Genomic DNA, 121,896 nt, shown 5'->3' on the forward strand with positions numbered 1-121,896 from the left:
CATATTTTCTCAGTTTGTGGTAGAAAAGCAGAGCTTCTATGGTTACCAAGAGACACTTATTTTTCTCACTTTATAAAATGAAAACTCTGCTAGTCAGAGTAGTTGCTGGAATTTAGCTCAAGTATCAATCTACTCTCCAATACAGTTACATTTGTGAGGAATTCACAAGAAAGTAGTTTTAAGGTACCAGGCACAGTTGTGGATTTTAGTTTTCTTTGCTGTACAAATATTTGAAAACTGTATTCTTCAATAGCTATCATAAGCACAAGAATGAATTATACCTTTTTCCCCATCTGAGAAGCTCATTAATAAGGAAAATTCAAAATTTTGTAGTCAAGACCAAGCAATTACTCTCATACACATCACCAGTTTGATGTTTCCCCTGGCAAACTATCAAATAGCTTTTTTTCTTTCAGGAAAAGCAGAATCAAATAGGCAAGCTCTGCATGAAATATGTGAATGAGAATTAGTTTATGAACTAACTCAGTCTAGACTGCAAATTTCATAAATATACTATACAATTCTCTTCAATCTCTCTGATTTTTGTACTGACAGACCTATCACACACACCCTGTACAATGACCAGTAAATATCTGTTGCTGCTCTGGCTCTCTATACGAGAGATTCCTCAAAGGCAGTGAAAATAACAAGTGTGTTGAATCAAAATAAAAATGTCTGTGCCATGAGAAGTATGCATTACTGAGTAAAAATAATTTTGTTCTTACAGTTTTCATTGGGAAGCTTTATTTGATTGGCTGGTTTGTTGGTTTGATGGGGCTTTTTTGTGGATTAGTATTTTCCTTTTTTTCTTTTTTACTTAAGGGAAAGAAAACAGCTTATCACCATGCAAATGGTAAAAGAATAAAACTGGTGAAGATGTATGCTTGTTGTGTAGCTGTTAGTCGCTTCTTATCCCCAATTCCCCCCACTAATTATCTGAAAGACCATGGGACTACTTTATGAAAAGTAAGTTGTTTGGAGAGCTGTTGGCATGCCTCTAAACATGGCATTAATTAATGTATGGGGTGTTTTTTGTTCTCTCAGATGAAGCAAAAAAAGTTATTTAGAATTCCAGACTTTTGCTAGCATCAGACTAAATTGCAGAACTACTTTCATGCCATCTTTTGTGCCATGTACTCTGTGGTAATTGTAACCTTGGGTCACATTAGGCAGACTACATTCTGTATCTTTTAAGCTGAAAAACAATGAATAGAAAGAAAGACTCATAGATGGCTATATTACAAATTTTCCAACAGTGTAATTCCCACAGATTTTTGTGGGCAGATCTGTCATATATAAAATTTAAAAAGACTAAGGCAAGATTTCATATTTAAATTTACAAAAAAATCAAACAGGAACGCCACTGCAGCAGAGAGAATATTTGCTTTTCTGCTGGACAACATATTGTATATTGCAGTTATAACTAAACATTGCCAGCACTGAGGCCATTTCCTAGCAAAAGTCACTTTCCCATTCCCAGTCTTTTGTTACCTAGATTTCCTGATGCCAGGAGGACTGAGAGAATTTAGCAGAAAGAGTAATTCACACATATCTTTAGTATGAGTGTTCAGGATAAACTCTACACGACATGGTAGCAATAACTGAAGCATGATCCATAGGAGAGTTATGCATATCATGCTGGAGCTGTGGTGTGGGTGACCAGAGTTTCCTTGGAACCTGACACAGCACGTGGAAAGGATTTGTATTTTTATGGTGTACTGGTTCCAGTAATTTTTGCACTGGCCAGGTGAATAATAAATAATGTCTGCAGAGAAGGGTTTCTTTCCAGTTGAATAAGGGTTGGGGAGGGAGAGATTGGGTAACACCAAGTATGAGCAGCCACATTTGAAGCCCTTGTCTCTCTTGTACACTTTGTTATTGATATTGTAGCTGTTAATTTTCTTATCTCATTGCTGTTTCCAGTAAACTCTTCGTATCCCAATCTATGATTTTTACCTTTTGCATCTCCAATTCTCCTCTCCAGCCCACCACAGGGAAGGGAGAGGGAGACCAAGGGAACAGCACATGGTTTCAGTGTCAGCAATAATTTGGGGAATAACATTCCTAAACCACAATATATGGACACCTAAAAAAGAAAATTAAGTTAGAAATAAAATTGCATTTCTTAGTACAAGACATCCTTCCAAGCAAACTGTTCACAATTCTTCCTAATGAAGCAAAGTGAAAATTTTCCAGGATAGAAATCCGTTTTAATTTAGGTGAAATGTACATTTTTGAGTTGAGTCTGTGGTTAGAAATTGTAGTTATTTAGCCAGATTGCAAGGCCTAAGCTCAGTGAAGTTACTTCAGCGAAGGACAGAGATAAAGGGGAGGAGACAGAAGATGATAGAAAGAGACAAGGACTGCTGTAAGGGCAAGTCAGCCTGACCTCAGAATTCTTTCTGATAAAAAGGAACTAGTGGTAAAAGTCACACAAAACCCATAAAAATGAATATTTATGAACCTATTGTGAAACTGTATGCATATGTATTTGAGAGGGGGATAAAAAGAGATCTGAAGTTCTCAGAGGTATGCATGCCTTTTGAGGAGAGTTTTCTCCGCATGTGTCTGGCGCCGTAAATAAACATACCGAGCTTTACAACTTTTATAAAGTTGTGAGGTTTCTTCTTTTCTCTGCAAAACACTAAGTATCTTAACAAATGGTCAGAGAGAGGATTGACATTAGGAATCACTTTAGCCTGCATGTGCCTGGACAGCTGTTCTAACACATTTTTAATATATTTACACAGGGAAATAATCAAAATTAGTCTCACTTACAAAGAATTTACAGAGTGTGAACAGGATGAATGCACATGTGTATCTAATTCCCTTGTTGCTGCTGTTTTAATCTGCATTTTGCTATTTATTGGAGTCCGGGAAGAAGTGCATTTAATTCCTGAGACTCAGAAAGTGACTATCCCTATTTGGATTCCTGAAGGAAGAAATACTGTCAGAACACAAACCAGTAATCATTACTACTTGAAGAAAAAAAAATTACATCTGTTCTATTGAGTACTGTCCATTTTAATTGATCTTATATAAAATAAAAATCTATTCCTGCAATACTACTTGCTTGATCTAAGGATTTATGCAGCATATTTGTAGCAAGTAAGAAACCCATCAAGTTAAAAATGAGGCACCTTTTCTTTGAGTAGATGGTTCTACTAATGGATTGCTGATTTTCAGAGTGAAAAAGCCATCCTGAATGTTAATGTAACATAACATATTCATAGAAAAGTTCAGGTAGGAAAGGATGTTCAAAGATCATCTAGTTCCAACCTTCATGCCATAGACAGGGACACCATGCAGCGATTAGGTTGCTCAAACCCCATCTAGCCTCTAGACTTTGCAAATGAGGCATCTACAACTTCTCTGGGCAATCTGTACCAGTGTCTCACTACCTTCATTATAAAAAATTTCTTCCTGATGTCTACAGGCCCTGGATATTAAAAAAAAAAAAAAAAAAAAAAAAAAGTCTCTCTCCCTCTTTATTTTAAATCTCCTTTAAATAGTGAAAGGCCATAATAATATGTTTCTAAAATGTTCTCTTCAGGCTGAATGATTCTTCCAGTTCTCTCAGGTGCTCTTCTCAAGCAGAAAGACAGGTCCATGTCTTTCTTATGCTGGACACCCTGAGCTAGATGCAGCATTGCAGGTGGGGTCTCACCACAGCAAAGGAAGGGGTAGAATGACCTCCCCTGACCTGTTGGCCATGATGCTTTGGCTGGACCCTCAGATACAATCGGACTGAAACTACATCTTGATGGCTCAGGTCCAGTTTTCCATGTACCAGCATCTCCAAGTCCTTCTCTGCAGGGCTTCTCACAATGCCTTAATTCCTCATCCTTTACTGATATTGGGGATTTTCTTATCCCAGCTGCAGCACCTTATATTTGGTTTTGCTGAAATTCATGAGACTATGAGATTAACATGAGCCCACACCTTAATCTTGTCAAGGTTCCTCTGGAAGGCATCCCTTCCTTCCAGTGAATCAACTGCACTACTTGCCTGATGTCATCTGCAAAACTTGCCAAGGGAGCACTCAGTGACATCATCCATATCCCAGAGAGCTACCAGCATTAAGTAGTGCTGGTCCCAGTATGGCTCTCTGAGGGACATCACTTTCCACTTTTAAATTATTTCCACTTGGACCTGGAGCCACTGACTCCTTGGATGTGAGGTTCCAGCCAATTCCTTATCCATCTAACAGTCCATATTTCAAATCTTTCTCTCTCCAGTTTAGTAGCCAAAATGCTATGTGGAACTAAAGAAAAGGCTCTGCAAAAGTCTAGGTAGATTACATGGAAGTTATTACCTTGTCTGCTGATGCAGTCAGTCCATTGAAGATGCTACTTTATTAGCGATAAAATAAAAATGTGGACGATATTCCAGTTCCTAACACTCTTGTACCACTGGGGGTCTATTAAAGGCATAATAATGTTGAAGATAGAGAGAACACAAGTGTGCTGGTTTTGCATTGGAGCCAACCACGGAAATTATTTTTTCTGAGAGAAGCTGTTTAGATCGTCCTTTGTGCCTAGTAGAACCAATAGCTGGCTATCTCTGAGAATTGACAACTGATTAAACCATTAAGAAAACTAGATCTGCCTCTGTGAGATTCACATTTTAAAGTCTGGGAAAAGCTCGTTTTCTTCCGGCCTGGGAACACGTAAGAGGACATGGGCCCTACTAGGCCCCACTCTGCTGCGGCCCACGCAGCATGATGGAACCAGGCCAGGCCCCGGAGCCTGCTGGGCAGGGAAAGGGGAGGCCATTGGCCCCGGCGTGCTGCAGCTGAGCCCTAGCCTGGCTGATAAAATCTTAGCTGCTCCCGCTTCCTCCCAGTGCAGCCGCTGAAGGAGCCTCCACTGCAAACAGCTCTGGGGCCAGCTGGGCAGCACTGCAGGCTGCTGGGTCGTCTTGCCAAGGGGCTGTCCCAGTGTGGCAGGAGATCATGCAGCTGAAACCAGATGAACACAGCAGGGGCCCGGCCCCTTCTCAGGGGGCCCACAAGGCCCTGGGAGCAGCCCCGGGTCTCCTGAGGTGACTGATACAGCCCCCCAGTGCGGCCTGAAAATCCATCACCATGAGTGCTCCAACCACCACCTTGTGGCAGACATCTTTTGTGAAAAATCTTTTCCTTGAGATTTTTCTCCCTTCTGAGAAGCTGTAGCCTCAGAGACAAATGTAAACAATAGTTATCTGCAGCTGTGGAATGTAACAGGTAGATCCGTGATTGGTCTCCTGTAGATGTTTAGATCTACTGACCAGTCACGGCAGAGCTAGCTCTCACTCTCTGTCCGAGCCAGCTGCCTTTGTTATCATTCTTTCTATTCTATTCTTAGCTTAGCAGCCTTCTGAATAAACCTTTTCCTTTCTACTTCTTTTTAGTATAGTTATAATGTAATACATATATATCATAAAATAATAAATCTAGCCTTCTGATCATAGAGTAAACATTCTCATTTCTCTCTTCACCTGAAAACCCCTGTGACCATGGTCACACCACCTGGCAAAAATCATATGAACATAAGCAGGCCTGGGCAAGATTAATTGTTTTACAGCTCTTTCAGCACAGTAGAACTCCCCAAAACAGATGAGACTTGCAGACACCAATCCGCTCTTGAGTGAGAGAAAAGGACAAAGTGAAGACACATAGAGAAACAACATGAGGACACCAAGATCAGCAGAGGAGTCAAGTCCCATATGGGAGGAGAATGAGGAGATGCCTTAATCTTAGGCTGAAATTCTTTTGGTAAGGCCATGGTGACAGACTGTGATACACTAGAATATCCCTTTAAATCATGAAAAAGCATGGGGAGGTGGAGTGCTCAAACTGTGGACACGGGCAAAAACATCCATACTGAGGCAAGCAGATGTTGAAGTAGTTGTGATCCAAATGAGAAGCTTGAACAGAGAGAGATAAGAGTGATGAAGACCCTATTTGCCCACGGAAAGAAGACCTCTGTTCCCAGAGATGAAGATGACCTCAGAAATAGATAAAGAGAACATTTACTTTTAATAATTCATCCTTAAAATAGTACCCCCAAATTTGACATGGCCCATGAAAGCAGCTGTGGGAAGGCTGGAAAAGATAGGAGGAATTTCACAATTGGAGATTTCTGGGTGGCTGCTATTCGTGGAAATTGAGAGACCTGTTTCTTGTAGAGAAATCTCCATGGTACGACGAGAGAGACTCCTTTCCCTACAAGAACTGATGAAAGACTATTTTAGAGGTGGTAAACTGACAGACAATCCCAGGTTTTGTCTCGACGTTGTCAGTGGGAAAGAAAAGAGTGTGTGGGGGTGAAAAGTGTTCTGAAGGTTTTATTCCAATTATTATGTTTTTACTTCTGTTAATAAAGTTTTCCTTATACTCCTTAAAGTTTTGAGCCTGCTTTGCTCTTCTCCTAATCCTATCTTGCAGCAGAAAAGGAGTAAATAATTCTAGTCAGCACATAGGCATTTGGCCAAAACTAAACCTGCTACAACAAGGATCAGTTGAAAGTGCTTCTGAAAACAAAAAGAGAAATTTGCAAGAGTATGAACATACAAGACTGGAAAATACATTTATTTTTACTACATATCAGACTTATCTTTTAGAATTATCTTAGAAGTATCCTAACACCAGATTTAGAATAATTCTGAATATGACTGGAGATTGCTGGAAAATGATAGCACATATGCCTAACAGCAGTTGCTACTTCATACCCACCTCATCTGCCTACCTTCATGTCTTGGACTTCTCACTGGTCTCCCTGCTGGGCTTAAGTATAAATGTTTAGATGTCCCGTCTTCTATTAATTCAACCTTTATTCTTGCTGCTGATCATGACCTGCTTATCATGGAGAAATATGGTTATGATAACTTCAGTATGCTAAACAATCACAACAATGTGAAACTTATTTCACACTTTTTGTATAATGCAACTTCTCTGCTTAATATGCCTTAAGTCCTATTTTTAATTAGAAAATCAAAATCTTCAATTTAAAATTTTTTGATTACTTCATATCTATAGGAAAAAAAAGTGATTTGCATGATATTTATCTCATCCAGAAATCAGAAAAGCAACTCATTGCACATGCAAACAAGCGAGCTTTGGCATAATAAATGAAATCACTGCACTAATGAAGTGCTGTGCCTGAGGTTCTTCATGTTTACAAATCTTGACAATCTAAGACTTTATTTTTCTTTTAAGGAGAGAATTCTGTGTATTCATGTTGTTTTACAAGACCATATCACATTAAAGCATTTCATAAAAAACACATCTATATGTGTGCAGGACTTAAGACATGATGTCTTAACTTTATTAATATAGCCAGCTATATTTTTTGTTAACACTAGATTCATTAGTAACACAGATTTCATTATCATGAGAGATTATTTCTCAATAAAATATTGTCAAGTGTTTGAATCTGTAAAAATATTTATTGATGTGACACATCCTGACTTGCACACTCTATTTTTATCAGGGCTGCCATTTTAAGCTACTTGCAATGTGTATTGGAAGAGATTATCTTTTCCTAAATATCATTGAAGGCTTTTATGAGTATTAGAGAAATGAAGAAATATATGTGTGTGCTAGAATACATGTCAGTTTTGAAAAGCTGTCCTATTTCTTTAGTGTTTCTCAGTAAAAATATTCCCAGCCTCAAAGTGAAAATTTTGCACAATAACACAGGTGGATTAAGAAACTGAACACAGAATTAGCCCAAATATGTGCTCCACAATCAAGCAAATCTCCTGGAAGCTCAGGTGTGGGTTGATGTCCAGCCCTGAAAAGACACCTGCAAAATATGTCCTGGTTTGGTGGCTTTGCATATCTGATTTCCCTGTGACTTAGCTCACAACAGACTAGACTGGAACCATACAGTCTCAACATGCTACTCTTGGCAAAGAAACAGATCCAAAATTCCCATCTTTCTTGATCTCATCTCTCTTTCTGCCCATATGTTATTTTCTGTGCTTTTTTTCAGAAGGTTGTCTTTTAGCTTAGATCAGCCTAGTGATTCAGTTTTTACTGAAGACAGAAAAAACCTGCCAGCACAGCCAAGGAGATTGTGAAATCTTACAGAGGGATAAGAAGAAGGAGAAACTGTTTCATAAATTACTTCATAAACTACCTTGCTGTTAAATCCAGCACATCCTGAAGTACAGTCCAAGTAGAGAACACAAGAGAAGCAATACAGCAGCTAAGACAAACCCATCCAGGTCATCAATCAAAAGCATTTATAGTTCTGCTAAAGTATATTGCATGTGGCTGCAAAAAATAAGGAAGCATGACATTCTGGCATCTCAGGAGCTGAGTGAACAGACCTGGGACATAATGGCTTTCATTCGCTTCTGGCTCAATGCTTTTCAAGACTACAGCCAAACAAGCAAACACAGGTAAAATAAAAGTAATTCCTCATACAACTGAAGCCAAACTCAAGTTTTTATAGAACACAGCAGGAGCATCAGAGGTATTTAAATCTTTTGCAATTTAGATGATACCATCATTTTCACAGCCTGGTAACATAAAGCTCTTCTCTTCCTACCATTAGAACAGCTTTTCGTGGACTGCTGAGCCCAAAGTGTGCAAGACTATAGTGAAAGGCTTTAAAAAAACAAAAAGCTGTTATTTTCTAAGCCCAAAAGAGCTGCTTTGTCTCTTTCCTCCTAGTGCTGCTCACAGAGAATGGTACAGACACCACTGGGATGTTTTCGACTCCAAAATGATAAAGTGAAAAAGCCAATATCCCCAAAAAGCCACCATTTTTTATTTTGTATTTTTAGAAAATATAATTTTGCCTTGGTACACATTAAAAATCTTAATGGGAAGATTGAGTTGTCTACAAATTAATCAGCAATGACAGATGCCACAGTCTAATTATAGCACTGAAATGTGCAAAGGACTGTAATGAAAACTGATTACTATCCACATAATTTCTACAATTTTAATTATAATAAATACTTTAAATTACTAATTATATAAGTAAGTCACATTTGCCTACTCCATTTCTCATTATAAAATTTCTACAGCAATGGAGTTGCTATGCTATATTTTTGTTGCATTAGATCACTTATTCCATTATGACCTATTTGAAGTGTTTTTTCTGAATCAGAAAATGAAATTTGCATGGTTTTTCTGTAGGAAGATACTTAAAGAAGTAACACACTATATTTAATTAGTATTTAAGCCACAACTAATATAGAAGAAGAAATGTATCTTTGGCCTGACATTGAATGGATAAAAGGAAATGGCTTCAAGTTGCAGATTTAAATAACGTAGTAGGACAAATTTCTTCACCAAAGGATGGTCAGGCACTGACAAAGCTTGTCCAGAAAAGTGGTCAAGTAGTTCCAGAGACCATTTCTAGTTGTGTCTGGAAATGTTCAAAAAATGTGAAAATGTGGCACTTGGGGGCATGGTTCAGTTGTGAATATAGTCGTGTTAAGAGTTGGGCTTGACAATCTTAAAGGCCTTGTCCAACCACATTCTATGATTCTATCTTCTCACTTTACATGTAGAAACAGTGAATAAACCACCCAAGATAAACACCCTGCAAAAAATTCACTCTCTTTATAAGCCTAAGGATATCTGGCAAGTCCTGATATATGTCTGCCATGAAGGGCTGATTTCAAGCTATGTGAGAGAAAATGTGTGAGAAAAGGAATTGCAGAACTCAGGAACTCTTCATGAAAGTGGTAAGAAGCATCTTCTATGCTATCTTCAGTTAAAACACTTAAGGATGATGATAGATAAAGGAAGTGGGGCTAAGAAGGCCTAGAAAAGCTAAGAAAAAAGCAAAATGTGTACCAAAAAAAAAAAAAAAAAAACCCTCAAAAGAACAAAACCTCCAAAAGTATAGAATTTCCCTCCAAAAGAGAAATATTATCTCCTGCAAAGATAGAGTTGAAAGGACTACACTCACATGGGCACTGAAGTTCTAATCTGAGTTCAGAACTCCCATTACCACCTTAAAGTAGGACACTCGAGCCAACAAACCAATTTCTGGTGAAAAGAGTGGTATATAAAAACTCTCTTGTGCAACTTAGCATCTTATTATAGTGCCTTGAGAGTTAAAGTTTCATGGTAATTGTGGAGAAAATGGCTGGATAGAATCCCAAGATGGCACTGAGTCCCTTATGAGATACCAAATCAATTTTAGCAAAACCAAATTTAAATAGAAGCAGAACTCCTAATACACAAAGGGCAAGGCATGCAAGCAATACCTATGCAAACACACACACACACACACACACACACACACACACATAGAGCTCATTTTTGTCAAATGTCACATTTTCCCTGTGTGCTTTTGGACATACCATGTAGGAATATCAATCCCTTCTGCAGCCCTCCTCTAAGTGCAGTTGCACCCTCACTCTGCATATACACACCCTCACATGCAAGGAAATTGTGTGCACATGCTAATTCAAGCCTATACAAAAATAGCATTACAGTGGTGATGCCTCTAGCTTTCAGGGACTGGGCCACAAATCTTTATTACTTGATAAAACATGCACTTCACCAAGACAGGCTTTGCACACAGCTGAATATGTGTCTCCTTTGAAAACAACCCTGAATATCCTCCAGTGTTCAAGTGACTTTTTTGAGATCCAGTCGCATTGAACTATATTCTGCATATGTTAAAACCTGGAACTGAAAGACAGAAGAATGTTCTGATGAGACAGGGAGAAGGGTGGGGAGAGATGCTAAATATTTAAGGCAAAAGTTCTGAAAACATAAAAATCTAAATTGGCACAGATGCTTAACTGCCTTGAGCATCCCTGGGCATGCAGCTTGTGCCTAATGAAGCAGCATTAGTTTAGCCTTTGGATGTAAGCAACACATTCAGTCGCCCCTGACACATCACTGAAAATAATTGGACCATGCTAAAGGATATCATATGAGTGCCAGAGATATATATCATTCAACATATAAATGTCATAATTATTTCAACTAGGATAAGAAATGCTCAAAATAGAACATTTATAAAGGCTGGTAAAATAAAGTCCTTTCTCATTTTGAATAGAAATTAATTGAAAAATAAAACTGTTTATTTTCTTCTTAGTTTTGCAGTGCTCCCTGTTTTTATCCATAATTTACTGTCATTCATTACTTAATTTACTTTAATTCTGGTAAATTAGTTTCATTTTCTAAGCCTTCTTAGCTAGTCAATTAAACAGAGGGAAAACTATCAGCATTAGAAATATTTTTTACTGTTCAGGGATTTTCATGTGTTTTCCAAACAAGAATGGATGGAATAATGTCCTTCTTGCACAAGATGACCCGGAAAGAAGCTGTAGGCACTTGACAGCATTAAAAATAAAATGTTGAGGGTAAAATCTCATCTCTTGAACTGGTGGTGAACTTGATGCAAGTTTTGTCACAGTCACAAAGACGTTTTAATCCGATTATTTCAAAGCAACCATGGAATTTCAGCTTATAAAAATTTTGCTTCATCAGCATTCTTCACTGCAGTCAGATCTACTCTGGCTGGTGCTCCATCTAAGGACAGCAAGGAGCCTACTACAGCCTCGAAAAAAGGGGGTGCAACAGTTTAACAGGTGCAACACCTTAGCACAAGCACTAACTGTTGATTATTCTAGTGTAAACTTTTCAGATATGATCCTCCCAGCTACTGAGATTCCTGTGCAAACACTTCACCTCATCAGGGCACATAGACGGAGCATGAGAGACAACAGGCATAACTTGAAACAAGGACTGGAGATAAGCAGCATATTTTTCCCTCTGACACTGCCTGGAATAGGAGGTTGGATAGACTAGAGAATTCTTAAGGTCCCTTCCAACCTGAAATGTGGTTATGAACATGCCAAAGAAATAGGAATATGGTTATTGCTAGGACTTCCTTAGTGTATTTGAATGAATCAATACAGCAACAGCTACTGTTTCTCCATCTGAAACCAGTGACTACATCCCTTTTTGCTCAAAATTCTGATAAAAGCACACATGAATTTTTTAAAAAGTTTATATAAATTTTTAGACTTTTTAAAAATTAAGATCATCACACCGAGTAAAACATATGTACACCTTGCACAAACCTGAATTGTCACTATTTCTTCAATAGACATAAAAGTATTTCAGGCTATTTGAAGGAATACTGTGTCAGGGAAATCAGACCTTGAAATGTCTTTGGCTGCAAAGGAAACTAATTCAATTAGAGTCAAGCATCATATTAGGTGTATATTGTTTGAGTCGCAAGCCAAGGCATTGTTAAGGTGGGGTTTTTGTGGTTTGGTTTGGTTTGGTTTTCTTCCAAATGTAAATGTTCCTTTCTCTTTCCCTCTTCTATTTTCAATGATTTGAACAAATATAGAGAAAAACTAGCTATAGAGAACAGTCAATGTGCCACAAATATGTAATGAATTTGGAACAGGTAAAGGATAATTATTTTCTTGCTCACTCAATTATTATTTTAAAAATCCATGCTGTTATTTTTTAAAAAACAAGCAACAGCATAAGAAGGAATGTGATTTTAAAGTTAACAAATCATGCAAATGGTTTGATAGCATCACTACATATGTGTTACAAATAAGTTGACAAGAGACAGAAATTTTATCAAAAGGAACTGTTGACTCAGATTTCTACAAGTAATTCTTTTGGAGCAAGCATGTATCTTCAATCCTATCTACATGCAGAAGTCAGGTTTGGCTCGGATACTAAATACTTACTTTGAGTGGATAGATTTTCAGCTTATGTTAGAAAAGAAACAATCTAGTGTTTTATGCTGCATTCCTCAACGCTGGACTGGGGTGTAAGAGGCCACAGTGCCAGCAATGGGGCCTTTATCTCCTACTCATTGCTCAGTGTGACATCAATGGATGTGTAGTGAGGAGAATGTGCAGGAAGAAGATCCAAGCTCTGACCACAGCCTGAGATGTCAGAACATGCAGCAAAAAGCATACAACAGGTAGTAGGATTTTAGGCTGGGGGAAGTGCAGGGTGATGAGGGGTTGAAATGTAAATGTATGTCTTTTCTTAGCCTAGAAGGCATGGGCTGTTTTGTTGCATAGTGACACACATCCAAAGAATAGCATGTGTTCCAGAGTATTCTTCAGGTAAGGGCAAATATGGGTGGAAATATCACAAGCAGAAGCAAGATTCAGACTGGGTCTGTCACATATAAATCAGATTTTAACATCATGGTGATTCATGATGACACTCTGCTAAATCACTAGAACTGAACCCTAGACAGAGTCATCAGAAGGTTGTGAGGTAGGGTAGAACTGCCTCCAAACTAGTCGAAGGCCTGAAAAGAAAGATTTAAAAGACTAAAGACTAACAGTGGTATTGGGACAAAATAATTTTAAAAGGATCCATTATTAAGCTGTAAAAAAAAAAAAAAAAAAATCCAAGCAGGCACTTTGCTGCCATACAAGATTTAAAATCTTCACATGATGAACAGTTCATGAGTAAAAAAAACCAAGTTGTGACAGCCATTGCCTGTTTAAATCTTCAGAAGGATGAAAGACCTCTTTGTCTTTTGCTTTATGCTCCTGGAATTGATTTCAGACATTGTCAACACAAATAAAGATGATGAATTTATTGTTTCCAATCCATAGTAGTGATCAAAACATTTCTCTTCTTGACAAAGATTTCTCAGGAAACAAGACTAAACCACTTACATATTCTATTAGAGGAAGACAGTCAAAGAGAAGGCCAAGGTCTCAGCAGAGTATTCTGAGGATGGGGGTGAATGAAAGCACATGCTTCCAATTACAAATGCAGAAACAAGTAAGTGAAATCCTAGAAGTTTTATTAACTGATGTTATTCTAAAGCATTTTCTTTTCACAGATTGAACATATCATAGTTACAAACTGGTAGCTAATGGGAATCAGTGTCTTGACATGTAGTTTCTGCTTTGGAACTGCAATAGGCAGGGCCCCCTGAGGTTCCCCCTAAAACTACAGGAGTGGAGGGGAGGGATTGTTATTCAGAACAACCTATTCCCAGTTTTACCATCTGCTATCTCATGTTTAATATTTACATAAAGCTTAGAGAAAAAAGTAATTATGCATCCAGTAAGAAAACCATGCATAAACATTTCTCATAACATTATTTTACCAGTTTCTTCTCAGAAGTCAGTAACAGAAGAAAGAAGCTTGAAGCCAGGAATATGCTAATTGGGTACACAGATATTAATCAAGAGACTTAAGAAGAGGAGGGAAAGGAAAGGATTTGGTTTCCTGCACTGGAAGATGATATCCTTGTGCTAATTCACAGGAAATTACAGGAAATAAACAAGAAAGACAAATGCAGATAATATCACCTGGGACTGAAGAAGAAAAGACTTGCCCCAAACCTTAACACGAATGACTTCAATAAACGCCTTCCAAAACAGAAGTCAGGCAACTACAGTTTCAAGAGCTCCCGAAGATATACCAATCCTTAATTGTTTTTTGGCCTGTTTGAAGGGTTTGAAGAGCTGGCATAGATACAGAAACTGCTAGGGAGAATTCTATTGTTAAATACATTTAATAATTTATTTATATTATTTTTAATGAATTTTATTACGTTTTCTACATCTAAATCTATTTCATTTTAAATCCTGTTATGCCAACATGACTGAATAAACAAGGGATTCTTTCATACTGAGTAGATAATTTTGGAAAACATCCTGCATCACCTTCTTCTGTCTCTCCTGCGTACCAAGCTGTAACAAGATTTCCTATCTCCCAGATGCACAGTCAGGCTCTGTACAGGTCCAACCACTTCAAGGGCTGGAAGATCAGCAAGGAAAGCCACTGCTTGTAACAAAGCACAACAGGGAAGATGGAGATGTCCTAGATTTCAATTTGCAGAAGTTCAATGTAGAAAGTAGTACCTCTGGGAAAAACTGAGGGAAGAAGTGTCCCTTCACTACCACATAAAAGCACCTAATGTATAAATACTCAAATAATAAGTGTTTAATAAATACAATGCTGCAGATCTGCTGTCCTTTGCTACAGACAGCTGTGGGAGTGGGGCAGGAACCACATTACGGCTGACAATGAGCAGCACCAAGATTTCCAGGTTTGCTAGCAAAACTTCCTCAACTTTCTAGACTTCCAGGTGCAACTCAGCTAATAAAATGCTTTTCTGGTCTTTTAATCTTTACACATCATTAATCCCTACTCACACAAGAGTCTTAGCTCTTATCTCTCTTGTTTCTGAACAAAGAGTAGTTCTGGAAAAGTAAACAAAGAGCAGAGAAGCTGAGATCATAGTTGGGCCAATTAATGTGAAGTTTTAATTTCCATCAAAGTGCCAATCGCATGTTGCTAACTGTGAATTTTTCTTCCCTCTCTCCTACCTTTGTCTTTATTATGTGCAATCCACAAAGCTTCCCCGTGATTTCTCCACCATAATGTATTTCTTAAATGGACTTCATCCTAAAAAATCATATTCATCTGTGACATCTAGGAATACAGTGCTAAAATGTTTGTGATAAAGTCAAATACTTAACTCACATTGTTGCAGGATGGATTCAGGGTCTGAACATTTCACTTGAAAGGGCTTACCGAGTCTCATTGTTACCATGGAACACCCGCTCCCAGTCCACAGCCCAGAATCCTTCACTGGACATCTCGTACAATATCAGGAGCAGAAAAGGTTTTACTTTTAAAGCTTAAAGAAAACAGTTCCCGTTTTTGGGCACAGGCTTAAAAACAGTGGTTTTATACATAAACTTAGAAAAGTGTACCTTTTTTCATAGTATTTTCCCAGTAAAGGATGTAAATGTCTAAACAAATATTGAAGAACCTACTTAGATATGTAAGCTCTGCACCTTAACCAGAGATTAAATGAAACTGATGTTTATTGAAAAATAAAGTATTTGTGTGCATTTTCTGAGTCTTTATTAAATCTCAGTGCACATTGGAAGTTTAAGTGTCAGAATCTTAGTAAAAATATCAAGAATTTTTCAGTCTTAACATTTTGAATTCAGATTTAAGCCACAGGAATCTCAGTTTATGGGAAGAATTGAAGAATAGCATAATTAAAATCTAATTAGCTCCACAAAGGAGGCTGCTATGGAAGAACAAAAGAGACTTCTTGATGTCAGGGACAATAAAATACAGATTAGTTTGGAAAGTTTAGGTATTTTCTTTAGCTATTTTGAATTATAAGATATCTTACATATGAAAGATAAACATTAATTTGTAGAAAACAGTTTGAGCAGAAAAGTGAATAACAGTGCAATTATAGAGCTACAGAAATCTAAATTCTCTTTATCTATTGCTCTAGAAGGTATGCACTGTAAAATTGTACCAGTTACATTTAATAGAATCCCAAAGGTATTACAGTCCGAGGGAAACTTAGTCTTTTCCAAAGCAGCCTATTGTAAGTGAAATTATGAGAAGAGTGGAAAAAAAATTATATGCTTGCTTCGTGGGGGAGGGTGTTATGTGTGTGTCTTTTGCCTGGAGATTTGGAAAGGAGTGTTGCATGAAAGTCAGGATAATTAAATTGATCCAATAAAAGGTGACATTTTTTGAACAAATTTTGATTCATTAAGCATGTTTTCATTCTGTGTTTATTCATAAGTCCAACATTCACAGTCATCAAAATAGCCTCAACCCAGAAATGTTCACTTTTTAATTTTCCACAGTATCTCATGATCAGGAAGGCAGAGCTCCTGCATGGGTAAAGATGATAATGCTGGAGAAATTATCCTATGAAGGAGAAATGTATAGGAGGCATACACTGCCTAAGAAGAAGCTATAAATCTCATGAATTATTGCAAGAGGAATAGAGGAGAAATCTGGAGAAAATAGAATTAGGTACTGTCTTTTCAGCTCGTGCAGCTTCAGGCTTCCAATACCTTTTTTACTGTGTCAGCCACAAAAAAGTATTATCCTGGACATTTACTAGTATTTCAGAAGATTAAACCTAAGAATGATCACACATACCTTATCACTGAATACTAAAACACTTTGCTATAATCTAAAAGCACCTTCTAAAATATACAAATATATCTCAAGAATGTACCAATACCTCTGTGACTCGTGTTATATTTTGACAGAATAAATATTCTACAGATACTTTTAAGAATAGTTATTAAAATTTTGAAAGCAAGTGAAATTTTGAAAGCATGTTACTCTGCTAATTATCTTAGTAAAGTAACTCCCTCAAAGATAGCCTACACTTTTAAAGTAAGGTCACAAGGAAGACAACATTCATAGGTCCATAAATAAATTTGGCAGATAATCAAGATAAATGTTGAGTTTCATGCTACAAGACAAGGGATCCTGCATGCTCCTTTGCCTTTGTAGCGTTCAGTTTTCCATCTACTCTGCCTCAGGGACCACCTTTTTACCTTTGGATTAATCAAGCAAATGTAAATGTTGGGGAAAAAAAGCAACCAACCAAATAAAAAAAACCTGCTGCAAATCCAAATCCTCCTATGGTTTTTGTTCCACTGATTAATTATAAGAAGTTTCATCACTTGAAAAAAAACTCAACCCAGTATAGATTATGGAAGAATTAGAGACTATTCAATTTGAAACATAGCTAGAATATATTCTTAGAAAACACACCTTCACCTTCTAGTTGACTCTAGTGATCAGTTGACAGTAGCACTAATTTGATTTTAAAACATAATACTCTAATGAATGCATTTTCTCTGCAAGTTTTGGGTTTGACTTTAAATGCGTTCTCAGAATTTCCCCATATGATCTGGACTTCTGACTGATAAACCAAGGGAAATAACAGCACCAAATTCATTACTTCTCAAAGTGATATGTGTTCTGAAAATATAAGCTGCCTTTTATATTTTATTAAAGCAAAGTCTATGCAAAAACAATTAAAGTTCTTCCAGGTTTAGATCATATTGGATTCAAATCTCACAAGGGTGTACATTAGCATTAGAGTGACATATGGAATACTATCAGCAACTGGAGAATTTCAGAAGGAGAAAAACTGTGGAAAAGTGTCCCTTGGATAATAGAAATAGAGATGACATTCTCATTATAAGCTGAAACAAGCTGAACAGCTGTCCAGCCCTGAGAACGAACCTTGAGAGTCAGAGAAACCAGGACACAGTTTAAAGAACATGTATTTCATGAGTCCAAAAAATGGTATGTTAGCTACAGATAAACAGAAAATTTATCAGAAACAAAATTACAACAAAAGAAAAATCCTCAATACTGCAAAAAAACACCTAAGTCATGGCTCTATTTATTTATCTTTAACTATTTTACTTTTTCAAGTGTTTCAGATTATTTACAAGCCTTTGTAAATAACCATGGTCCTGAGAAGAATATCATTAAAATATGAAAATTGAGAGAGCTTGCTTAAAAAGTATTTGTTTATTTGGCAAGACAAAAATTAAACCTTGTATTCAATTCTTTGTATATCAGATGAAGACTTGTCCCATAATACAAAAGTTATTACAAATTTGCCTGCTTACTGTGCTTTCAGGCCAGAGAGCAAAAATGAACAAATGTGCTGAATAAAGGTTGTGTAAGTATTATCATTTATATATATATATTTGTATTTTCATAAATATAAATATATATATGAGACTTTTATGTGACACATTAGACATATGACATGACCTTGGTATTATTCATTCATGAGAAGACACTAGTAGCCAAGGGAACTGTCCAGATACACCTTGGGGTTAATTAAAAGGTCTAAATAGCATTATTATATCCCTCCTCTACTGGACATACTTTCTGTGACAAACAGGTATCAGAATTATTTTTTTTAAGGAGCTTCCAAGAGAATCTGATGTTTTTACAATAATGAACTCTGAAAATGTGCAAGCAAGATGATCTTCAAGGTCCCTTCTAACCCAAACATTTCTATGGTTGTATGATTTTTCCCCCCTGGCCTAGTGGCACATACCACATCAAATTCAACAGAGGCTAATAGCTGTCTAAAGAGCTAAAATCTTAGTTTCACAGGTAAAATTCTAGATTTCTGATAGAAAACATAAGGTTCATCAGGTTTCTAAGGGGAAGTTTCTCACCCAACAGCTCCTTCCCGGACATGACACCAGCAAGGCAGTGATCCCCGGGGTCAGCCTTTGCACAGTGGTTTCTCATTGCTGAATTTGCTTAGTGCCTTACAGCTTAAAGCTACTTCTCACCTGTGTCTTTCATGATACAAAATGAGATCTTTGAGGCAATATTGGGATAGGAGCTGTTTTATACCTCCTTGCTGAAAATGGGCGACTAATCTAGAAGAGAAATTTGAGATTTACATAGGTACAACTAGTAAGAGCCTGATAGACTCCATAGCTCTCAAAAACTATCTTAGACTCCAGTTCATGATTGCTTTTTGCTCATTAACTGAAAAAACAAACTTCTCATGTAGTACCTTGTAATCTGTGTATTTCAATCAGATACTTCAAAGTATTACCTTGTCTCTTTATGCGAAAAAAAAATATTATGAAACAACAGATTTTTTTTATGCAGAGCTTTTAGATTGTCTGCAGAAATTAACAGAGAAGTTCAATGCAAAGCATAATTATGCACATTTTGAACATCCTGATCATGGAAAATGTCAAACTCCTATGCAGGTAAGAGAAAACAGACCAATTATTTATCTGTTCATCTATCTATAAACACTGAATTTTCTTCATTAAAAGCAAGCAAACATAACTGGAATGATGATGTGTCAGGAGTTTTAGGCTAGAAATTAAGACAAGATTCTTCACCCCTTTGGGTTGTTGGGCAGTAGAACAGGCTCCTTAGGGAAGTGGTCACAACACCAAGTCTGGCATAGTTGAAGTGTTTGGATAACATTCTCAGGCATGTGGTGAGATTCTTGGGGATGATGTTGTGCAGGGCCAGGAGCTGGACTTTGATGGTCCCTGTGAGTCCCTTCCAACTCCAGATATTCTATGATTCTAAGATGCTTAATCCATATCAAACTTTGCTTTAATTGTCTATGGACACAAAAACATTACTGCTTAAATACATTGCACTTTTGCTCATAATTTTTTTAAAGGGACAATTTCTTAGGGTTTCAAATTCCTGGTTTTTATTGGACTAATTAGATCCAGTTGGAAAAAGTTCCCTTCTCATAATGATACTCTGGTCCAGTGAATAAAAAATGAAAAGTAAAATTTGATCTTGAGGAGATAGAAAACTTGACAAACATGTTTTTGTAGAAAAATAGAATTAATCTTTTAAAATCGGTTGCCACTCTGCTGTGTATAGCAGTAGAGATCAAGAGGGCATTTACAAATTATGGAAAGCAGAATGCTAGTAGATAGTGAATTTTTATAGATGTGCTTGACTAGAAAGAAAGATTAATTTATAATTCATAATTTATAACAAGGATACTTTTCCTGGATTTATTCTTCAAAGATAGCTGTGGGGTATAACATACAGGAATAGTTTTCAGTGGAGCAGTGAAGCTGTCTAAGCATCATTTTAAGAGCAAAACTGAAATGTTTCATAGCAAGAGGCTCTAAATGTTTTATGCTCCCTTAGAAGCTTTTCCAACATTATAAAAAAAAGTATAGATATTTTTCTATCAGAAAAAGTACTAAAGTCTCATTCAAAAGATTTCTGAAAGTGCTTCATTTAAAGTATAATCATTTAGTCTAAATAGAAAAGCTATTTAAAAAACTGTAAAGAAAATCTGGGTTACCTTTTAGTCTTACTACTTTGTAATAGAATGAACAGTCAAATGTTGTCATGTAGATGAAGTTATGTTGAAAAATACATTTCTTCATGAAAAAGTTCTTTAATCAATATAATATTTTATGCATATGGTAATCCTGTAGTTTAAGCATAGTAACAAATACTTGGGGCACAAAATTTTATTTCACATTTGAAAATTTTAGTTATTTTAATTTATAAATTATTCATTGTGAATATTTTACTGTTTCATTAAGCTAGTGGAATTTGGAAAGAATATTTTTTTCATCATAAAACTTTCTACCACATACTCAGTACCACCTTAAATAACTTTATGTTAGATGCCATTATTTTTTAAGTCATGGCCAGACCTTGCCTCAGTGTCTCCAAACTGATAATGAAACTGCTCTCCATTGCTTTTATGTTATTTTGATTTTTAAGTCAGAGTACAGAGTGATAATGTGGAAAAAATAATCTAAAAATATAGGGGCAAAAAAGTAGAGAATTTAAATTATCTAGCAGATGTAGTGAATGTACATAAGAAATAATATATCCTTTCTTGCTCTGCATTCCATGAAATGTTATTATCCAGCTGTGGTACTCTACTTTCAGAAAATCTTAGAAATTTTCACTGGACCTGAGACTATAAGAGTTATACTCACATGAACCAGGGCCAGACTTTCATTAAAGGTTAAGTTTATTCAGTATTACTTACCTGGGAAGAGCTGTGGAGGTGACAATTTTAAATACTTAAATACACACACACACACACACACACACACACACTTTTTTTGTTTTTCTCAATTTTATAATATCTCACATAATAAAATGCAATGAGTCTTGACAACAAAAAATACTTATATAAGAGGCTCACATCAAGCAGGGAAGCAGCATTAGTTTTGAAATTTCATTATACAGGACTTAGCTAGACTGTCTACATTCAAATCCTATATCCAATGGGAAGTTCATTTTGATATTTCCAGGACAGAATTTTAAAAATAATTTTGAAGCAGTTGTAATTTCCTTCAGAAGCACAATAAAAATGAAACAAAAATACCCTGAGTACCAAAGATCCCTATCTGGCTATTTCTAACCTTGTGCATAGATAAATTTCCTTGAAAATCGGAACAGCAGAAGGAGGATTCAAACGCCCATCAAAGAGCATTTGGGATAGATTGTCTGCTTTTACTGAATAATATACCCCATTGCTTTATATGAGATCCTCCTATTACATTTCAATTGTCACCAGCCAAAAAAATAAATATAATGTGGGGCTTGTGCAATTACCTTGATTTTATTCGATTTCTGTTCTTGGACATTTTTATGGTCTCAAAGAATTCCTGTTCACTTATTGGTTTTCATCAGAAGGAATGAAATAACAATGAGGGCTCTGTTGCATTTTGGGGTATTTTTTTTCCTTCTTTTATGTGCAACGAATACATTTCCACAAATAAGTATCTCAAAAGCACCATTCACAACTGGCTTTCAGCATGAAACAGCACAACACACAAAACATGTTGGAACATTAGTCTGGTTTCACACAGTGCTTTTGAAATACTGTAATAGGAGTACTTTTCCTAACCAAAGACTGAATGATAGAAGCATATTGACTTGAAGGAAAGATCTGCCTTTTTTGTTATTCCATGCGTCATTACAAGCTTTAGACATTAGAACAAGTTTTATATAAATGATGCACTCTGCAAGAACTGCCTTTACTCTAAGAAAAATATCAGAAGTCAGATAAGATAGCTAGGCAAAAAGCAGTATAATTTAAAATCTGTCAGAAATAAAGAGTCTCCTGGTGAGATACACTGTGGCAAGGTCTTAGACATGCAATCATATCCAAACCACAACTTCTGTATACGAGTAACAGCTTCAACTCAATTGCTTTTATAGCTCCTTATTTACACCAGAATTGAATTATATCTACTAAAGAGCAAACTTTATCATTGTCTGTGGCTGAAGAAGCAAGTGCTGCTGAGTTGTACAGAGACTTAACCAAGACAGTAACCAGGACAATTTACCTTAGCGGTCACCTGGCAAAGGCAGCAGAATACTATAATCCAAGCCAACAGGATTACACTAGCAATCAGAACTACAGAGTTAGATTCTCTGCTATGCTATACCCAGCAGATTTGTTCATCTATGTCTACGTGGGAATTTTAACTAAGATTTGAATGGCGGTATTATATTTTGGGGTGTAAGCATAAGAAGCATATCACCTGTAGGTATTCCCTTTTTTACAGCCTTCCTGAATGACAAATCTGATCTCCTGATTGAACATTTTCCATCACAAAGTCCAGTTCCCTGTTAGTGGTAGGCATCTATCTCACTCCTGTGCAGCACCATCTGTAAAGCAGCTCATCTCTTTTCTCCAGTGCTATGATCAAATACAGTTCCAGACCCTCCCTGCCATTGTAAATACAAACTTTTTTGTGGCCAGTCTACACCTAACACAAAGTAAGATAATGTGAAAAAGCAAAGACCTTCATGATGATTATTATTATTATACTTAACAAATATTTATTATAAACAAAATATATTTTTTGAAGCAATCACACAAAAGTCCAGGTTTTATTTCTTACATTACCTCCAAAATATTTGAGGTTCATTAATGGCTGGTAAAAGTCCTTCTGCTCTTTCATGTTGGTATGTTATCAAGTGGATACCAGAGCCCAGAAGCTTCCTCTTCTATTATGTTGTAGAACAGAAGTATTTTTCCTCTGTCGTGGAGAAAGGCAATCATTTCAATGATAGACTAGAGAACAGAGGCTGAAACAGCAGCAAAGATAAGGTGAGCTCTCCAGTATTCACAGCCATTCCTGTTAGACTGTAAGCTCTGAAAACCCCCACCAGAGTGCAAAGTCCTCATAATCTCCAACCTATGGGAAGTACTAGGGTGCTGGAGAAGGACACCTTGTTCTTTCAAAATCACCAGAATTCTCTCACAAAATCTTAGTGTACCTTTAATCATAAAACTTGTTCTACCTCAGATTTCTCATCCATCATCAGATTTCTCATCTAATTTTCTGCTGAACTCAGAAATGGTATGAAAAATATTTGTATAGATTCCCAGTAAGAACAGTTGCCTGAGACCTGAGAATTTTCCTTACACAAAGAGCAACACCTCGAAATATAGCACTATATTTTAAAACTGAACAAAGCCTATAAGTACAGGAAAATTCAAATCTTCTTCACTTGTGAAGACAAAACAGAAGTTTTAATGACTTTCCATGCTGATCTCATCTTTCAAGGAAGATAAAGTTTTATATATAAAATGAAAATGATGATTCACAACAATTTAATTCATACACTTAGGCTGGTATGTGTTCAAAGTCATCTGACCTGTTTTAGGAGTTGAAACGGCCTGTAAATACACTTTTTTTTTTCTTTATTTCCACCAGAAGGAGCTGATACAGGAATCTAAGACAGACATTCAGTTTTTAGTCTAAGCTCTAAGACATAACTCATGGTCAAGATGCTTTCATTCAGAGGAAGAGAATGGTAGAATTCAGCTTATCCTTATCCATTTACCTTCCTCTCAGGTGCCACTCTGAAGCTAACAGTAACAGTGCCTCAAATGTTACACATTTGAAGCCAACTATCAAAAAGACATGTAATTGAAGGCTTGTGAAAACAATCAGATCCACTATTAAACCAGATTTATTTCTTCCTTCAGTTGATTTATTTCTTACTTCAGATGATTCTGTGCAACTCCAACTGCAATTCTGCTGTCCCCAAGACCTTTTACAGATCTGAGGACTTAAGTTCAGATGTTTCTCCCAAGTTTCACCAGTATACAAGTGACAAAAATCCATGATAATCCTGGGCCTGAAATTCAAGTATCTGGAGACCACAGAATTCTGTGCTAAGTTTTGCAGCAATCCCACATTTTCAACACTGTCAAGGTTGGGAGAGTGGGGAAAACAAGACCCTACTGTCCTCAATATTGTGATTCTGTCCTCAAACCTAATAGCATTGGTACTGTCATTCTCTTATTTTAAGACAGAGAATAAGCCATAAACCAGGATCATGGCACTGGAAATTGGAGTCAAAGGAGACCACAGATTTTAGGATCTCCTTCTTTTCTGTTCTGGACAAGAATGGGCTATGTCCCTGTAATCTCCCCACAGAAATTACAGAATTTATTCCAGCAGAGCAAAGGAAAACAAGGAAGGAGAAGTCTAACCCCACCGTAATGAGAAAACAGCTTTTTACATTTTTTTTACCAAATTTCTAAGACAATCTAGATCCCGGCATCCAAATCCAAGAAATTCCATAGATGTTGAGAAGGATCAAGCAACATGTATAGCCATGTAATAGTCCCAGTGCACTTTGAATTAATTATAAACCCAGCAGGAACTCATAAAGCACTGCACAGAACAGCAACAACAATTATTCTTAACTCTAGGCCCAGCTGGCTCCCAATCTTAAACCAGCATGAGTTTTGTTAATAACCATGGCAATACCAGAAAAATAAATACCTTTGCTTAACACAATCATTATTTACTTGCATCCACCCCACTGATGTAATTTAACTTGCACTCCTTATTCTATCTGCTCTCCTCATGTCTCCCAACCAGGGTATCCAGGACATACGACACTAAAGTATATGCTGAGTAACTGCATTGATCCCACACTGCAGAAAATCCACCAGCTAGAGCTGGGAGCACTGAATTGAAAAGCAACATGCAAAAGTCTGTATAGATCTCTCTTATTTAATTAGTTTACCTCATAGACTGCATATAAACTTGTGTATAATGTAAGGAATATCATCAGTCATGACTGCATTGGGGACTATGATTTGTATCAGGAAAGATGATCTCAGAGCAGGTAACTAGCGCTTAATTTTTATAAAATGAATAAAAAATACAGTTTGCCATTCATAACCCTAAAGTTTTCGAGGAATGGGAGACAAAAAAATATCAAAATCTGAGTGCAACTGAGTCAGAATATGAAATTTTCATGTCTCCAGGCTGTAAATTCAAGAGAAGGTGTAGACTGGTAATTGCTAGAAATCAAATGGAAAGTAAGTTGTGACATTCTGTCAAATTCCACCTGCAAATGCAAAATACTGATAAAAATAAACTCAGCTCAACCCTTCTGTGTCCACAATGCATCAAAAATAGAAGATTGACGTTACTTTCTCAGTGTAATAAAAATGAATCTCTTTAATAGATTCAAACCGAAAAATGTGTTTTGCAATTCTAACTACAGTATTAATCACACTTTCTACATTCAGGAATGCAGAGTAACATTTTCAAAAGTGTCCAAGATTTTTCACTCACCAGACTTCAAGTTCTCTTAAAAAGTTTGGTTTTAGATCAAAGAAGATGTGCAGAACAGCAGTTCTTAGCCATCACTGGTCCTTAAGTAATAATTCTGTGAAAGCAGCATTTTTGTAGCAGCTCCGCATTGTGTCCTTCCCTGATCAATTTTAAGTTTTCAGTTGCTCCTGAATGCGAGCAATATCACAGGATCATAGACAGCACTTCCCTCAATCTACAAACTGGCTTTGAATCTACTTCAAGAGAAATAAATTAAGTTAGATATACCAGTTTTACTAAAGGCATCTTAGACTACTAGAGCTTTACTTTTAGTGTGTGTATTCATTGGTCACACCCAGTCATCCAAGGTGATACACAAAGATGGGTTCTAATTCTTCCATGGAACCCCTCCAATTTCTGTGCAGCTTTTCTCAAACATCTAGTCATATGGCTAACACAAACTTACAGCTCTTTGCAACTCATTCTTTCTGAAACAAAAACAGATAGGAAAGTACAATTTTTCTCTAAATTTGCATTTTATTGGCTCTAATATAGCAACATTTCTCTTAAGATTCATAGTAGTACAGTCTGTTTGTTTACATGTTTAATAAGACGTAATTTTTTAAGATAAACACCAACATGCTTCTCTTCATATAACACTTCTTTAACTCACTCTTGATCATCCTTTGTGCTTTTTCTTTAAAGTTTTGCCATAACATATTTAAAATTTTTTGCATAATTATTTGGCAGAATGTCATTGTAGTGACTTCTGCAATCTGTGCAAGATCTTTGGAAAGTATTATTAGTTCTGGAAAACAGGACATTTTGTGACCCAGAGGAGTGAAGATCTCTAACTTGTTTAAAAGTAAAAAAAGATTTTTTGAGAAAAAATCATTACACTTTGTTTCCCACTCAGACAAAAGGGAAAGGGGGCAAACAGAAAGGAGGTTTTTGAGGTTTCCATCAGATGGTATACCCTTTGCTGCCATTTCTGGTGAGATGGTAGTACACAAATCAGTTCTTCTCAGATAAATTATGACTCTCCCCTCTCTGAGATTACTGCTGAGATTACTTACCTGAGATTTACTTTTGTAATCTTTCTGTTTAAGTATAATGCTTTACTGGACAGAATATGGGCAGATGTCATTGCATGTATTTCACATGTTATTTTATGCTTATAGTAGGGGAAGGGGAGTTGAGAGGAGGGAGTGGATTAGTGTACTTACTGCACCAACTTTAAATCAGTACAAATTTCCAGTGTCAGCAACACCTTACCTGGCTTCAGCAATCACACTGCAGTGTCTAGGAGGAGCTTTTCACACAGAAGAGCCAGACTGCTCTCAACTCTTGCAAGCTCTGAGACGGCATTGTAAAAACTGGGACTGAGAAAACACAACGAGCAACTTTTGAGCTTTGTGAGCAACCAGCAAACTCCTGAGTGCAGAACTGCAGAACACCAGTTAGTGGAAGTAGACTACCCAGCTAAAATGCCTAGAAGGACTTTGGTTTCGTGTGCAAGAAGAGTAAAATCTATTTTCATATACTTCAAAAAAAAAAAAAAATTAAATGCATTAAAGTGGCTTATATCCAAAACCAGAGGGTTTTTCATTTACAAACCAAGATCAGTGCTGCAGCTGACCTATATTCCTAAATGATGATTAGATCAAATGTCAGATTTAAGTGACCTACATTTCCATGGATGATGCAGACAGTCAGAACTGCACGATTGAACAAGGAACATACCCTGATAATGCTAAATTGATGTGAAATAATGCTAAATTGATGCTGGCAAACATTCACTGCTATTCCATTTCTTTCAGATAGTCCATTAAATCGCTTGTAAATAGCAAACCACCTAAATTCAGAAGGAAAATAGAGAATTAAAAAGTACATTGAAACACTCCAAAATAAGGAAATTATAGAATTAAGATTGCCCATAAAATCTTGATATGCTTCCCTGTGTATGGTGATAAGATCCCTTAGTCCTCAGGACATCTGTCTCATTCATTCCTAAAAGGAGACTACTAATTAATTGAAAGAGTATATATACCATGCCTTGTTTTTATATAACTGAAATTTTTTTTTTCTAGCTATTTTTAATTTGGTAACTGTAAGGACTTAAAAATCACAGTTGCCTGTCTCATACACTGTGAAAACCACAGAAGGACTTTGCAGAATGGAGCAGCAGGGCGGCACTGGTTGCAGGCAAGGGTTCCCTCTATGGCAAGCTGGGTGGAACAGCAGCTGCTTGTGCTCATATCACTGGTATCACCCCAAGTTATGGGACTAATGGCATCCGTGACCACCAAAGCTCCCCTCCCCATACATACTCACTCCTGCTCCCAAATATGCCTCCATGGATTTCTGAAACCTGAACTATAAATTAAGCCACCTGACAGGAACATAAGAAAGGATAAAGGTGGCACTATTGACCAAACCTTTTGTTGTTTAAGCCCAGCCAGCAGCCAAGCCCCAGGCAGCAACCTGTGGGGAGCTGTTGCCTGTGGGATGGACTCACATTGCAGAAGCTCATGGAGAACTATCTCCTGGGGAAGGTCCCCCCAGTGGGCAAAGACTCTTCTCTCTGAGTAGCAGCAGAAAAACCTGTGATGAACTGACCATGACACCCATTCCCTGTGTCCCTGCACTGCTGCTGGGGGGTAGGTAGAGTTGAGAAGGAAGAAGTGAGGGAGAGGTGGGGATTTTAAAGTCTAATTTTAGTTGCCATTATCCAGCTCTGATTTTGTTAGCAAAAAACTCAAGTAATATCTCTAATTCTAGCCTCCCATACCTGTGCTGGCATTTGGTGAGTGATGTCTCCCAGTCCTTATCTAAACTCATGAACTTTTTGCTATATTTTCTCTCCCCTTTTCAGCTGTGGATGGCAGTGAGAGAGCGGCTTTGTAGGATGCTGGGCTGCCAGCCAGGATCTACCCACTACATGATTTTGGCATATGGTCTTGTCTGTACCTAAATTCAGGTAGAGGCATCTCTCAATAACTGGATCGTCACACTAACCTTAAAACTGTTCTCTGAAGGGGATGATTAAATTCTTCTGCTCATCCTATGATGCTCTTCCTTCTAACAGGTGTCTGAGAACTGACACTTTTTTCCCTTAAATTTTTCCTGTCTGACAATGACTGAGGATAATCCCCATTTAACAAATAGAGAAGGCAATGAGCCAAATCTCACCAATTCTGTACACTTGGTGATGTCCTTAACACTTGACTCCTCTCCTAGGGGTTCCAGGAGCACTTTCCCACACAATGCATGTATCAGAGGGTGACAAGCATCTGCAAACTACAGTTCAAGGCCTTCAGTCCGGCCCCAGGACGCAAAATTTGGGGATCAAAATAAGACTGGCTTAAGTGGCTTGCCTACTATCAAAAGGATCTCTGTGAACCAGGCAGAATCAGCAGTCACTTCTTCCAGGTGAATGCATATCATTTGGAAGAAGGCTTGGCTTGCAATGCCATCTTACTCCATACTTTGCTTATAACTGAGGTGGTGAAACCATAAACTGCAGTGTCCTTCACACACACACTACAAACCTGAGTCATGATTGCACTGGTCACAACTCAACACTACATACTGGATCATTAATCCTAACCTATCTAAGTCCTAATCAATTAATTCTAACCAATCTTAATCCTAACCTATGCTAATTTAGAGCTGTGTAGCATTATAATTTCCAAATTTAAGAGTTCAAGCATGAATTAAAAAAAAAAAAGCCAGAACAGACAAATCTCACTGACACCTCACACAGCCTTTTGGCAGTGTTTTGGAGAGGCATTAGGACTTTCAAAAAGTCCTGCATTAAAACACTGCTTGTTTCAAATCAGCCTATTATATAATTCAGAATCTCTCACTGTACAGTATCCGATTTTCTAAAATATATGTAGAGATACTGTATGTAAGTTTTTAATTTATATAGAATTGCCAAATTGAGGAAATGTGAGCATTTTTAGTTGCTCTTAGCAGGCTAAGGATTCATAGTCTTAAGAAACAAGTCTCCCAAACTTTTCTGGTCATTTCTAAGATCTATTTAGAGACAAGTCACAGTGAGAATGATTTGAAATGGTCTCACCACAACCTCAAGTTACTCTCCTAAAATATCCCTCAAGTATTTTCTTTAAAGCTGGCCTCTAAGCCTCTGACCATAAGAATGCCTTTGAAGCTCCATAGCAGGAACTGTGGAGTCTCTTGCTGGTGTTACTCAGAAATCCAGTAATTTGAGGAGCAGATCTTGAAAACAACTCAGTAAAGCTCCAGACAGCTGCTTTGTTTTTTTCCCAGTGCAGCTTTATCAGGCTTGTTTATTGCTCATGGATTTTTCATGCTCTGTCTGGTTTTAGGACTAGATGAAAGAGCTTGGGACAATTAATTATTTCAGGTGGTCCACAGAGATGCAGGAATACTTTCTTTCACACAGTAGACCACTTGTCATTATAGACATTTCCCAGATCCCCTGCAAAATACTGGATGTCAGATAAGTTGCACCCACACAGCCTTCTGCCTAAAGATGCCAACACTTAGTAGAGATGGTTTAATTTCTTTTCAGAATGTTCGTCATCAACCTATTAAGATCTGATAGAACTAGTAGAAAGCTACATAGACATGCAAAAGAGCAGCTATCTTGCCCAAAAGGCAAATTAATATGAGTCTCTGAGTCAAGAGTAACTCTGTACCAATAAATGGAATTTGTTTGCTTTATGTATTGCTACATGGAGTAGGTTTGGTACCATGCAGGATCATGTATATTGTATAGTTTATAGATGTCTGTCCTGCTCATCATGGTTTCCCTAGACAAAAAACATGTCCTGCAACAGGCTGACAAATATCTGAAGAAGTGGCAATAGAAAATGAATTCATAAAATGTTGTTTCTGATTCTTTTTGGGGAATCAAATCTGTCTCAAATGATGTTAATGTAAATTACTGTGGCAAATGTGACATCTCTGTCTGAGAGCATGTTAATGTAATTTACTGTAGTGAATATCACATCTCCATCTGCTAAAGCAATCTGTTAAAATTCACTAAGATTATTATCTTCAAGAGGAAGAGGTTTTTAATCTTTCAGGTTGTTGTTTTTAAGTTTCTTCCGATGTAAGTGTTATCTAACATGTGATGCTGACAGACAGCCTTTGATTAAATTAAAAATGGAGTATGTAAATTCCTAGCTCTTACCAGATCACTGTAAAATAGCAGCTGGTAGAAAGTTAAGGCCAGAATTTCAATAGCCTAAAACATTTTAACTTCAGACAGGACTTCTTCATGAGTGGTAGATAGACACCAGTGCTATGAGAGTAATATGATAAATTTTACATTTGTCTAAATTGCATCAACTTTTCACAAGTCTTTGCTTGGTATCAGAGACCAGAAAAATTCCAGAGTTAAATGTTCTACCTCAATAGGCTACACAAAAATAAAAAAAAATTACTGAAACATTGCAATGGATATGACTATTTCATTATTAGAGTTATGCAGTGTTTAAAACATAAGGATAAATCTTGCAGGCTCTACCACTGTGGAAAGCAGGAATAAAAAGTCTAAAATATGTCAAGGAACCACATTTCTTTCCTAAGAGCTGCCCAATCTGTGCTCATTATGCCTGATCTATAATAATATGGAAAGAAAGATGTTTGTACTACTAACTGAAGATACTTCAAAGTTGAGTCTAAAAAGACATAACGTAACTACACAAAATATTATAAAATTCTATTTCAAAAAGGCATAATTTAACTACACAAAATATTATAAAATTCTATTTCCAAAAGGCCTAAAATGGGTTTAAAAAAAGGGCAAATACTTAAATTCTGAATTTTTTGTTGGAAACAAATTTCACTTCAGATTTTTTTTATGTCAGCACCTAACAGGTATCACAGATTGGAATGAGACTTTCAGGAGAAAAAGATATAGGATGCAACAGCACATCAACAGTTTTGATTAAAATAGATTTCACTGATCAAAATTGACAAGTACCCCACTTTTAGATGCTTTTCCACTGTTTGGCTCTGGATTTGGCTAGGATGGATAGAGAGCACAGAGGGTCTTGAAGACTGAAGTCAGAGACTGCAAAGCTTTGCAGTTCTGGGGATGGAGAATGAAAATGCTAAGATCAGTAGGAAAAGAAACTAAGAGGTACCTAGTATGGAAATGGAAGGTTTGCTTAATTTCCCTCTCCTCTTTCCCCTCAAAAGATGGCTTCCTTTACAGTAGTGACAAAGCACCTCACAAAATGAACTTTCAAAGTGAGATATCCGAAATACTCACACTCCCTCTTCCAGCCTCCTTCTAACTGGATCCGGCTCTGGGCAGCATCTTCACTTTGGGGTACGGACACCTGCTGGCCGACATAAAAATAGCAAACTGGTTTTTTCTCAGGAACACCGTCCCAGTGACGGGTGCATATGGTTTCATGTTCTCTCTCTGCCATATGTTAGAAACTTTCTGATTCAAACTGGTTGCAAGTAAAAATCATAATTTTAAAAATATCTTTAAAAAAATATCTGGCTTGGATTTTGTTTTACTACAAATGCCAAGACACTATGAACAAGGGAAACATTGTCAAGTTCTCTCAAACTTCTCCAGAATGACATAAACAACAAAATTAATCCTTAGTTTCTGATTTTCAGTGATTCCAATAAATCCAAAGAACCACATACTCTGAATTTTGCTGGAAGATAATCTGAAATGAAAGAAAAGTTCCGTATACTGACTTTTATATTTCTGCTCTTCATATGTTTATGAAAACCTTCACGTCTTCTTCAAATGTTTTATATTTATTTAGTTTTAGAATCTAAATGAATTACAACTTCCTTTTAAACACAAGTTAAATGTTTTCAGTGAAAGGCTGGAGAGATTCATGAGGGAAAAAACACCAAGGGTCAGTAATTGCACAGGAATTACATTTGGCTAAATTTTAAATAGTTTAGGATCTGAGATATCATCAGAGGAAATATTGATGTTATTTTGCTTTCACGCTTTGTACAAGTTTTCCTGGGGATCCTCTTGTGGTTATTCTCAATGGCAGGATTTTAGTTAAATTGCCTTTTGGTATGGCCCCATATGAACATTCTTGACTACTGAAAAATATCTATTAACAAATACAAAATAAATGCCATTACCAGTATCCTACATTTTTCAACTTTGGGCTTAAGGACATATTGATTTATATTCCTCTATAATCCCACCAAAATCTGTAGCTTACAAGAATTTTCTCCTTAACTCTATGTCAAATAATCTCCTAGTCAGCATTATTTCAAATTGTAAAAATAAAGCTTTACACTAGATATCCTACTATTGATAGTCACTTGCTTCTGTTTTGCAGACTGAATGTTAAATATTCAAAACAGTAAGACAAACATCAAGGATGTAAATTCTGTTCTCATCTTTAATGTACATTAAATCCCTATACAAACGTCTCCATTTGAGACTGAAGAGTAAAATCGTTTAAATTAAATGCAGAATAATCCTTAGAGCATTGGCACTGCTTTCATGATATTCATAAATTTTCTTCAACATTTCTAAGTGTTCCTTTTAACCAAACAAAAACAAAAACAAAAACCAAAAACAAAAACAAAAACAAAAGCAAAACCCGTTAGAATGTTACCTTTGTTACTCTTGGTTTTTATTTTGGATAAACTATTGTATTCAGAGAATGTAAAAGTTAATTAGCCATGTTGCTGAGGAAGACTGTAAGATGATTTTCATCATATTTTCACTGCAGGCAAGATGGAACTACTCATTTTCACCATTTCAGCTCACTTTATCTCATCCAAACATTCTGAGCTACTGCAAACTGAAATGTCATGATGTATGACTGAAGGGACATGGCAGTGCAGTAAATTTTTAATGCCAGCTTTTTTACATTTAAATTTATACAGAATTTTCTCCTCCTCCTCTAGCATTAGCAGACTAGTTCTGTACTCTCTTTCATGAGAAGAAAGAGAGGGAATTATAGTCATTCCTAGACAATGAGAGGCAAGAATTGAAACATAGATCAGAATGAGGTAAAAGAGGAGATAAAAGACAAAGAAAATTTATTTTAAACCTTCATAAGTGATAATAAAATGTTTAAATAATCAAACAATGTAAATCCAGACTATGAAAAAATATAAGTGCCCTGTTTTTCATTGTTAAAAACTCATACTCTAAAATAGGACAGGACAAGCAAAAATCAACAGCATATATGGAATATTAACAAGGTGAGGGACAGAAGAATCTAAGGAAGAGTAGAGTGGTCAGGAGTGGTACACTGGCCATCAACAACCTGAACAATCAAAACCACTTTGTATTTTAGCAGACTTTTTTAGATGGAAGAAACATCATTTTAATACTCACAGGGATTGAACAAGTTTCTCCATCATCATCAAGAGGATCTGACCATAAAAATGCTCTTAAAAATAAATGAACAAATAAAGCCCAGAAACGAACTGATTCCTTGCAATACAAAACACTGGCTAGTGGCTTAGCAAAAATAAAGACATGAAGGGATGGCTGACTTTGATAAATAAGCTCAAACATGGCAAGTAATAAAAATTACTGCAAACCACTGTGACTTGAAAGATAAGTAGTAACTGATATGAATCATTCTGATTATCATGATGGTCTTCTCACTTAATTTAATTTGTAATTCTTTTACTACATGGTTCAGAATATAGCACTGTTTCAACCCCTCAATGGTGTCAGGTTCCAGGTCTTGCTGAAGCCGACCAGAATTGTCAGAAGGGAGCTAAGGGGAAGAAAATGCATAACCATGACATCTGGGGAGTTAGCTGAAATTTCAGTCTGGTGTTAGAAATTCTCTGAACAGCCAAATGCTCTCAGTTATCTTTCCCTGCTTCTTAGCTGAACTGTTCTTGCAATAAATGGAAAGGAATGGCATTTGGTTGTGTGTCATAGCTGGAACAATCCCAGATGATGCTTAAATATTCATTGCTTAGAATAAAAGAGTTCTGGTAACACTGTTATTTTGCTAATATTTTTGTCATCCCTGTTACCCCTTCTGAGACAAAGAAACAAGGAGTGAGAAAACATGAATTTCATACACTTATCTAATTCAAACTTGACATACCACTTGAAAGATGGTAGTTTTCCATCTCAGTTTGCAACATGTATTTCCACAACACTTTTTCAGACTTGGAGAATACTATTCCTTACATTATTCTTCATATTCCTAAGGATGATAGCAAGCAGCTGCACTGTTTGTAACTAAAAATCCTCAACATATTAAGTACTGAGTGAAAATTCACTGGTATAGAAGCAACTACATGAGAAAATGTAAACTACTAACATCATACCTTAGGAAAATTCTGAATATATCAAGTTTTGCTAATTTTTATGGTCCACACCTTTGGTTTCCTATCTCCTGACAGATGTGCCCCCTCTTTCACATGCAGGCTTTTTTGATGTTCAAAAGCTAGATATCCCAGCCCTATAGAAATGCTAAATTTCAGCTGTCTCCATTAAATACATGGATTTATGAGAAAAAAGTGCTGCCAACATGATATTCTAGCCCAGAACTTTCCTCTAGAGAGCAGGACACCAGATTTCGAGATAGCAGATATTTGTCACCAGACAAGTGAGGCTAGGCTACTCCAAAAGCCCCCAAAAGAATGATGTGGTTACCAAACTCTGTTCTCACAAGTACATGGAACTTTGTTCAGTAACTGCTTGGTTTAAAATGCATAAAATATCCTTAGGAGCAAGGAATTTGAAGTGGCTACAGACCTTTCCCCATTATGCACCCTAACATTAATGCAAAGGCATGGTCCCTATGCATGTCTTATACTGCCCCTTGAATCTTGTATTCCCAGTGGCATAATGGTTAAGACTTTCCAAAAGATGGGAAAAACTACCATTTCTGCCTACTCTGTCTGTCCTGGTGCTCCTCCATAACACAGTAGACGTGCCTAGAACACACAGTACCAAGGAGGGCGCAGACCTTAAAATGACTGTTTTGCTGGGTTTCAATGACTCTCTTACGTGCCAAGAATAATATCACTTTGGTTTGGATTAAAGGAGCCAGGGATGATCCAGACAGTCTTGCCCAAATACATTTCCTCTGTAATGAAATTCAAGTAAGGCAGAATTTCTGCAAGGTCCTAGAGTGTGACACAAGCTGTTGGCCTATTTAGGCACCTGGCCCTTGGCATGTGATTGTGAGTCTCAGCATAGATCCTGTGAAGGCATGTGCATCACAGTGCCTAAATATCTTTTCATATCCAGAACTTCTGAAACATTAACCAATATCTACTTACCTGTATTATCAAGGTGATTTAAAAATATTAATTTTAACTGTTCTTTCCCATAATATACTCTGAAATATCCTGTTTCAGTAGTTCCGTATTTTACAACTTGGTTTTAATTACTCTTGGATTATTATTTTCATATCTTCTCTAATGTTAATAATTTGAGGGGACACAAGACTGCCAGAGGGGAGAAAAGAAAATAATGCATTTACAAATGCAATAATAAGAGATCTCATAAATCAAGAAAGGTCCTGTGTTTAATTTGTATTTTGTGTTTGATTGCTTACCTGTCTGCATGCAGGCTTGGCTTTTTACCTTTATGAATTTCCAGGAGCATTTTGTTAATATACACATTGACCTTTTGTAAGTTATATAGGGAAAAAGGAGGAAACACCTAATCAGTTCAATATAAATTTCCATCACTTAAATGTCTCATGCATACCACAAAACATATATATTAAAATGACGGTTACTAGTCTATATTGATGATGTGAGATGTGGTACAACAACCGTCTGTAAGCCTAATTTGCAGAATATGGGTTTAAAGCACTATTTATGTTTTCCTTGATAAAATACACCACTTTGTGAAAGAGAAGATTTTTGAAGAATTTTGCATGTTGTAAGGTAGTGAAGAGGAACGTAAAGTTTACTTCTGATGTTTTGGTGGGTTAAAATGACTAATCTATTTTGCAAAACAGTATAAAGAGATTCCTGATGGCCTTTGCCATGTAGGTCTAGGCTTTGAGAGTGTCACAGGAGGCAAAGTTCAGTATTCACAATATGGCTGCACGTACCTCTAGCTATAAGTCACTAAAAAATTGTACAAAATCTGTGTGTGAAGATTTGGGATAATTTTTTCTACTACAAGGAAGTTTTACTTACAGTGGAACTTTACCTTTTTTGTGTTCTGACACCACACAAAACCTTATACCTCTAGCTATAACATTTTAGTTGTTTTGAACTCTGGTTAAATTAAGCAGTTTAACCAGTATATTTGATCTTTCTTTGCAAATGATGTAGGGCAGAATTATGATTATGTAATTTTCTTGGATAAGTATTTCATACTTTTGCACAGCTGGATCTAAATTCGTTCTTCCCTCTGAACTCCCTGGATAAACAACATTTGGCTTCCTAGCAACCTCATTTGCCCTCATTCATTCAGACAAATCACTTCAATTCAGTTTTAAAACAGTATGATTTGAAATTTTAAAAAATACCTCTGTTGTGGATGTACAATTTCTGTTACTGCAAAATTCTTTCACTATGCAGTAAAAACAGGCAGGAAGAGATACTGTATGTAACCTACTCCATAAATTTCTCTCCTGCTCCTTACCTTCAGTAAGAGGAAGTTGGAAGCATACCCAGAAAAAAAGAAAGCAACATCCCTTGCACTTTGGGCATAACAGAAACTTTAGGAGGGATACAGAGAAGTGACAGTGAAATGAGCTCAGCAGAGGCCAGACAGATGGGCAGTGGGCAGAAGTCCATGGCATGCAGAGTGAAGCTGAAAGCCACGTTTATTCAGTTTTCAGGAGAAGGCAAATGGTGACCTAGCTGGAGATGCTGCCCAACAAGGCAGCAGGACAAGAGAGTGTGACAGTCCTTGGTGGTGACAGCAATAAGGTGGTGGGTGATAGACACAGGTATTCGGAAAAAATCATAATTTAGGTGATCAGCCACGAGAGCAGCTTACCCATCTGATTAATGTTCCTCTTTGAAGGCATTCAAAACTTGACTGAACAAGGTCATGAGCAAATGCCTTAGGCTATCCTGGATTTGAGCAGGGATTGAGTGAGACAACCGATAGAAGCTCCATAGCTATTCCATAATTCCAGCTTTTGAACATGCTACTCTATCTGAAACAGCTGTGTTTTGACTACATGGATGTGCTAGACAATGCTTACTGGACAGAGCAGGTCCCTCACCCTGAACTTTAGAGTCAGTTTGGGGTTCTGCACATGACTTCAGCAAAAGCAGACTCTAGTTTCTGTTTCAAATAGTTGCATTTATTAATTGATGCAAATTTACAACTTCTGATGCTCATAAAGAAAGGCTTGAAGTTGTTTACTAACTGTTCTACTTGATTTAAGGCACATGCAAGAGCAAAGTAATCCAAATTCAAGAGACTTGAAATTGCTGTTAATCTCTCTCCATGATGAAATAGTTTTTTTCATCTCAAAACTAATTTAATAGCTTTGCTTTTCTGTCCTGCATTTGCCTCCATCCCTACACTTCATTTTGTTTCCATGGTTTTTCTCTGACACTTCGAAGAAGGAAAATAGAGCATGAAGTAGAAATCAGAATAAGTTTTGCTTTGGTACCTACATTTTAGAAAAATAAATAGCACAGAATTTCATTGTTTCCATGCCTGCTACTATCCTACTGAAATCAATACCTCAAGTGAACTGTTATAGAAACTCCAAGAAATAGTCAAGCACAGGAGTCTGTGTACTTCTAAGTCAGAGTTTACAACATTTTCTATTGCATTACTTGGGTTATGTGTTGCCATTATTTTATACAGCTATGCCTCAAACCTCACTCAGACTTAAAATGACTCTGGAAAAATGCACAGAATTTAGAAGCTGAAGTTTTTATGTCACTTTTTTACATCTTTTTTAAGTCGTTCACTCCACTGAGATATAAAAAAGAGCAAAAAATTTAGATTGTAATGACACAAAAAGATCAGAATTCCTCCCAACAAATATACACCAGGCAGAGAAGGAGAACAAAAATATGTGCATAACCAGCACAGAAGCATTTCCCAGAAATGTTGTCTGATGATCAGAAACAGCATCAGTTTAGATGGAGACAGTTGTGGCAGCACCTGTACATGAAGCTTTAGGAAGAGGGGAAAAGTGACATGGTTACACTGTGGCGTTGCACCCCCGTGTAAGGAGCATCCATTTTGTTTCAATAGATTTCCAAAGTAATGTGTACATAAAGGTCATCCCTCTCCAGGGCAGGCTGCCCCTCTGAGAGACTGAGGAAAATCTGTATTCTCCCTGTTTCTGAGTGTAAAACATGAACACATTAGGTCCGCTAGAATTTATAAAATCAAGCAATATTTCGTGCATGTATTTGGACAGTGTAATTCAAAGTCAGCTTTTGTTTCAGCCTAGTACTATTTTCTGTCTGAAGATGTTAATAAATAAGGCATCACTGAATGTGTTAATGACATTTTAAAGAGGCAGCTAATTTGTTTCTGGTTCACTGAATCACATTTGTTTGAAATTTGCATTTCACAATTTCACATTAGTTCCCTGAAAATGATTCTTTAAGAATATCTTTGTAAACATTTTCTCACTACTGCTAAACATCATAACTTCTTGGCATTTACACACAAACACAGGTGTAACAAAGAGTAGAGCTCTGACTAGGCAATTACTGTACTGCTGCCAAGGACAAGGACACAGTAGAAACCAGATGAGATGGAGCTTTTTGACACCAAGTGAACAAGTGTCCCTGATGGGTGCACATCCAAAGGAACATCCAAGGCAGAAGATTGCAGTTGTCTCTGCATTCCTGTTTCCTGCTGCAAGACCTGCTAAATTTTACTGCTTTCAGGAACCTATCTAGCCTAATTCCACCATAGATATTCTGAGTATTGCTATATTGCTGTGGACAGACCCCAGCTTACTTGGTTTCCTGCAGCTGGACGACGTGTTACTGGGGTAGGAGCAAGAAAATTCAGTTGTAAGGATGAAAGTTTTACTACTGTTTCTATGCACCCAAACCTATTTCTGTACTGTGCAGAGCTTAGGCAGAGGAAAGAACCTGACAGCAAATAGAACATTAAATACTTTTCTAGTGATAACTGAATTTTTTACAGTGACAAACCAGAAATGTACAGATTTTTTCAGATGAGAAGAAGAGCAATTACCCAATTCACATAACACAAGGAACACTGAGAAACCCATCTGAAACTCTGAATGCTGAGGTACTCAATTTAAATGCAAGACTACTACTCTTTTCACATTAAAAAATGGTGATAACCTTTTTTCAAAGAGACTTACTGGAGAGACCAAGGGAAAGCTGTCTCCAATCTTAGCAAGACTATTTTTTTCCTGATCTTATATTTATTCACTAAAATAAATGAGAAAACTTTTTATGTCTATTTGCCATCCTTTGAATCTCAGTACACAGGGCTGCACATCTCACCTTTAAATGCTCTGAACGCCAGAAACTCAAACCACTAATAACTGCCTTTTGTAAGTGTCATTTTCAGAATGTGACCAAGGTATTTATTCTATTGACTGCACTCTTTGAAGTGCATAGAGAGATATCCTGCAGAGACTAAAGTACCTATATATACTTCCCATGGGTAACGCTTCTGTCATCTTTCTCGTATTGCCGCTGACTGGCCTGATTACCCTCACAATGGAGCCAATTTTGCACTGGAACTATTCCACTATCTTCAAAGAAGGTTGTCTGCATTTAAATTTTATCTGAGAAGAAGTGTCAGGCTCTAAATATGATTTAATCCACAGAAAATCATAAGAAAGTTGAAGTGAGTCTGTTTAAATCTTTAACTATTTGATTCCATCTCATTTAATAGAAAAAAAAATCTTCTAGCACTCAAGAAGCAAAGTCAAGAGTTTTACCCATCATAACCATTTGAGTTGTATATGCTGATTTCTCCACCCTATATTTCAATGTTACTAAGTTCCTGCAGTTTTCTCCTTTTTTACTTTACTTCAGGGGAAATGAAGTTAGCACTGAAAAAAAATCTGTATTTTTCAGGCTCGAGGTCTCAAACACAAAGCATTTTGAACACTCAGCAGAAATTCTCCAGAATTATAACAGTATTCCAGAAGTTCATCAAGGCAGAACTGAAAAACAACTGGCGAGGATCACTCAAAATGAATTGATGAAACATGAACTCTAGTACTAGGATGTTTTTATAATAATAATAATAATAATAATAATAATAATAATAATAATAATAATAATAATAATAATAATAATAATAATAATAATAATAATATATTATTATTATTATTATTATTATTATTATAATTACATAATAATTATATAATTATAATGTAATAAATTTAATAATACTAATAATACTAATAATACTAATAATGCTAATAATACTACTACTACTACTAATAATAATAATGTAATAATAAATACATATTAGATGTATTTTTCAGTCTTTCAGGGCTTTCTTTTCTCTTTCCAATATGTTGATGCGAGTTTGTAAGTAGAATCAGTACGGTTCTGAGCACTGATGACACAGCACTTGCTTCAAAGACCAAATTACTACAAAATTATATTAGACATGAAATGAAAGTCCTAAAGATAAAATCTGGATAGAATTTATTTTTGGGGGGGTTGGGGGGGGGGTGAGGGAGGTATTAAAGAAAAGTGCAGCTATCATTTGCATCCCAAATTACTTTCTAAGGAGAAGAGCAAACCTCAGTGATCACAGTGTGCAACATAGCATCTCTCCCAAGGAATGACAACATCATATTTTGCTTTCATTCTCTGGATTCCAGACCAGCCTGCCTCCTGCCCAACCACTTTGGTGAAGCACAATCCACCATGCAGTTGGTTGATTCAGAGCTATGGGCATAAAAATAACTTTTCATAGATATCTTGGCTGGCTGATTTCCATTTGATCAGCTCACAGTTAACATTTACCTGCGCCATCAGCAGGAACACAAATTCAAACCTCTCTCTAATATCCTCAGAGGTTTGTACCTTTAAGATTTTTTCAGATTTGTCCACGCAAATTTGTCAACACAAAAAAAATTGCAGTGGTGAACTAAAGACAGGCAACATGTCTGTGTAAGCCTGATATTATTTTAAAAGTTAGGCTAAAAGCATTATCCCTTTATTATTGCAATCCATGCTGTTCTGTTACACTTTGTCTCATTTGTATTGAGGAGGTGAAAAACTGCAAAATTACAGACATTCTGAATGAGTATATCCTGTAAATCCCAACAAAACATTGTTTTTCCTCCACTTAAAGCACTTCTTCTGATTCCAGGAAAACTTTTCATGATGTTCTAACAGCTTAATGCAATGGTCCACGTAACCTAAGCCTTAAATTAAAGCAGAACAATGGAAATGCTATGTTTGCAGTATTATTTATTTGACCTGAGATTGCCTTGGGGTTTTATTGTAAGTTTGGAGGCAGCAGAGCTCTGAAAGAAGCTTTTAGCAATTAGCTAATTTACTGTCTTTGGACATATCCTGAAAGGTAGAGATACACAATTCATTTTTATTTCTTAGCTCAGACTTGGACTCTTTTATGCTTACATTGGCAAACACAAAATTATTTATAAGCAGAATAAATAACAACTTTCCAAGAAAGTAGTGAGGACTACTACAATGAAAGGACTACAGCAGTTAGCTAGAAAAGATTGTATGTAGGACTATTATTACTTAATTTCACAGTGTGCAATACCTTCAGAAAAAAAACAAAAAAATTTTTTTCAGTATTAGAAAATAGAATAAAACTCATCAAGAATTGTTATACCTGTGGAGAGAGGAGCACTAAAAAACTATTCTTACATAAAGTATTATCCACCTTATCCATGAGCAGTTCTAATGGTCACCTGGCACGTATTTCCTACTTCCATCATCTCTTGATAAACTCAAGTTCTATGGTTGAAGATACTTTTCTTAAAATTCCCTATCATAACTCAGGGAGATTAACCCACTTGAAAGAAAATATTAAATTGATCTTGACATAGCCTCTTTGCCATTCAGGTCTCTCTCCTACTATTTTTTTTTTAATTTAAAAATTCATCCCTTGATTAAAAAATATTTCCAGTCAGATTCTCCATGTGTTATTCCAGAAAAAGTTCCATTTTGTTGAAGCAACATATTCTCATGTAAAAAGCCTTTCCTCTGGAAAATTCCACACTAACACTAATCCAATTGTCTTTCTTGAAGTCCCAACAAGATTCATTCTTGCTATGCTTTCACCATAATTTTAAACTGCTCATGCTGCTGTCCTAGGAGTCCTGAGTTCCTTAAATATCTGCCCCAGAGGTATTTTGCCCATCTAAAAGCCAGCCAAAGCTGAAGCTTTCACCCTCCCTGTGTTAAAATTCCTGTTGTTGAAGCTGATGTGAGCAGCAGCCACATGGCAGGAGTTTTAAAGCACTCACAATTCTCAGGTGTCCTTCGTGCCACCTCCTGCCTTGCAGCACATGTAGAACTGTGCAGAGCTGCACAAGGGCTCCCAGCAGCTCCCCCTGCTCTCCCCAGCCCTGGGACTGCAGAGCAGCACCAGTAGGGCTCATCAGATCAGGCACAGCTTCTTGACATCTGTCCTCAGCTGTGGTGCCTCTTCCAATCCAGCTCAGCCATCCTATGGATTCGGGAATTCTTCCTCACCAATACTTGCAAGGCAGGTATTCTTATATCAGAAGCAAGGCACAGGTAAAATTCTTCTAAAAGGCACAAGTTTTTTTCTTCAGAACCTTTTTTCCCTCCTGCACTGTTCCATTACAGCCTAATTCTGATTTTTTTGTGATTGCAAGTTCCAACAGTTTTATGCTGTCCATAAACTAGGAAGTCTACAAGCCCACTGAGATGCAGCAAAGATGGAAGATGACCAGGCTTGTCTCTTCAAATTTGTACCATAGTTGTAAGGAAGAGTTCTACAAAATATTTGTTCAAATTAATATCTTTTCATTGTTTCTTATTGAAAAAAATAGCCAGAAAGTCTATTTTGAAACTTAATTGAGACATACCACAACCCAAGTTCAATCAAAAAGGAAAGAAATTCAGCACTCAATGAGTAGCATTCCAACAATTTGCTTTGTTGGCAGATATAAACCACTGAAAATAAAGTACTCAATATATATGGCATGTGCAATACAATGCCATGTAAAAGCTTATGTATCTGACAGTGGCCTTAACAATAAATAAAATGGACTTGACAAGGACAGACTAAATGATGTGGCTCTTCATTCAATCGACTCTTCAGTCTCGGGACAATGGATAAGAACTCATCCATTCCTAAATGGGTCCTTTTACTAAGAACTCCTATTAACCTCTTGTGAACCTTTTTTAAACTGAAGAGTATTGAAAATGTTCTAAACCAGTAAATGGTGAAAATGTGCAAGAAATGTTGCAGAAACACAAATCCACTGAGATTTGTGTTTTGAAATATTTCACTTTTCACGGATTTGAAGAACATTTTTTCCTTCACAATAGGTGTCATTTGAGTGATTGGTTGCGTAGTTGAACATTAAATTATTTTTGACATATGCATTGTTTAAGACCCTAATATATTTGAGCCTACTTCTGTTTATAGCTCTGTAACTGCTCCACTATCTTTCTTTCAAAAAAAACAATTTTTCCCTCTCTTTATTGTCAGTTTCTCTAGAAAACTATGTATCTTGTTTAATGATTTTCTTCTCAAAATATCTTTCAAGTAATTTAAAACTTTTTCTCTTGAATAAAAAAGTTTATGAAGAAATGCTATAAAAATTCTTATCCCAAGGGATTGCAAGACTTATGTTCCTATCCAAACACAAATTCTCATCACGGATACAGTAGTCCTTGATTCACAAATCCTAAGGGATTATTGGAAAGCATTAAAAATATATACACACAGTTATACTTCTAGACAGTAAAAACACCAAGAGAAAAATTATATAGAACAGAGAAGAGCCACAATTCCTGAGTTTATGGCTTCATAGAATGAAACTTGATCCACAGACAAAGAAAGTGCTCTATACGTTTAATTTGTTTTTATTCCAAGGAAGATGTTTACTAAACAATTAAACAAACTCCAAAATAGTGTGAGAGCCCACTCACCCTGGGTCTAAACCACAGCAGAAATGGAGGGATGGTTTTTAAATTTAAGACGTATTCCAGGATTAAGATGCCATTGTAAGCAAGTGAGAAGATCAAGAAAGTTATTCCTCTTTTTCTCACCAGCAGACTTCATAGCATCTGGATCTATCATGACTCTGACATCGAGTCACATTTACCTTTTTCCTAAAGTGCAGCAATGTGTAATCATCATGTTGGCTATGGAACCTTCTCTATAGAAAATTGTCTCTTCACTATATATAAATGTCTCATTATTTTTGCCTTCAAAATTCTGTGAAAATTGCTCTCTTGTCTTGGATTATTTTGTATACTGAACATCCAAATAGCCTCTTGGCTCTTCCAGTCTTTGCAATCTCATTTCCAATAGCTTATTTAATTGCTACTTCCATTCCCCTTTTAATCATTCATACTGTGATCAACTCAGGCATGGAACACAATATATTCTCTTCAGCTAAATCTCTGTTAAATTCAAGGGAGAACATTTCATTAATTTTTTCACACATGCATATTTCTTGAATTTATAAAAATACCCTGCCCTTTTGACTACTTTTTATACCATTAACTCTTTTTAGCAGACACCATGTTCACTTTGTCTATTCAGAAGCTGAATAAATATTTGGACATCCTGTAAAATCATAATGTCCTTTATATATGTTGGATCATAAACTGAGCTCTGCATTTTCTGATCACAAGGATTTCAGGTAATTTTCAGTTTCCAGCACGTATTTGGCACATTGGTGTTAGGAAGTGTGGGTCTGTTAAGAGATATGGTGGTTTTTGAGTAGCTGGTCAAATGAGAAGATAAGTTACATAACATTCACAACGTGCATTATGGGGATGTTTTTAACTCATGTCAGAGACAATCATATTTTGGGAGTCTAAGGCAGGCAGCCAATTGAGAGCCACATAAGCAAAAGAGGCAGCCATCTAAGATGGCATAGCACTATGAGTCACCCTTCGACACCAAGCTGTCCTGACTTCTGCACCTGGGAAAGTAAAAGGATGTATGTCAGCTCCTAATAGGAGCAAGGAGAGAGAATGTCCCAGAAATAGTCTTAACCCTTCCATATGTCCACAATGCAAGACCAGCAAACTCGATCATCTAATGGGATCCCAATCCTAACCCACGGACTTGCCATGATAACATGGAATAGACACACCCCCTTGAAGCACTAAAATTCAATTTTAACGACTTTTCTGATAGATCACAATCCAACATTTCCACCCATTTGTATTGCATATACCAAGTAACCATGCCTGGTATGTATGGATTATGTATGTATTATGGAGTATAATAATTCTTTAGATCAATCTAACATCCAAAGTTAGCAGCCATTTTTGGATTTTTCTGTCTACATTAGGAAAGGAAGACCCAGGGAACTACAGGCTGGTCAGTCTGACCTCCATGTCCACAAAGTTTATGGAGCAGACTGTCCTGGAAACTATGCTGAGGCAGATGGGAAATAAGGAGGTGACTGGTGACAGCATCTCTAAGGGAAAATTGCTCCTGACAAATTTAGTGGCATTTTATGATGGGACTGTAGATTTGATGGATAAGGGAAAAGCAATGGATGCCATCCACCTGGACTTTGTAAAGAATTTGACAATGTAAAGAATTTGACACTGTCCTACAGTGTAAAATTTTCTTTTCTCTAAACTGGAAAAACTTTAATTTGCATTTGATGGATTGACCAACTGGTGGATAAGGAACTGACTGGATGGTCACTTTCAAAGAGTTGTCCTCAACAGCTTAATGGCCAAGCAGAGACTGGTGATGAATGGCCGTGTGAGTCGACAAGCAGAAAGCCACAAAAACCACAAAACCACCCCTGAAATGTAAACAGTACATTTATTTCCTTTCCTCGTTAACCAGAGGATCCTTAAGAAGCACCCAGGCAGAGGCACACAAGGGGAATGCTGGAGCCACCAGGCTTAGTCCACCCTAGCAAAAGGAGGGGCTGCTCTTTGCACCAGTTTATCAAGGGCCCATTGCTCGCAATTTATCAGCATGCTGTGACCTCCCCTGTGCTCTTTATGATCTCTGAGCTGTGATCTTCTTCCTCCTTCTTCCTCCCAGAATAGAGAGCTCAAGCATGTCCATGAGAGTGCCTCCAAGTCTCTCAGAACACCTACATGATCTCTATGAAATTCCACTTCTCAAAACAGAGGAGAAACAACAATAGGCATAAAATATGGGCTTTCCCTCACCCTTATTCTCCATGCTTTGGCATTCCCAGCTGCAAGGCCATTCAAGCAAATCTAGCATCCTCTTCACTATTCTTTCACTTTTATCCCTTTTGTCCCAAGAGTGGCATTCCTCAAGGGCTGGCGTTGGGGCGTACATCATCTATGTCAGGAGCACTGTCAGTGGGATTGAATGCACCCTCAGCAAGTTTGCACCCTCACTAAGTAGAGAGAGGTGATATCAAAACCCTGGAAGGAAGGGATGCATCCAGAGGACTTTGACAGGACTTTGAGATGTGAGCCTCTGAGAATCCAATGAAGTTCAACAAGATCAAATGCAAGGGCTTGCACCTGGATTGGGGCAATCCCAATCCCAATCACAAGGCTGGATGAAGAATGGGTTGAGATCAGACCTTGGCAAAAGGACTGGGAGATGTTGGCTGAATAGAAGCTTGACATGCCTTGGCATCACATGCTTGAGCCCAGAAAGCCAGCTGTACCCTGCACCAAAAGAAATGTGACCAGCAGGATGGGAACTGGCTGCAACAAGTCCAGATGAGAGCCATGAAGAGGTCAGAGGGATGGAACACTGGAACAAGTTGACCAGAGATGCTGTGGATGCCCTATTCCTGGAAGTGTTTAAGACCAAGCTGGAGGGGACCTAGAGCAAGCTGGCCTAGTAGAAGATGTTCCTGTCCATGGCAGGGGATTGGAATTATTTGATCGTTACCTTCCCTTCCAACCCAGGCCATTCTGTGATTCTACGATTAATAGTCCATCTTTTAACAAATGAAAGTACAGAAAAAACACAGACACCTCACCCCAATGCCCCCTCCAAGCTATTCTTTGAATTATCTTTGAAAAAATAGCAAAATGTTGAAGAGCAGCTGTGGCTCTCCATTCCACAGAGAGGAAAAGAAATAAAAAGATGATGCAGGAGAACTCTACAATGCAAATTGTGCTAAGAGCAGGATTTGGTGACTCAGTCCAGAACACAGAAAAGCTGTGCATCTTCCAAGAGGAGACAGAAATAGAGAAGGACACTGTCATCCTTGAGTGCTACTGCAGTATCATGCCTTCTGTGCTATGACATTATAGAGTTAACATGCATCACTGAGCAAAATTACCCATCTGTTAGAGAAGAAATCTCTGTATTTAAATCCTTGTGGCTTTGCTACAAGACCTCTAAGAGACCATGTCAGACACTCATCTGCATTGTACAACTCAAGAATTCATTTGTCCTGATGCCTTTCATAATGTTATTAGAAGAAAGGCACAAACAAGCCTAATCTCCCTTCAGGAGGCTTACTGCTCCCCCTTCAGATAGTTGGGATGAATCTCAGAATCTCAATCTCTGCACTTTAGGACCAAGCAAAGACGCGAGAATAAGCATATTACATTTAGATGACCATACAGAGGTTTTTTTTAATACAGAGTTTATTTTCAAATAAAATTATTTGCACGTCTTCATTTTTAAACTCATTGGACAGGTGTGTGAAAAAGAGAAAATAAATACAAATAGAGCAAATAGAATATAAAACCAGATTAAGAAACAATTAATAAAATGAAAACAGTTGGCAAGAAAGTGACAGATTATTTGGAGCTTGATATTTACAAAAGGCTAAAGCATAGTAGGTGGCTGAGGTTATTGTATTTTCTATTAACAAAGAACAGTTTCCTGTCATATTCTGCAGGCAGTAAGCATCTCAAAGCCATTTTTAGCTTTGCATGCAATTAGGCTGCTGGATTTAAGGGGGATGCATAAACTCCCCTGTGTAGCTTGTCTTGTAGGACGTATTTATCTCATGTTTTTGTGTTACATCGCAGTACAGCAAAACCTGCTTTCTCCTATTAAAAAAAAAAAAAAACTTAAGAAATATCTATATTGAAATGTTTACATATTCTGTATGAAATATTTTTTTCCATACAGAAACCAAAAATGTAATTTTCAGTCTGTGTTAAAAGCAACTTTAAAGACATTACATTATCTTAACAAACAGGTTGTTTCTCCAGTGAGTCCAGGATCATATTTGCACACAGAAAATGTTTGGGATTTTTTTACCTCTTTTTGTCTATCAAAATACAAACAGCTGAGAGTATATGAAAAAAGTACATTCTTGTCCAGCTGACAGTGGTGCAATTATCTGACAACTTTCCCATCACTTGTGCTTGAGGACACCTGTGAAGAGGAGCAGTGCTGAAAGCAGAGATTGGCTATTTGTAAAAAATAGTAGGACAAATCTGTAATTTAACTACACAGGCTACACAGCTTTTTAGAAAAACCCTGACATGGGAGAACGTAAACCTAATGTTTTACTAATGCCTAAGATGAAATTTGATTAATTTCCAGACGACTGCAGTACATACCCATAAACTTTAATAAGGAAGCAAGACCTTGAGACACAAGAGGTGCCTTCTCATGTAACATTACATACTAGAATAAATTAATACAAGAAGAGTTTTAAGTAGTACTCAGCAGGAGATTAGAGGCTGCAGCAGGAAGCTCTAAATCTGTAGCATTTGGTTGTAAATTCAGCAGATCTGGTCCCTAAGCATTCAGGATTACAATCATGAAAGGTATTTCTGTGTGCCTTATACTGTAATAGCCATTCAGTATTTATTGACCTAAAAGGGAGGTAAGCAATGAAACCTCTTTGCAGAGGTCTAACTTAGCTCTTAATCAAAGAATAGAGCACTCTCAATTACTGACATGGAAGGGATGCACTCAGTCTCTTGCTGGGGCTGTAGCACTACCTTCAAAACTGCTCAATGTGTGTATTATTAAATAGCAGGACTTTTCAACTCATGGTCTACAAACCAGTTTTTCTCAATTATCAGAAAAAACCACATCCATCCACAAGACCATTGTCATCCCTGGCATGGTTTCAATAAACTTCTTATCCAAAAACCTAGCTGAAGAGCTTTGACTGTGAGTTGCTTTGTGTATCACTGATGCAAGAAGCTCCACTTAGAAATTGCTGCTGCTCTTGCTAAGAGACCACCAGTTGATATCCCAAAAAAGTGCAACCATCAGCTTGTACAGGCTGCTTTGTCTCTGACAGAATATAAATTAGAGTGAGGAAGTTGGGGAAGGACACCTGCTGTACCACCTGATGTGATTTTCAGCAGGACACAGCATTGGAGCTCTGACAGGAGGAGCAGGTCTAGTGGTCTCAGAACAAAGTGATCCTGGATCTCAGGATTCTCTGGCATTGGCATGGTAGGAACCAACATGAAATATCCAAACATGAATATAATGTTTATTGATTTTAAACAAGCTGAAGAGGGAAATCAGAAGATTTAAGAGACATTTTGCAAAATGGAAAATGAGAAAGAAAGAAAGAAAGAAAGAAAGAAAGAAAGAAAGAAAGAAAGAAAGAAAGAAAGAAAGAAAGAAAGAAAGAAAGAAAGAAAGAAAGAAAGAAAGAAAGAAAGAAAGAAAGAAAGAAAGAAAGAAAGAAAGAAAGAAAGAAAGAAAGAAAGAAAGAAAGAAAGAAAGAAAAAGAAAGAAAGAAAGAAAGAAAGAAAGAAAGAAAGAAAGAAAGAAAGAAAGAAAGAAAGAAAGAAAGAAAGAAAGAAAGAAAGAAAGAAAGAAAGAAAGAAAGAAAGAAAGAAAGAAAGAAAGAAAGAAAGAAAGAAAGAAAGAAAGAAAGAATTCAGATCATTATGCAAGTAAAAATTAATAACTGTGTGGCTGATAACATGACTCATGGGTTTTCTGGGTTGACACCAATTTGACGGTGAAAAGGGGGGAAGTTTTTTTAATCTAGTGAAGAAACATGTTTCTCACAATACAAAGGTGTTGAGGATGTAAAAATATGGGTAACTGGAGTAGATGACATCCTTCATGTTCTTCTTATACACACACATGAGAGAAGTAGAAGAATGAGATTACCCTGGAGCTCGCAGCTTTAGTTCCTCTCTATCAGTCAGGTGTCCTTAAAAATATGAGGTCTTTGTTAAAGACCAAACAGAGATTTATAGACAAACAGGAAAGTTGAAACTTAGAACTTTTCCAAGATTTCATCTGAAGGAAAAGTAACTACTGCTCTGCTGCTTTATAACTGGAAAAACTATAATTTTAAAGAGAAATATAAATCTTCTCTCTCCCTGATAAAATTTACTGCTCTTCATAAACTGCTTAATCATGAACTTACTAGTGCTTTTGATTAATGGCTGGGGAGAGAAAAAAAGTCATATTCTTTCTGAATAAGAAATGGCAGTTTTGTGGCAGTGAAAACCATAACGAAGCTAAATCTATAACAGAAAGGAAATGGCTTCTTTCCAGCTTGTACAGCACTGATTGAGCTTTTAAATACTAAATAAATCTATTTGCCTAAACAGCAAGAATTTTCATTTTTCCAAAAACAATCTTAAACATGATATCAAATATATTAGCAAAATCTCATGCCGAAGGGGGGAAAAGATGTGCTCTATTTTATTCCTTTAAATCCTTCAGGTGTTCTTTAAAAGTTTTTTCATCCTTAAATAGAAGTACTAGTGACTTAGAAAAGCAAATATTTTGCTGTATTTTACCACCAAACATGCTATATCACCTTTAGAATCTCTTTACCTAGGTTTCTGTCCAGCACACACTACTGCAGTCTAAAAACATTCACGTATAACTCCTAACATTTAAGACACATTTTTTTCAAAGACTTATGGACATGGTGAACTTTAAAGAGAAAACTAATTACATCACTTTTTTCCATTTACAACTTCAGTGAAGGAATTCACCTTTTTTAGATATATCCATATGCACATTTCCCAGGAGAACAGAATCAAAAAGTATGACAGATGATGGCAAGTAGAAAAACCACTCGGGCAAATAACTGCCTTTCACAACTGTTGTATTCCCACAAGAACCATTCCAGTGGTACATAGGAACACAGGAGACAGACTGATGTTTCAAATGGGTGCAAGCTTACTTCAGCACACTGAGTTAAAGAAAGCTAAGCTACCCTTCTCCTTAAATTATCTGACAGCTGTGTAGAGGTAACCTTAAAACTAATGAAAGATGCTTTTGGGGAGAGGTGGGAATATTGAGGTTAAAGAGATAATGAACTAAAATGAAGAGAAATCAGGTAAGTTTTAAAATATTGTTGTGGTTAGCAGGCCCCAATAGATGTAGATTTTTCTTATCTGTGGGATGGAAATATCAAATATTGATGAATTATATTTCATTAGGAGAGGATGTGCAAGTAACAACTTATCAATTTAAAATTTGCAAGTAAAGAATACCTTTTCATTCACATTGTCCCCAAAATATGTTAATAAAATGGGAATATGTATTCTTCATAGCATTACCTAAACATAAGTAAACCCCTTCCTGCAAACATAAAGTGAATAGAATAGGTCAACCAAGCGAATAAAGGACTTTTTTTTGCCATGCAATACCCTTTTCAAATCTATCTCACTGTATTATGTCTCTAGAAACACTAGCCTCTACTACTTCCCTTGGAGCTGATCACATTTTATCAGAAGTAAAATCAATGTTATACTTGCAAAAGAGAGGTGCAGGAGAAACTAAAAATGGAGCCTGGCTTGCTTATGGAGTCATTGTTCTTCTGCCTTTTATTACTTAATCAAATGAGTTGCTAAATCAAGTCCATCATTAACACCAGACCCTCTTGAACTGGAGGCAGGTCAGGTCGTGATTACTCTAGAGTCAAGGCTTATTAAAAGGTATTTCCATTTGATTTTTCACTCCTACAAGTTTTTTTGTATTTTATCCAATAAGTGGAAATGAAATTATTTATACAAAATTTCCCATCTTTACAGGGGAAGTTTCCAGTCTGCTCTATGCTTCCCAAATGATGGAAGTGCAGGGCTAACACTTGCTCTGGCTCTCCTTCTAATCTTTGTGTTATAATAGAAACAGCTATACTGATTCAATAGCAGATGTTGAAGATAGTTATTTTCATCTTTACCAAAGGTCAGCCTAGTATTATGAAAGAGTGGGAACTGTGAATATGAATCCCTTTTTGTCAGAGGTCAGAACGAAAGACAACTCCTGGATTTAAGGTTATGATAGAATTCACAAGATAATTGCACTAAAATATTCTCACTTTTCCCTTTAAAAAGAAGATGATGAGAGAAAACAGAAGCCAGTACAGAACTTGGAACAGCTTAATTATGTTAGACACTACTTTTCTGAGCCAAGCTACTTACACAAAGAGTTAATATTTCCTAATGTGAATGTTTCCATAATGCACTATCTCATTAGAGGAAACTGGAGCGTTAAGTACCATTAACAATGAATTAAAAATTAGAATTCCTATTTCTTCCACCAGAAGTTTCCCCATCCAAACAATTTATTTCTCAATCATGGCAACTCTAAAAGTTGACAAAACAGGGCTAGAATTTTTAAAAATATACATTAGTCTTGATTTGTTCATGACAGGGAAAGCCTCCACAGGCAGTAATTACTTTTAAGGAGAGGAAAGTACACAAAGGAAAAATGCAAATATTTGATGGGCTGACTGAAACTGAGCTAAGTCCCAGTTCAATGCTTAATCAATTATGCCAAACTACCTCCATGTTTAAGGTGCGGGGGTTTTTTCTCTGCTAAGGCACTGTTTTTGCAGTACTCAGTTTGCAGTTTGTTACCATGTTGTTGACTGGATGAGGTAGTTTGTATTGGTGGCATGCTTTAAATATTTATGTTAGCAGAAACAGAAGGCTTAGCACAACTGCAGAGGGAATAGGATGCTCTGAGGGTACATAGAAAATATGATGCTTTTAGAGGAATACATTACACACTTCTGAGAGTTTTTCTTCTTTTGATAGCATGATGAATTTCAGCTTTCCAGAAGGTATGCAATTTATAACCAAATTTCTATTTCCATTTCCCTCAGATAGAAGTGTTAACATACACAAGTGTTAATATTGCTGGCATGAAAGACCCTAAGTGTATAACCCTCTATTCCTCCCCTCCCCACAGTGATCATTTTCTTGCAAGACAGTACAGTGGCCACAGATGTTTTTTCCCCACACTTGTTTCTGCTCTTCCCCACAGGTACCGGTCTTGCACTTCTGGGTCCTTTTTCATCTAAATCAAGCCATATCATCATCTCCACAGTCCCTCCTCAAGAATGTATGTCGAGCTCTTATAACTAAAGTAATTGAGAAGTACTCTTAAGAAAAAAAATAGGGGGAACCACATCACTTAAGTTAACACATTTGCTTCTGTTTCTTAAAACTCTCATTTTTATTAGAAAAGGAATTTTCAAAAGGCCAGAGATATTGAACATGAAATTACAGTTCTATCCTGATCACCTTCAGATATTTTTCAGTGTAAGGAACTGTTTCCTTCTCTCTTTTTCCCCACCCCTACTTTACTCCTATAAGAGATTATGATTGCAAAATGTTGAGATGATATTGGACAGAAACCTGGCATCGAGAATGAGATTATGTACTGCAAGTATTCTGAGCAAAATTATTTCTTATTTCATTGGTTTGATTTGTTTTTTTTGTGCTCTGTTGGTTGGTTTGTTGTCTGTGGATTTTTGATTTTGTGTTGTGATTTTTCAAAGAAAAAATGCCTTTTTTTAATTGGGGCTCCTTTTTACCTCATATTAGATGGTTCTGAATTCCAAGATGAAGGATTTAGACTTAAATCTTACCAAAATTTGAGATCTGGATGTTCAAGAATATCTCTTCTTCTCATGTACAATGAAGTTTCCTTTTCCTGATGCACTCACACATGTGAAAGACAAACTCACCCAATGTTTTGTTTGAGTTTTATTAAAGGGAATTAAATTCTTTTCTACCACTCTACCATCCTTGTTATCCAGGGATAAGAGAAGTACTGATCTACATAAGAGAAGTAATGATCAGCGGTTAAATAAGTAAATTATAACCTACTAGACTAGTGTGAAATCATAGTTTAATACATAAATATAGTTACTATAGAATAACCCTTGCATTCTTCTTTTGAGTATAAAATACATGTGAAGCAGTGGTTCTGAAACCAACATCACAATATCAATTTTTTTTAACAATAAGAAGCCTTCCAGATTAATGCTATTTTATAAGGCTTAAAAACAAAGCAGCAGAAACACAGTTTTGGAAGTCTTGACATTTTTCTGAAATTTTTGACAGCCTATTATTTTAGTGTGTGCTTGCACAGTTCAGAGACCTAACTGCTCTTTTTAGCATTTGAGGGAAAATAATTTTACCAAAGTGACTCAGTTTTCTAACTCTTGGAGTAAATACCCTTCAGCAGAAAAAAACTACTTGTCCAGTAGTTTTCCATAAAAGTTTTTTAATTTGGTGCAAAGGCAGTCCATGCAGCTCCACACTGAAATGCAAGCTCCAGTCCAGGAGTCAGACCTTTCAAAGGAAAAGCTTGTTTCCCCTCCCTGCTTTCCTCCTGAGGCTTCCTACTGAAGACATTCAGCAAAGGAGCCCTTGTCAACTTTCCTACTGTAAACAGGTGCACTGTGTACTCACCAAAAATATTTAGCAGTACAGAATGATGTTTGAGCTCATCTCTCATTGTCGTTGTTAGAGAGACAAGGGTTTCTTGCACAGTTTCTAACACTGTTTAATTCTGTACCTGTAACATCATGGCATGGTTTCAGCAGAGGCCAGTCCTCATTTTTCCTTCGGGAAAACCACACCAGGCACTGTTTTCAGCAGGCGTTTTTGTTTGTTCCATGGTAAATACCCTTTTGTGGGTAAAACACTCTCTTTTGTACACTTTTATTCATGTTGTTGTGGTTATTGCAATTTATTAGCAAATTGTGATTACATCTTCTGCTCTCTCATAGTGTTTCATCCACTATTGGATGGGAAGAAAGGGAGATAGCTTGAGTGGGTCTGAAGTTCCCGCTGGGTTTTAAACCAGCATAAGCATATTTTTAAAAGCTCTAGCACTTGAACTTCATATTTTGAACTACTTCAGTTTTCCTTGAAGTGCCTTACACACAGAGGGTTTCCCCTGGGAAATATCCAGTGGACCACATACAGGCAATTTCCCATCTAAATGTTGTGACAGAGAATTTATTTCCTTTTATAGCAATCTATTGTTCTTCATAGAGATGAAAAATAGGAAAGGAAAGGGGACTATGACCCCAGCAGAATAAGGTTTCGAAGTGGCTGAATATGGCATGAGACCACTCTATTTTAGGTTTTGTTTGCTTCTGACATGAGAGTGACCTCACTCACATCCCAAACAAGTACTGCGTAGGCATGAAGGTACTTGAGGAGACCCTAACTTGCTGGTTTGAGATTATGTGGTCTTCATGGAGGGTCTACAGGACTCTTCATTCTTTCAGTGATGTAGCCCAGGCTGAGAATCCTCCAAGCAGTTTTTGCAGCTACCTTTCTGGAGGGTCTGTTCCTTTTTGGCTTTAGGTTCAGAGACTAATTTTGAATACTCATTTAAGTGAGACACTTTTGAGCTCTGTCTTAGCAGATAAAGCTTTCTCATATGATGAGTCACATTTTAGGCAGTGACAATGATGTTACTAAAGAAATTCTGCCCATAAGGACATGTAAGAAATACAGACATAAACATCTATTTATGGTGCCTGGATTTGTTTTGTTTTTTTTTTTTTTTTTTTGCTCTGAGGGAAAAAAGAGATGCCAAAATGACAGGAAAAAAATAAGAAAAAAAGCCAGACAGGCTAGGGAAAGTGTACCTTCTACTAGGAGACAAGAAAAGAACCTTTCCTTAGCTTTTATTGTGCCTGCAGATGAATGTCATAACTAAACATAAAGAGGTTTGCATTTTTCTTCTATCTTAAATCCCACTCCTTTAACTCACGTGTCACTTTCATCAAAGGAGGTCACTAGCAAAAAGTGGCATCGGCCATTATAATTTTGGCAGGCTGACAATCCATTTTGTCACCTCCTACAACCCACACATCACATTACAGCATGATTCTATGATCATACTCAAAGCTGGCCAGGATCTGGTGCAGCCTCTAGAAAATGAGCCTTTAGGATATGGCTCTCAACTTTACTAAGTAATTTTATATAGAGGACTGTGAAAAGGAACAGGAAATAACATTTTGTCTCCTTTCAGAATATTGTCGAAGAAGTGTTTCGATCTCCTCTTTGCTGTAAGCTGAATAAATCCTTTGATCGGAATTTAAAAATAAAACTGAATTTAAAATTAAAATCTGCATTCATTTAAGTCCAAACAATCAAGTTATTACAAATTTTCAGATTCCTCCAGACCACAGGACTTATTATTGCCTCAAACTTAGGGTGAAGAAGATTTGTGGCAGCATATAAACTGCAACTTATTAAAAGCCTTATGAATCAGTGCAAAATTAGATATATTAAAATGGCGAAGGAATCATCCTGTAAGAAATCTTTGAAATTTCTTTAAATACCTCACTGAATACCAAAGTTGTAATAAATACACCTGGCCATGACTGTGATAATATTCCTAAGGATATAGATTTCCATTGAAAGCATGAATTCATTTTCTTTATTCAGGTAGAGTTAGTTAGAAGACATTATCACCTCTGTTTAAAAAAGAAGACAATAAGTAGATATGAACAATCTGAGCTCCAAAAACAATTTTAATCTGAGGAAAAATAAGCAAAGTCTTTTAACAAAACCCCTAGCATTAAGGAAGACAGATAAATTACTGCTATAATTTTCAATAACTCACAGAAATAGTGAAAATTTTCAAATATTATGCTCTGAAAAAGCAAAAATTATGAAAAGTCTGAGATTCAGCTTTTTTCTGACTATTATTACAGCGCTCTAAAGAAAGATGTACTACTTTTAGCTGTCAAGATCCTTAAATCACAAAGATAAACTGAAGAAAGATACCTATGAAAAACATCTGCACACTTCATTTTGCATGTAGAGACTATCTGAGCAGAAGTGAAACTCAGGCATTGGTCTTTTTAAAATGTAACACATGACAATACAAAATAAAGATTCCAAGTGATATCTATTGATCTGTACATTCAAACAAATGGAGCAAATGACACTACCTTTGGAGGAATGAAAATCAGTCCTTGGAATTCAATCTATGCCTATTAACTACACTGGGAGTTAAATCTGTGCTCACGGTGCTTTCAAGCATTTTATTACAAGTTCCAGGCAAGAAAAGACCAATAAAAACCAAACCAAACCACCTGAAGAAATAGTCCTGAAAAAAGGAATCTCTTCCAATTACCAACTCCTCTAATTATTCAGAAAAAGAAGTCACGTTTCCTTTTGTATATTCTTATGATTTAAGTACTGCTCTCTCTAAGATTGAAAATAAAATCCTTTGAATAAGAGTCTTATCAGAAGTTTGAAAAGCCAATGCATATGTCACATTTTTTACTGTAAAAAAATATGTCCTTAAAGAAAAAAAAAAAAAAACAAAGGGATGGGAGATAAATCAATAATAGATATAGTATGTAGTCTTCCTGTAGCTAAAGAATACATGAGGGAGGCTTGAAATCTCTGTACCCTCTGGGGTTTACCATAAATACAGCACCCAGTAAGCCCTGGCCAAAGCCAATGTAGCTAAGAAGCTAACTGCACACAGTCTATCTTCTTTTCTGCTGCACTCCTAATCTTCTTACTTAACAGTGCATCACAGTGTTCAATTCACTGGTGTGCTTTTAGTATGTTCAAAATGTGGTAAAAATACCTAAATAGCCATTGCACATAGAAAAAAATTTGATACATTGAAGGAGATCAGTCATTTTACCAGGGCCAGACATGAATTTGTACCTCTATTGGTAACAAAATACAAATTTTGTTGTAATCTGCTTATTCTTTACAAAATCAGATCATATGAAGGGGTTTTGAACATTTGTTTAATTAGTCACAGACTAAGCAAATCTAACATTCATTAACTGTGGATGTCCATAGTATGCACATATCCCCAATGGCACTTTCCTTTTAATGTCTGCTACATCCCTTTTCCATGCCTCTTAATTTTAAATTAGATGCCAGCATAAACACTATATTTACAAAAAGTATTTGAACATATTATTTTACATATTTAAAAAGATGACTGGTCATAATTTTGCAGAAATTCTTGAGAGATACATATTTTCTTATGAGAGATTACATATGAATGCTACATATTTTCATTGCATTATGGCTTTTTATGCAGAGCTTTACCATTTTTAATAAACAAGGAGCAAAACTACCTGTTCTGAAAGATTTTAGAAATTAAGAATTTTTTTTTAATGAAAAAATGGTTACTCCCAAAAAGGCTCAGTATTCAAATGTGGTTTGGATGTTGCTATTGTTTAAAGTTACCTGAGTTGGTCAATTTAATTCACTGAAATTTCACAATAGAAATTTCAAAAACTAACTTGTTGTCTAAGATTCTTCTGCTATGGCGCAATGTAAAAATTCACATCCAGAAGAAAATAAGCTGCCTATTGTCCAGACCTGCATAAATAAGTGAAAATACTTTAGATATTAATTTGTAATTTACTGACTGAAACACTAATTTTAAAAACAATGTGAAAGATTAGCAAGAATTACATAGCTTTTAAAGTAAATCAGGTCATAGAGGCAAATAAAAAGGGGAAGTTCTGAGACCTTGCTGTATATGACACCTATGAATTAATCATGCCCGGGGGAGGTTCCCAGTTACAAAACTGAAGTCTGGCCAACTATTACAAGGTTTGCTTCATAAGTTTCATTGGAAGGAAAAAACTTGCAATCTAATAAACATTATTGGTTCATTCTTACAGTTACTACTATGTTAGAATAAGGATTAAAAACCATCCTTGCCAGATGATAAACTCCAAGGAGGGACATTTTCAATACTTCAAGGAAATTGCTAAATATGTCATTTAAAGGATAAATCAGAGGAGTAGGTTTCTGTACTTCTTGATGCCTTGATGATCAGCATAAATCATTAGCTGTTAGCTCAAATTCAAAGCTCAAAGTGAAGGCCTAGACTAGTAATACATAAAGTGAAATTAAGGATAAAAAGGGACAATTAATTTGTAAAGATCCTTGCCAACAGGAGCTTAATCTACATGACATTAGAGATACTTGAAACTGAATTTATGGATAAACTAAACCATACCTGAATTATATAGGATGATCCAAAGCCTATAGAACCTCAATACTATGTCCCAGTTATAAACTATGTTTTACTAATTTATAGGACATTCACTCACCTAACACTTATTCTCATCAAAATTCTGTCTAAGACACCAAAAATCATATTGCCTGTAAACACATTAGAAAATGAAGGACAATTATTTTTCCATGTTTTCAAATAAGAAGAATGAGACAAGGTATAAAGTTGCCAAAACAACCCCCAAGAAAAGACCTTTTATTGTCATGCACTTAAAAATAAGTTCAGGACTGCAAAGAAATTGAATCTTTTGAGGCATCAGGTATTGTATTTTTGGTTATTTATTAATTAATTATTTTTATTTCCTGGCAAAACTACAGATATGCTAACAACTCAAAACCTTATCTCTAAACATAAATTAAGTGCTTAATATCCAATACATAAAAGATTAGACACTGGTTTCTTCTAAAAAGAAAAAAAAATCACTCTCCTCTGACTTCTTGCATGAAAAGTAAAACTGTATATGGTTTAACTGTTAAGATTAAAAATAATTTACAAATAACTTATTCTACAAGATAAAAAGTGCTAATGTTGACCAAAAAACTGCCAGTGAAATAGACTGTGCAAGAAATTTCTCTAAGGCACTAATCAGACCTAAACCTGATTAACTGTCTAATTGGCTTGATTACTGATGGCAAGAAAACATGCGCTATAAACCTGTTCATGGCAAAAGAGTCATAGAGGCTTCAGGGGACCTGAAGAGGCAAGATGTTTAGAAAACTAAAATCAGTATTTTCTAGACCAAAATTAGCACCTGAGATAGCAGATTGCAAGGATGAAGGTGCCCCTCCACCACCAAAGGCATCCACAGGCCAGGTATGGTTTTTCTTGTCTGTTACAGACTCATTAATAGAATCTTTTTGTTTAGAATGTATTTATGTAAGCAAATACCAAAGGTTAGAATTTCAAATATACTTACTGAATATGGTATCCATCTTTACTTAGAAAAATGAAATAAATTTATTTATTCTCCTCTAGCCTACCATCTTTTCTTTATGAAGAAAATGCAATTTTCTCCTTTTGAAAGCTGCTTTCCAAATAGGGATAACCTGAAATAGTACAGGCTTATGAGAGGTCGTGATCAACATTGCAAATGGAGAATTAGAGATACAGGTACTGCTGCTTTACATATGATGATATATTTTATGCATCTTGTTTCCTTCTGGCAGGAAATGTCAGTGTGTCCTTTCTGAATATTAGAATGTCATGCAGGTATATATCAGCCTGCTTCCTGATAAACACTGGAAAGACAAAATAATTTAGTAGCTTTTTAAAGAAATCCTTTTTTCAGCTTGTTTTTGATAATGTAAATCCTCTAGGAAAAATAAAGTCTGTCATTTTAGTCTACAGTCTATATTTTTATAAACTATTTCTCCACCATAAAAGTTAATTCATTGTTTTCTATTTAATTATGAAACATTTCAAACAGGAGCAAAATGATAAGTACTTTTTCTTTCATTGCCTTTGAACTTTATCTTTTCCCTATAATTTCCAAAAAACATTTTTGCTTTTTCCAACTTGACATAATCAAAACTTTACAAGACAAAATGACAACAATTTATGGCTTCACCAAATAATTATGGAAGTGACAAAAGTTCTTTAATATCAGTCTGATATTAATCATTCACGCTATTAATCATTCACGCCTATTGAAACAGTCAAAACCTCTCCATTATAAAGTTAATTTTAAGTAAGTTGGCATATCCATACTGTCATCCACAAAAAATGGCAAAAATATCTATGTTCAATAACTTTTATATACTGCAGATCTACAGGCATTGTTCATCCTTTTACAGTTCAGTATTATTGTTATTCTTGTTCAGTATTCTTATTCAGTAAAATAATGTTTTGAAAGAAGAAAACTCCTGTATGTCAACAGGTTAGTCCTGTGCAGACTGATACCTCATTTGGCAAGGTACTCCAGTAAAACAGATCTATTTAGGTTTCACTGGAGACAAGGATTAGTCTTTTGGTGAGAATAATTTCATACATCAGCACAACATTCAGTCATCAGCCTACACTGTTCAAAACTCTGCTAAAATGGAGGCACATGAATGGATTAGGGATTAAGACATTTCTTGCCTGCATGGAGATACCATCTAAAGAGTAAAGAAGAAAGAGAAGAAAGTACATAATGTCTGGTAAATGGTTACTATACTGATTAATGCACTAATTTATGTACTTATACTATTAGGAGTGAGCCTGAAACAAAGAAAACAACCTTTACAACAAAACATCATGCAAAAGCCTTGAGTATGCACAGACTTTGCATACTCAAGGATTGGAATGATAATATACTTACCTATAAATATGTATATAAAATTTATAATTTAGTTCTCTATACATATGTATATTAGAACTTCAGTGCCTGATTCTTTGAATAAAAACAGGCAGGAAAACACAAATATTTTCATAGGGAAAAAAACCCACAAAAAATCAAACCAATTTATTCTCAGAAACACAAACAAAAAGAAGGTCACTGATCTAGGAAAGGAAAAGAAAAAAAGTGTATGAAGATCTGAAAGATCCTAATGTCAAATAATTTTTCCATATGTTGATACAACCCAATACCCTTTTCTATTAATAAGCCTGCTGCACACCAGGACAAATCATTCTACATGGGATAACAAATGCTGATTGATTAACACAATGTTGTTACATAGTATTGTGGAGGCCTAGGACTCCCCATGCACATCTCACTCCTTCTTCCAAAGGCCACTCTGTTAAAACTGAGATGAGTCAAGGTACAGGTACACAAGGATTTGGTCAATGGATCTAAGTCAGCAAGTGTGGGAGGAAGTTAATATTTTGCAGTGAAAAGTTGATATCATCTCAGTATTTTGTACAGATTGAGATGTGTCATTGTGGTAAGGTAGGTCAAAATACGCCGGGTGTGTCAGCCCAGCAGGAGGTTCAGGCAGAATCGTGACTCGCTCAGAGATGCACATTGGCTGGTGAGAGGCAGCACTGAACAAGACAACTCTGCATCTCTAAGCTAAGCAGCTGGGTTTGCACCAAGGATGTGAAGATTCCAGTGTTTGATTTCAACACCCATCACAAGCCCTTCGGCAAATCCATATGGAAACACACAGAACACCCAGGAACAATGAATGGTCCGTGTGTGGCAGCTTAATCAAATTCCTACAAAAATGTTGCAGACATCAAACTACCCTTATCATCCCCAACAATGACAATCTACAGCTTCTAATCTTGTGTATTTTTTTAAGGATGAAAATAAAACAACAAATGAACCACAGAAAGCAGAGGCCAATAATAAAGCAGAGCCTAACCCAAAGCAACCAGGTCAGTAATTTATGAGTTTTCAAAGATTATGTGGACATAGTATATGTATTCTCTATAGGATTGTAAATTAAACTGTTGTTTTCCTAGTGCTCTGGCAGGAGCTCTTATTTTTTCTTTGTGGAAGAAATTAAGTTCTCTGAATTGTCATTGACCCCAGGCCAATGATTTGTTACAAATATAGGAACAGTATCCAATAATAACAAAAGGCAACAAGCTTTCAAGCGCGCAGTGCCTTCATGAGCTTGCTCCTCGGATCAGCTAGTCTAGGAAGCTCTATGTGCTCTTACTGCAATTTGGCTCCTTAGAAATCTTAAAATAAAGGTATTTAGTGGCTTAAGAAAAAAAAACAAACATATTTTTAATGTCTCTTTACTCACTCTTCTCGCCAGAAGAGATATCAGAAAATACAAGATGTACAAGAAAAAATAAGTCAGACTTTTAACTATCTGACATTCAAATATTTCACTGAACAGCCATTCCAAACTTAAAAAAAGAAGAAAAAATAAAAACAAATGCAAAATACGTCCAAAAATTTAATTAAAAACAAAAAAAAAAAAAAACAAAAAAACAAAAAAAAAAAAAAAAAACAAAAAAAAAAAAACAAAAAAACCAATGCTGTTGAAATATTTGCATCCCCGTTCAGAAGCTATTCGGGACTGGTACTCAGAAACATAGAACTCAGGGCAGTAATGCGGTAATTTTCTGCCTAAGCAGTTGGTTTCTGGAGACAGAGGCCACTGGGCATGGCTGTCCTGCCCCCCTCTTCCCCCACCTCCAGTAGCCGAGCCTGTTTTGTGCATACCAGAGCCTGAATAACTGCTTACACCTGCTACCAAAATAAAGGCTCAGGATGGGTGAAGCACCAAACGCTGCTGGGCCACATCCCTTCCTGCCTCCCTCCCTCCCTCCCTCCCAGCACGAGCAGTGCAGCCCTTTCCTTTTCCATCCTCCACTCCTGGAGAAAAACAGAGCCCAGTCTTCCTGTCACCTCATGCTTTTCCTTTAGGAGGGCAGTTCATGTTCATGTTCATTTCACTGAAGCAGCAAAGCAAAGACTGAGGAATCTCCAGTTTTTTGTGATAAAAAATAACTAAGAGCGAAGCAACTGGAAGGAGATTATAAGGAAACTTTCATAAACCTGACTTGTGTTTGTGTAATCATAGCAAGTGTCACAATTTGTTTCCTCGTGTAATGAAACTTTAAACAAAGTCCATTTAATGCAATCGTCTTGTTATAGAATGGCTGCAGCATGAAATTAAGAGAAAACAAAGTCTGACCTGAATTAACTGTAGCAGAAATGGAAAAAACCAAATTTGATATTTGGCTTTTTTAGCAACATTAAGTCACAGATACTACCTCATGACAGAATGGAGTATCAGTTCAGAAATTCTTTTTGTTTCCCATAAAACCTTAATCTAATTTTACAGATAAATATAACTAATTGAGATATATTTTGCCATAATCAACTACTTTTTTTTCCTTTTAAAATATAAGTGATGGTATAATAGCAACTACACCATTAGTTACTTCAGGAAATTTTAATAACTGAGTTAGGGTCCCTGTGGTTTGGGGATATTTTTAAATCTACCATTCTTTTGGAAGGTACTTCAAATCTCATTTTCAAACAGCTGCAACAAGACATGAAGAGTATTAATTAATTAGATAGACAATGGCTTCACAAGCCAGAAAATTTACAGGGACCACACTCAGGAGGAGCTTATGATTTTCACCACTCTGAATGTAAGTCCCTGTCATCTGAGCCAAATAAGGAACTTCTTTATCTCTGGACAGAAAATGGAAGCTAATCTAAAGCAGTTCACAGGAGGGTCCAGATAAATTTCTGCAAAATTTTGTGAACTTTGTGTCAGACTCAAAATTGTGTGATAATCTTCTGGAAGAAGAAAATGAGAATTTGTGTGGATAAGCAGAGGATGAGAGGTTAGAGAAAGCATTTAAGCTGTATGTACAAATTTGGAGTACAGTCAGAGCCCAAACAACATTAGTTAAGGCAGATCAGCTAAATGGAGAACTTCAAATGTGTTAGAGAAAAGCCTTTCCAAGGCCTCTTGTTACTTTCTCCAGTATAATCAAAACAAAATAGACCAGAAAAACTCATAATCATAGTATCAGTTTGCAATTCTATAGTGCTAAATGCAAATCAACAGACTGAGTAGAGCTTATCTTCACCCCCTTCTTTTCTCATCACCAAAACCAGCCATTACCTTTTTCCTTTCTCTACGTACTTCACAAAGCACCACAATGTTTCCAGCACACATGAAAATCCAACAGGAGGTACCATTGGAACCTGCTTGATTAAAACTTGGCCACTTAGGTTAGCCAGGAACCCCTGGTAGTTTTGGCTTCTTTGTTGGACACTCATTGCCCTATTTCTGCCCCCTCAGTTGCCCTCTCTATCACTAACTTGCTTTATGATTAATTCTTTGTATAATTACTTCACTCTGTAATTAATTCTCTCTGCTTAGTCAGTTTGTTCCATAATGGATTCATTTTTTTAATTTGTTCCCTGAATTTTTTTGGTGTACTTAACAAGGTGTGATTCACCTAATTACAGGTTCTCCGTGATATTGAATCCAATTGCTATAATTTCTTTGCATATTTATCATGTCCCATAATTGACTGGCTATACAAATGCTTCCCTTGTTTTACCCACTGCTGTTCAATAGCTCTGTTGGTGCTCTCTTTAGAAGGACATATCCAGCCTCCACCTGTTAGCTGCTGACTGCATTATCATTCTCTGTTTTATAATTTATTTCATTCTCCTGACATATAATTCCAGTTTGATTCTTTTCAACTACATTTTAGTATTTATCTGAAGTCTGTCCTCATCTTTATACTTTTCCCTTATTAGAAACTTGACTGTTTCCAATATTTTGGGTTTTGATCTTCTACTAAATCAACAAGTGTGCATGCCAGCCAGTCAGGAAGAGAGAAACGACAATCATTTCTCACAGTGGCTTGTGAGGATTTTTAGGGAATTGTAGGAATGTGATAAACTTGTTAGTATAAATAATCTACACGTGGTGTTGTCCCACCTTGTTTTTCTGTTCTTCTCAAGGACTGTTTTTGAGAAAGATGTTTTTTATTAAGTAGCCAATCAAGTCGAATGCATCGTATCACTCTATAAAAACCAAAGAATCTTTTATAATAAACCCTTCTTTTCTCCTCTTGCTTTTGTCATCTGTTCTTGCGTCATTCTTGGCTCAAGGGTGACAAACAAGAGTCACAAAGATGTTTTCCAAAGACACAGTCACATTTATTCAGCTTTTACTACAATGCATATTGGCATAGCTTTGTCCTCGGTAGGACTTGAGTGAGAAAGCTAAAGTAAAACTACCACAGGTAGTTCTATACATGCTGGAATTGCATATTCAGAGCCTAGATGCTTTGGCAGGTATCTCAAGTAAGCAGTGCAGCCCCACAGAGGAAGGGGTGCTCAAAAGGAACTTCAATTCACTCTGGACTTCCTCTTCTGTTCAGGTGCTTGAGGAACTGTCACTTTAACACTAAGAAGACAAGAAAAGGCAGAAGCTTTGGCAGCTGTCCCCTCTGACATATTAGCCTACCTGTTACACCCTGCCTCTTTCATAATAAGAAGGTTCAAACCCATATCTCTCCCATTCTTGCAGAGCTGCCTAACTACCTGTGTAAAACCCAGGCTAGAGAGGAGTGGGAGGAAGTTCCATAGCCCTCCTAACCTCTGGGCCATCGTGCCGAAAAGAAAGCAAAACCCTATGGAATCCGAGAAATTAGAGTGGAGCATGTAACTGACCTACACATGGATCACAGAATGAACCTAGAAGTTAAACAAAACAGTAACCATGCAGAAAGAATGAAGGACTTTTATTTCAGTATGTATCTATAGTATATATTAAAAGATTCAACAATTTATATTACAATTGTTGAATCTTTTAAAAAGGAGATAAAAACCCATCCCAACATGTATTTGACCCTATCGCAAATAAATAAGGCCCAGAGCCAAGAGGAGAGGCTTGATCACAAGCTGTTATACAGAATATGGTTGCTCTCCCTTCCTGGAGATAGAAATGAATCAGATGTATTTATTGAGGGTACCGAAATCCCATGCTGTAAAACCTTGGCTAATTCTGGTTAATTAGGTACCAACTAACTCTGCATGGCCTACAACTGAGTTAAAACTCTGAGAAGGGTGATTTGAATTAAACATGAAATTTTGCAAAAACCTTTGTTTGGCTTGTTATGAATTTGACTCCTAAATTGCCCTTCAGCAGCAAGACAAGACCTGTCCCTTAACACCAGGAAATCCAGACTTAAAGAAATGGTTTTTATTTCAAAAAATACAAATGAAATATGTGAATTTATAAGCTGCAGCCCAATAGACTAAACCTGCCAATCTATAGAGATTTTGAAATAATCTTATTCCTTGTCACGTTATCCTTTATGCTCATCACTGGCATCAGAAAACAGGCAGCTATTATTTCCATAAAATAATATAAAAAATAAAATATTTTTTCAAAGATTACCAAGGACTTAAATATGTTTAATCAGCTTTAATCACTCCTGCTGATGTGAAGTCTTTTAACTCCTCTCAGATCTTCATTTTTCACATGAGTGACATGTCTAAATGTTAGGGGAACAAACTCAACTTCTTCATACAATCTTTCTTTCATAGAAAATAAACTTAAATAATACTTTTGTTAGCCACTGAAGTTGAGGGTTAAGACGGATCTATTTATTGATCTTTTATTTCACCCGTTGATTTCTGAACTTTATTTCCCTGTACATAGCATTTGTTCAAGAAATGTTGCTTCAAGAAATGCCATGCTTGCAGCACCATTTCACTGCTCTAATTTTTCATACCAGAAGAAGATTACAAAGGTGTGCATTTTTTAATGTCAGACCTGAAGTCTTTTCTCTCCTTCATCCATAGGTTTTCTGTGTTGTTATTCTTTCTTGAGATCTTTGTGACCCTATAGCCATTTTTAGATGTTTTGGATAGCTCAAGAACACCTCTGTGAGGCAAGGACAATCAGGAAAATGACTAACTATGTCACAAGCATCACAGGAGTTTGTAGACTGGTTCTCTTGTTTCCATTCCATTGCGCCAAATGCCGAGTCAGTCTTTACTCTGGCTATCCAAGAGAACCTGCTCTCTATGCTACTTTGCCGGCAATAATGCTTAAAAGCCAATATGAGACTTCTAACATATTTATAAATGTCTAACACTTTGCAAAAAAGAGGAAATGTCAAAAAAATGACTGATTTTAAGTGCTTAAAATTATGTTTCTAAGGCAGATAATACGTCACTGCTAAAAAGAACAAATTACTCAAACATTAGTCACTCTGCCTCTTTCTAGCAGACTCTAACCATGTCTTTATACACCTTTTCCTGTTTCAAACAATGCTGTCTACCCTCAATTGTTTCCATGAACCATTAAAATTGGCACCATTGATTGTATATTAAATTAATTTTATTAAATTAATGTTATCATGCAGGCATATTGCAGTTTAACCCCAGCAAGCCACCAAGCCCCACACAGACTCTTACTAACTCCCTGACCAGCAGAACTGGGGAGAGAATCAGAAGGATAAAAGCTAGAAAACTTGTGAGTTTAGATATTTCATCAGTTTATTAGGGAAGGCAAAGGCCGTGCACACAGGCAAAGCAAACCTAGGAATTAATTCAATTCCCATTGACAGCCACCTCCAGGAAAGCAGGGTTCCAGTCGTGTGCAACACTTACTTGGGAAGTTAGGTACAATCACTCACAACTTCCTTCCTACTTCTTTCCTCCAGTTTATGTGCTGAGCATGGTTAGTGGTATTTAAAGTGTCTTATGGCCTGGAATATCTCTTTGGTCACTTAGGGTCAGCTGTTCCACCCGTGTCTTTCACAGGCTTCCATGCAACCTCAGTCTCCTCACCACTGTGCAAGCCCTGACTAGAAATAACAAAACCATCTCTGTATTATCAGCCCTGTGCTCAGCCCAGATCCAGCAGCAGCCACTGGTGAAAATTAACTCTACCCCAGCTGAAACCAGCACAGAGCACAAACATCAAGCTACAAAGAGTTTTCAAGTAACCATCAAATATATATTCAACAGAAGAAATATAAAGTATTCCTTTATCTTTGTCTTTTTGTCTACCATGACTAATTAACTTCCGTGTTTCTGCCAAGTATTGGAAAACAGGTCAAGATAGTTCAGGCCAATCAGATTTGCAGGATTATTTTTCATTACTGAAGGAACAAAACAGAGCAACATTAAATGTTCTTTAAATCAGCATTGCTTACACTAATCCCAGTAATAAACATCAGAAATGAGTGGTAACATTTAAAGCTGTATTACATACATAGCAACTCAACTATAATTAGTACTACACTATCATTATGCAATCATGTAGTAGTTTTTAAGCAACAATGTCTTTTAAAATTACTACATTTTGATAAAAGTCACTAAGAAGTTAACAGTAGAAGGAAGTATTTTACCATATATATTTAATTAATATGAAATAGACATTATGCATGAGTGTTCTGATGGAAATATTGCTTCCACAGACAAAAAAAGAAGATAAAAGTGAGTCAATGTTTTGTGAATCACCCTATAAAACAATATATTGTGGATTCAAAATATAATAAGATCATGTCAGTTGATTATTAAGTTGAACTAAAATGTGCTTTTGAGCAGACAAAAGAAGCAGCTCAGGAAACTCTTGCTTTTTATATTAGTAACTGCTAGGCATGACAAGTTCTACATTTATGTATATCCAACCAGTAGAGATGGGAGGGGAAGCATAGATGCGATACTGGTCAGACTGCTAGAGCAAGACAGTGGAGCTGGCTGGGAATTCTACGAAAGAAATTCTTCCCTTCCTGAACTATAGCAAAGCAAAAGCACTTTTTCTGTTCTGTACTCAAACTGCTACTATACAGCTAGGAGTAACTACTATAACAAAAAAAATCCCAAAGTGAGGTGATTACAGAAATGTTGAGATTAGCTTTGCTGTTACTCTTGATTGAGTACTTGGCTTTTTGGATTGTGGAGCCAAGGCAGGGAGAACTGGGATACTACAAACCATGAATTAAAAAGGGAGCAGAAGCTGCAACAAGTGCTGGAATTTTTTACTTCTTTTAAAGGAATTACTCCCTAAATATGGTGTTTAACTATCAGAAAAGTAACTTTAGAGGATCCATGTAAAATATTCAAAATTTAATTGTCTTTGAGCTGTCTCAAACTTAAAATACAGCACATACAACAGCAAATACAACATTCCTGATTTATTTGTTGCCATGTTTTGCTGCCAAATTTTTCCTCTGTCATTATATTACTTAAAGTATTTATGAAGGCTGAGCTTGGTTCTCCATTATGCAAAGTGTCAGACTGGTGAGATCTATCAAATTCTTTTTTGACATGGAAGTTTAAAAAAAGACATGGGAGGAGTTATAGGAAAGCATCACTTAAGGCCACTCAAATGGCAAGAGACCATGCCATTTGCTTCAAACTCCACAGACTTCCTACTTAGATGACTTCAAAAAAGTTACTAGTAACAGAAATGAAGAAATAGACTAGACAAAGTACAACATATTCACATCCTTAATTATATATTTCCATCATAATTTACTCAGCAATGAGCAATACTGTCATGGCAGCTGAAGCAACATCTTTGATGCAGTACAAACACTGAAGCACAGATAATTTTAATTAGCATTTCTATTTGTAAGAAAATTAGCTACTCTTTACTTTTTTCCTGTATTTCACAAGGCATTTCTGGACAGATCTATCTGTCCTCTACCTTGCTGCATCACTTCTTGTCCCTCAAAAATACAGAAGAGCTCTGAATTGACCATTGTTGAGCTGTCTACTGATGAATCTATCTAAAAACCACAAGTAAATTACTTATTCTAAAAGGTGAACTTATCATAAACATGCAGTTACAGTTAGCACTGAAACAGATTTATGCAGGATACTGTTCAGAGGTCAGGTCCTAGAAGTTGTGTCTCTTAGTGTTCATCTACTGAAGAAATAATGTCACACACTGTGATTCCTTCAAAATTATTATTATAATTGTTTAAAAATTCATTTTTTAAAATTAAAACATTTTTTCTAGATACAGAATCAGCAAAGGCACCTGAGCCTTCAAAACCTGAAAACTCAACTGAACCAGCTAAGACAACTCAACAGCAAGAGCATGAACTCAAAAATGGGAAAGAAGATGCTAAGTGAGTAAATGTAATTTAAAAATTTGAAGATTCTACCTGGCATCCTGACTTAACATTTCTGTGCGCCATATATCCGTTCTTTAAAAGTCCATCCTGTAAGGATCTGAAGAGCTTTATTTCAATTTCTAGGTAGCATTTCTGAGGCATTCATTTATTATATGATTTTGATAGTTTGTTATGTACATCATCCTAAATTGCAGGAATGAGGAAAAGGATTTTCTCAATTACAGTTACATGCAAACTTTAGCAGTGCTGCTGCTTAATTGTTACTATATCTTAGCAAAGAAGAAAGTCCCAGAATGCTGCCCTGAATATCTGGAATGTTTGTCGCATCATTTCAACTTGAAATTTTCACCCTGCACATTTTTTTCCTGAGCTATGCCATTAAATCAGCATTAGTCTCCACAATCAGAAGATTAGTGCTATCTCTTGCTGGGAAGAGACAAACAAATGAAAGAGTAGTATTCCTTCAGGGGAGAATCTATTGTCATTCAACCTTTGTAAAAAGCCGAGGTGACTGTTTTGTGAAAATAAAAATGAAGTCTAGAAAGCAATAAGCTTTGAATAGTTTATAGTCATTTCAGAAGCAGAGATTCATAAATTCATGGAATAATAGAATTCTTTGGGTTGGTAGGGACTTTTAAAGGTCATCATTACAAGTCCAACCCCTATGTAATGAGCAGGGACAACTGTAAGTGGCTCAAGTTGCTCAAAGCTCCATACCAGCTGGCCTTGAATATTTCCAGGGATGGGGCGTCCACCACCTCTGCCTAACAGGTGCCAATGTTCCACCAGTCATGCTGTAAAAAATTTCTTCTTTATATCTAATCTAAATTTGCCCTCTCTATGTTTAAAAATGTTAAATCTGGTAATGTCACAACCCCGCCTAAAATGTTTGCCCACATCTTTCTTCCAGATCCCCTTCAAATACTAAAAGGCTACCAATAAGTTCTCCCTGAAGCTTTCTCTTCCCCAGGCTGACAAACCTCAACTCTCTCAGCCTTTCCTCTTAGGAGAAGTGCCCCAGACTTCTGATCATACTTTTGGCTCTCCTTTAGTCCTGCAGATTACACCACCCAGCTTGGTGTCATCTGCAAACTTGCTGAGTGTGCCCTTGAAGACACTCTCTGTGTCACTATGGAAAATAGAGGTCTTGATAGAACAGCTCAGGCTGGGAGGCTTCTCCAGAATGAATGAGGTCCAAAGTCCTGCTGAAAATATTTGGAGGTTAGACCCAACTCCCAGGTTAGATCAAGGCACCCAAAACTTTTTTCGGCATAATTGTGAATCTATATCATCAATAATGGAATTTCCATAATTTCTCTGGGCAAACTGGTCCACCCTTTGAGCCCCCTTATTATGAAAACTAAATGGAATTAAATTTTCCTTTGCTTTAACTTGCTTCTTTTCTCTCTCATACTCTAGTTGTGCACCTCTGGTGCTCTTTCTAAATCAGTTAGCCCTCATTACTTGCTAGAACACAGTGTGGATTCATACTCAATTTGTTGTCCACCAGGACCCCCAGATCCTCTTATGCAAAACTGTTATCTAGTCAGTCATCTTCAAGTCTTTACTCTCACATGGGCCATTGCTATGCATCATGAAGTTTCTGCATTTTGAGATCACTTTGAGTGGAGAAAAACTGATATACTAAATACAGAACTGGGTAAAAAATCCTCCTGCTTGTTTTTGCCTTCTATTTGATTGTCCTAATGACACAAAGAAAAATCTTTCCCTGACATGGAGTTAGTTTATAGAGATGATAAATTAACTACATACTTCCTTCTCTTTACTAAGACAGACTTTGTGTCTGGAAATAATCAAGCAAAATGCTACTGCACATGCCTCTATAAAATAATAGATGCAATTAAAAATAACTCTGACTAGAAAGAATGGAAAAGTTATAAATAACTTAGTTACTTCAATGTGAATCGGTTGGTCAAAAATGAGAACCTAGATAAGAATCTCCTTTTTTGTCATCATACAATATGTTATTCAATGCTTACAGTTCCACTAGTAAATCTTGTAACCATGGTTAACATAATTATGTGCTTATGAAACAAAAGGGTATGCTTCTTATTAGTAGAAACAAAATCTGTCTGTTAAAAGAAAATTAAAAATATTTACATTAAACATTGCTTTCTCAGAGATGTTCTGACACAGTGTAAGATGTCTATTCAGATATACCTAGTCAGTCTAATTTGAGCAACAGTTTCTAAAAATACAGTAAATATTTGGTAAAGTGTACTGCCAAAACAGTTACTTCCTAAATTCTGCAGTAGTCTGGTGTAATTGCACTAGTATGAAACTAAATTAACCAGATCTGTCGTATGACTGTCAGAGCTGAAGGGAGAATGATTTTTAAAATGTGCATTTGAGAGAATTTAATTTATTGCTTCTTAAGGTTCATGGAAGTCTATTAAGACCCCATTCCTTATCAAGGTTACTGCCTTATTGAGTCTGTGTGTTCAAATTTGCTCACTAGAATATTTTTAGGGAAATCAACTGCCTTTATCACATCTAGAAAAGCTGAGAATTTGAGTCAAATAGATACATGTGATCTACAAAAATAGCAGTAAATGAAACATGCTCAAACCACTGTCTAGCACTGAGGCCAACTAGAACAATAAAATATGCTTCCTGAAGTGTTTGTTCATTGCTAATTTCTAGGTATTTCCATACCTGGGAGTAATTTGGAAAAGCGCTAGTTTTATTAGTCAAAGCCATTTCAAGGACTGCTGGGACAGTCAAGATAGTCAAATAAGAGTCCATTTGTCCAAGATTTTTCTCTGTTACTGTTTAATTCATGTTTTTGGACACTTCTCAAATAGAGATTAGTAAGGAGTACTACCCCTTGGGCAATATCAAACTGTGTGGTGCAGCCTACAAACTGGAGGGAATGGATGCCATCCAGAGGGACCTTGACAGGCTTGAGAGGTGGGCCTACACATGCAGCTCAAAAAGACCAAGTGCAGTGTTCTGCACATGGGTTACACTAATTACCCCTACCCGCAGAGCCTGCACGATGAAGAGATTGAGAGCAGACCTGCAGAGAAGGACTTGGAGATAAATTGGTGAATGAAAAATTAGCCGTGGGATGGCAGTGTATGCTCAGAACTGAGAGCCAACTGTATCCCAGGCTGTGTCAAAAATTGTGGCCAGCATGTCAAGGAAGGTGATTCACCCTTGTCTACTCCAGCCTGCTGAGATTCTGCTGAGATTCCACCAGAAGTGCTGCACCCAGCTCTGGAGTCCTCAGTACAGGAGAGACATTGACCACAAAAATAATCAGAGAGGTGGAGCATCTCTCCTATGAGGAAAGGCTAAGAGAATTGTGATTTTTCTTGCAATTCTGCAGGGGGTGATGATTTTAAAGAAGGTAGATTTAGACTAGATATAAGGGTGAAATTTTTTGTGCTGAGAGTGGTGAGACACTGGCTTGTCAGAGAAGTTGTGGATGTCCCATTGTTGGAAGTTGTTCAAGGTCAGGTTGGACATGGCTCTGAGCAACTTGATCTATCAGACAATGTCCCTGTCCAAAGCAGATGGGATGGACTAAATGATCTTTAAAGTTCTACTGGAAATCAAACAATTCTATGATTCTATGATATTGTTATGGAAATCAAGATTGGCAAAATCACTGGTAGGATTTTCTTAACTGGAATTTTAGACTTTGCCCAGATGTATTTCAGGTTGCTGTAAGGAGTTCACTGAGAGGAGAGCCAAGATAACCCCAGCACAAACATGCTCTTACCAACAAGGGTCATCCTCACAGGGTCTGAGCACAGCAAGCACAGCAGGATCCTGGCAACAGGCTCCATCTACAAGGCCAAGTGGTGGACCAGGTTTAGAGTCCATCCAGGGAGTCCAGTCAGGAAAAAAAAGACAGGGTCAGAGACAGGGCTAGAGACAAGGCTGCAAGACGGGTCCAAAATCTGTCTGGGAGACAGGACCAGAGGCAGAACTGGAGGTAGACACACCTAAACATTGCCCAGGCAGTGAACAAAGCCTGACCTGAGATGGACAACAAAGATCCATGGGCACAGATTGTGGGTGAAAGTCCTGCTGGGAGTCCCAGGGCAATTAATTTGTGTAGATTATTTTTTATGATAATTATCTTTCAAGAGTCAAAGTTTAATCAAAAGTCAGCTGATTTGGAAGAAATAATCAGTATGGCCATATGCCTGAGTAATATAGATAATGAAATAAGGTTCATGGATATGTTTTTTTTTCACAAATCATATGCATCCAGAACTCATCAAATTTCATGGAAATGTTAATAGAAAAGTTTTCACCTTATCTGCTGTTACTGTGACATTTAATTTTTTAAAATACATCTGGGCAAGCTCAGATACATAGAGTAAGGAAGAGTGAAGGAAGGCAATTTTACTGTTTGGAACAGCACATTATTATAATTTCCTGTAAAAGAGTAAATTCTTTTTTTTGCTTGCTTGCTAAGTGAAGGAAAACCTTTGACCAATACTGCATTTGCTCCTAAAAATTCCCATAGAAATTGTCTGTCCATAAAAAAAAAAAAAAAAAAAAAAAAAAAAAAAAAAAAAAAAAACCAGAAAAAAAACAATTTTCCTTTCCCCCTCAGCACATCCTCATTTTTTAAAAATACTCCAGTACATGGTGATGGACTTTAATAAAGACTAGACAGACGCAGCACTGGTCTCAGCCCCCTGAACACTATGTCTGAAAGAAGAAACCCTCAAGAATGGAGGATGTACCAAGCACTGAATTACAGCCTAGAGACTGAAACATTTAATATCTGTTTCCTAATGGCTTGGATAGAACTGCACACAAATTGGCTCTGTCTGCCAATTTATTTTTTTCTCCCCTCTATCTTTATTGATAATATAACAGAGCAACAGGTAATTTTCATTAATAGCTAATTGCTGAGCAATAATAACCTCTGGAAGGGTGGGCTAGGACTACCCTGTCTCTTCACAGCAAGAAATAAGGGAGCAGAAGAGCACTCAGCACCTCATTTGCACTCTAATAGAAGACAGGGGAGCCTTATTAACAAGAAACTAGCACAAAGCTGCAAGGTATGAGACAAAATTGCATCAAGTCCTGGAAAAGATAGAGTGTGGAAGAAGGTAAACAAAGCACCTGAGAGTAGAGATCAGAGGAAATGGAAGGACAAAAAGAGCTTCTGTGACCTCTCCTCTGTGTCTTTTAAAAGCCTTTAAGCCCTGTTGAATTTGTAAGAGTATTTCATCTTCCCAGATTACCAAAGCGATTACAATGTACTATTTATACTAAGGCAGTACACTGAAACCCCAGTCAAAGATCATGAGCCCTGCCATGCAAAATACTGCATGAAATAATAATAATCCATATTTGGAGGCTAAATAGTCAAGATCACAGACAGGAAAAAATTGCATTGGGTAACTGAGACTTTCTATGCTTTTAGATTTCATCTCAAAATCTTACACATTCTCAGTTATGTTTGGAGAGGAACAAAACATTATATCTGATATGACACTTTCAGAATATAGTTATTACAAACAAAATATAAAAATAAAAATGCATTAAATACATTTTAATAAAATATTAAATTTATTTTAAAAATATCATTCTCACCCAGAAAGCATACTCACCTGTTTTTGCTTTTTCAAATGCAGAAACAGCTTTCAACGTTTTCTAAAAAAAAAGGAATTCCAGTACTGCAAGCTTCCATATGACCATGGGTGGTTCAGGCAAACTGAACTTCATGCTTGTGGTTTGCCATTTTCATAGCTACGTCCTATTACTTAATAGACTCTACCAGTCCTTTATAAAGATTTTTTTCCCTCTTTAATTTGCCTAATAGCAAGAAAAGAAAACAAAACAAAGATTAAGAGGCAATTTGCTACGTGGTGCATAGCCAGGTTAATAAAAAGAACTCCTGCTGGTAGCATGTTCTTAGTGAGTAATGCACTTCATTACCTCAATAGCCTCGAAAAAGAAAATTACTGTGCTTATTAGTGCTTGCTATCCACTAGTTAGAACACATCAATTCACCCAGTAGATGCACCTTAGAGAAACTATGTCCTACCACAAGTATAAAATCTCAGCACATTAGTGAAACAAACTCAGTATCAACCCTCTGCAGAGTCTCCAGAAATCCTTGGTTACTGTAGGAGCACCAGGGATGTACCAAAACAACACTCATGGCAATAAACTCCAATCACATTTAGATGAAGTATAACAAGGCCAGTGCCTGGCCTTACAAAAAATCCCAGTTTAAAAACAGTTCCAAGTACATTTTATGGAGAGGCTAATACATTTCCTTAGTTGTTTTCAGCTAATCATTCTATCTGTTTACCTGAAATGGTAAACAGATAGAACGCATCTAATATATTTATTAGGCCTGACTTAAAATACATTAATGTTTTAAAAAATAAAATACTTTTCTTAGCACTTATGTTCCCTTCTGCTTAGGCCTTTTTTTTCAGAGCCTTTTACTTCTACTTCTAGGACTTGAGTTTCTGGAATGACTACATTGAGAACCTGTGAATTAAATAGAAAGGTGATGGTGTGCTGTCTGTACCAAAATGGATTAAACTTGCTGTAATCTTTGCTGAGATGTCTTTTCCCAGAGCCTTTAAATTCTATCTGATCTGCAGGATGCAGTTACCCTTGCTATTTAATTTCACTCACTCTGCATGGCAATCAAGTAGGCAGCCTGAAATTAAAAAGTAGTGAATTCAGAAGTTCTTCATTGAAGAATAAATGAAGTGAGGAAAGGGTAAATATGGTAAATATGTCATTATACAGACTGAAATGCAGGATTTTTTTACCCTTGCATTGTTTCAAATCATATACTCATAATATTCATACATATTTATTGCTAACTGTGTCAATGGAAAAAATTGGGTTTTTTTGAATATGTAACAAAGTAAGGGTATTATTTGTCATAATTTGCTGCTGATTGATTTCTTTGGCTAAATGCAATTTCTGTGCATTTTGTGTAAATTCTACATTCACTTAGTATTTTTTAAAGTAAGAAACATTTTTGTAAAGAAAGAAAAGATAATTTATTTAAAATTTTATCTCTGCTATTATATGTTGAGTCATTTTCGAGGAAAAAAGCAAAATGAGCATTGTGACACGTACACTACTATGTGCAATATAAAACATTTATATTTAAATTGCATTTGTAGTTAAATCGCATTTGTACCAAACATTTGCATATATATCAAGGCCTTTATTGATAAATCTAAGAGGTGTATAAATCTAAAGCATAATGCTTGCCATTTAGTAAAAGAAAACTGATCATTACTTCATGACAAGTGTAAGTCTTCATGCCTATGTTTAATCTTGTCCAACATATTTTATTAAAACACCCCATCTCCTGTTATTTACTCTTTTTCTAAATCTTAGCAATTTAGGATGAAAACATCCCATGTCGTGCAGCCCAAGAGAGGAACAGAGGAAACAGTGACAGGTGGATGTGTGAGGGTCAGATGGGAAGTCAAACACATCTGGCAGCCCAGGTTTATTCAGTACCCAGGGTAAGGGATACCCAGGAGGAGAGGTGTGGTGAGCAGGGTCTGCAGGGAGCACACCTGCCCTGCTGCTGTGTTTGGAAAGGAACGTGTCGGGGTCCTGCAGAAGGGGAGAGGATGGTCCTAAATAGCAGTGATTGGAAGTCATCTCAGAGGAGTAGGTTCTTTCTCTCAGAGTTTCTGTGTGATCCTGGGAAAGGTACATGTAGTCAGCTCCTACACAGGTTGTGCTGTAACAGTTTACCCCAGTGAAGGTAGATTTGCAACAAAGATGGTCACACCAAGGTAATTTTATATAATTAGCAAGGGCAACAATGGCCCATGGCCCATGGCATGAAGTTTGAGAACACACGCTTAATTATAGAATTACCCGACATTCTTAGTCATCATACAATTATTACCCTTGTACCAAATCCTTTTTGTTTGGGAAAAAAAAATTAAAATGAAAATATTAAAATGTGCAGATGGACAAAAAAGTGAGATAAAAGAGAAAGGCCCCTAAATTTTACCCCATGTTAAAAATGCATAGGACAAATTGTACCAAAAGAGATTTACATTGAGGAAAAAGAAATTCTAAAAGGAAGCTAGTGAAGCACAGAAATAAATTCTTCAGAAAAAATACGGAATAGACATGACTAGCCAAGAGATATTTAAGAAAAGGTTAGATAAGAATATTTCAGGTGTACCTGATCCTGCTTGGAGCTGTGAGGACAGGATATCTCAAACGTCCCTAGAGCCTTATGGTTGTATGACTATTTTAGGGACTCTATGAAGACAGATGACAAACAAAAGCATGTATTGGAAATAAAGTTTTTCAAATTTGAGACTTTTTTCCTACCTTTGAAAATATTCAGAGTGGGAAATTTTATGGCATTTTTATTTTTGTTTTTAATTCCCTGCATATTAAGAAAAACTCAAAGATAGAAAATAGGAAGTATTTGTGTTGTGCTCATGAACTCTGTACAAACATGTACTTTGATTAAATTATTTTACATAGTTGTAAATTAAAGGCTTATGTATGTAAGATATGTGTTAGTATTTAAATGCTAAAATGTTAAAAATTCCTGATAAATGGCAGATGCCCCAGTCAAATTTAATTACTTACAGATAAGAAACAATGACAAAACAGCACCAGATAAGGAAATAAATGAAAGTTACTTTAGATTATTGTACCTTTGCTCTAAAGCAATTAGTATTAGAAATTATTCTGTCCTTATTTCTCACATCATAATAAATAGTGCAATTAAAAAACAGTATATCACCTGTTACCTTCAGGAAAGGTGATTTTTTCACAGCTAATTGATTCTTTCAAAATCCCTACTACTTTCTTTCTACTTCTTTTATAGTTCCTACTGCAGAATTTTTAATTAAAATAAAATCTTATTCACATTTTAATCTGGTACCTCAGTGAGAGTTCCATGTGTTCAGCATTGAGACAGACTTCTCCTTTGAGAGTACTGTAAAGAAGATTAGAGGATTCACAGGTTGTTGTGACTAAATAACTAGGAGGATTGTCAGAGAAGCTGCTGTGAAATAAAATTTAGCTAAAAAGCAGGAATCTCTGCAGCCTAGATGATGAGATTTCAGTCTGCATTGCATCAAGGAGTTTATTCTGAGCTCAATACCAGTGGATAAATCTGAAAGATAGTGCCTTCCTTGAACACTGTTGTTTCCATATCTATTTTGCTTTATGAACACAACACATGGTCTGGGAAATGGATGATCTATGCATTTTTTTTTCAAGAATATTTTTTTAGGGCCCAAATAAGCATGATCTCTGTATAAAGATTCTGAACTAAGGGAAAATCATGAATTCCAATGGCAAGATTTTCTTACATGTTTTCTGCATGAAGCTCCTAAGTGCCTATGGCCCATTCTTGCTTATACATACATTAAACCAAAACCAACACAAATATTATGGTGTCACTATGTTTAAATACATGAAACACATAATAAAATATATAGTATGACAAAGGAACGTCACTTTAAAATAAAATTATGTTGTGAAAAACAACTCAATCCTAAAATGAAGTTAAATAAAAATGTGATTTATTCTATTTTATTGCAAAGAAAAGTCAATATAATGCCAGTATTTAAAAAATGCATCAAATAGAAAAGGACATAATGTTCTGTATCAGTAAAAATGGGTCTTTATCAGACACTTTCCCTTGCTAGGAATGGTTCAGATTTGTATTAGGGAAAAAAAGTCATCAGTGAAAGAGTGGAAAAGGCAAGTGTCTGGATGTGGCGCTTGGTTTAGGGATAACTGTGATGGTGCTGGGTTGTCTGTTGGACTAGATGATTTGAAGTTCTCTTCCAACTTTGATGATTCTGTGATTAAAGGAAAAGATGATGGGTCAGAGGAAGGCACTTGTTTCAAGACAGTTCAGGAAAATTACAATTTAATTAAGAGCTTTTTGAAAGTCCATGGAATCTAATGTGTGAACAGCTTGTTCCAAGACTTTAAGATAATCTATATATCTTAGAAACTTACTTTCTTAGCACTTGAACTGTTAAGATATTTTGAATAAGAAGTTGATGGCAAATATACAGGTTAAGTCACTTATCCACTTCCCAAACTTTTATAAATTTCAGGTTTGTTTGCTGAAAAGGATTTCATGTCAGGCTGCATACATTCTTTTGCTTTCTTGGGAATCACAGCCTACAACAGTCTTCATGATCTTAGCTAATATAATCTTGAAGTCTATCTCACTTCTTTCAACTGCTCCTCACTCATAATGAAAGCTGCCTAAAATTCTGGTCATTAAAGGCTTGAAAACTTTCTTCATATGTTTAACTCATGATAATTCACTGTTCCTCTCCTCACATTTATTCTTCTCACAATACTTTTTCTCAGCTCAAATACCTATTTTCCCATGATTCAGCACTAAAATTTAATCTCATGGACAGTGATCTTATTATGTCTCAATCTGGTTTTTTGTCCTTTTCAAAGTCATGTTCCCAGTAACCTTGACCAATCTAAGAGACTTTCTCGCGTCTTAGATGATGGGAATGCACCTTTTGAGTATAGTTGGTCAGAATAATTTTCACATTGGGCTATATTCCAATGTTAATATTTACTTCCTTGGCAGTATGTAATATGCATTCTACAGTTATATTTGCACCAGTGTTTTCCATAGCCAGATTATGTATGGCTCGTAGGCAACTTCCCTTTGACTAAACACTTGGACATTTATCCCTTTGTCACCTGCAACTGATGATCTCAGCATTTACAAACAACATTCCTACAATTTGATTCTAAATACGTGTCTGTAGTATGGGGCATTAGATTTGTCCTCATTTCTATTACTTGGACTAAATAACTCAAATTTTCTTGCATAGGAATCCTTCCTACTTTTTAATCTTCCAAATCCAATGCCCTATTAAAAATCACTAGTACACTACTACATCTTGTAACAAAATCATGAAGGGGACTATTAAAGCTCACTCTTAAAATCCCATCAGCATCCTGTGCAGATAAAGGAGGAGAAAAATAGTCTCTGTTCACAGGCAATTCAAGCAGAAACCTATCTCAGTAATTCTGAACCTCTCCTCAGGGAAGCCTTCTTTGGAATATAAAGACAGTAGAACGAAAATAGGGGAATTTAGCTTTTTGGAATACCTCTATTGCTGTACCAAGCAAGTGACTAGTATGTTGGATTTTTTCTATTACTAGCTTTCCTAGTAATTTAGGATGACCAATCTTAGACTTGGAACTCAGAGCTTCCATAGTATTACTCACACTGTGATTGTCAGCAAAAATTGAGGACGTATTTTTGAATCAATACATATCATGATGCTTGCAGATACATTTTTCTTTCTCTCTAAAATCTTTCTCATCTGTGCCATCATGCTCTGTGTATTATCATATCCTTCCGAAAACTGATTATCTGAATCAGAGATTCTCCCTAATTTATTCAGAAAAGACTTTTTTTTCAAGACAGAGATTGTAAATGCAATCACAAATCACAACATCAGAGCTCAATAAAAGTATTGAAAGCAGGACCAAGAACTCTATTGCCGTGTAATTAGCAGAAAGTTTCTTAGGTGCTGCAAATAAAATAAGGTTATAACTGAAATCAGCAAAAAGTATTATGGATATTTTCCAGGCAGCATACATTTATGAAATACATTTTCTCAGGGGTCACTAGGTAGATTAAATGTGAAATTGAACTCAGGTATTTGGTGTTCATGGCCAGAAACAGAGAGGAATTAAAACCCCAGATGGCAACTTAGAAAAGGGCAAGACTTCTGAACTGTTGCATCTCTTATCACTGTTTATTTGAACTTTTGACACAGAAAATTTTCAAGCCACAGTCCTTAACAGCTATTGCATACATTAGTATACTCAATACAGTATTTCCATAGCCTGTTTTAAGGTGATATTCTTTAATTATGCTATAGGTGTCAAAATCTTTTCTTGTGGCTTGGGGAGAATAAAAGCACTGCAATTTTATCACTAAAAAAACAAGTTTAAATCTACAAGTTTTACAAAAATAAAATCTAGAAGTGAAAAATGTCACAGACATATTTTGTGAAAAATCCTTTCTTGGGATTTTTCTCCCTTCTGAGAAGCTGTGGCCTCAGCAACAAATGTAAACAATGGTTATCTGCTGCTGTGGAATGCAAAAGGTGTGTCCATGATTGGTCTCCTGTGGATGTTTGGATTTACTGGCCACTCACGGCAGAGCTGTTCTCATACTCTGCTGGGACACAGAACTTTGTTATTCATTCTTTTCTATTCTTAGCTTAGCTAGCCTTCTGAGAACTTTTCCTTCTATTTCCTTTTAGTATAGTTATAATGTAATATATATATCATAAAATAATAAATCAAGCCTTCTGAACATGGATTCATTCAACATTCTTGTCTCTCTCTCACCCTGAAAACCCTTGTGACCACTGTCACAGAAAAATATTAGAAAACTATATTATTATTATACTTCTCATTTTACATATATTGCTATCATTAAACAAAATACGTTTGTGATAGTAGAAAGACTGTGTGCATAGTACATGAGTTGCTATCCTAACTTTCATTTCCTAGGCCACATGAAGTAACTTGAACAGGGAATAAACATTTCCACTCTGTAAAGGACTACATGGAGACTAAGACAGACCTAGGTCTATTGTAACATACTGCACAAAGGTCAAAGATAAGATGGGACAGAAGGAGTCCAGTTTAATTAAAAGTAATTTAGTGAAGTTTCAATGGACTTCATTTGCCCAGGCAATTTAAAGTGCACCCCCACACAAAGTACACATACAATAAACATCCTCAAATTAGCAGTGTTCAACATGCTTCCTTCTCTTCCGTCTGTATTAACCAAAGAAAATTTAAAGTAAGCATCTTGTTACAAGAAAATAATGGAGTAGGACATAATGCAAGCCAAATGAGAAGTAGGGCAAGGAAAATCAATTTGTCATCAACTGCAGGGCAAATAACTTTAAACTAATTCACATAGATTGTAATCAGTACCAAATAGAAACATGGCTCCTCTGTGCTACATTGTACCAAATTCATGATAGAGGAGACTTTAACTTTTGTTGGAATACCTGTGAAACTGGAGGAGAATCTCAAGCAGTTTGTAGCTTATTCCTAGAAAGAAGTTAGTAGGAGTCTTTGTCATGACTCTTGTGGTAAGGGTACGTAACTATAAGATAGCTAATGACCTGAGCAAATACAGCAACAACAAAGACTAAGAACTATTTTAAAGTCTTTGCATAGAAGCAAAAAATGAATTGTGAGATGTTAGCTCAAAACCAGAAATGTCATTACCTTACAGATGGCCTGAGCAAAGGGACAATGTGACACAAAAGGAACTGTGATGAGATTACAAAATGTATCAGAACTGTTTTGATTAATCTCCTGTCTGAGGAGTTTTAAGAAAGAGACAATATACAAGGCTTAATATAGAGGAATGACAAGCATATAATTCCAAACTTTTGCTTCTGCTTCTAAGTGGAGCATATCTCCACTTTATCCAATGGTTTTATTGCTGAAGGATTTTTTTATGCTTAAATTATACTTCCTTGGGCACTGTGATTTGTGTTGTGTCTCCAGAAAACTGCTTCTCAAAAAGCTAGACACATCCCACTCTGACACTCTCCTTTTTTAGCTACAGCTCCTTCTGTTAGAAATTTCAAAGTAGGTTTAGGTTTTGAGGAGACATGGTGTTTATTCAAAGAGCACTTTTGCAGCAGTGTTCATTTCTTCCCTACCCAAGGTACTGCCATACCACTTTTCCCCTACTCACATTTGGGAAGATTTTCTCAAGAATCTGGGCATTTCAAGCATATGTCACTTTTGATCTGCTGCTACTCTTGCTGTAGCCACATCCCTGTGGAACTTGTGAGAGCCGAAAAACTGTTAAGAAAGAAAGAACCATTTCCTGCTGTAGCTCCTATATTGGGCATAGCTTTCAGAATTTCAGTACAGGGTTGCAAGTGTGACCTGTGGCAAGGAGACTTCAAGCTGCCTTGTGTCAGTCCCAGCCATTTCCAACCATCTCTGACACCCGTGCATCACATCAGCTGAGAAGGGCTGAGTCAAGGATACAGAAAAAGATTCCCATGTCCTGGTCTCTACATAGAGGAAGTCCAAATGTGTGGCCCAGCTGCCAGCTGAGTTACACTCAAAAACAACCCCAGTCTGCAAAATCAGACAGTAGCAAATAATCAAGGATGAAATTTCAAGTAAGAATAAGCACTGAAGAGTTGATCAAGAATCACTTTCACCTGGATGTTATATTTGACTGCCCAGCGTGCATAAAACCTAACAAAAGCATTAGTTTCAGTGCAGAGTATGAGTCTGCAAGTGTTTGAAAATCAATAGTTCTCAGGTTTGAACAGATGCTGTGAGTGCTGCAATATCAGCTTAGTGTTACTATGACCCTGAGCAAACTCTTAGCAGAAAAAGAAGAAACCTCAGCAAGAAGACCAGTATTTTGTTTCCACTGAAAACAGATGCAATTTTTTTTTACCTCATGTAAGCTATGACAAACCATAAAAATCATAGATGAAACAAATTTTCCCAACATTAGAAAGTGTAAAGTAAGCATAAGTCCCTCCTCCTCCACCTGCACTTCCTGTCATCACTAGGATATTGCCTCATTGTGCTCATATCACAATGAGCACATTTTTACACACAGATGTGAAGAGGATGCCGTGTAACTTAGTGAATACATCAGGAAAACTCTTGGCCCTACACAGCCACAGTAGAACTTGGTGAACAGCAGCAGTGGGAAGCCATTAGTGCAGCAGGCTAAACAGGGTACCCTGACCTCTGCTTGAAATAACACGCAGACTGCGGCTGACATGAGCAGGAGGCAAGAGCAGGAAACTTGGGTTTCCACTTAGCGTGAATGAAGTGATATGAACAAACACTGTGCTCCCTAAAGATCCAATCTCAATGTCTGAATTCAGTTCAGAAATAGAATTGCCACTGTTTCTTTCCATTGATTTCCAGTACATGAAGCCTTTTTTCCCCCTTTTGTTTTAACCAGTGCACAGAAGCCAGCAGGTCCCGGTCCCCAAACAAATGAGTATGCTGATGCCCAGCTTCAAGAGATTGTCAAGAAATTGCGTGAAAGGGCAAATGTCTACAAGGAAAAGCTGAATGACCCAGTGATATCTTCACCCGAAGCGAGTCCTCCAACTTGTAAGTGCCTCTAGAAATAGCTGTGCATTTGCTCAGTTTAAAACTGAAAATAATTTTGTAGTAACAGAAAATACGGTGATAATTTTTTTGTAAGTGTAGTGTGTTTATCCACTGGAAAGGATCACTTTGTGCCCTATGAAGTCAATTTATCCCTATTTCTCTACAGTTAGCCATAATCCTAAAGTATACCCTCCCTTTGAATGACATCACTGAAGAATTTGGGGGAAAAGCTTATAGAGGCAGTTTCTAGAATCATTCATGTCAATAAGTTTTCTGTATTTTGAAATAGCTCCCAGAGATGTTTATTCATGAAGATGAATCTGAAACATATGAAGAAACATATATCTTATGAGTGAATGTTAGTCACTTTGATATGGGATCTTCTGTGGAAATAAAGTAAAAAAAATTTTAGCCTTGACAGAAATCTGGACACACTGAAGACTTTAAGTCCATGCTTTAAATAGAGCAAACTCATCTGATATTAATCAATCATTGACTTTTGACAAAATATGAAATATAAATCAATTTTTCTCCTCTTCAAAGAAAAGTTTGACTTTCCTTTCCACAAAGAAATTAGTGTGGTGGGTTTATGTTCTGGCACTTTTTAGTAGCTGTTCATTTTGTATGTGGTTTTTTAAAAGCTGTAAAAATGGTCCCTGAAGAATAATAAACTATATCAACTGATAAAGGATTTTTTTTTCTAAATTGTATATTTACTGATCTACATCTTTTGTTCTCTTTGTAGAACTTATGATCTTTATTTCCTAACTTATTATAGATCCAGTTTGTCATATTACTGCTGTGTATCCTAATCAGAGGTAAAGCCACCAGAATTAATAGGACACACGTGCAAACAAGATTATCCAGCTCAAAGATGCAAGAACTGGGTTCAAAGGAGTGCTTCAAGGCTTTTATCAGCCTAGAAATGTTGAAAAACATGGGCTTCCCCACGTAGTTTCACCTGCTGCATCTTGCATATCAGGTCTCAGGAGAGGGGAGAGATCAGCCCATGACACAGCTGTCTTTTCTTATCTCCATCCTCACTGCATTCATTCTTTGCACCAGTCATGTAAAGATAAATACTCAGTTGTGTTAATGAATGCTAAATTATGAATTAGCAATTTTCTTGTCAGTTTTATAAAAGGTGTAACTTGTAAGCAATGTCCAGGGAAATTCAGCAATATAGATACTGCACTCTGCAACCTAAGTTCAGGATAGCAGATGTACATGTTTATACCAGTGGTGATTTTATTCTTCAAGTGGTTTTCTATGTATTTAATATAATGAATTTATTCACTGCCCAGTGTTTTTAGAAGATATTTTAACATGATGAAGCTTATCTTCATGTTAAACCAGGGTGAATTAATTGAGCGATTATTAAAATGCCTATATTTTTGGTAACCTATGTGTCTAGCACCAAAGAAGCCTCCACCCCCAGCAAAAGATGAAAAAAAAGATGAAAAAAAAGATGAAAAAAAAGATGAAAAGAAAGAGGAGGCAGAAGCAAAGCCAGAGGAGGATCATTACTGTGATATGCTGTGCTGTAAATTCAAAAAACCTCCACTGAAAAAATACATGGAGTATATGAAGCTACCAGATACCATTGACTCATACACAGGTAAATTTAAATCTGTGTAAAAGAATGGGGTAAAGTCATATTGAAGTGACCTCGCACTACATGGTGGCTTACACGGGCTCACACCTGTGAGGCACCATAAGATACACATTCCAGTTTGCGATTCCCAGGGACACAGGGGTCCTGTCCTAAAATCATTTATTCCAAACAGGGAAAATTGACATCAGTTTTAAAGATGGTACGCAAAAAAGTGTAATGAAAACTGACAAGAATTAGAACCCAAGTCTTCTGTTTCTTGATCTGGAATTTGTATCATTCATTAGGGCCAAATGTGGAATTTGCAGACAACCTCAACATGGGAAGAGATGAGAGTCTTGACTCCATGTTTCAGAAGGCTGATTTATTATTTTATGATATATATTATATTAAAAGAAAATTATATATTAAAACTGTACTAAAAGAATAGAAGAAAGGATTTCATCAGAAGGCTCGGAATGAATAGAAAAGAATGATAATAAAATCTTGTGATTGACCAGAGAGTCTGAGACAGCAAGACTGTGATTGGCCATTAATTAAAAGCAACCACATGAGACCAATCAAAGATGCACCTGTTCCATTCCACAGCAGTAGATAATTATTGTTTACATTTCATTTCTGAGGCCTCTCAGCTTCTCAGGAGAAAATATCCTAGCAAAAGGGTTTTTCATAAAATATGTCCGTGACAGCCAAATAATTATTTTGTCAGTTATCATATACATGAGCAAGATGCAATATCTTATATGCAATAATTATATTTGATCATGTAAGTTTCTTCAGGTGCACTGAATATGCTTTCATTTTTGAAAATTCCTTGTGTGACTCCTCTTTCCAAGCTATATCACTTTAGCAGCGTTCCAGCTGCAAAAGGGAGAATGGTAGGTGGGTCTGGGCTGAAGCATTCCCAGAGGCTGCAGCAGAATGAACGTGGCTAAAGAACGGCAGCAGGCCCCAAGTTCACACCTCTGTGTTCCATCTTCCTCCTTGCAGACCGCCGTTACGTGGCGTGGCTGATGCTTGTGACAATTGCCTATAACTGGAACTGCTGGTTCATCCCCCTGCGCTACGTGTTCCCGTACCAAACCCCCAGTAACACCATCTACTGGCTTGTCATCGATGTCATCTGCGACCTCTGCTACCTGTGCGACTTGATCGTTTTCCAGCCCCGAGTGCGGTTTATCAAAGGGGGAGATATAATAGTAAGTATTGGAAGTGGGACTTCCATGGGCAGTGGTTGTGTGTTAGAATATAGAAATTCATCCAAGCTGACACTTCTTTTGTATCACTGTGTCGAATCTATGTAACTTTTTTATCTGTCAAAGGGTTCATATATTTTTCATCACTGACCTTCCATTCTAGACTGACGTTCCGTTATCCTATGTGGGAAGAAACACATCCATTACCTGAATTATTAAAAATTGGAAAAAACTCAAGATTTCAAATTTGAAAGTAACAGACGAGAACAGCTGAAACAGGCATACAGCTCCAAACAGATTCCTCATTGGAATCAGTGGTCATATGTAATAGTGCATAAATATAAATTAAATATAAATATAAATATAAATATAAATATAAATATAAATATAAATATAAATATAAATATAAATATAAATATAAATATAAATATAAATATAAATATAAATATAAATATAAATATAAATATAAATATATGTTTGTATGTTTTTGTGAAACTTTCACCTATTTGTACAAGAATCACAGTTGAAGACAGGGCATATTCCGCTAGGATTGGACATGATATGCACGTTTTGTAACAGATATTGACATGGTGGTTTTATTTTTTCCAAAATCAGAGCAAATCCTTGTAATTTTTGGATACTTTGAAAATAACTTATTTGAGATAATCTCTTTTGGGGAAATAAGTATGTTCAATTTTGATTCTTGCTACAATTTTTGTGTTATCTTTTTATAGAGAAATGTAAAATAAAATTTTAAACAAGTATCTGAAAGTTTGCCTTTAATCTACCAAAGGGTATGTAGAATGTTAACTTTTCTTTAGTCTTCCCTGCTTTGGATTCTTTGACATCTTATAGAAAAAAGATACCTAATTCAGAAAAAAAAATTTTTGATTACTTCAACCTGACTTTACTGGGCCCAACAGACAGAAAATTCAAAATTATATATCTTCAAATCTAATTTGGATTTTAGAAAATTTTAGTTTTCTAGAAATTAGTTTTTTAGAAAACTAATCTAATTAGTGCTTTTAGAAAAAATTTATACATTGTACATGTACGATATTACTGATACCTTTACAGACCAAGCTGTGCTAATATAATTTCAATAGATATTAAATGCAGTGCAGTGGAACGTATTTTTCCACACTAAGATATTCAGTAACTAGATTTGCCTAAATCCACAAAACTCAATTTTTATGAACAAAGTTAAAACTCTAAAATATGAAGCTCAGCTTCTATTTCCCTTGAAGCTATTTCTACTATTCACAGATTTTAGTGCACAGAAACCATCTCCTGCCTGATCTCTTGCATTAAGTTTAATGTTTAAAGTGATAATAGTGAAAGTTGGAATGGAAATATGATTAAGATCTTAAAGCTATTTTTAAAATTTCCCTGATATAAATACAGAAAGTACAATAATAGATAAATTTCTTTATATACTTGTGATTATCCTTTCTTATTACATTAGCATCAGTTCCAGTGAAGAACAATTTAAAAATAAAAAGCTAATCATTACTAATGAATGCAGTGTTGATTATTGTAATGCTAGTAATGCTAGCATGTTAATGTTAGCTTTCAAGGAGCTAATTTTGTACAGCATCATTTGAAACACTCTTTGAGTTGTTCTTGGAATCACTACAGATAAATACATTTTTTGCCATGAAATGAAGGGGGTTGGGTTGAACATGAAGTCATACAGGTGTCTTGAGAGGAAAGTTTTGTGGAAAAAATGTAATGTAATTTTCTAGACCAACACCCTGATTGGAAAAAAACAGACAAACCTCAACTGTCATTTTTTCAAGTGATTCTAATAAAATCTGATCTAATGTAAGCTGTACTAATAACAGTACTTCTTCTCAGAAATGCATACAGATATTTCTCCATTCATACTTTTAGACCATCATTAATTTAACTGTCATCACCACTACTGTCCTGTGGAATAGCAGAGGCTCATCCTTGACATTTTGATCTTGACTATACCCTTTTCTCCTTTCATTATCACTGTAGTCAGACAGAGCAGAAACAGAGAAATTCTACCGCAGCTCTGTGAAGTTTCGGGTAAGTAGAACCTGTCTTACTGATGCCAATATGAACTGCTGCCTGTTCACAGGATTTTTTTTTTCATTCACTGAAAATCACTGTTGGTTTAAGAACATCACCAGAAAACATTGGCTCAATGGCATGTAATGTAATGGCGTACAATGAAACAATGGCTCACCAGCTGAAGACTGACATCTTCATAAACAGTGTTTAACTGCAAGAGAGATTATTTATAAATGCAATTTTAAATATTATTTTGGAATTGTAACAAATTAATAAAAAAGAATTTGATTAGTTTTTGAGAGGTCATCCCAGCACACACTAAAGACAATAACACCATTTGCCAGAGATTTGTTTAAAAAAATTAAAACTCCTGAAGAGAGATGATAATTATTCTGTAAACTCTTTTGAAGTACCTCATTGTAATGAACATTTCATAACTGACAGGAGCCAAAAATTCAAACTAAGATTTTTTATGGTCATGGCACTTTATAAAAACAAAGATGCATTTGATTTAGGAAAATTCTTAATGTTGCTCCTAAATGTTGGGGTTATTTGTCAGTGGAAGATAGGTAGTTAATTGAATTCCTGATGAACTTACAGGTCTGTTACTATAAGCACACACCTCAGTCATTGCCCTCTCCCCTTCTCTATTTTTGCACCTGTGTTGTTCAGAGTTGCTTTTTTTCTCAGTGACTGTGGTATCATTACTTAAATACTTGATATTAAGCTATCCAAAATGCAGGATATACACTATAGAGTCAAAGTGGATTTGTAGGGGTTTAAGTTCCCACTTGAGGTATGTTTAGGGCTCTTGATTTCTGAAAAAAACTAATGTGAGTTTTCTCATGACACACAAGATATAGAATTAGTGTGGGAATTTGTCATATGATTAGGTACTAATTAGCAGTTACTGATATTAATGCACTTTTGACTAAATTTTCCCTCCTCTTAGACATTTGTCTGAGAGCGGGAGAGAAAGGAGACCATAAGAGGCTGTTTCTCTCAATCAATTTCTTGGTTTGCTTTGCACACTGTTCAGGTATTAATTGCTTCTTGCCTGCATGGAATAAAAGGTCAGAGCTGCAGGGTGGCTGCTGCCAACACAATTCACACCCCTCAGAGCAAACGCTCACTGAATTTCTGATTCAGTGAGATGAAGCCCAGAGTTCCACATCCCTCTCTTCCAAGCAATAGCAGCAACAAAGCAAGGTATCCCAAGATCTTTAAAAAGGAAAAGATAAATTTGCAACAGCTTTCCTTCTCTGTCTTAGGAAATAATAAAGACACATACAAGAAGAGTAATCACATTGTTGATGGACTGCAGGGAGATGTTGAAAACCTTAGTGATATGGGAAGAAGCAGCATAATATTTTTGATAGAAGAAAAGAAACTGCAAACCAACCAACCAACAAAAAAAAAAAAAAACATAAAACAAAAAACACAACCAAAAAAAAATACAACTCAGTCAAATTTATTATCCTACGATGAATATGAATCTGTTGTTTGGAACACATGCCTTTTGTAGGTTGCAAGCAAGAAATCTAACTCATTGTGCTCCCTCAAATTGCTTTAGGCAGCCTTGTTTGAAAGCTTTCAAGAAGGACCTTCAAGAATTGCTTTTAAGAAGTGCTTTAAAGGCCTTTTAAGAAGTGCTTGTGTAGTGGCCTCCCCACCTGCACTCACCAGCTCAATGCCAAATATTTTAGTCCGATCAGAACTACAACTGAAAAAAAAGAATGTATTAATGACCAAATATATGAGATACTGTTAATAATCCACATGAAACAGATTAAAATCTCAGGCACAGGGGACTCAAAAGCAGGGCAGAGCCAAGCTGTTGGTGTTTTCAAGGAGATAATCTTACCTGCCAGTACCTAGGAAGCTACATGCTTAGCATGCTGACTCTTCAAATATCATCACAGTCATGATTCAGTCTAAGCAGGCTTTTGACAGCAAGTAAATACATTATGATTACTATGAAATTTAAATTGACCTCTCTGCTCTTTAACAGCTTGATGTGATATCGGTGTTTCCATTTGACATTTTATACTTCTTCTTTGGATTTAATCCAGCACTTCGAGCAAACAGGATGCTGAAGGTAAGATCTGTGTTAGCGATGGATTGCTAACCATGTCTAGATGTTTTTGCAATGCCACAGAAATTTTTTTATAATATTTAGGAATATGAAATTTAGAAACTTTAAAATATCTTCAGGCTAAGGTACAACATAACTTAATAAAGAAACAAAAAATACAGGCCATAGTCTAGCCAAATTAAGTCCTTATTTTCTTATTTTTCTTCTGACCTTATTATTTCCTAACATTAAACAGTATTTTTTGATTTAAGCTATTTTTCACATTTTTTAAATTAGATTAATCTCAAATTACCTGTTCCATTCTCAAAGACTAAAAAAAAAATCACTAAGTAATGCCAATGTACCTTCCCCTTGAGTTGCTCATGTCAGGTGTTTAAAAACATAGGAAATAATTTTGAGGACAAAAACTATATACAGAAAACACAAACCTACTTTTGTTATCAACTCCAAAGACCTTGAAGTTGTGTAATGAAAAGTCTGAGAAGGGATTAGAACACGGGCCACTGTGAGGCTAAATGCATTTCTCTGCACACAATCAACATGCTTACAAAGAATTGGCTTTCATTTAAAGCTGGGAGAATACAGAACTCTGGCAATAAAACGAAGGTGTTCTTCATTTTGGTATTCAATAAAACTTCAAAAATTCCTTAAATCAGAACTAAAATAATATGAAAGAATGAAAAGTTAAATAGTACCTTGTATTAGGCAACCAGCTGTGTACTGAATAAAAACAAAGGAAAAAGCTACATGCAATCCCTGATTGATCAACTGCAAGTAGTGAACAGGAATAATTTGATACAGCTGCCATTGATACAGAGTATCCTCTAGAATGTGGCTGTTGATACATATGATCACTTACAGGAAAGTTACTGGAAGTTCAGGAAGAGCAAAAATGCATGTAATTCTTTGTGATCATGTTGCCCAAGCAATTATATGTGTATGAGGAAGTAGAAGTTGTTCATCTGAAGTACTCTGGCCCAAACAGCAAGGTTATTTCTGTAATCACTCAACACCCAGAAAAACACTTGACTCAAATTTATCTTTGTTTTTCAGCTCGTATTTTTGTTAAATGTTTGTCATGATTTAGGAATAGTGTTCTCCAATTTAGTACTCCCACTAAAACTGCATGCCTGGTCCCTCTCCACCTTCAACTGGAGGCACAAAAGGCAATGATCACAGGTTGAGATAAGAACAATTTACTGGAAACAACAATGAGACAAGAAAATGAATGCTAGCAACAACATTGCTAATGACAGAGGGTGTAAGAAAAGAAGTGATTCACATGGAAAAACTCCCCAATAATAAACAATACCAGACAGCTCCCTCAGCTAGATTTTCTCAACAGAAAGGAACAGCTTTCTTCCCTAGAAGAAACAGTCCCTTTGTCCCACTCCCAGCAATGACCTGAGATTGTATAGAATAGCATGAGTGTTAGCCATGCCTCTCCCAACTACTGCAAAAATTAACCCTGTCCTGGCCAGAACCAATATTTATAGAAAGTTTGATTGCTGAAAAATCCATTTTCAAAATGTGTATGTGAATTAATGCCAGTACTATTATAAAAAAAATGTGTACTGAAAAATAATGATTAGATTACTTTTATTTGTTTTCCATTCAGCATAACACATTCTTTGAGTTTAATGATCGTTTGGAAGCTATTATGGAAAAAGCATACATCTACAGGTATGTGCTGATAAAACTCAAGTAGCATGCAAAGCTTGGCACCGAATGCATCTCAAATGATTTCATGAGTTGTCAGTTAAGCATTGGGTGAAATATGATACATCTTTAACTGTTCCATTTAAAGGGTTTTTTTAAATATCTGCCTTTATGGTAATCATTAAAATTATATATATATATATATATATATATATATAACGCCTCACTTATGTATGAAATCTAGCTCAGTTCAGCTGGCCTGCTTCTGGCAAAATTTTCACCAAACTGAGGCTTCTGACGAAATTTAATTGGTGAGAAGTTTCAGAAAGTTTCTTTTCTGAAAGAGCTAAAGAAACACTTTCTTAAGTTGCTAATAGTGGTTCCAAACCCTCAGAAGCTGTTTATTTGTACTTAATAGGAGTTATGAGCCTGGGCCTCTGTCAACATTTTTCTTCAAACATGCTCTCCCCATGAACCTGGCATGTTCAGAAACTTGATCCTCCACTGCCCTGGCTACAGCTGGAATGAGGATCAATTGAGCACAGTTCACAAATAGTGATTGTAGCTGTAGTCTGCTGAACTGTGTTCTCACCTTCTGCATTGGCAGAAAGAATTTTGGATCCAACTCAAGTAGTCCAGGGCAGAGCTATGGCAACACTCATAGGCCCCTGGGCTGCCAGTGATGCTGCTAAGGTGCAAGGAACCCGTCTGCTTTGTTGTCATTATTGTCAAAGTCTTCAGCACTGCTTTACCTTGCGTAATTCCTACACCAACAAATCCTTTTCCCTGTCCCAGTTTTGGGGCATGTATTGTTCCTGTCTGCTGGTGTTGTAGAAATATGTTGGCTACCATCTTATTTCATTTCAGAGATTATGGCAGTTAAACAGCACACTTGATATTAATACATTCCAATGAGATATTTTATGAGATTTAAAAACAAGCTAAAGTTCAAAAAGAGGTTCAAATATCTGCTCTTTCATTTTTTCATGTACCTACGAAATAAAACAAAACTTGAAGGTTTGAAAGTTATACTAAAATAGTTTTGATATGCTGAACTTCACAAAATTTATTCCTATATTTACTTCTCCTTTTGCTTATGGAAGATTCTGTTGTGGTTTGATTTGGGTTTTCTTTGGTTTGGTTTGGTTTTTGATTTTTTTTTAATTATTTTGGTTTAAGAGAGGACTGAATTTCCACAAGATGAAGAAATTTCTTGTCAGTTTCTGAATCTCTGCCCTCTTCAGTTTCTAATTTCATTTTTTTTAAGAATGAACCTTCATCTGTCCATGGTGTTTAACTTGTTCTACTATTGATAAGCTTTAAAATTAATTATTTTTAAATTAATTACTTTCCATATTATATTCTTTGCTTTTTGGAGTCATAATTCAATATTTTTTCTGTATTTCCTATAACATTTGCAGAGAGTATTGAGAGATACACTATCTATAGATAATATATAATAATATAGACAATTCTGATTCAAGTAATTAGTTTTTATATAACAATACTGTTATAAGTACATGGATTTCAAAGAAATGGGAACAAATTTAGAACTCATTTTCACCCAAATAAAGTTTTTCAAGGGACAGAGTTTCACACTCTTATAAAAATATGGAATGGGAGATGAAGATTCAAAGGAGAAGTTGTAAAGGGGATGTGTATATCCTCAAGCTAGACCAGCTTTGAAGGATGTGATATTTATTTACATGTCAAAAAAAGGAAAAGTGCTCATTTTGAAAGGCTAAGACCCACAGAGCAAAATCTCACTGGTCCTGTAAAATGTATGCAGTAGCAGAGCCAGCCACTCTGCCCTGTCAGAGAGGTTTTTTAGTATGATATTGGTTAAGAACCACAACTGTGTTTGCTGCTTGTCTTTGCTTCCTGGCCAAAGGCCCACTCAGATTTCCAGTATTAAATCCCTTGCAGAATGTAAACTGCAGAATCTAAATATTTCAAAGCGAATCTATTTTCTAATTCATACTTCAGAAAACACTGACTCCTGGTTTTCTCATTGACAAATGGACAACAGGGGTAGTTTTACAGAAGAGTACAATCAGGAGCTAAAAAATCTTTAAAACCCCAGTCTTTTTGTGCAAACTATTTCATTTAATTTTAATGTGGCAATCATGCTTTGGTCTGAGATTGGTGAAACCACACTTTGAGCAATAAGGCACCAATTAATAGCTAGATAATATCAAACTAAGCTTCTACAGCAAGGGGAATTCCTTCCTCAAACTAATTAGTTTGAGTTTGTAGAAATAGAGCTAGCACGAGTTACTTACATCTACTCATTGTGATAAGTTCAATATATATCTGGAGAAATATAACAGAGCAGAGGTTTCTGGAATCTCCACTCAGACCTCAGGAGTCCACTTTCATGGATTCAGACTTGAACAGAAGACCTAGCATGGACAATATTGCAGCATTACAAGACCACAACAGCTCTATGCTGTTCTCTGTAGCTTGCAATCCTAAACAGAGCTGTCCTGGAAGCACACCAACTTTTAAACAGAGAAATAGCATTCATTTGTGAGCATCATAAAGAAGAATAATACACTTAGGTAGATTATCTAATGGCATGGAAAGACCAAGGAGGGCATAAAAAGGTACCTGAAGAAGCAGCAGAGGAGTGCTTCATGAAGTAACCACAGAGATATTGGCTCCCATTACCTTTGTTTATAGATCCAACTTAGTTAGATCTTATTAAATTCTCATAAAAGCACTTAATCAGTTATTCTGTACTGCATAATGCAGTTGAATTCTAGCTGTAGCAGATAAACTCATTAACTACCAGTCTGTGTTTAGGCAAGTCCTGCCCTTTTCCTGCTTATTCATCCCCTGCTTGTATGAATATTTCAATAGCTAAATCCAGGAGACATTTCTTTTGATCCCCATGCTCTGAACAGAGGTTATACAATGAGATCATTATTGTATTAAACACAAAGCTGCTTGGTGCTAAATCATTGGTATTCTTCAAAGCACTGGCCACAAGCATAAGAACTGGGATTAGGAATGATATAACTCCTGCTGTAGCAACTAAATCATACTGTTTAGAGGACCTACTGCAGGTTTTAGACTACAGGTCTTGTAAAGCAGCTCATTTCTGACCTCAGACATTTCTTGGCTTTGGTTCACAAGTTTAGAGCCTATCTTGGATAGAGTTTGGGAAACATTATTTTTTACCCTGTACCCTCATTAATATAGCTTCAAATTTCTGGAAATATTCATAGCCATTTAAAGAAGTGGAGTATAAACTCCTCAGGGAACCATAATTTAAAAATTACCCCATGTCAAATATTCTAGGGAAGATATTTATTTGACCTTGGACAGATGTGAGAGATGGGCAACTGCCAGCTATTTTTTCATAGACTCAATACAGGTGGGGAACTACTTAGCATAGGCTTAACATTAACATTGCTAATCCAAAAAAGTAATGGGTTCTATATTAAAAAAAAAAAAAAAAAAAGAAAAAAAAAAGAAAAATTTAAGTTGTTTTACAGGAATCTGTTTACTTTTATAGGGTCATTCGAACAACTGGATACTTGCTGTTTATCTTGCACCTTAATGCATGCCTGTATTATTGGGCTTCAGACTATGAAGGAATTGGCAGCACTAGATGGGTGTATGATGGCGAAGGAAACATGTAAGTCCTTTTCTTTTGCAACAGATTTTTTTTGTTTTGCTCATTCCTGCCTCCCCATCCTTCTCCCATGTCACTGCTTACTTTTTAAGTGCTTAGATAGAAAATTTTCAGTATCATGACTGCTGATCAGCAGCTTTCAATATTAACACCTATTTGGAGGGCAGGTGCAGTGAATAATCAGTTCAACACTGAGCTTTTATAGGTTTATGAGTCAGTGCTAAGTGCTGACTTAATTAAACATTTAGAAAGCAGCAAGGGTCATAAATTAAACTTACTGATTGCATATGCACATGGGAACTGTTAGAAGGATTGTATAGCAATCCCTCAAAGGAAACACAGGGAGAGTTAGAGAGTTTTTTTACTGCCACACAGCATTGTGTCATAAAAGTGCAACATTTTAGTCCCTCCACACAATGATGATTAGTCTGACAAAATTCCACCAGCTCTCTCTGATCTTTTGAGAAGGTCGTGCTTAAACATGTGGCAGAGCGTCTTCAGAGGAAACAATGATTTTGGCACAATTTTCCACAAACTCCTTGTGACAGCACTGGCTGGGTGCAAAGTAAGGACCATTTATCAGGATGATGGAGAAGATGTAAGAGAAAAAAGTAAAGTCAAAATATTTTCTTTGTGTAGTTTTGCAAAGATATATATTAGGCTCAGTTGTATGAACATTCGTTTCTTTCAAAGGCTATAATATAAAGCCACAGAAGCTCAATTTGTTCTTTGATTACATTCCTTGCAAAACCACATATAGTATCCTAATGCTGCCATAAACTGCCTTCTAAACAACTTTTCATCCTTCTCTTGGACATGTGCTCCTCCTGTTTGTAGTTTTGTTAGACTTCACAAGTTTGGTGTCAAGTCACTACCTTGAAGAGCAAAACAAACTTTGTGTAAATCAGCACTGATTTTTCATACGTAGGGTTATCTCTTGGGAAAAAAAAAAAAAAAAGACACATTTGAAGTTTACACGCACCATTAAAATACACAGATTGAGTACTGCATTGAGACATGTGCAAGCAGGATCATGGAGCTTAGTGGAACCATTTAAGTAAAGAAGCTGTAGATGGGTGTTTATTTGCAGGATTGAAGTTTCCAGAAATCTGACAAGAAAAATGCAGAAGCAATTTCCATTATAGCTATTTTTTTAATGTGATTCTTAGGAATACTTGTCTCATACACAAAAAGTAAGGTGCATAAGAATAAGAAACGTGTAAACTCTGAAAGTAGAGAGTCTTCAAGTTTTTAATGCTACTTCAGAACAATCTAGAGAAAAGGCAGGAAAGAATTACCTGTTTTTCACAGACAAAAATATTTCACATTTTTCTCAGAAAAACAATTAGTCATAATTATTTGCTGGCTTTACTACAGACAATGCCTTGTGTGTTCACAGTGGCCAGGTTTTTTGACATTTTGTGCTGCTTTCTCCATGAGGAGACAAAAAAATGTTCTCAAATGAAGTCCCCCTGCAATCGCATGGAATTTAGAGCAGATTTGTCATAAACATTGATGATAAAATGATAATTCAAGTTCTGCATTAAACTGAGATCCTTAAATAAAATGCATGTTTGGATATCCAAATAGCGAAATGCAAGAAAAACATTGATCTGTTGGAATGAGTCCAGATGAAGCCACTGAATTAATCCCAGGGCTGGAGCACCTCTCCTGTGAAGACAGGCTGGGGAAGTTGGACTGTTCAGCCTGGAGGAGAGAAGGCATGGGGAGAGCTCAGCACCTTCCAGTACCTAAAGGAGAGCCTCCATAAGGCAGCACAGGGAATTTTTACAAGGGATGCAGAGATAGAACAAGGGGGAATGATTTTAAACTGAAAAAGGACACATTTAAGTTAGATATTAGGAAGAAATTCCTTACTATAAGGGGGGTAAGGCACTGGAGCATATTGCCCAGAGAGGCTGTGGACTCTGAATCCATGAAGGTGTTCAAGGCCAGGCTGGATGGGGCTCTGAGAAACCTGATCTAGTGGAAGGTGTCTCTACCCATGGTAGGAGGGTTGGAACTGAATAATATTTAAGGTCCCTTCCAACCCAAATCATTCAATGATTCTATGATATATCCATCTAAACCTCATTAAGACATTAACCCACCTCATCTTGGCAATTGTTTGGTGAGTGTATGACTTTGTTCTTTCACCTGTATCTAACTCATACTGGAATGTATAATGCCATGAACATAGAACCCCAAAGAGTATCCCACAATGAGCTGCGTTTCATAAAATATAGCTTTGTATTCCACTAACAGCAAATGCTGACTGTGTAAAATAGTCATTGCTTTAAAGACTTAGGCATGACATAAAATCTAATCATCAATTGTTTGAGGCTCTTTTCACACACAGAGGCATCGTGTGAACATTAGTTTAATTAAAGATGTAAGTGAATTTAAGCTTATCAGACAAGATATTTCTAGGTATATTCATTTATTAGGGAAGCAGATATAAGAACAATTTTTCAGGAAAAGTGACTAGTACTGCAGCATATATTATGGCACAGCAGAGAACTTATAATTTTTCTTTCACAGAGCATTCAGGGTTGACAATATTTGAAGTCAAATATGCCAGTAGTGTCACAAAGAAGGGGAACATATTCAGAAATACTATTAGGGATACCTAGCTACTTAGCTAATCTTGAAAAATGATGGCAAGTAGTTTGACAAGTAAACCAAAATTCTAGCTGTCTCAGATTACACTGATGCACAGAAAATGATCTGGTGCTGATTTAGTGGCCCTAATGCTTTATGTGGAATCCCTGCTTTGTCCATAAAATATTGCTAGTTATGGCCAAAACCAGTTCTTAATAATGTCAACACTCCTAAGATGTTTTTTTTTCTTTTCCTTTTCCAGTCTAAAAATAATTAACAGACAGTATTTCCCATTATTACTTTGATTACATACATATTCCTGACCAGGCACATTAGCTGGTGAACTAAATCTATAACTAACAGCTATACACAACACTCAAACCACAAGCAAAATGATCAAAGTAGCTCTCCTGCAAATTTATGCAAGCTCTATTCTTTTCTGGTTTTTGTCCAGGCTGTAAAGTGCTAGTGTCAGCCCAAGACTTGAGCTCTTTTGCATAGCAGCCTTCAGTCAAACCCTTTGACTTGAGATGTAAAAGGCAGTCAACTTCACCTCCCTGCAACACACCCAAATTAGCCACACAGGGTGTTTCCAGCATTAAAAGTGCACAGCTTGAGTTAGGCAGGACCTCAGTCTCTCCTAATGCAGAGGCACAGCAACAGCAGAGCATAGAGTCTATGGAAGGACAGTGGCAGATATTGAAAAGGTCTCTTAAGTGGACAATTCCAACTATATGTGTTTATTTACAATCTAATTTAACTACCTAAGTAAAAGATCAATCTCCCTAATTCCTGAGGAAAATGCACAAATCTTTCCCTTTTCAGGGATTCAAGACAATGTCATTGCTCTGAATTGTTCCGAGGAAGTGTCTCTCTTTCATCGCTGTTCACAGAGAAATTAAAACTAGGCAGCTGAAATTCTCAAGCAAACCCTCCAGGTCAGCAGTAAGTTTAGGGGAAAAAAATAATTTCACTTCCTTCATGGTGTACTTCTGCTGTTTGTAAGAAGTCTGCAAAATTATTTGGCAAATTTAAGACATCTATTTGCATCCCAATTATGTTTCTCTGCAGCATGCTGCCTGCCTGTTCTGGGCACAGACTTAGTGGATATCTGTAAGTCCCAGAAAATGGCCACTGTAAGTGTCTAGAACAAATCCACTCCTTTGGTATGCACTGCCCAATGCACAGTGAGACTGGCAAATCTTGAAAGGTGTCTCGTGGCTTTCAGCTGTGCATCGGTCTGATGAGTCACGATCTCAGTGCTTGCTATGCAAAGGCAGTTTTGTGCCTCCAGGCAAGCTGTGAATGCACAGCCCAACTCATACGTCAGACTTTCAGACTTTCACTTTTACTTACTTTTTTAAGTAAAAGCTTTGTATTTTGCTCCACTGTGCCTGAGATTCTCAGACCCCAGGCACCTGATGAACACATCACTCGAGCAGAGGTACCAAGGAGGAAGCCATTAGTTTATGAAGGCTGCTGCTTTACTTTGCTTAAACCCATCCTGGCTGTAATCTGAGAGGAGTCAAACATGATAGTCCTGAAACAATGCTTCCCTGGGCTGAAATGAATATGTGAATATCACCTTAAAAGTTGAGAGACACATGTACAAGGACTTGATTTACCTGCACTAACCAAAACCATGAAAGAAGTGTAGGTCGCTCTGAAATGGACTTTTCTGACAAAGAATTTTCTATTGACATAATATTACAAGGTATCTTATTTGCAGTGTTTCTGAATGTTTTCATACCTAGGATTTTTTTAAAGGAAAAATCTAGTACTTTGGTTGCCTGAAGGATAAACATACTCTCTATGATGTGCAGAGGAAAAAATCCCTTTCTTGTCTCATGACTGTTGTTTACTTCAACAGTAATTTTATAGCAGGCTGGTAAGCTGTGTAGTGAACAGTGAGTGTTTCCAGACACATGCTGGTAGGAAGCAGAGCTGCTAATACTGTTGAAATAGGAGTTGTTTTTTCTGGCTTTCCTCAAACAAAATTTACAATCTCATTTTCCCCCTTCTTAGGGAAGAAAAAAGCTGCTCTGTATTTCAACTGTGCAACTTCCATTTCAGATTAAAATAAAAACAAAAAAATGCATAAATTGAGAAAACCTGATCCAAAGAGATAGAGAATATCACGTACCTTACCAATAGAAAGTTTCTTTTGAAGTAAAATCGCAGAAGAATACAGTATATTAACTAAATCTTAAGAAAGGGTAGAGAGATATAAAAACATTCACATTTTGGACATACAACACTGCAAAGAATGTGACCCCTAAATTCTTCTGAGGAGCTGCTTTCATTCTTTGTAGACATTCCCAGAATAAAGATTATATTGTCTTTCATGGTGGTTTGCAAACTTGGCACACAGAGCCATTGAGGGTGAGTGATTTGCTTAATTACTTTTATTTCCTAAAGTACCACAGAAATATCATTAATTTCTTTAATTTTATATTACCCAATTATACATGTTTCAAGCACCACAGCATGTTCAGTTATGGCAAATCAATATATTAATATGCTTTACGTAATTATACTCAGTCAAACTAGAAGCATCATTTTATGCTTAAATCTGTAATTCTTCCAAAATGGACCTCAGTATTTTTCTTATTATTTGTTTATGCTACAGAAGTCTAAGAAAAAGCTGCCACTTATGCATACTTTGCTGGAAACATGCATATGTGATTTTTTTTTTATCCAAGTGAAAATATTATTGTGGGGCAATCCAGCAGTTCATTTGCATCCCTAACAAGCAAAGATGCTAAGATGGAAGATATGCAATGAATTTTTTTATTTAAGGACTCTGAATGAAAATGGCCAGTTCTGTTAACATCTAAAACTAGAAAATTATGGTAAAAGTGATCACTGTTACTGCATTTTCTTGTCCGCAACCAAATAAAAAAGGGACTTTGTAATGAAAAGCAGGTATCAATTGCTTGGTAAAGGCTTGTATTTTGGGTGAAAAACTTGAAAACACTTTCAAGTGATTTAAGAAAAAGCAAACTTCATTGGAATTGGTTCTTTTTGTGAGTTTATTTTCTCATATTTGCACAAAACAGACCTTGCAGCTGTATTATTACATGAACCTGTTATTATAGTGGAGTTCATACCTTATAAAGAGAGGAGTCTGAAATAGACCTCATGTCTGCAAGCAGACCAGGTGTCCTCAGGTTCAGAGCAGGCATGAGAAAAGGCACATGAGACTTTCTATTTCAAAACAAACTTATCTCCTAAAGTATTTGTTCTGTGTCTTAGTGCTGGGGATGGGGGGGTTGTTTGGGGTTTTTTAAATTATTATTTAAAATGCAATAAAATTCAACACACGTAAGGAATCATCATTGCTTCAGAAGCAGTAGTCACAGCTAAAGTAATAGAAAATACCACTTTATAATTAAGGAAAATGAAGCTCCATTCCTAATCATCAGCAAAGATGAAATCTGATTATCCAGAAACATGGGAAGTCACATTCTAATTAATAGCAGGCTTTTAAAAATATATCTAAACCAGTCAATTGTTTGCTCCGAAAAGAAGGAAATTATACCATTCTCACAACAATGATTTGAACTAGTTATTCCCCAGTGCAGTGCTGCATTGCTTGACGTTACCATGTTCTAGAAAGTGATTTAAACCAGAATTTTAAAGATGCCAAGGCACTTTTTTAAAGCATTCCGTCCAGGTCCTTTGCTCCTTTCATAAACTTGTAGTAGAAATACACAAGTTGAAGGCAAAAGGCTCTGTAGTGAAAAAGGCATGAGAGATTTTGTTAAGGTGGCAGAAGGAGTTGTGGAGATGAGCAGATAGGAGATATTAACAGAGGAGTCAACCTTTCAGTGCTGAATTAGCGGTTTGGAGAAGCTGAATTAACATACAGCTTGTGGAAATATAAAACTTTTTAGGCATAACCTGCAGATTGAGCCAATGAAGGGTGCTCAGAAGCAGAGTGGGAGGAAGACCAGCACAACAAATGGAGTAAAAATGGACACAAGAAGAATGGTATTGCATTTGTCATTCCCACCATAGGGCTTTACACTGGTGTCCTCACAGTAAAGAAAGGGACCTTCAGGTGTTTGAGCACCTGTTATGCTGCTACAGAGAGATTCTGGGAAGTCTCCCACACTTTTACACTGCTTTTCACCATCTTCACTGGTAGCATTCCAACACTGTAATGTCCACCTTGGCTATTTTGTACACAAATCTTCTTTAATGCTACCTAGAATTACTAGAGAACAGTAAATTATATGCATGCCCCATACATTCTTATTTTGCTGTGAGTGAAGATATTCAACTCAACCTGGCCTACGTAATTGTATAATTCATAAATTCACAACCCTTTATAAAATGCTGAAAGTCTTTTGGACTGAAAAGCATGACTGAAAGGCCCAACTCAGGTCAGGTCAGTTAAGCATATGCTCGACTTCAAACACATAACAAAAATGCTGTTTGTATCCACAGGTACCTGAGGTGTTACTACTGGGCAGTTCGGAGCTTAATCACCATCGGTGGCCTTGCAGAGCCACAAACGCTGTTTGAGATCATTTTTCAGCTGCTGAATTATTTCATGGGTGTCTTTGTCTTCTCCAGCTTGATTGGTCAGGTACATAAAAAAATCAATAACAAGTTAGATTCAAATTACTGTAATGTAGTGATAATATATTCAATTTAATGGACTTAAGTTCTGAAAAAAAGTTTAATTTCTGTCCTCTATTTTAACATCAAACATTATTTTTATAATGTCAAACTTATTTAATGTCAAAATTTTTTAATGTTAAACTTAAGTTTCTGATAAATACACGTGTTCAATAAGTTCCCTGTCTTGCAGCTCTTTTGCACACAAGCTGATTAAAAGCCAAGACTCTGCAGGACACAGATGACTCTTGAAACTATGTATAATTCCTTTTTTTTTTCCGTACTCACAGCCAAAGAGACAAATCCTTGACATTTGCGTTATACTGTTAAATCTGAAATAAAAATTGTGATTGTTGAGTAAGTCATGCTCAGTACTACTACCAATAGGATTCTGTTAATGGAAATCCCATTATTTTTGTCAAACCAGCACTCTGATCTCTTCCACAAGTTACAATATATTTGTCATCCTGAAAATTAACTGGTTTTCATTTCTCTTGCCTCCCATTTGGCAGGAGGGAAATAAAAAAGCCCATAGCACAACAAATCAGTTATATTTCCAAATGAACATAATTGGAATATTTCTGGTTTGTAACTATTAAACTTGGTCTTTAGATCATGGGTTTTAAAACACATTGCCTACAGAAAAATAAATGCTGAGGTTTCTGAGTGAGGCTGTGCATTATCAGTTTCTGTAGAAACCATTCCAGACTTTTTGATTTCTCCATGCCTGTTATAAAATTAATTATTAAAAAAAACCCCTAAGTTAGAACTGAAATGTAATTCTTATTTTGAATACAGTATTTGAAAAGTTCAATCAAGCAGCTAGAGATTGCATATGTGTCTTGCTCTTCGGAACTGCAAGAAGGGGTCACTGTCACTGAAGAAACTCTTCCCTATAGGATTTAAAATTCCCCCATAAACCAGAATTACCAAAAATAAAACAGTACATACATATAAAATATTTCTTCTGGAAAACAACTGAATTCAAGTATATAGAATTAAGCTTTGGAGCTTGCATATTTATAACTTTTCCCTGAATTGTTGTAACTATCAATGAAGGCCTCATTTCCCCAAGAAGACTCTACAGATGACTTTTTGTGACCAGTGTAGTCATTTGTAGTCTCAAACTTTAAACCTTAACACACAAGCTGCTTCATTGCAGTTTGTTGGTTATAACTGCTGTTTACAAAGAACCCTTAAAATTATTGAGTTATTTGTGCTTTAGCACACTTGCCTAAAAATTCTTATTCCCATTACAATCAATTGCATCTCTGTAATAAAGAGCAAAATTGAGCCCATGGCACATTAATCCTTGGCAGCTGCCACATGAGGCCATTCCACTAAACTCACATCTGAATACTTATTCTTTTGAAGAAGGAACATCTATGAACATTAACACATCCACTTTCTAAAAACTGAATCACATTTGAGTTGAAATGTTAAATGATGTTCCTGTGCTAAAAACTTTAAGGTCACCTTTCAGCTCTCAGAGCTTAGGACTGATCTCAGCTGTTTAACAGTGGCACAATCTTAGTTTTAGTGGTGTCACATGATGCTATTACAGAAATTCAGCCCAGTTTTCTTTGCTTCTAAGTCACATTGCATGCCAAATACAGAGTAGCTTTACTATGGATTTTTAAGAAAAGTATTATCTATCATTTTTATCCATGTCCAACACTGCAAGACAGAAGAATAAGCTAAAACCCAGAAACGATTCCTCTAAAATCATGTTACAATCAGACAATCAGATTAAATCTAATGTTTCTGAAAAAGCAGATGAAGCACCTATTCAAAACATGCAGCCAAATACATAATTTTTTGAAAAAAGTATTATATTTCATAAGTTGCTGACAAAATAAAATCAAGGCTATTTTTTCTGAAAAGTGTGGTAACAACAATTGATGTTTGCAGATGAGAGACGTAATTGGAGCAGCAACAGCAGGGCAGAACTACTTTCGTTCCTGTGTGGACAACACTGTCTCCTATATGAACACCTATTCCATTCCAAAATTGGTGCAGAATCGTGTTCGAACGTGGTATGAATACACATGGGACTCTCAGGGAATGCTGGGTGAGGATTTCCAGTTACTTAGCATGTCTCAGTGGAGAGTGGTTGTACAGATACGGATACAGATACAGATACAGATACAGATACAGATACAGATACAGAGTGAAATTCTTATTTCTCCTTCTCTGAATTGCATGTGGGAAGTGACAGCAGGCTGCGCAACTTACTTTGGAAAAGAAAGAAACTACAAAGAAATAAGATTCTTATTACTCTACAAACTCTGTTCATTAATACAATGTTTTGGTAATAATTTTAGACAAGATTTATTAAAAGCATATTAGCTTCTTCCTCACTTGAACTCATAAGTGTTAGAATAACTCCATTAAGTTATTTTTGCTCATTTTTGTGGACATTCCTTAATTTGCCTTTTTTTTTTTCCCAGATGAATCAGAATTACTGGAGCAGATGCCAACCAAAATGCACTTAGCTGTAGCAATTGATGTGAACTTTGCCATTGTCAACAAAGTGGACTTATTCAAAGCAAGTAGTTTTACAAGAGAATGCAGAAATATGTGGTATTCCATACAGAAACTTTGTTTTGTGCATCTTGCAACTCTTAAGTACGTTTGTTAGTAGGCAAGGCAAAATAAGTCAAAGTATCTCAGGAATGGAGATGTCAGAACAAACCCAAGTGCCTGCATTTGGATTTCTTTTGTGTTGAGGCAGTGATCTTGAAAGAAACAAATGAGATTAGAACAAAGTCCTGTTATGACCACATCCTCTAGCTGATGGCATGGTCAGACTGTGAGTGAGTTCAGAGTACAATTCATCTCAACATCAGAGAATAATTTAATTTTTGACACAGTCACCTTGCTGTGGCCACCCAGGTCTGCCTCAGAGATCACCCACGCTCAGTGTTCTGGCAATGTAACATTGGTGTAGAGAAAGCTGCATCATAGTCAGTTTTTGTGCAAAGGAGCTTTCTCTTTACTTACCATGGTAGTTCAAAACTGGTATTCCGGAAAAAAAGCAAGGAAACCCTGAGTTTTTAGAAGTACACACGGAAAATTTTCTTATTAGGATATTTGTAAGAAATCACTTGATATACCTATATAAGAATTACACGGCTGTACATTTTTTCTACATCTGTTGAAGACATAGAATTCATAGATTCATATAAGCATTTGACAGAATCTGTTGTTTTCCCCTGGACTGGTTTAAAAAAAATCCTATAACATCCCCATAAAAGATACATAAAACTCTGGACATAACACTAACTGAGCTTCCTCAGAAAATCTTCACTTTATTAAAAAATGGAAATATGTCCAACCCATAGAGAACTTCATCAGTATTTGAAATAACAACTCTTTCAGTCCTTTCTCAGCTCTAGTAGCTGATCTTTATGATGTTTTGAGTTTGCATTCTAATTACGAAATCCCTGGGTTATTCCTGTATTGTTGGCTTTTGAGGCACTAATAATCACTTTTAATACTGAATTAGAAGAGTGATCAATTCTATTTTAACAGGGCTGTGATACCCAGATGATATATGACATGCTGCTAAGGTTGAAATCCATTGTATATTTACCTGGTGACTTTGTCTGCAAAAAGGTGAGAATTCTTGTTTTATTCAGATAAGAATTATATTATGTGTTTTAGAAAAAGAGTTGAGATATCAGTCAACAATGTCCTTTAAATAAACTTAATCCTGACTGAATTAGAAAGCATAAAATTAATTAAGCTACTCTGTGTAATAACAACAAATATGCTCTCAAATTTCAATCTAGAACAAGACAATATGAATTTTATTATTTACATTACCAACCATGAAATTATAGTAATATGGGAAAGTATTTAATGTAAATATGGTTTATCTAATGATACCTCGTGAAATTTTAATATTTAAAATTGATCAAACATAATGTTTCTATACTTCTATGCATACAAACCCAGCCTACAGGTCTCAGTCTATGATGCTTTGCCTGTGCTTCATTTGTGTACTCAGACACACTTAGATAGGATTAATTAAGAATGTTAGAAAATACACTGCATCTCATAGAGTTCCTTCCAGCAGGATCTGCTCTGCCTTCACTCACAGCTCTGAGCCAGGTTTCCAGCTGAATGCTGTCACACTGTCGTCTCTTAGTAAATATTTCTATCTTGTCTCAGCTTTTTGGCTTAAACCTGGCCAGACTGATAGTTCACAGGTAAATATCTCAGCTTCTGACCAGGGAGCCCACGTTTCTTTCCAGGAGGTGTGTAAACAGAGGCCAAAGTCAGATGGAAAAGCTTGGGGAAGATGAATAGTAATCTGTACTAGTACTGCTCTGGCAAGTGACCCACAGGTCCCACCACCTACACAAATGACCATCAGAACCCCCTAACTTGTCTTTAGCAGTTCTGGTCCAACTTGTCCACTAAGGTCCTGCTCTCTCACAGAGTTAAGCATACAATCCTGCCCCAGAACATGGGGCTAGCTCCACTGACTCCACTGTGCTGAAGTTAAACATTTGTGAATACACTGAAGGATCAAGTGTGTCCCTTCAAAGACCAATCCCAGAATTGCTGTTGGCTAAGAAGGGTGGAAGAGCAGTTTGGTGTGTTTGCTTATACAGTGCACAGGATAAAAAGATCTTAGACTACAGCTGGGGCTCTGACACAACAGAGGGAATAAAGGACAGCAACAGATTCAATGCCTTGATACTGCAGTCCGATGCAAACAGTGCTTAACAAGTTATGAGAAATTGAACTATCAACTTATTACAGCTTGATTCAGAGCTAAAAGGCCTCTCACTTGTATAAGTCTACTATACAAGTGACCAACAACCATAGCAATCTTATTAATGCTGCAACATGAAGTAGGGAATGTTGGAGCCACCTTCCCCCTGGATGTGTGTCAGTCTCACCCTATTCACCAAGGAGATGCTGCATGCAAGCTTGGAGCACCAAGTGCAGAGAAAATGGAGTGCAAGTCCCTTCATTTTCAGTCCTGGCTCTGTTGCTGCTGCTTTTTCACTTTTAAAACTAAATTGCTGCTTTGCCTCATAATAGTGGTACACCCTCTGCTCATGAGAGTGTAGAAAGATATTTAAAGAAGAACCTGTAATATAATTCTAATAACAAGAACCATTGCTAAAACATGGGCTCTTTATGTGTTATTATACCCAGGGAGAGATTGGCAGAGAGATGTACATCATCAAACAGGGTGAAGTTCAAGTCCTTGGAGGCCCTGATGGTACCAAAGTCCTGGTTACTCTAAGAGCAGGAGCTGTATTTGGGGAGATCAGGTAGGTCCTTCACAGTTTTGAATATTTGTTTTAGAGCTTGTCAAATAATCAGTGGTTATTTAACTTCTCTGTGGTAAGTGTGACAGTGGGGAGGCTAGAAAGTGGGTAGGATCAACAAAGAGGACACTGAGCCAGGAGATGCATGTAAGTGAAGGAAAATCTAAGTGAAGCACCAGTGATTAAAAGAGTAAGATCTGAGACCAGTGTTTTGATCAATGCACACAGGGATATAGAGATAAATTTCTTCTTTAGCATTTTAAAGATTTAACACATCTCTCTGTTATACTGTCTGCAATACAGGAGGACCAAATGTATTTTATTGTCTGTATAATAAGACTAGGTGCCATTAAATGACAGATGGCAAAGATAAAAATTAATCTCCAACAAAATAGATACAAAAATCTAAAATAGCAATTAAAACAGTTAATTTAAGAGCTGATTAAATTACAGAAAATCAGACAACCCAAATTGAAAAAGTATTTATTTAAAAGCATACAAGACAACAAAAAAGGTGGATAGACCAGATTTTTTTGTCTGAATTTATCTGGATGAGATTTTTTTTGCTGGTGGCTACAAATGGTTTTTATATTCTGCATGTACTTTCTATGCAAAATCCATTAATTCATATGTGCTAAGTTCCCCAGTTAGCCAATCAAGTGCTAATTTTTAGGCACTGCATCCCTCTGCTGGGGATGGCCCACGGAAAAGTAATAAAATAAATGTGCTGCTGCATGTGATAAAATGGATCCTTGGTTTCTTCCAGCTGCCTTCCTGTTATTGTTAATGCTCTTGCTGGTAGCTTTAATCTGCCTTTTGAAAAGCAATAATCAGCTCTGGTCCAGGTTTACGTTTGTCCTCTAGTTGTGTCTCCCTTTGTAGTAGGGGAAACATTCCTGTTTATCCAGTGATGTGAGTACAGAACTTGCTCAGACCTCAAGTGGAAAACACCTGATATATCTCAGTTACAGAACTTGGTTATTAAGTGGGAAAGTGAAATTATATTAGTTCTTGGAGAAGGTTATATGGGAGGTACTTCTCTGTGTGACAATATAATTACCTGAGCAAAGCCTCCAAACAAAAGGCTGTATTGTAAGTTATGCAGAAAGATTGAGAATGAACTCATCAATAAGGGCTGACTAATGAAAAGACAGAAGAAAAGCTAAAGCAGCCCCCATATGTAACATACACATGGTTCTCAATTATTTATTAGTCTGGTATTTGAAGTGAGAACTTTGTATTTTAAACTGAGAAATGATAACTGTTGGTTTCAAAACAAGGAAGTGATTTTTACACTTTTGATCTAACACAGGTGAGCGCTTGTTTCCATGAGAGAACCACAGAACAACCTTTAAAGATTCATTTCCCTGTATGTGTTACTCTTTACATAATTGCCAATATGGCCAGCAAAACCCTCAGCAATGCTATAACACTACACTTCTAGTCCTGTTTTATTCATCACTGACCTACTGCAGCAGCAAACCCATTCAGACACGTGTAATTTGCATATAAAACATCAGGCAGTGGATAAACTCAAGGAGAAAAATCCACAGCAACTGGCAGACACGATGCACAAAGCTTATCACTAGAGATATGCTCTTCCTAGTGGCAAGGTGCTAGAAAATAATGAGTTTGTATTGTGCCTTTCTATATAAATTTTTTCAAGGTCTTCTGAATAGAGAATACCACAGGCAAATGGAAAAGAATATTCTTTAATGGATTATGTACTACTTTTTCTAGGACATCCAAGTTTTCCTCTCACTTTATAATGGTTATAACCTGATATCAGGTTGATTTCCTTCTGATTTCCAATTCAAGATTTATTTGGAGAAATATGTCAGCTTCCTTCTGAATGGATTAGGCATATGATTTATATGCTTGCTATTTAATCTAACTCTGTTAAAAATGTATGTCAATGATGCTTAAAATTCTCCAGGAGCAAAGGAATTGAAGAAAATAAAAACTGTTTATTTCCAAAAATTCCCTGAATTATGCTAGAAAGCCAATGGAAGAGTAACAAACAAACATGTCCCTTGACAATTTCATCATTGAAAATTATTACAGAAAGGGATTAAGTAATGGGAGTTCCAATTAACATTTTACCCTCATTGCTACATATATACTTTCCTGTATAGATATCAGTTTGGGGACGTAAAATAATTTCAGAATCAGAAGCAAACAGATTGTGGTCTTAATGAGAGCCTGTCAGCAAAGACAATTCAGAACAAGAGAAATTCAGCTATAAAAGCATTTCACTAGCCCAGAGAAAGTTGCACTTGAAGCCAGATGTCCTCATTCATCCATTTACTGGTATTTCCTATCAGAAAATGTTAATTCTGGAAAAACTAAAACATTTCTCAATTTTATGTAAATTTTTGACAGGAAGATCTCTAAATGTTTGATCTCAGCATCAGCTTTCAGTTGTTTTGTAATTTTAAACTTTATATAAAAAATCCAAACTACAGGGACTATTTAGTTTTGTGAAAGATGATGTTTTCCAGTACCTTGGTCCAGGATTTCCCTCAAAGTAGTAGCTGCTATTTTTCATAGTCTCTGCCCTTTGGAGTTTGACTTCCTTATCAGAAGCAAGATCCAGACTTATTTCCCTTTCCTGACTTACCAGTTCTCCTCATATGCACATAGGTGCCCAGCTGAGCCACCACAACCCTGCATGTTCAGCTGATAACACAAGCCATTCCCCAATTTCTATTAACAGTAGCTTCCCACAGAGATCAGCTATAAAAACAATAGGTAAGCTGAGTCATCACTGTGACAACTTTTAGCTTGAAATTTAATTTGCTACCATAAGAATTCCAAGGTTATCAACTTCTACTATTATTAGAGCATTTGACGCTCAAAACTGGAGTAAAAACTGTTAGGTAAAAAAAGCAAATTTTGTGATTAATATAGATATTGCATTGCCAAGAATCCCTGCAAGGCAAACGTATCTGTTTTAAAAAATTTGATCGTGTAACTCTTCACACACTAACCACTAACCAAACCAGATTGAATGCTGAAGTACCATAACTTTGTCCTTAGTCAAAATGATTCTGTTTGAGCAAAGGCTGCCTTACTTGTAAAATTCACCTCACAACATCACCATAATGAAAAAGCTGATCTCTTTAGTCCCTGTCTACCTTGATAAAATGAGCTTTCTCTTAGGAAAGCCTAAAAATGATTGTTCAATGACTTGTTGAGAAGTGATTCATCAGAGCTCAAAAGGTATTTGCAATTTTCTTTAGCAGATTTTCCTATTGTGCAAAGAGTTTTTATTCTATCTGAGGAATCATAGAGAATTTTTTAAAAAGAAGATGATAAACTGCATTTTCAGCTTCAGTCCATGTACTGATTGCTGTCTTGAATTGCAGAAAAACACACTGTGGGCATGTAAAACTAGCCTTGCACACAGAGTTGCAGAGGTCTCCTACTATCCTTTATAAATTAAATATATTAACTACATGATTCAATACTTAGAAATATGCTTTATAAATATCTTTAATATTAAAACAATTATATATCTCCTTTATTATTACTTCAGATGGGTATTGATTCCTATTTGCTGGGGTTCAGAATATCTTTTTTAAATTACTTTTAAATTTAGATAATACTAAATGCTCTCTAAAAATATTAATTCACTGGGAAATCTTTAAAGGACAAATTTTGGGGTAGATCTTGAATAAAGGGATAGAGCAATTTTAATAGTAAGGACAGAATGCAAATTCTCTTACTTACCAGCAGAGCTGACAAGTGAAGTCTCTTCAATAACTTGGTGCAGGATGAACAATTTATTTTTATTTGTACATCTAATTCTTTCTTATATGTCCCCCCTCTGGCCAGCTGCTGCTAACTAAACAGGTCTAATGTCTTACCTTCAAAACAAAATAGCCTTCTTTTTCTGGCAGACACATTTGTAACTGTCAGCCTGAAAGATCTTCCTAAACTGCATTGTTCATTGCCAACATCTAACATGAGATGAGGTATGTGAGAAAAGCGAAAACATGAGCCCCACAAAAGTTATTCACTCATGAAAAAATCCTTGGGGGAGAACCATTTATTCACTGTAAATAATGCTGCTCTACTACTGGGGCAAGTAATTTTCAAGCAATAAAACTGAGGATATGCCAAGTTCACATAAGAACTAAAGAAAGTGCAGTCTGAACTGTGGGTATCTCTATTAGCAAAACTTGTCACAGTCCTTAGCAGCTACATATGCCTGACCTCCAGCGACAATTTGCCTTCCTGAGATGGAATTTCTAATCCCAACTGCACAGGGTCTTTACAGAGCACTGGAAAGAAGAGCCAGCTCCATGAGCTTTACAGTGACTTTAGTGGAGAAGCAGCAGCAGAGAGATTCCTCACTAGGGCAAGTAACACTGTGACTGATGGTGTTTATTTTCATTCCAGCCTGCTAGCTGCGGGTGGAGGAAATCGAAGGACTGCCAACGTGGTGGCTCATGGTTTTGCCAACCTTTTTATTCTGGACAAGAAAACACTCAATGAAATCTTGGTGAACTATCCTGACTCAGAGAAACTTCTCATGAAGAAAGCAAAGTATGTCCTAACAACAGTTTTTAAATCATACCATTTGGCTGCAAGGTGGACAGTCGTGACTTCTAGACGATTTGCATTCCTTTCTTGGAAAATAACAGTTGTAAACACATTTGGTGCTAGGGGTCAGATTTGCCTGGTAGTTTCTAGTTGAAAGCATGGTCTTGGAAGGAATCCCAAGGGTTGTGGAATTGTGGTAAGTTGAATGAAATCCTGAATGTAGTTGCCTTATGCATTATATTTAAGGTAACAATAAAAAAAAAATAGGAGACAGGGACACATTATCAGTACTTCTTAAATTACCAAGAGAGAAACTGTAGGACAGATTTTGGTTAAGGAAAAGGTTTTCAAAGATGCAACAAAACATTTGCAATTAATTCTACAGAGATATGCTTCAATGCATCCACAGATTTGTATGCATTTCCAAAACCTTAAGCAGCAGTTAGGAATGGATTGAAAGTAAGGCCGGACAAGATGGAACTACACAAATCAGATACCTGTGCATTTCCTTGAAAAGCATTCCTGAATGGGATTTCAAACCAAGATTGCTTTTCACCTTCCTTTGGCTGTAGCTTGCTAGGATCACCATTTTCACAGCTTTGAAAGGGCAAAGTGTTGTCAGATTTTGTCATAAAATTATGACAAAATGAGTACCTTGCTACCTTGTAAAAGATCCAAATATTTGAAACAGTTTGTCATTATTAGTATACTTCAGCACCCCTAGTGGTCTTTACTGTTGTCTCAAATTGCTATCAAAGGTTGGAAGGTTGGTCACAGACTTGAAATTCCCCCAAAGACTAAATATAGCACAGGAGAGACATTTTGTTGTTTGGAAATGCTAGCAAATGGCTGCATTCATCCTGTTGTAACAGCCCAGGTAGTCAAATATCAGTATCTTGAGAATCATGATGCCCCTGAGGAACAAGGAAACCAGACACAGAATGTGCTGACTGCTCAAATGTCAAAACTAGCATTAACAGGTAGAAAAGGGGAACAAATGCATGGACCAATGATCCCCAGCATCAATCATTCCTGGCTTTTCTCCAGCTTCTATCTAAAAGTAGTATGACCTTGTTACTCCTGTCTCTGTCCCACACTGCCTCTTCTCTTTCTTGCCCACCCTAGGTATATTCTGCCCATCCATTAAATTCTGCTTCCTCCAGACAGCCTTTCTAAACTGTGGAGCTAATCATACACCTTTTATATCTGCACTCCCATTTGAGCTCAAAGACCTCTCAAGGTATCAGACTAAAAACAAGATATTCTGTTAGATTTTAAAGATATGCACTACCTGCCCTGTGCAGGAGGCCATGTTCCCTACCAGTCAAGGCATCCACAAATTCTGCCAAAACTAGACACAAAGATGAAATTTGTACCCTGTTTTCATAAAGATTGTGGTTATGGTCAGTTTTGGAATGAAGTTACCAGTTGCTCTGCCCTGGAAGGTTTCCATTAGAGTTCTTTTTGGCCATCTGACACCCGTAAAGGGATCCTTGAAATAAACTGAAAGGATTTATTCAAGTAAGAAATTTGTTTTATTATCACCTGCCCAATAACTCCTGTATGTTTTTTGCATAATAAAGCATGCAAGCTGCTAAAGCATACCTTTTTATAATTTGTGACAATGAAATTAAAAAAAAAATAAAAAGTAAAAAAAAGTAAGTAAACCCTTAACTTCTGAAATTCCCAATGTACAAGATGCTGGAGAATATTACAGCATTATGGGATTTACTATACTTCAGACTGTGAATATAATCTTCACTCACAAAGAACCTTAAGTTAGGGCTTTTGCAAGGATAGAAAAGTGGCCTTGAAACCTGTACAGTAATCTAATAGAAACTGAAAGCATGGGAACCCTCTGCTTTTTACTGGTCCCATTTATCTTGGATTTTTAATCTAATCTTTACCCTCATTATTCATTCTCAGTTCTTGTCATTAGCGCTGCAAATCAGTGCAGCTATGGAACGGTGTGAAAACCTGGTCTGCCACAAGGCTGGCAGTAGTGTTTGTATTGTCAGGGTGTCTTCTTCTACTGCAGAGGACCAAAACTAAGTACCACTGTCTGACCTGACCTATGAGAGATGAGCCACGCTGGAAGTTACTTTGGTAAAGTATTTCCTCCAAAAGTGCCGACTGGAGTCCTGGTGGAGCACCAAATGCTCTCTGGATTTGCATCCAGAAGGCCAGATAAGAGACTGCCATCTCAGGATGGGGCACCCATCTCCCTACACACCTCTTCCTTCCTTATCTTTCTCTTTGATCTCTTTTGTGACACCTTAATTTGAGCCAGCCCTTGTTTGTACTCCAGGATATAGGTAAGCAACTCCAGATTTGAACAGTTGCCTCCATCTCTACCAGAGCCTAGGGCAAAACCTTTACTGTTTCCCATTTTGCTCATGTCACTTGACCTAGGAACCAAGAAAGAGCCATCAGATCTTCAATATCATAAATGTGGTATTTCAACTTTGCAGGAACTGCACTCAGTTTCACAGCACCATTGTGTATTCTTATCCACTTCTTTCTCCAGGGTGCTGCTGAAGCAGAAGGGGAAACCTCCCCCAGGACCACCAGTGCAACAGCCACGGGGCTTGGCCAGTCTCTTTGGGCAGAAACAGGAAACTCCAAAATTGTTTAAAGCAATGCTTGGAGGAAAAGGAAGAGAAGGCCTTGCTAAGCTGCTGCAGCTGAAGAAACAACAAGAAACTCAGGTAAAGCCACAGAAAACATTGTAGAATCTACTCAGAGGGCTTGGGCAAACAGAGTAGATGAAAATGCAGCCTTGCTGCAATCAACAGCAAAAACTCCCAGTAGCTGAGATATAACCACTTTTCCTAATCTCTGTAAACACTAATTCTGAAATTTGGCTCCATCTTTCTGAACCTGGGCTTTATGCAGACCAGAGAAAACCAAAGCAGGGAAAAAAAGCAAGCAAACAAAAAATCCTCTAAGAAAGTAAGGATAAATGGATTTTACAAAGGTCTTAAGGGCATCTGATCTTCTAATTTTATGCAAACAACAGTAAATACAGAAATACCCAAACACAGTAATCTGATCCAGCTGACTCGGGTATATGGTGAACTTTCCAACTCAGTGTCAGATCTCTGGTAAAAATCCTGAAGACAAACTATAAAGTGTAGCCCACACAGCTAAAACTGATTACATCTCTAATATCTTGCACTTATGAGAAAACTATTGTTTTAACTGATGAAAAATAATTCCCACATAAGACCTTGTTCTGAGAAATGCTAATGTTAATAAGAACCTGCTCACTTCTACATATTTACCCAAAAGTGGTAGAATTATTTTCTTTATAGCTGAAATAGCTGTGGTTATATTTAAGTAAAATAAAGAACTTTGCACTTTGCTCGCATCAATGACTATAACAATATGATTGGAGCAGAAATACTGCTCATTTTAGTGTGTATTTGTGAACTTATTAGCAAATAGGCTTGGCCAAGGAATGGGGGCAGTGTGAAGTATGTTAAGGTTTACATAACACTCTTTCTTTCTCCACTAGTTTAAGGACATAAAGGAAGACGAGACCTAAGGAAGGGTTCTGTACCCCAAAACGGGTCTGTTTCATCCCCCTACATTAGTAAAAAGCAGATGTTTTTAATACCCACAAGTGTTTTCTAGGTTTTATACTGCTATTCTGATTTGGAAATTGCATTTTTCATTTAGAAACCAATTTTCAGCATCTGAATAGAAGTTTACATGTGTTGCACACCATTAATAAAGTTGTCATGCTGTGCCTGTCCATGGCATGTGCAGAACAGAACTACTTCCTGAACTTCCTTTGCAGTATTGGAAAACATTAAACTTCTTGTTTCTAGGAAACGAAAGCTGAAACAGAGACCAAGCCTAAAGAAGAGGAAAAGAAACCTGTGGAGCCTGCAGCCCCCTCTGCACCCCCTGCTAAAAAGGAAAAGCCACAGGCAGATGCTAAGCCTGCAGTTATGCAGAGAACAACGAGTAAGGAGTCTCTGATCATTAGTATGACACCATCCCCCAGAGCAGGAGAAGGAGAGATCCTTAAAGTTGAAATTAAAGAGAAAGAAAAGAAATAGATGGTGCTGTGGGGTGTGGCCCCATCTATTTATCTTGCTACATTCAGAGGCCTGGCTGGACTTTGCTTTTGGGTATAGAATACAAAAGTAGAGGCTACGTGTGAGAAAAATCTACTCCAGCTCCTCATCTTCCTGCCCTCCTCTCCTGGCACAACTTCACAAATTATTTATATTCTTAACCTTGACACTGAAGAAAGAACTTTTGGTGTATTAGAAATTACGGCTCAGATTGTATTTCACGATCACTTGTTTCTTGTTTTATTCATGCTCTCCCTTTTCTCTTACTCTTTCTTGTTCCTACTTCTCTTCTTCCCTCTCCTTTTTATCCTTGCTTTCTTCCTGTTGTTCCTGTTGCTCAGTTTGCTCTTAGCTTTTGTGTGCATTCTTTTCTGTTTTCTCCTCTGCCTCCCCATAGTTATCCTTTTCCTTGCTACTGGCCTACTGTTACTAAGGTTCCTTATGTTTCTCTCTATCTTTCTCCCTCCTCCCCTTATACTTCTAATCGGTGACCTGGGTTTGTGACCAGCATGGCTCAGAGCAGACAGCAGCTGCTATGTGTATGTTTTACCTTGGGACAGAGGGCAACATAACAAAAGTATTGTCAAAAAATAAATCCCAAAATCTGCAATAGGGAAGCAGATTATATAATTGTTGCCAGCCCTCTGAAAGCATAAACATCTGCTCCAGCTGTCTTTGATTCTGACAAATTAACATGGGAAAGAGTTCACCCTCCAGATGTGACATATAATTTTGGGCTGCTGATTTACTTGCTTGATCTTGTCAAGGGGTTGGGCATGCTCCCTGTTACATCTCATCAAGTAAGCACTTGATAGAGCTGTCTGAAGAACCTTGGTATCTAAACCAGCTACTTCAAAAATAAAGGCTATTTTATAAAAAGCTGGATTTACACTTTCTGGCTCTGCATTGCAAAGTTGCAACCCATGCTCCAATTGTTCATCTCCATCATAAACTTAGACTAATTCTGCAAAGAGAAACCTGTGTCTCCATGTCTTAGCTACACCACATTTGTGAACTACAGTAAATCCTTCATGAGTGCCACAGCTGGGGGATACAGCCTCCCGTGCAGGAGCTCCCACACTGCCAACCTTCTGCATCGACTCGTCAGTCTCAGATGCAGTATTACACAAAAGCTTGAAGCTGTGTTTTAAGTTAAACTCCCAACTACATTCTTTTCTTCTATGGGTTTGTATCTCCTCTCTCTCCCAATCCCCTTTCAGATACCACTGGATGAACAGTTTTGTAAACAAAAAACATTATGCAGAGGCCAAGCCAAGAAGTGGAAAAGCAGGCTTCACAGCTCCTTGGCTGACCAGCACCAAGGCACCATGCCAAAATAAAACACTCACTTTGCAGGCTATATATGACCCTACAGGCAGTGCATTCTGTAGGCCTGTTCTTTAAAGCCTTTCAACTTCTGTAATCACAGGCAAAACTGGAAGCCTAACCAGAATCAGTGGGAAGTTTGTCCAAGTAAAAGCTGAATGAGTGAATTCCATATGTTGCATATTCCGCAATCCTCTGACGAGACCCAAACCATAATGTCTTTCAAAAGAAATTTCTGCTGCATTAGCAGTGAGTTGAAGGTTCAACTGCTTTTAGGAAAGAAATAACTTTATTTGTATGCAGCTGGTTATTTGATATGTATGAAAAAATGACATCACAAAAGAGGGAGA

The 121,896-nt window shown here is 36.5% G+C and overlaps 1 protein-coding gene across 1 annotated transcript; it reads left to right on the top strand.

The window, feature by feature from the left end:
• The first annotated feature begins 60,862 nt into the window (after positions 1 to 60,862).
• CNGB3 (cyclic nucleotide gated channel subunit beta 3) lies at positions 60,863 to 120,202 on the top strand. The gene is made up of 18 exons (XM_058035494.1): positions 60,863 to 60,970; positions 63,382 to 63,457; positions 71,560 to 71,671; positions 86,673 to 86,827; positions 88,242 to 88,445; positions 89,430 to 89,638; positions 91,640 to 91,690; positions 93,687 to 93,773; positions 95,389 to 95,453; positions 98,950 to 99,072; positions 106,123 to 106,264; positions 108,208 to 108,367; positions 108,747 to 108,844; positions 109,831 to 109,914; positions 111,472 to 111,590; positions 115,992 to 116,138; positions 118,663 to 118,843; positions 119,969 to 120,202. The coding sequence occupies exons 1-18, from the start codon at positions 60,863 to 60,865 to the stop codon at positions 120,200 to 120,202; spliced, it is 2,355 nt and encodes a 784-aa protein (XP_057891477.1).
• Positions 120,203 to 121,896: the final 1,694 nt, after the last annotated feature.

Source organism: Melospiza georgiana, chromosome 1, assembly GCF_028018845.1.
Source record: "Melospiza georgiana isolate bMelGeo1 chromosome 1, bMelGeo1.pri, whole genome shotgun sequence".
In the NCBI taxonomy this organism is placed as follows: Eukaryota; Metazoa; Chordata; class Aves; order Passeriformes; family Passerellidae; genus Melospiza; species Melospiza georgiana.

Coding starts and splice junctions, on each gene's coding strand:
- CNGB3 (XM_058035494.1), top strand. CDS start 60,863: ATGTTTAGAAAACTAAAATCAGTATTTTCTAGACCAAAATTAGCACCT. Junction 95,454..98,949: donor GAAAAAGCATACATCTACAG/GTATGTGCTGAT, acceptor TTACTTTTATAG/GGTCATTCGAACAACTGGAT. Junction 118,844..119,968: donor AGAAACAACAAGAAACTCAG/GTAAAGCCACAG, acceptor TCTTGTTTCTAG/GAAACGAAAGCTGAAACAGA.